This window comes from Carassius gibelio, chromosome B19 (assembly GCF_023724105.1).
Source record: "Carassius gibelio isolate Cgi1373 ecotype wild population from Czech Republic chromosome B19, carGib1.2-hapl.c, whole genome shotgun sequence".
Classification (NCBI taxonomy): domain Eukaryota; kingdom Metazoa; phylum Chordata; class Actinopteri; order Cypriniformes; family Cyprinidae; genus Carassius; species Carassius gibelio.
This window is the reverse complement of record NC_068414.1, coordinates 30445512-30589690: the sequence shown is the minus strand read 5'-3', so window position 1 is coordinate 30589690 and position 144179 is coordinate 30445512. Positions and strand designations below refer to the sequence as shown.

Genomic DNA, 144179 nt, shown 5'->3' with positions numbered 1-144179 from the left:
TGACTCTGGATGTTTCTACTCCAGACTCAGTCCACTGCTTCCGCAGGTCCCCCATGGTCTGGAATCAGTCCTTCTCCACAATCTTCCTCAGGGTCTGGTCACCTCTTCTCATTGTGCAGCGTTTTTTGCCACACTTTTTCCTTCCCAAAGACTTCCCACTGAGGTGCCTTGATACAGCACTCTGGGAACAGCCTATTCGCTCAGAAACTTATTTCTGTGTCTTACCCTCTCTACCTTCTGGACAGCAGTCAGGTCGGCAGTCTTACCCATGATTGCGGTTTTGAGTAATGAACCAGGCTGGGAGTTTTTAAAAGCCTCAGGAATCTTTTGCAGGTGTGTAGGAGTTTATTAGTTGATTCAGACGATTAGGTTAATAGCTCGTTAAGAGAACCTTTTCATAATATGCAAATATTTGGAGATAAGAATTTGGGGTTTTCATGAGCTGTATGCCAAAATCATCAGTATTAAAACAATAAAAGACCTGAAATATTTCATTTGGTTTGCAATGAATCGAAAATATATGAAAGTTTAATTTTTATCATTACATTATGGAAAACAATTAACTTTTATCACAATATGCTAATTTTTTTAGAAGGACCTGTATCGTGAGCCATCTAAAAATGTATGCAATGTGGAATCGGATTAGTCAGAAATTGAATGTAAACTGTATAAACATATTTAACAGAATTGATTTGATGGTTTCTTTACCTGCTTAGTGTTTGACACTTACAATGATGTTAATCATGAAATTAATGTCATGGTCTGTTAATTTTAATAACCCAGAACTTGCAGGCTCACTGTTACATATAGAGGAGTAATTGAGTTCAAAGCTGTCATGGACCTGTGGGAAGTACATTACATTTTAGTCTCAACATGGGATTCAGTTGATCAATTTTATGTAAAATGCTATAAACATAATAGATATGTCTCTCTCTATCTCTTACTGTGTGTGTTTGTGTTTAGTCGGAAGGGGGCCACCAGCAGCAGGAAACATTGGCCTGAAAGTTCAGATGGTCTGAATTACAGCTTCCAGTCGGGAATGTTTACAGCTGCAAGGAGCCATTCACACCCATTGACACAAATACACTCAGTATTATCTAGCAAACCACTCAGAACTGAGATATTTCCTTTAATTTGAGTTTTTTTAACAACAGTAAAAGTGTAAAAACATTTAAAAAAAGCTTATTTTCATGTTAAAAAATAAGATGTATATATATATATACACACAGAGAGAGAGAGAGAGAGATGTTATATATATAAGTTATGCAATAGCTTGTCAAGGAAAAGACAGAAAAAAGTATAATTTTTCAATGAAACTGTTGCATACTGCATGTGTCCATTCAAATATATGGCACTTTTAACAGTGTGGCACCAGACAGTGCAAGATACTCTATTGTACAAATTAGTAAACAATAAATATTGAAGAGCTTTTAAATTGTTACATGTAATTAAAGGAGTTGAATAACATGTTAAAAACCCATCTAAGCAAACGAGCACCAATTTAATCCTGTTGCCACAATTACAGGTTATCACAATACTTCATGACCTTTTAGAGTAGCTACTAGGCCTGATGGTTTCGTTAAGATGCTGAACCATCATAAACCATCCAGATGCTGAAAATGTCCAGTCCCCACAACCTTAGTCCTACTCAGCATGGAGGGCTTCAGAGGTCACAAAGGTCAGCAGGACGGTTGTTGGGTCACAAAGAAGATTATGTAACAATAACCCAATCTCCCTCTCTCTATCTGGTCTGACAGATAGCACAGGGACAAATTTTGGTGAGTATTTAATAGCCTTTAGGAATAACTTTCCACCTGAACAAAATGCATGGGTCCCCATCAGATTTTTTTTTATTTTTAATTAAAACACACAATTGCAAAATGGCTCTCTAGGTTGATTTGCTGATCAAAAACAACAAAATAATTTTTTTCTGCATTGATGAGTTTATTTTTATTTTTTTCTCAGCTAGGATTTGCTTATAAATAGAAAGTTCAATGAACATCATGTATTTGAGATGTAAATATTTTGCATTATTATATATGTCTTTACTAGCAATTTAAAGCTGTTGTTGAATAAAAGCATTAAATTCTTCCAACAAATATTTCAAATAAACTTTTAAATGTTACAGTGTGCATGTGCATATGAGGTTAAAATACAAAATTTCAAATGCTGATATTTTGACATCGGTAAAGTAAAAACACAAACCTACCATCAGACATAAACTAGTTGTTATCATTAATATAGAAATGCAAATATCTGTTAAGTGTGTTAAACACGGCTGTTCACAAGGAAAAACAGAACTGCGGTGACTTTATCAAAAATGACCATGACCTTTTTTATGACATAATACTAAAAGGCAATGAATTATGTTTCAACACAGCATTGTCAGACATTGCTGCACACATATGTTTAAACTCCTGCACTGGATTATTGCTGTTCTCTTGATAATGGTTCTAATGTGTATAAACATACACATCTGTGTTACATATATTTTTCTAATGCTTACCTCTAACGTCTCTTTGCAGGTACTGTGCATCTGTGATCCTGAAGGCACATTGGCACAATTATCTTCCATTGTCTGTGTTTAAGTTTCTTCTCTTCCTCTCTCTATGTGTCCACTTTCACCTTTTAGTTACTCCACACTGAAAATGATGTCACTTTTGAGAAACAAAGTCCCACCCACTGGCTGTAGGAACACCCCTAAATGTTTCAGCCTCTCTAGGGGGAGTTGAGTCCTAATGGTTAGAGATTTGGACTTGTAACCTGAAGGTTGCAGGTTCGAGTCTCGGTGCTGCCAGGACTTGTAGGTGGGAGAGTGAATGAACAGTGCTCTCTTCCATCCTCAATACCCATGACTGAAGTGCCCTTGAGCAAGGCACTGAACCCCCAGTTGCTCCCCGGGCTCTGGATCTGTAGCTGCCCACTGCACCGTTTGTGTGTTCACAGTGTGTTCACTTCTCACTGTTGTGTGTGTGCACTTGGATGGGTTAAATGCAGAGCACCAATTCTGAGTATGGGTTACTCAGGCAATACTTGGCAAATGTCACAACAAAAAATCTCTCTGATCCTGGTGCTAACAGAGAACAATGTCATTGTAAATCCACTAAATGGCATCAGATGGCTTCTCCTGTTTAAGAAACAGCAAAACACAGTGTTTTTAGTTTCACATAGGGCTATTTGATGTGAACCTTAGCAACACACTAATGCCTGAGGACATACACCATCTGTACATTTGCACTTTTCCATATCACCATAAAATCTTGGACCCCTGTAAGATGACAGGTTCTGGCTTCATTTGTGAATTTCATTTGTATTCACTCAATCATTCATGTCAAACACAGACATCAAATAAGCTCCCAGATTTGTGTAAGACCTGGTTTAAGAATCTATATTTGCATATTACATTTAATAATCTGAGCCCTGCTGCTCCTAAATTACACAACATCTAGTTCCTGAGTGAGTGAGAGCAGTGCAGGCCAACAGATGATTAACATTTTGTATCATCAGAGAAGGTTTGCTCATGTAAGGTTGTAGGTGGAAGTATACATCTTAGAGCCTATAGAGTGTTTTTTTTTTTTTTTAGCAAACTCAAATTAAACATGGATTGTGTTCAAAGTGTTCTGCCAATCTCCCATACTTAAAATAATTAGATAAATGTAGAAGAAGAACAGATATTGAATAAATATAAACTACTGTTTGTGGTAGGCTATATACATTAAAGACATTTGAAATGTTACAAAGATGTTTCAAATAAATGTCGTTGTTTTAACTTTCTATTAAAGAATAGTGCAGCACAACTGGTTTCAACAATGATAATAAAAAAATGTGTCTTGTGCAAATCAGTATATTAGAACGGTTTATGAAGAATCATGTGACACTGAACACTGAAGAAATCATGCTGAAAATTCAGCTTTGCATCACAGAAATACATTTCAAAACATATTCAAATAAATTTAATAATAATATTTTCAATTGTAATAATAGTTTACATATTAATATTTTCATCCTATAAATGCAGCCTTGATAAACACAACAGACTTAACATAAAAAATCCAAATCATCCATGAAATGCATAAAAAAAGAAAATATTTGTATATTTTTTATTATGGGTTTTGTTTGTTTATGTTGTGGTGCTTTTGTATTTATTTTTATTGTAAACCATGTGACAGATTGTGAGATAAAAGAAGCATCATTTGTTTGTTACAGTATGTCTATAATTCCGACAATTACAGATTACCAGATTTAGCAGAAACTGTCCGTATAAGCTTGATATGCCCAACCAAAATTGAGTTAGTAGTTAACACATTTGAGAATAAATTAGACTCAGATTTCTTTTTTTAATTTGTATTATTTTTTAATATATATATATATTTTTAATGATATTAGACCTGAGACGTTTTAGCAGCACTTAACAAAGGAAACATAAAACACCAGCTGTTGTTTATATCTGACATGTAAATTGCAAAGTAAAAACAGATGCTTTTTGATTTAACATTTATATACACTCTCGATATCGATAACATCCAACAGCTGTATTTAATTGCTATGTAAACTGCAGTCTTTATCGGTTTGCAGTCTTGTTTCTGTTATTTGGATGCAGGTGTACACACACTTCTTGAGATGAGATAATAGAAAGATACATTATGGAGGATTCTGTCTTTATTTGAGCTGGTTACTCATAGAAATTGTAATTTGATGATGGAGATGAGATAATTGGAGTTGATTTATTAGAGTTTTTATAAGAGTTTAGTCAAGAGTTAAAATTTTGTGGCGGGGGAGGCGTGGTTCAGCGAGGTCTGCAACGGGAGAGAGAGTGAGGAGACGAGTGGTGGTAAGTGTATCAAGTGAAAGACGATTAACACCTGGGTCTCGTTACAGTGATTGGCCTGGGGAACCGCCATTTAAGCAAGCAGAGGACTGAGAGAGACAGGGACTCGTGGGAGCTACAGAGCTACAGAGCTACAGAGCTACAGAGCTACAGAGCTACAGAGCTACAGAGCTACAGAGCTACAGAGGCACAGGAAGACTACAGTAGTGCAACGTAGAAATGGACCGTGAAGTGCACGAGCATCTGGCATGATTGTTTATTTGTTTTATTATTTACTAAATAAAGTATCCCACGGGCCCCGTACGCCGACCCCAGTCTCCTTCCTCTTTGTAAAACTGAACCATATCACACTGGTGCCGAAACCCGGGAGGAAGGAGAACGATTCCGCCAAGCAAACTCCGTCAGGACCATCGGGATCGCCGTTTGCGGACATCATAACATCGCTCGCGGGCCTACATCAGGAACACCACAAAGCCCTGCTGGATTTGCGGGCCGACCATGAACACTGGTTCCAGGCCATGATTTAGGCCCAGCAGGAGGACTGCGACCGGAGCTTGCTGGACTGGGAGTGTCGGAAGAGGTCGGCCTCGCCCAGTGCCGGCCCTGCCCCATGCCGCTCACGAAGATGTGGCCAACCAATGAGCCAGAGGCGTTCCTCGATGTTTTTGAAAGAACGTCTGAGGTGGGTGGCTGATGGACAGCTGGCCAGTCTGGGTGATCCCACTGCTGTCGGGGGAGGCCCAAAAGGCCGCACAACAACTGCCCGCCCTGAACCTCCTGGCCCCTTCCTTCTGTTACTCTCACTCTCTCTTCCCCTGCTTCTCCCTTTCCTCCTGCCCCGAAATCTGTCCCTCTCCCTAGGTCCCGTTGTGAGGGGCCACCGAGGCACGGCCCCCACTGGAGGATGTGGACTGAGCCTGCAGCTGGGGCAGGGAATAGCCACACAAGGGGGGTAACTATCAGGCTAAATCTGCACTGATCAAGGAAAAACAGTATAAACCATTCTAAACAAAAATGTCAGTGGATATGGATGTGAGATGTACTTTATCACTGGAGGAAATGTTATTATGGATTATGGCCAGAAGCAATGATTTAAATTAATTTAAATTTTAATCCAATTAATTACAGTACATGATGCTTCAATTAATTAATCGCAAAATAAATTTGACTTTGAAAATAACCACAAAATATTATCTTTGTGTTAAATGAGAAAATATCAAGTAGAGATTACAAATTGTAGCTTTAGAAAGAAACATTTTATTTGATTCAACAAAATGTAAATTTAGGCTGCTGCAATGGTCTAACGTAAACCATGTAACACAAAAGAAAATACTTTGAGAAACATCTCAATATTTTTTGTTCATAGAATGAAAGTCATTACCCAAAACAGCTTTGTTACCAACAGTCTTCAAAATACCTTATGTTATGTTCAACAAAAGAAAGGTTTGTTATAATAATAATAATAATAATAATAATAATTTATTTTTACTCTAAATTAAAAAAAAATAACTTCATCTCCCAGCAGGTGGCGGTAAAGGACGCATTCCAAGGCGGGAAGCCATCAAGGCATGTTCGAATGCAAATTCTGTTTTACTTCCTGTCTTCCTGTCTGAAGGCAGCATAGATGTATCCTTCGCTGCCTTTGACATCCCACAATCCTCCTGTGCATTCCATTCCGTGATGGTTGAGCTAAAAGAAAAAACACAATCTCCCTGTAAATGTATATTCCTGACTATCCTGACTATATTTGTTTAGTTATCACAAAAACTCGTTCTAATTTGTTAAAGATCATTAAACCGTCATGCGTCTTCAGAAGTCTGTCCGAAAACGCTGCATGTTAAGTCATTGCCTCATATCGCAGCGAAGTAGCAAGTCGTCTGAGTTTTCGAATGCTGTGTCCCAACGTGAAGTGCCCATTTGAGATTGCGTCACAGCGGCAAGACAAAGGCTGACATGATTCGAAATCGACTTCAAATGCACCCTCCTTTTCCCAGGAAAATTAAGTGCACAATATCCCAGAATCACTTGTGTGCAGATGAAAATGGAATTTATATTCAAAGAACATGAAGGATGACAGTTCTGTGGGGGAATTCACATTTAAATTTAAGTATTGTGTTTTAATTTACTCAAATACCTTGCAAAACAAGTGTTAAAAGCCAGGTTAAAAAAATAAATTATATATATATATATATATATATAATAAAAATAAAGAACAAATTGTCCTATGTATTACTGAAAGTATTTTTTACAACTATTTACAACATGGCTTAGGTTTATCATCAGAAAAACTACATCTGTCCAGCAGATGGCACATTCAGCTTAAAAGTTGTAAAATTTGTATCTTGCATACTGTACTCTAATATACTTCCTTTACAGTCCACCTCTGATTATTTTTAAAATGAAAGTATCAACGTTTTGTCAGAATATTAACAAATTTTTAACAAAACTTTGACAAACTATGTCAAAAGCTGCACCTGAAGGACTCGGACCGGTCAAACAAGGCACTGTTCAGTTTTCACAGCTGCTGCTGAACATTGAACTGTACTATGCTTTATTTTTATTATTCAATTTTATTTTTATGCTTAACTGCCTAAAAAAAAATCAGGTTTCAAACCTGCCTAAGTACATATGATCACCACGGCCAAGACAATAAACTACATAAAATCACACCTAGCATTTGAACTGCTGCTGTGTGTTTGTGTGTGTTTTGAAGTTTTTCATATGTAAAATGTGTTGCCAGAATTCTGATTTGATAAAGCAATAAAATAATTGTGAAGACTTAGAATGAAAAGCCAAACAGAGGTTTTAATTTCTGCAGAAATGATTAAGTTTACAGACAGACTTTCACCCTCTTGAGTGCAATGGAGATATAGACAGGTCCCTGCTAACATCATTCAAGTCAAGTCAAGTCTGCTTTATTGTCAGTTGTACAGCTTATACATACAGATAATTAAAAATGCGTTACTCTCAGACCCTTGTGTGTACAGATAACACTAACAGTAGAAGATAAAAATACAGATAGATACAGAATAAATATAAAATACAACTATTCAAATAAGAGCATGTAAAAAAAAGAAAAAAAAAAAGAAATAAAAATAGAATACAGTTATGTCTTCCAGTCAAAAAGTCCAATAGTCAGTTTCACAGGGAAGTGTTGAGCCCCAGCTGGAATGTAAACTGGAAGGGGTCCAGGGAGGGGGGAGGGCAGACTTGATATGGTGCATGACTGTTCAAAGCACTTCATGAGAATAGGAGCAAGTGCTGCTGGACGGTAGTCATTGAAGCAGAATAGAGACGGCTTCTTCCTGACTTAGTGAGATGTTGAAAATGTCTGTGAAGACATCAGTGAGTTCCACTTCACGGTACATGCCCAGGAATGTTGTCAGGACCCGGAGATTTGCGTGCTTTGATCCTGCTGAAGGATCTCCTCATGCTTTCCGGGGACAGTGTCATCTCCTGGTCGACGGGAGGAGGTGGAGTCTTCAGTGCAGTAGCACTGTTTTGTTCATCAAATCAAATGAAGAAGGTGTTCAGCTCGTTCAGCAGGGAGATGGTGCTGTCAAAGGTCCGTGGTGGGTTGTAGTCCGCAATGTTCTGTATCCCCTGCCACAGGCTTCGAGTGTCTCTGCTGTCACTGAATTGATGGGCTATCCTCCTGGAGTGATGTCTCTTAGCGTCTCTGATGCCACGGGATAAGTTGGCCCTAGCTATCCTCAAGCCCACCACATCTCCAGCTCTGAAGATAGTGTTCCCTGTCTTCAGGAGTCTGTAGACCTCCCCTGTCATCAGCTTCTGGTTGGCCCGGACAGTGATGGTCTTTGTGAGTGTTACATCATCAATACACTTGGTGTTGTAGGCAGTGACAGTCTCGAAGTACTCTTGGAGGTCTGTGGTGTTATTGCATGTGGCAGCCTGCTTAAATATGTTCCAGTCACTGGTGTCAAAACAGTCTTGAAGAGCCTCTGAAGACCCTTAAAGAACTGGTTTGGTGACTTTAACGAGCGGTCTGTATACAAGCATTAGCATGACAGTGGTTTGGTCTGAGGCACCAATGTGGGCGAGGGGGAGGGATTTGTAGGCTCCACTCTGAGTGGTGTAAACAAAGTCCAGAGTGTTGTTATTCCGTGTTGGAAAGTCAATGTGTTGGTGTATTTTTGGGAATACACTCTTTAAATCTGCCTGGTTGAAATCCCCAGATAAGATGAGATCATTTTATACCCCAAAGTAACACTGAAATATAAGTGTATTCCCTAGGCTTCTGGCCTTCATCAATCATATGCTTGCAAGTTACTGAAAAACATCACGCCACCAGATATCTAAAACAAGAAATACTTTTCTAACATTTTCATGCTTAGACCTTAGTACGTTAGATGTACGTTCTTGTACCATGTAGCTTCTTGTATGAGCTTACACAAGTGGTCATGTATGCACACATCTGTTCAATCTGTTGAATAATATCACATTTAAACTTGTTATATTCGGGACAAAATCAGCACTAATATGGTATTGCTCTCGTTGGTTTGCTTCATGGCTTAGATCTGTTCATTGAAGATTTTTTTTAATCTCTAGGGAGAAAATAAATGTGAAAAATACTTCTGGAACCAAGGCCACTGAAAATATAGACACTGACTCTAATATATGATTGTTTAGTAGCCCACATCTTCAAATTATATGTGAATAAACTTTGACCTTAACTGTTATTTTGAAGCCAAACTGTGAATTACAATTGCAGTTACACCTGCGAGCATCTACTGTAAATAAGGGAACAGACTTCTGAAGGAAACGGTCTCGTCTTGGCAAAGCACAAGGCTACGTGGCGCCAAAACAAGACATGACTCCTACGCTTGTCAAAACCGCTCACATGATGTTTCTCTTCTTTGATTACTGCAGACAGAAGCTATTGGAGGAAGAATACAGTGACAGCAAAACGATGACCCTGATATCTGCCAGCACACAACCTGATGACATCGCTGAGGGTTAAAGTGTGCATTATTGAAAAGGAAACCATTCAGCATGGACGGATTTGAGTTTCTATCTTGTTGAGAATTTCCGATAATACAATCCATCTGCCTCCACTTGTGTAACCGAATATGTCTCCTTCGATCAAAACACTGAAGACATTTTTTTTCGTGAAGTCTGAAACTGCCACATAAATGAACAGTAATCACATGCTTTTGTATCATGCTATGCCCATTCATATGTCCTGGCCTTTAAATTGAAGGGTTTGATATTGAAATAATAGCTTCCATATAGAAACGTGGCTGAGCTCCCAGCTCAAGCGAGCTAGTATTATAAAATCACTAATGCAACTTTGTACAGTTTTAAATTTGTTTCCTTTTTTTTTCATAAATTCTTTTCTATTTATTTTATTTTTTTTAAGCTTGTCAAAGTATGAATGATATTATATTATATTATATTATATTATATTATATTATATTATATTATATTATATTATATTATATTATATTATATTATAATAATTATTGGGGACATTCGTAAAAAATAACAGTGTGAAAATAACTAGTTTGTTAAAAAAACAAAACAAAAAGGAATCCGGTGTGAGGCCATTTATATGTTATTATATCCTGTATCATGAGACATGAAAAAGAAGGATGGAAGGTGAGAAGAGGAGAGAGAAAATATCTGAAGAGAGATCAATTTGAAATGTAATGGAGTGAAACCTTGAGATTGATTTTATTGCCATTTTGTGGTGGACAGTAATTTTCCTCGCTGTTGAGTGAGAGCAATTTTGTGTGTGTGTGTGTGTGTGTGTAATGCTCCTTTCGTTCATTGTAAAAGCTGGTCTTGTCACTACATGTGAGATATGAGCCAATCAACATAGATTCGGTGAACAATCAGTGCAAACACACAAACATGCAGCTTGCAGCTTGTTTAGAACTAAACGCTGGAACGGTTGCGTAAAACTAAATTAAAGTGCTTATTATTTCATTGGGATTTGCATGAGTTTTAAAGTTAATCCAAATGCTGTGCTCAGAGTTTTGTGAATGCTTACTGCAAGTAAATGAAAAGATTTCAGATGCAATAACAGATGTGACAGCAATAGTTAACTCATAAACTGTCATTTTGCCATTATTTGCCCTCCATTGGGGTTAGGATAGGATCTGTCGGGAAACAAGGAAAAATTTAAAAATCACACATTTGTCTTGCATACATGCATGATTTACATCCATATAGGAAAAATGTAATGTGTAGTCATGCACACACACACATGTATGCATGTATCTATCTTTCTCTAACACCTTTAATGTAAAGCTTTTTTATTGCAACTCGTCAGGTTAAATGTCAATGACATCTTTCATCGTTTCAGTTGGTTTTTCACAAGAAACTCTTGTATTAGGCTACTTAATGTTGCGCGTGAGTCATATTGACTATACTTGTATGTTGTTTTGTGATTTGTTTTTGCATTTATTTATGTTTGATTTATGTTGGTGCTTAACTTGACTTAGCTTTAGTTGTGTGAAGATTCTGTGTGAATATCTCTTTTTATGTTACACAAACATAGATACCAACATATTTGTTTGGAACAACATGATGGTAAGTATTGCAACTGCATTTAAATTAACCAATCAATCAATGTATAGAGCATTTAAACACAGCATAGTTGACCAACGTGCTGTAAAATTAATAAAGAATAACAAATTATTAAAAGGGACCAAAAAATAATAATAAAAAAAAAAGCTATAGACAATCAAAAGTGTACAAGAAACGTAGACATTTGTGCAAGTATTACATTTATGCATTTGCCAGATACTTTGTTTCAAAGTGAATTTCACTGCATTCATGGTATACATTGTATAATTTCTCATATTCTCTGCAAGAACTCAACGAATAGCAAATTCTGAATTTCCAATTTTAGATAAACTCTTTTAACATTTGTCATTTACCGTATCTTCTAGGTTTTTGGTTCTTAAAAATTGTTGAAGACAGTATTCATTTAGCCATCTTTTCCATCTCTAGACTTATTTTGTCTCTGACTGACATTTAACATGCATGCATCTAGATGTTTTCACCCGAAGGGACTCACAGTGGATTCAAAGTGTACACTTTATCAGTGCATGCGTTCCGTGCTGGGAATCAAGAGCATGACCTTGGCATTATGAGTTCTGTGCTCTAGTGGTCGAGCTACAGGAACACAAAATCAATTCTTTGTCATATTCCGTTGTCATTCAAGACAAGTACACTCAATGTCATTGGACATTTTAATGGGCTTTTTGGCAAGAAAATAAGTCATGAACCAGTGCCCAACCAGACCAACTTCAGTTTACTATAAGGTAGTGAATTACAAGTCCTTTCTAGTGTAGATAATACAGAATTTTTTGGATCACCTTCATGAACAAGAGCTGCTACAATCTAGTGACGCTCCCCGCCATCTGCCTAGGCTCCTTGGCACTGTCCTGACAGATTTATGTTTTGCATTAAGTAAAGGCGAAGCTACTCGTGTTGTCTCACTTCATCAATAGCAGATACATTAGCGATATCTACTATGTGCGAGAACACTATTAATTTACCTCGACCTGTCCCTTCAGGGGCGCATGCAAACTTGTAGGAGGTAAAGAGCTGTATCCACTTACTCCTCGATGGGACCTGGGCGTCAGGCTCTGGGTAATCGATGCCCATCGAGCGGAGGGATGGAGGAGAGGGAGGGTGTAGGGACGGGAGGAGAGGAATCAGAATGATGGCTCACAGACTTTGTTTCTGTAGACTTGCATATTCAGATTTTTGTGAAGTCTTGCACATGTTGTGGCTTATATGCTATTGCTATAGGTCAAACAGTTGAAAATTGTGCTACGATGCAACACCATGGTCATGGTGATAATGCATGAACTGATAAAATACTGTATATAGCTTGAAGGTGATGTAAACTGCTTTGGATAGAATTATCTGCCAATTTCATAATATTTGGAAAAGTAATTATGGGTTAAAAAATAAAAAAAAGCAGAATATAAATACCCAGCTAACAAAAAATGTTCACCCTCACCCTCATATCGTTCCAGACCCGTAAGATCTATTTTCCTCTTCATAACAAAAATTAAGATATTTTTTATGAAATCCGAGAGTTTTTTGAGCCTCCATAGACAGCAATACAACTGACACGTTCAAGTCCCAGAAAGGTAGTAAAGATTTTAAAAAGTCTACGATATCAGTGGTTCAACTGTACTTTTATAAAGCTACAAGAAAACGTTTTGTGCGCAAGATATAAAAAGGTTATTTCTAAAATGTCCATTTGAAATGTTTTGAAAAAGTTCCACAAATGATGTATAATTAATGTTTTTGTGCTAATGTTTTGAGAATGTTATTATAGACCAGATAACTTTGAACAAATATTCTATTAACATTACTGGAAGAACGTTTCTTCTCAAATTGTTGGCCAGTGTTCTCTAAAACTTCCCCATTTTAGCTGGGGATATTTAGTTTATTTGCCAAAAACTGTGACTCTTTGGAGATTCTTGAATGTGTGCATTGTGAATATCTTTAAAAAATTCCATAAATCATGCAAACTAGTCACAGACATAACATGTTCTGCTTTAAGTGTTCAATTGCAGCCTGAGAACTGTAAAACTGTTACAATAACTTTTTGAAAAACATAAAAAAATAATTTAACTTACCAAAACTCTGCAAAGTGTTGCTTGCAAAAATTGAATTTCATGAACACAGTGATTGATATTATTGAATGGCAGTCAATGGCAAAAGAAACAGCCAGATGTTGTTATCTAATAGTTAAGTCTAAAATGAGCATGCAAACCAACAATTTAAGTACAAACAGATTACACAGAGCTATTCAACATTACAACCCCATGAACAGAATGTATGTATATATCCCTCACAGCTTTACTTGTGTCATAGGCATAACATTTAAAATGATGTCAATGGACTGTTTCCCAGCAGTGTGTCTGTTAGTCTAGAGGCCTCTAGTAGATAGTGTGGGAACGGGAAGATTGTACGATTTTGGAGGATGGAAATGACAAGGGGGGCAAAAAAGCAGGTAGGCGTTCTCTGCCTTTTTACTCTCTGTATTGAACACCATGGTCACAATAAAAGACCTAGCAATAATGGACTCTGCAGGTTTCTGCCAGAACCAAAGTGAAGCTGTGACCTCTATTAGAGTTAACGCTTGCGTCCAGTGAAGTCTTCAGCGACTGGGAGTGCTGTTCTAACATCCAAGCTGCTTCTGTGTATATGTGTGGTTGTGTATACACGAGGAATAACAGGCTCTTGAGTTGTTGTGTAAGTCTGGCTAAAGGTCATTGTGTGGGATCTGTCAGTGAGGGAAGCCTTGGCATTTATAACCCACATCTTCAAGCAGCAACACACATACACACACACACACACACGCACACACACACAGTTGGCAACATATTGCAATAATTACGTTCAGGCTTCCGAAACAAGTTTATGAATATTTTACATGTCTGGGCGAAGACAACTAATAATTCAATTCTTTCTTTCTTTCAAAGACAGTTAATAATGCATGCAATAATTCAACACAGAAAAGCATGCTGTATGATGGTGAAAGAGTTTAAAATGTGTTAGAATATAGAGTATACATAATATGGAATATAAAAATTTGTTTGACTTATCACATTTGCTCAAGACAGCTTCTCTTTTTCCCCCCCCTCAAATCAAAACAAAAATAAAATAATCTGGCATCTCTGGAACTGCACTCCTGTGGGTTAAGTCCTACCTCTCTGACAGATCCTTCAGTGTGTCTTGGAGGGGTGATGTTTCTAAGTCACAACACCTTGCTACTGGGGTTCCTCAAGGCTCAGTACTTGGACCACTTGTCTTCTCCATCTGCATGATGTCATTAGGGTCTGTCATTCAGAAGCATGGCTTTTCTTATCACTGCTATGCTGATGACACCCAACTCTACTTCTCATTCCAGCCAGATGACCCAACTGGCTATGCGTTCTATACTAGACTAACTGAGACTTGTCATGGCACTTGTATACTGTTGTTGTTCTCTTGTTGATCTGACTGCTTCTATTGTTCTCATTTGTAAGTCGCTTTGGATAAAAGCGTCTGCTAACTGATTAAATGTAAATGCAAATGCAAATGTAAAAAGTTCAATGTGATTAAAATAAATAAAATAAATAAATAAACTATTTTACTCAATATTTGTGTGGGCTGTTTATTTTTTATGCTTATTAGGAACACTAAATTATTTGGGAATCAGTTGAGTCAAGTCTCCATTGTAAACTATATGACAGTTTGAAGTTAAAAACATCTTGATGTAGTAAGGCATTTATTTTTTGCTTCACAAGACATTGACTGATGGCCTGGCGTGGTGTGGATTACTTATGGCTAATTGTGATGTTTTTATCAGCTGTTTGGACTCTCATTCTGAGGGCACCCATTCACTGCAGAGGTTCCACTGGTGATCAAGTGATGCAATGCTAAATTTCTCTAAATCTGTTTTGAAGAAGAAACAAATTCATCTACATCTTGGATGGCCTGATAGTGAGCAAATTTCCAAGTGAACTCTTCCTTTACGACGCTTCTTAGGCAGCATTCCACACAAGTTTGCTTCTGAAGCTGTCTTGTTTTAAGGATGTTTAGATTTGTTCGTATTAGGAGACAGGACAAAGCCCCAAGCTAAAGGTGGGTTTCTGCTGTGCAGATCTGGGCAAATCTGTTCAGATAACCTCTGCACGTTCAAGGCCGAGGATAGAGAGTTCTGGGTGTCATTGGCAGACAGAAAGCAACGTTCTGATGGAGACGTGCTGAGTTATGATAGATTGAGTGCTAGAAAGAGAACAGGAGTCATGCAGGAGTGCAGAGAGATGATCCATATCACCAATCAATATCAACCGCACTCCTTCTCAGCAGCCTGCTCTCGCAGTGAGTGTGTGCCTGACAGGAACAGTTGTAGAGATCCCTTTAACCTTGTATATGGACAGGTTGTTGGAGCCTTTGTGGTCTGATTTTAATCGCATCCTCTGGTTATTCACTGTTACAGGAATGAGATACTGTTATCTGAGGGGAATTGTCTCCTACTCATTTTTTGGGAACAAACTCCTTGTATTAAGAAGAAACCTCTGCAGCACTTAAATCCAGCTCAGGAATAAACAACCATGTGCATTTGCATGTCTTTCAGCTAAAGTGTGTGTGTGTGGTCGAACGTGTGGTTTTTATCACTCTCAGACCATCACCAGTAATGATTTTTCTATTGCTGCCATAACATGACATTGATTTGACAGATTCCATTTCAGATCCGCAAGTTAATGAGATATTTTAAGCCCGGAGCCAAACTGTGTGATCACCTTTTCTTGATGGAATTGCACTGCACTTTGATGAAATAATCACACATCACGCTAAAAGACGGTTAATTGCTTTTGCGTTAAATGTCATAGTACCAGTTCTTTGATTTACCAATACTTTAACTTAATTGGCTTGTCTGCTAAAGGACAAAATATCAAAGGCTATTTACATAAAAATGTTTTGTCTGACATATATTTCACAAACTTTACCTGTTATTTAATTCTTTTAGTTTCGTTGTTCATCAGCTTCATTTATTAAGCATCCGGCACTCTTAAAAAATTTTTTCGGTATTGATGGTTTTTCATGATGAAGAACCTTTAATGTTGATCGAACTTTTCATTCACACTACATACTATATACAGAAAAAGCTCTTTAGATTATTACAATTTTTTTTTTTTTTTTGATGCTACAAAGGTGCTTGGCAACATGCTAATGTCAAACTCTACTGGAATAAGTTGTGTCATTTAGAAAGCTGCTACCCATGTAGACAGTAGTCAGCATGGAACGCTATAGGCTTTTGGAACAGAGCCTTATTCTACAACTTTTTGTAGAGTTTTGCTTCTAAAATAAATATACCTTATTTTAATGATGTCAAGACACCTTTATTACCATTTGTCTGATTTACTTTAAAAAAAGTTTCATTTGTTTTCTCTTAAACATTCTCTATATAACATATTACATATGTTTACCATATTTACCATCTTCCCAGCTCTGTTGCTTCCTGGATTTCTTTATTTAGCATCATTCTAAAATGTTGCATGTAGTGTATTGATTATTTTCCTGTTGCATGTAAACTGTTGCTTTTTTTGTGTTGCTTCATTCATTCTTAAATGTTCAAGAAATACAGTATTTAGATATTGCTGAATACATCATCATCAAAGCATTATTATTGTATGCTTAAGTGTAGTTTGTGTCGTGATTGTGCGATGCAAATTGTTATCGCCACCTTCTTTGTGTTGTTTATTCATTCTTAAGTGTTCAATCTGGAATATTTCAATATAGCTCAGTGCATCATTTTCAATGCATTATTATTTAACATTAAATTGTAGATTGTGTGATGATTGTGCATTTGTGATTGTTACCTCCATCTGAGAAAGTATTGCATGTAAAACTGAGTGCATTTCAAAATCCATCTGCTTTTGGCGTCTATGTGTCATTCTCTCCACCCTGCGACCTCGTTCGTCAGCACAGCCAGCACTTACCCAGCATGTATCTGGAAAAAATTGGGGCACATTTTGTAAATGGCTTCTCCACTTTTTCCTTATAATGCTCCAAAGTGTTGCATGCATCAGTAAGTCTTGCACTACCTTCCAAAAAAAGTCAAGTCATGAAAAACGGCCGAGACTTAATGTGAAAATCGAATGCAATTTGACAAAATACTCTTGCTTTTAATTAATTGAGAGAGATGCTTCAGTGACTATGCTGTTATTGAGAGCTACTCACATCTGATATGTAAATGCTGTATGTGTTTTCTAAATGTAAATGTTTGTAATTGGACGGTGAGACCAACTGTAAACCGAAACTAGCTCTTGCCCCATTTTTTTTTTATGCCTCTGAGTGACATTTTGAGCAACCAGCTGCAGTGAACCATCACTTGTTTAACTGCAAGGACAATGCAGTATAAGTTCTGTACCATTTTCAAAACACAAAAGATTACTGAGAGAGCAAATCTGAGCAAGAGGTCAACAAGGGATATCAGAAAGGTCCAGAGCAAAGAAATTATGTTCAAAACTGTCCATTACCCACTGTGATCAAACAGCCACTGTGTAATTATAAACTGACCAAATGAGGTTAATAAATGTGACTCTAGTTTTATCTTCTGAGATTTGTATTATTGTATTTCATTTAAAGTTTTCTCTCTGTCTTCTTAGAGCAGTACTGCCATGAACTATGTGATTCTGCCATGGTGTAAGTATTTTGACTGTGTCGTTCAAAGAATTAGGGGGATTTTGTGTGTGTGTGTACTTGTATATGATGGTGGTCTTGACACAATCATAAGCACTTTTTACAGATTAATTCTTTACTCACTCTAAAGGGTTAAAAAAAAAAAAAAAAAAAAAAAAAATCTGCCATTAATTACTCATCCTCATGTCATTCCAAACCCTTAAGAATTCCATTAATGGGATTTTTTTTTTTTTTTTTTTTTATGAAATCCGAGAGCGTTCTGACCCTGCATAAACAGCAATGCAACATAAATCAAATAACCCAGACCTAAAAACGTAATAAGGACTTTGGTAAAACTGTCCATGAGACATCAGTGGTTTAACAGTAATTTTACAAGGTTGCGAGAATAATTTTTGTGATATTTTATTCAACAATTCTTCTCATCCAAATCAAGTCTTCTGCCCAGTGCAGTTCAATGCGTATTCTAGTTACCGTTAATGTCTATCAATGTACTGCTATTAAAAATGTTGAAGTCCGAATTTGAATTGTTTTCTCATTAGAAGGCTAGACCCATATAAAGTTTAAGCCTTCAATTTAAAGTGTTGTAACACATCCCACTCTCTTTGTTTCTCCATCTTTTTGTCTTTCTTACTCTGTTCAGTAGTTGAAATCACAGTTTCTGATTACTGATGAGTTTCACTCAGGAGCACAGAAAGAAAAGATAGAGGTCAGATTTATATATTTGGTTTCTGTTTCATTCGTCTGACCTGAGAACACACACACACACACACACAATACAGTAAGATGGACAGAATATTTTTGTCTCTCTGCTGTTACTAACTCACAATTCCTAGAATGTACATGTATCTGAAGTTAAACTGAACTTAAAACTTTATCCATCGAATTGAAAGTCCATCTATCTCCAACTGGAGACAGCTATCTATTAGTATTCCCATTTATCTCAATGACACATATCACACAGACCTGGATTTATGCAATCTGTATTCTACACACTTTGCTTTGGATTTTATTTTAAATGTCATCCAACGAAAACAATTTCAAAAAGTCATAATAAATGTGAGGTCTGAGTTTATTTTTTCTACTTACAGTATTAATAGTTGGAATCTTCTCTTGTGAATGGAGAGTCATCCATAGTTTCCTGTGTGATCTAATTAATGAAGTTCCTGTAATTATGTTTCTCTCTTTTTTTTTCTCCTTAAAATGTCTTTAGGGCATTTCAGTTAAAAAAAGACTTGGCACAAGAAAGAGCTAAACATTGAAGCCATGCTGATCCAGAGACATTTATAGACATTTTCTCTTTACTTGATACAGTGGGTCTAAGTAAGAACATTTGAATAATTTTGCTAGTGTAAATGTTCAGCTGTTGCTGAGTATCGTGTCGAGGTACATTCACAGTGAATATGGCCAAATTGCAGGAGTTTTCTGTTCTGAAGGTTGCTATTTCTATTCACTCCAAAACAGCAGTATCCAAAGAGATCTGTAATATAGCTGGAGAAAGTGATCAAAAATATGTGAATTAGATTTTGCCGTCTTTCCCCATCGGAACCACATCACTTGAGCTGTCAATATTATTGAACCTTTTTCCCATTATAAAGAACTTTTTGTGAAATGGAAAGATTCCATAAATGTTAAAACTTCCTCATGGAAGCACAGATGCCAAAAAATAAACTTGATTTTTTAAATATCTTCAGAAGGAATGCTAGAATTGAACACAACCTTTGCAGTGCATTATTACGGCTATACTTTTTTAATGACCTTCAGTCCTACAAATAAAGGTGCTTATGTTTCCGTAAATAACCTTTTAACATCTGAAGACCTTTCTGTTTTACAAAAGGTCCTTTGTGGTGAAAGAAGGTTCTTCAGATTATGAAAATATAAGAAAGAGATGGTTCTTTAAAGAAGTGGTTCTTTGTCAAACCAAAAATGGTTATTCTAAAGTATCGCTTGAAGAAGCTTTTGAAGCACCTTTATTTTTAAGAGTGTTGGTCAGGGTAGCTCCATACTTCATTTTAATAGGAAAATGAGGCTCTCTGTTCCATCATTTTTCAGTTGTATGGTCTGTACCCTTACGAAAGGAAAATATATTTACCAATATATTTCTTAAAATATATTGTGATATATTGTAATATATTATTTTCCCTTTTTATTTTCTAATATTTTATATATTTGAATACATTTAATAATATATTGACGATACATATATTATATAATATATTGCAAAATATACAAATTATTGCCAATTTCAATATATTGCAATATATTGGAAAAAATAAATATATATAAGAATATATGCCTAATATATTACATGATATTTTCCAATATAATGCAATAATATATTTTTGTTTCATAAGGGGTACCTCACAGCCAATTGTTTTTTCATCTAAATGGTGTATCCGTGCATTTTTTATTGCTGTGCATTATGGTATTAAATGACTGCACTATTAATTCTCCACCATGGCTTTCAGACACCTCTACAAAAATGTGTACTATATATGGGGTATGGGTGAGATTTTGGAGGTTGTTCTAATTATAATCAATGATGCTGATGCACACTTGCAGTGTAGACAGTTCCGTCGATTGTAATGGGAACAATTTCGTTTTGTCACGTTTTGTTGCTGGCTTTTTAGTGTAGACTGGGGGGCTGTAAGAGAGAGAATGTGAGAGATTAAGAAAAATGTGTAACATTCCACAGAATACAGATAAGCTTGTTCCGTTTATCAGGTCTTTCAGGATGCGGGTTTAACGTAAACCCCGCGTTATCTTCTCTGAAGTGCTGAAGTGCTGTCTCTACAGATAGGACGTTTTAGAGGAACACAAGATTTGTGTTATCAGGTGACACCTCCGGGGACAAGGTACGTACACAATGTTTCAGGTTTTTAAATGATAACTATGTTTGACAAAGTACTGTAGATGTGGCACTGAATGAAAAACAAGAGAAAGAAGATGAAATGAGTGGGAATAGCCTGATAATGTGTGGTGAATGAGTGTCGTCAGTGTTTTTGTGTTTCTCTCCCTCAAACACTCCTCGTCTTTCAATTTCCCCTTCTTACTTGGCTCTGAGAGATAAATAACCTTTTGCTCGTTTGAGTATGTAGCCACTTCCAAAAGTACAAATGCTACAATTTTGCATTAAAAGCATAACAGCATTTTCAATGACTCCACAAAGTGATCCATTTCTAGGTCATTTCGGCGATGTAACACAATTTCATGGGTAATTTCATTGACCAAAGCATGAAAAAAATGATACACACTTTTATAGTAATACTTACTTTACTTTATGTAATTTCTTACTGCCTTCAGAAAGAGTCCAAAACATTTAGAAGCTTGACTGCATAAAAAAATGCAATATTTCTTCTTACTCTCTGAATCTATCAATACGCCCCCATACTCACGCTGGAAGACTCCTCAGAGAGAAGAAGCAGGGAAAGAGAAAGAAAGAGGAAGGAGTTGAGGCAGAGGAGCAGGTCCTCCCTCCTACCTGCTTCCCACACAGTGAGCAGTTCCTGTAGATCTGGAGGAGGAAGCACTCCAACCTGAATTCTCCTTATTTCTAAACTCTGCTAATAACCCTCTCAAGCAGACCATCACGACTATTTTAAGTTTGCATACATCCCACTCCTGACCGCTTCATGCAGTTATTCAATATGCTTCTTAAGAACTTGCAAAATGTACAGAAAAATGGTACATGGATGTTTTCTTAAGTTGATGCTTTCTTAAGTTTCAAGGAGAATTGCATGTGATGTTGTACTGAAAGAAAAAGCAACTTTGACTATGCACAAGTATTTATAATTGCTTCAAACTTTGTTGCTATTTCAAAAAGCCGAGTTTTTGACCAATTTTGAACCACTCTGGTCCAATCAACGGCTGTGCGCCCCTCGAAAATGCAGTGAAGTTGAATTATTTCAGCCATTTTCTGCTATTTCGGTTTTGCTGAAGCTGACCCAATCTATTAGTGTTGATTCGAGTAAGAATGCTGAGACAGATTCTCATTTCTGACGACACAAAAGATAATCACTTGCATTCAAGTGGCCCGTAATGACTAGTATTAGTTCAGTCATATTTGGCTGAAGTTTTCAACCAGTTGTCATACCGCTGACAACCTAAAATCACATCTGAAAGGCCTGGAAATTAAAGCAACTTTTCTACTGATGAATTTGAGCCAAACAAATTTCAAAGCATCAAGTCTATAAGTAATCTTGGAGCTCACAACAACAACAACAGAAGAACATTGAGTTGACATTGCACTTTCTGGGAGCCATTTTTATGCTCGTTCATCACTGCAGCAGCGTTCATTCGTTAACTGTGGCAATGACTGCATGTTCCTCACAGATTTCCCTCCATAATCACAGGAACTTAAGGAGCCATATCACCTTCTGCTGCCTGACAGGGATTTTGGACAGCTACCATTCGCTCTCGAAATCTCACTCTCCTTCCATTTTTTTCTCATTCTCCATTTCTCTCCTCACACTCTTTTTCCCCAATGCCCCTCCTCCTACAGGGTTTGATGGACGTGTGGATTTCGCCGACTTTATTCTATTGCGCTACAATCCTGACAGGCCAAGACATGCAGGTGTCGCCTCTAGCCTCCATTCAATGCTTACAATAAGAAAAATAGGTTAATTGCATTTCGAGTCATCTCTGGTTAGACTGACTTATGAAAGGTTTTTGCTCCAGGAGGAGACCGCCGTTTGTGTAATTTAATTAAGAACCCAGTGTTTTTCAGCCTGTCTGAATCGGTGAGGAGAGTGTTTTTGTACCTAATTATACTGCATAAGTTGTGAAAAAGTAAAGTCCTCTTTTAAAAATTGGTTATTGAATTTTTCTAATGAGAGAAGAGAATCAAAGCCTGATTTGTGCCATCCTACATGCATTTTACTAAATGCTTTTTACTTCCTTAATATACACTCCTGTACAGGTTATTTAAATGTATCCTGTACAGGTTATTTAAAATATAACAATTAAAGTGTGTCTTCTTAAAATAAAGTTTTCAAATTGTTGTAATAGTAAATCTAGATTAAATTACTGATTATAATTTCCATCATGTAATCAGTAACAGAATTTCTAAGTAATCGACCCAGCACTGCAGGTGTGTGTATTTTATGGAGTATGCATAGCATTGTGGGATTTTTCTTGTGATGCCCTGGCATCTGAAGAGTGTGCGCTCTATCTTAGCATCGGAAATGATTTAGACTTTCAAGAGTACCAGCCTTCAAGGCAAAATGATTATTTCCAATGCGTATGAAAACTAAAATTATCATATGGAATGTCAAACGGAGACATAAATTAAAAGACTGCTGACAGGTCTTCCTGTCTGAGATTCAGAGAAGAGGAGAGGTCAGGTTAGGTTCCCTTGCAACCAGGAACTCAAGCGGGGCTGTGAAAGGGGAAAATGCAAAGGAAGAGAGAATGTGTTTGAGAGATAGATCATAAACACAGAGGGAGGGTGAGAGACAGTTGACCTTGTGAGTGCTTCCAGTCTAGGTGCCATTGATTTGTTTACCTGGATTGAGCTGACAGCTCCTCGTTACGATTTCCTTTAGAGAATGAGAGAGAGAAAGAGAGTATAAGGGGGAAAGGGAGGAAGGGAGATCAATTCCTGTGATGGGCCAGAGCCTGTGAGATCAGTCTGTTTGAATGGCCATTTAACGGATGGGTTGTGTGTGTGTGCGAGTGTGTCGCAAAATCCTTCTTTAAATTACACATAGAGTTACTGTGTTTCTGTAATGAGCCAGTTTGGTCACTGGTACCGTACAGAACTGATACGTCACATATTCAGTTTGTAGCAACATTATTAAAGAGAGCATTTCAATTATTATTTAAGTTCATATTGTATTTATTATATATGACACCATATGATAGATGGTCCAATAACCATATCTTAGCTCTTGGGAATATTTCTCTTTGAGAAAATGTGCAAATCCATTCGAAATAGCTTGTTGTTTTTCCATATAAATTAATAAATAACTAAGATAATCGGGACCACAGCAAACAAAGTGATTTGTCTGATGGCTAGATTAAAAGATCTAAATTAAGTTATTCTTTATCAACAGTACACAGAATTCATGTAGCCTAGAAAAACAACTGTCAACATTCATAATCACAATGTATAATCATCACTAATTCGGACCAGTCTCGACTGACAAGCATAGACAATCAAACAAATTATTATTATTATTTATTTTTTGCGGTGTTATAGTCTTGAAGGCAGGTTGGAGATCAAATAGTTACCCAATGAGGTGTCAATCAGGTTTAAACTGAACTTCAAGTGAGCTTGACTCACCTAGCCATCCTCGAGCCAAATGAGCGGAAGTACCTGTTATGGCCACACGGAGCCAGTGTTGCCACTTCCAATGCAGGCGCGCCTTTTTTGCGCGCGCTAGAAGACGTGCGCGTGTCACGTTTTAGCTGGCTTTGAGTGATTTTTTTCTCATGAGCTATAGGATATTAGTGAAAGGCACGCCGGCTGTAAGATCCTCCCCATGACAGTGGTAAAACGTTCAAATTAGCTGCTAAGTATGTCAGCACTCTTCATTCCTGAGGTGAGCTCTGTTCCTGTCAGGAGACGAATTCATTAGTAGCTACGGCATGCACATGCTAACTTTTAACATCATTACTAAAATACAGGATTAACGTTACAACGAAGCGAAGTGAAAAAGTTAAAATGACAACACAGTTGAGTCATACTCTAATGGCTTTAAAGTGAAAACAAATGCCTGCAGATGTTTGGCTTCTTGTTGTTAGGACTAAAAGAATCACAGCGCCCTTGGGTGTTACTCATTTCCCCTCGGCTGTGTAATTAAGGTGGTGTTTATGAGACAGATAGTAAATAGAGAGTCTCCTGGCAGCACTGTCAAGCAGGTAACCTCCCTAAGATATGATTAAAACCACTCTCTGTCACAGCAACGACCACTGGGATGCAATCGTTTAGCTGTGCGTCGTGAAACAACCAGCATATCGTAACCAATGAAACCACTCAGGAAAGTTTATTTATTGTTTAATGGTGTGATGTATTGCAATTAGGAGCAGGATGCAAAGACAAGAGCCCATTAATGGAGCAGATTTATCCTGTGCCGAAACGTTGGAGAAGAACAGCACCAGATGGCAACCATATCTATAAATAAGTCATGTTTCAGAGAAGGAGATTAGTGCTTTTGAGCTTGTTTTTAATGGTCCCTCGCAGAGATTAAAACATTGCCCTTTAAGCTTTGAAATAACTTCTTTTTTTTTTTTTTTTACATGTGGTACCATAATTCTAATTTGCCCTGATCATGTATGCTGGGTCGCTGTCTTCTTCTATAAATTCTTACCATGTCCTTTATTTTTTGTCTCTTAAAGGTGGCGCCGGACTATATTTTCATTCATGTGTGAGCACTAGTTGTAGTGTTGCGTGGTCAGAGCTAATTTTGTTAAAATGTGTGTGATTGTAGCTGGATGCTGTTTTTATAAGGTATGTACAGATAGTGCTAGCCTTCTTCCACTCCTTAGTTTGCATAGTTTATACAATACCAGCTAACTGTCTCCTGCCTCTAACTTTAGCTGTTCCCAAAACTAACCTCTCCATATACTCAACCCACTAGTACCTATAAATAAAAATTTCATCGATTGCTTGAAGTTTTCCGTCCACACAGTAAACATATAGAGCATCACCTCAAAGTTTGATGTGGATGAACATAAAAGTGCTGATATACATTGACTTTTTTGGGGGTCTCAGAACCGTGGATCAGGGTTGGTGAAGTTTGAGTGGGCTTGGCTCATCAGGACTCTGACATTCAGAGTTATGCAACTTGTTTCCACAACCTACAGTCCAATACGCCCACCTAAGCCTCCACCTTTTTATTTTTCCATTTCTGACAACAGAAACTTGAGAACTACCTCTGACTGGTATACTGAGACAGCCCATTCCGCCACTAGACGACTTTGTTTCGTTTGGCTATTCGGCCTCTCTTTCGTCTGTTGACAAATGGATATAAATCATCACTGATGGTAACAGAAATTGGTCTTGAACAAAACTGTGACCTGAAGGCTCTCAATGGGGCTCCTTTGTGGTGACTCCTCAGTTTGGTCATTAGCAGTGAGGTGAAAGGACCTGCTGAGAGTGTGGTCCTCTAATGGGAATTGAGATCTGATTAATCACACACTACACATGGTGCAAAATATGGAAACTTTTATCTGCACAAGAATCTGATGGCATCTACTGGCATCTACTGAGATGGTGAAGGTGAAATGTTTTGTTTAAGATGAGATAGATAGATAGATAGATAGATAGATAGATAGATAGATAGATAGATAGATAGATAGGGTACACTAATGTAATCTAATGCAATGCAGATCAGTTAAGACTGCATAATATTACTGCGTTAATTTAAAAATGAAGAACATGTCCAGATGTTCCTGAATACATTTCTGCAAAAATATTCTGGATTGCTGCGTCGATCTGCTCATGGAAGGAGATTTATGATGTGAAACACCGAACTGAACCATGCATAGATTAGGTATGAAAAATAAATTATAAAAACATAAATTATTTCAGATTTTTGATTAATTGTGTATGAGATGCTCGTACAGTGATCTTTAACCTCTTCGCCCACTCTCCCCCTCCGCCAAATAGTAAAAAGGGCACAGCGGTGAATGGATTTTCTGCTCTTCCTTTGGTTGTGTCTCTTTAGGGAAAGTAATCTGAGAGTGCTTTTATCAAAATAATTCATTTTTTAGTTACTGAATCCAGGAGACAACAAAGGGAGCAAACTATTAATGTAGTAAAACACTACCACATGGTGCTACCAAATGTAACTCAATGAGCGTGCCGATCGCTCCCCAGTGAAATATCGGCAGCATCGCTGTCCTGTGTTCAATCTGTCATATTACCCATGCATGACCTCATCAGTTATTGCTGAGCTACCATTTTACAGATAGACGACTCGCTCTTGAGTTAAGTTTAACCCTCTCCAGGCTGTCTGTGGAGGTCAGGCACCACAGTAAAACAGATCAGATTCTCCCCTTACATTTCAGCTGTTCATTTAAAAAAAAATCTTACATTTGGGGCATGTCTCTGTTGCAGCTACTGGCCATGCATGTGACATGTCCCTCATAGCAATACATCAGTTTTGATTGGTGTCAAATGCTGCTGTATTTTGACATGGAGGCAGAGGAACTCTGCGGATGGTAAGCCTGCAGTCATGAGAACACTTTGACCTTATTTGAGTATTAATGTTGTGGGTTACACAGATGTATGTGTTTTTCTGAATGTATGTATTTGTTATACTTTATGTGGTCTGTATATACCTGTATCTTTTGGCTAACAAATCATTATGCTCTCTCTGTGTCTTTGCAGGAATGCACAACTATTGTTTTGCACTTCCAGTAACACTTGAAATTATTGTTTGTTTTTGAAACAGCTGTGATCACCTCTTTTCTGAATTGTTCCACGATGGAAAAAAAAAAAAATCACGTAAGTATAGCGGGTTAGCATGAAACAGACTCAAGGTACAAATGGTACAAATCTGCCAAATCAACCTATGGTCTCTTAGCAAGGCCTCTTCCCAAGATATCGCAAATCACTAATTATTAAATTATTATTAGTTAAATTAGCTATTCGTTGTTTTTGTTCATTCTTACTAATTACAATTACATTTAAAAGAATATAGACTGGTTTTCACTGTTTTAGATTCCATTAAACGTTCTTGAACAGGCATTCCTCTACTGATGCGGACCCGAACACCATACTAAAATGATGTACTGCTAAAACCATACAGTACAAGAACCGTTGAGGGCGGGACATGTTAAAATGAATCTGAACCAGAATCACAAACATCAAGATTCCTTTCGATTCCCATCTCCGATCACCACATTCGCGAGAAACTGCAGCACCACGGACAATTCCACACCCGCCCCGCCCTCGGGAAAGATTGACATCTGGGTATCCGATATCTCACCAAGCGGCACCAGCTACATCCAATCAACTGAGGATCTGGGACTTGCAGTCGTTGCCCGTGGATACAACAGGGGGAGCTTCAAAGCTGTTGTTTACAGTTGAGCGGCAGTGTGACTGGAGGACTCTGACTGGACAGAGGCATCGGCGAATTTCCTGCAGATGGGCTAAAAGCGAACCATCTGGGAAGCGCGTGGACAGTAGTTATCACCATCGCACCTAAAGAATAAAGCAAACTCCACATTATCTTGTAGATGCTCACCGGCCGCTGATAGAATCACTGACTGGTGCACATCTTGTCTGGGTTGCTATAGGACAAAAGCAGGATCTTATATTTCTCCTCTAACAACTGACAAGCTTTTTGTCGGACAAAACGCACGGGGCGAGATGGATACCGAAAAGTACTTGCCAGAACTGATGGCGGAGAAGGATTCTCTGGACCCGTCCTTCCAGCACTCATTGCGGCTTCTTGATCAAGGTAAGTCCCGCTGTCTCCCCCTCTTAAATTCTTGTGCACTATGTTGCGTTTGTTTCGCGCGGTCACTGATTGAAAGACCAAGTAAGGAGCTGACGATGATGATCCGTTTATTTTGTTGTCATGTCGTTTGCCAATTCCCTTATTGTTACATATTCTAACATACTGTAAATGCATGCATGTGTATTGTGGCAAGCCGTATTAACAAGAAATACTTTTACTTTATTTGATTAGAGTAACAACGACTGGTATTTTCATCAGTATAAAAGTATAAATTCTTTATACACTAGTTCTCGTTTCAGTAGCGTCGAGCTATTTTATCTATTGGATTACTTACGACAGCTTATCCATTACATACTCGTTCTTACTGTCCCATTTGTTGCTGGTAACAAATAGCATTTCCCCCCTCAAATATTCGCTAGTATATTTTCAAGTTTTTGTAGTAGCCTACAAGTTACATAGACACCATACCCCTTTAGTAGACACTAATATGTTCCCATTGTTTCTAGTATTGAACCAGAAAGTGTCCATTTAGACTAACATTACATTTCACAAGTGAAATAAAATGTAACTAGAAATGTTAACAGTGACAGCTGTGATAAATTCTAGTGTCTCATACTAGTACTTAGTCACATATTTATGCAAGTGTCATGTTACTAGCGTCTACTTTAATAAACAATAATTGCTACTGGAAGTAGTAGTATCTAATTACCATTACAACTGAAGAATTGTCACTATTGAATTACTTGCCATTTAAAGTATGTAACAAACAAAAAAAGCTTGTTAGAGAAATAATGTTAAAACTATGTACCAGCTTTTTGGTATACGTTAAAATGAGATTAAATGGTGTCTGCTAGGTGTTGAACTTTAAAACTGTAGGTGCAAATGTAGGTTAGATGATTTGTTGACAATAGTTTTTTTTAAAAATGTATTATTATGCATATGTATTTTTTGTATTTATGTATTTTTCTGTTCTTTGGGAGGAATTAAGGATTTTTATTTCTCAAGAGCATGTGCTCATTTGTCTTCTCTAAAGAAGCAGAGCAGATTTGAGTCCAGAAATAGTGGAGACTCATTAATTAATCCGTTTTAAGAGCGTTGCGCAGAACATATCAGATATTTCTGATAATGAATGTAGCAGGTGCAGTTATTCTCAACTCTGGATTGGATGTAAATCTTTTGGGGCACTCAGGCAAATGGACATCGAATGTAAAGTGCGTTTAAATGCCTGAGCATTTCATCTATTTTTTATTTTTATTTTTTTTTTTTAAGGCAAAAAATCTTCCTTGTCTTATCTATATGAACAGCTTGAGGCAAGTTTGAAGGTTTGGTTTGAAAGTTGGTTTGAAAAGACTCACATTCAAAATGTTGATGTAGCATGAGTCCTGTAGCAAGAAAGTAGGGGAAAATGTAATTTTGTCTTATACCTTTTTAATACCAGTTAAAAAAGTTTGTCACATAGCTGTCATAGATGTGCACTCCATCCTTTTCTCTCATCCGACTGCTCTCATGTATCAAAAGTAATTTACTCATGAAAAAAATTTGATGCTATTACAGAGGCAGTGTTCACCTTGTCATGCGATCCACTGAAAATATTTCCTGGGATTCAATGGGCAGAATCAACTGTAGTATCTCCAACTAAAACCACAGAGCTTTAATCTGGTGTTCCAGTGCAAAAGAGAGTCCGTTTGCAGCTTTAGGCATGGTGCAGCCTTTCTTCAATTAAACCTGCACTTTTGCAATAGAATGCGTTTCCTGGCTGTTACTCTTAAGTTCACTTTGCCCAATGGAGTGACTAAAGGTCTAAGAGCTCTAACACACAAGGCATATGGGGTTTGATAATAAGCTGCAGTATCGGCATAAAATGTAGCATGTTCTTTTTGAGCAACTATTCATATATTAATGGGGAATGAGATTGAGGCTCTTGTTTGAGCCTAATTTCTTAAAGTAATAGTCGAAAGTCATTATTTACTCACCTTCATGTTGGTTCAAACCCACATGCTGTGTATTTGTGTAGCTGACATTTTAAGTTTAAAATTTTTACATTTTTATACTGCATTTTTAAAGTGACCACAGATGTCAAGTTCCAAAAAACAAAACTGAATAACAAAATAAGCAAATACCATAAAAGTAGTCCATTTGTGTGTTTCACAGAAAAAAAATAATAAAAAAAAATAATATATATATATATATATTGCATATTGTTTTGTAACTTGGAGGTAAGTTTTGGGTGAACAAATTATTTAAGGGCACAAGGACTGAGAGTGTATGTGCAGGGAACAGTGTAAAATTGAATCAGAAATGTGTCTTAACCTGAAGAGTCTTGTTTCTCCCTATGCAATATCTAGAAAATGTGGTCAAAAAGTGGTCATTCCACACTAACGTTTCAACTCACGGATTGGGGATGTGGCTAAACTCAAGCTTCTCAGGAAAAGCTGTGTGGCTCCATCTCTTCATCAAAGGCAAATCAACACACTGTACCATGGAGGAAGATATTCAGACGAGTTATGTCACCAGATTTCTCCAGAGACCGGTAGGGTTTGGCATGAAAATGTCAATGTTTCTGTCAGAGCGAAGAGCTGGGGCTATGTCCAGCGTAGCAGATAACACATTTTTCACACTTTCACACTCAGCACTTTTCTGCCTTATCACTCCATCTCACTCCTTTTCTCTTTAAGAAATTGGAAGGCCTTTTAGCACCATGATATCTCGTAGTGAGAAGCATGATGACAGAAGGAGAGAGTTTAAACCTCTTTTCAGTTTCTGGGACCGTTTCGCTCACAGCAATGGAAACGAGAGAGAGAAAGAGAAACTGAGCAAACCGGGAAGAAAGAGACTCCTTCATAAGTGCATTTGCTTGTTTATTAAGAAAGATGCAATTTGCAAGTAATTAGCTAACATATCTGAATGTTTTATTGGCAGATATCAGCATAGGCATCCTGGGGTTTGGAGATGTTTGCGTGGCTGCCAAATCTTGAGAAAAACTTGCCGCTCTTATTTCCAGTATATTACAGATGGCTCATGATGTCATGTCGAGTAGCTCTCATCTTAGAATACTTAACTAAATTATGTAATTGGCAGGAGAAAAGGAAGAAGAGAAAGAAAAAGTGACATACAAATACACATTCGCACATACATAGGTGTTCACACTCTTTGGCGTGATACACAGACCGCTAAACGAATCTTTACTGGCTGCGTGGCTGGAAACAGATGCAGTGGGAGTTTCATTAAACCAGTGCACACCAACAATCACTAAACTCCCAAATCCCACACAATCTTTTTGCTTAATTGATTTAGAAATGCCTTTCTTATAAGCATGTGAAGTGCTAAGTATGTATTTAGTGTAATTATGCTCCTTAAAACTAAAAACTGATCCATAATTGTGGCTTAGACATGTAAAATATAATGTTCCAGTAAAGACTTAGACCACATACCTGATTTTACTTTTTGTAGCAGTGTGTATATTATTCTACAGAATACTAAAGACAGCATTTTTATTTTTATTTGTTTGAAGATGGTTGTGTATATATGGTGAGTGTGGGTATTACTTGATATACATCACAACTAAATGCATTTATGCCAGTGTCATTATTGCATTGCAAATGAAGTGCACTAAATGCTTTGTAGATTCAGCCGTGTCACACGTTTGCTTCACTTTTTGTTCACCACTTGAACATGGCAGGTCCTAGAGGTAGTGTTCTACATTAATTTAACTATAGAGAATTAAAGGAATGCTTACACATATACAATAAAAATACAAAATGTAGTGTAGTAGTGTATTACTTGGAGTTTTGCATTGGTAGAAATTTAGCTTTACCTAGCGGTCAATATTTAGCTGGTTTGCATGGTTAAGGTAACTGCTGGTGGTTTATTCTGCAAGCATATAAATTGAAATATTGAATTATATTATAGTAGATGTTTTATCAGGTACAGATTATTTGCAGTGGCTTCTTCAACCTTCTGCGTTCACCAACTGAGATCATTGGAAATGCCAGTGAATCACTTTCTCCAGGTCTTACAGACCATGTTGGTTTTACCATGTTTATATCCTATATAAACTGCCATTTACCCATGGGGGAGAAGAAAGAGAGTAAGTGATGAGAAAAAGAGCAAATCCTTTAGCCCATTGTATGCTGTATCCCTTGTTGAAGAAGAGAAAAACAAATGCTTGTGCAAATTCCCAAAGCTCTGAGCACAGCATGTACTCTGTAAGATGGTCTGTAATATTCGTTTAAGATTCAGGAAGAGACGTTGATTCCTGATATAATACAGAGATCTGTAGAAAATAAATAAAAAAATATTCTGCCCTCTGGTCCGTGGCTGTATGCCGGCTTACAAAACCACCCACCAGCAAATGCATCAAATGCCTTGTGAACTGAGATAGATGGAGACAGTTAGAGAGATAAATTGCAAAGAGAATAGCACTTGATTGAGGTAATCATAACTGTCTCACAGACGCCCCTGGCAGCGTTAATATGTGTGTACATGACTAGCTGTTGCTGTGAGTTTCTGATCTGAGATCAGGTCAGTTGGTGCTAATATTATAGTACTGGAGAAGCTAGCATAAAGAAGACAGATCTGAGCTCAGTTTTAAAGTATGCTCACTGGCAGATCAAAAAGATCTTTAAAAAACGTTTTTAATGATTCAGGGTTACGTTACATCTCTTACCTATAATTCTATGGACAATCTTATGTTATGTTTTATGACAACATGATTTCAATACACTGTAGACAATGCATCACAAACCTCTTATATTTACTTCTCTCTTTTATTGCTGGACAGATGTGCTGCGCTCTCTATTGCTATTGCTATAGCAAACGGACATCGAGTGCGTTTTCTTTTAGAATCACCATTTGCTGATGGAGAGGGAAATTTAATTACTATTGCATTTTATTTCATGAAAATGAGATGAAGAAATTTGGACACATGATAAGCGGGAAAATTACGCAGTCTTTATCCAGTCATAAAAACAGAATTCACGGTTCAACATGAAATGTCACAATCAGTCAAAAGTAGGTCATTACACTTAAATCAAATCACAATATGCACCTTATCTGTAAATAATAAGCCGCAAAAGTCGAAAATCTCAATCACCTGCTTTCAGATTTTTTTCATCAGCATTTACTACACAGAGCAGTAGTCCTCTGACAAGCTATGCAGAAAAAATTCACAGATTATATAATCATACGATTATGAAATCACATAAATAGTTTGCAATAATGACAGCTGTTTGCGTAGCTTCTCAGTGAAATACGGCTCTGTGTAGCTCCATCTGAAAGCATATGAAAATACCACATTTAATAACATGATTTTACTCAACTCACTTCATAACGTCAGTCGAGTGTTTGAAGTAAATCCTTTAGTGAGATGATGTGGCTTCTTACACAGAATAAGGCACACAATATATTTCATTAGTATTCTAAGTGGTAATAAAGGCTATGTCGATTAGCATTGCATTATAGATATACTTTGTTATAATGAAAATTATAATAATAAGAACTCCGATAAACCACATTTCAGAAAAAGAACACGTCTTGTGTTTATTAGTCACACTGAATCAATGAAAGAATTTAACTCTTACAGCAACTGCTATAGGGATTCAGGGAAATTCGGATCATTTTACCAGCTCAGACCTTTTTTCGAATCATTTTGTTAATTTCGTTCATTTTTATCAAAATATAATTAAAGTGTTCCGTGTTACTTCCCTAACCTGTCTACTAGTAGTTACTCGAACGTTGATCTCACTACAAACAATACAAAAGTATAATGCTATAAGAAACGGAAAAGATTAATTCATTGTTTACCAGGGTCTTCAGGTTATGATTAGTTTACCTCACCACTTAATCTAACAAGTCTTCGGGTTTGAGTCGTTCTTTCATCAAATGACAGCCCTTATGCTTTAACCTATGCAGTCTGAGCCGGAAAGAGAATTGATTTGTTCATCTCATGAGTCATCGAGTTTAAGTCGTTACTTCATCACGTGACAGACACATAAGCTTTGGCCATAGATTGTATAAAAGGAGTTACATTGGCTCAAATCTGTGTGTATATTTTTGTCTTTATGATTTTAAGTGTACTGCCTTAGTGTTTTAATGTTTGTATTGTTTAATTCAAAAATAAATAAAAAGACTGTATAAAAGGCTTTAACCTATCGTTCGTACTTTTGTCACGTGATGTGACAGCATTGGATAGAGAAATTAATTTATAAGCTTTCTTACAAATGGGTGTATCATTATCATCATTATTATAATTACCATTTACTCAAATTGTAGCTTTTTTCTTTTTACAGTTTATAAATGTGTCAATTTCTGTCATGATGGTTATTTTCCATACACTGAATGTTTTAACAAAGGTAATAAAGAGTTGGTTACTATTATTATTACATCTCTTTCCTGCTCAGACTGCATAGGTTAAAGCTAATGGGTCTGTCACGTGATAAACGAAGACATGAAAAACCCGAACAATCATGAGATTAACTAATCAATTCTCTTTCCGGCTCAAGACTGCATTGACTGAAACAGGTGAACTACTAGACTAATTCCAGTACAGAACCTATAGAATTGTTTGCATGCACGACTGAACAAATCACAGGCCGAGACGACTCGTTCTTCCCGAGGCACATCAAAGATTCATTGAAAATGAACGAATCGTTCAAGAATGACCCATCACTGCTTCAGATGGAGATTTACTTCTGAACACAGATCCGTGCTTCACTGAAAGATACGCATGACAATTGCAGCCTCTGTCTAATCATGATTTCAATTTCATTTCAATTTATCGTGCAGCCCTAAATGTAAGTGTCAACTTGGTACCAAAGTACTAGTACTTTTGACAACACTACATCAGAAGGATATAAAAATGGTGTTTGCACTACAAATTAATGCAAAGCACACTAGAGAAATGCAAATGGACAGAATGCTTTAAGTGTTTTCTTTTCATAAATACATTTTCTCAAACATTCATATCTTTGTAAAGAGTTCCCAGAAGTTGGCTTTAAAAGCATCCATAATTTATTTATCTTGCTTTTTTATTTTTTCTTGTTTTGCTCTGTCACTAGTTGATCCTGCTTAGGCAGTTAATGACAAGTACTTATTGCAGGATGTCTTTTCACTGAAAGGATTTCAGACATGCAGCAGTGCACTCTCTCTTATTCACTTTTCCTCTTGTGTGAAATGAGAACTGTTTCCTGAGAGACTTGAATTGTTCCTCATAAAATCTAATGACTGCTCGTTAACTGCAGTCAACACATATTGATTTTACCCTTACCGTCTGATTAAGGTTCCTAGTTATGTCAAAGAAATGACTAGCCAGTGTAATTTACTGTGAGCTGTGTTTTATGTCCCAGCGTTGTGCTAGGTGATCATCTCCAAGGGACGAATAATATTTCATGGTGAAGTATGTCATTTTCTCCACCATTAGCAGCACCAAAGCAGGTGTGCGCACACGTTTTTCGTCTTCCTTTGCTTAGTCTCACCTCAAACTTTAGCCAATGTCCAATCTCCTCAGACTGCAGTTTCATTTCATGCCACTAGCAGTGCAGAAATGGCACACTTCACCTTTAACGACCAAATAAATCAGTTTAAGAATCATGAATCAGGTTTACAGGACTTTTATGAGAGGGAGTAACCAGTGCATGTCAGGTGTGACATTGTTTTCAGAATCTATTTTTACGTTTGTATTTACTAAAATGCAATAGATGTTTGCGCGTCACCTCAGATTACGCCATCCCGATCTCAAGCCGCAGTCGTTTCGCGGTTCCTCTACAGGTGTAATCATCTCCAGCAGCCCTTGCGTGATGGGATGGGTGATTTTAAAAGCATTCTCATTCCCCATAAAACGCAGCGGAGTGGAAAACGTACCACACTTCTCATTTTCCATTTGAGGGTAGAAAAGAGCTGCGTTTTTTTGTGTCTGCGCTTGTCAGTCTCAACAGTTTCCTTGTGGGGCCTTTCTCAGGTCAGCTCGAAAAACAAATGAGCCTGGAATCTCTGACGCTGACCACTGATTCTACAACGCAGGTCAGGGATAATGAGCTGGAGCATGTAGCTGTGAAATACTGTCTCTGCGTGGAAGAGAGGCGCTACGTTCCCCCTCCCTTCCTCTACGCCTTGCCCTTGAGAACTGGAAATCTGTAACATGATATTTAGTCTCGTGGTTTTACCAAACAACCTGTGGTGACCAATAATCCCCCTCGACTGCAGAATTTCCATGGGCTGCTAAGAGAAAACCTGATTCTATCCAGTTCAACCAAAAATCATAATCCTGTCTTGCTTTAATAGACTCCAATGTAGTTTGAAACTGAACCTTTTTCTAAGTTTCTTTTTCTAGATCTATTTTGAAGAGATTCAAAGTTGTTTCCCTTAAATTGAACGTGTATGAAATACATTACTGTTCAAAAGTCAATTGATCAAAAGTCAGTGTCAGTGTGTGTGTGTGTGTGTGTATATATATATATATATATATATATATATATATATATATATATATATATATATATATATATATATATATATATATATATATATATACATATATATATATATTTTTTTTTGAACGGCAAATCAGCATATTGGAATGAATTCTGAAGATGATGTGACTGGAGTAATGATGCTAAAAATTCAGCTTTGCAATCACCGGAATAAATTACATGTATTCAAACAGGAAGCTGTTTTTTTTAAATTGTAATATTATTTCAGAATATTGCTGTTTTAACTATATTGCTAATTAAATAAATGCAGTCTTGTGGTCAGGTGATCATGAGAGATTTTCAAAAACATGTCAACCCCAAAATTTTGAGCTGCATAGAGCAGAATTTTTTTTTTTTTAATGCATTAAAAAAAAAAAAAAAAAAAAAATCTAATATACTGCATATAAATTTGGCTTGCTAGTTTCAATTCTGGGACATGACAATCAGTAACATTTGGTGATTTTGTACTTTCAGCTCTGTTTAATTTTACTATGTTTAAATCCATTCTGCAAATTTACCCTCAAAATCCATGCAGTCTGCGGATTCCTTCTGGGTCGACTTAGGGCTTCAGAAGACTTAATTCTGTCACATGATGACAGTTTTCATTTTTGGGTGAACTCCTCCTTTATAAAATGCACAGACTCTTTGTTAACAGCTTTAGGACGGATGTGACATGGGTTTGATACAGCTAAATTATCCCAATCTGTGCTCAAGAGTGTTCGGTACTTACATTAGGGAGCTCACGGTATGGCTGTCTGGCAAACCTTCAACCCGCGGCACTCTAATGTTAATCTAGGCCACCAATCCACCCCTCTGGTGCTCCCCTCCTCATTTATACAGTATTAATCTTTTACTGCTGCAGGATGTTAATGCATCACTCAGAAGAGCAAGGGACAGTACAACAGCAGCCCTGGATAACAGAGGATTAGAGAGACACTGAGAGAGAAAGAGAGAGAGAGACTCTGTTAATCAGTATGTCTTTGTGCTCCAGGCTACAGTTTGAATAAGGCCGCACTCCTCCGTGGGGAGAAAGTTATTTATGAAGGACTGCCACCAAATTAAATTTCAAAAGGTAGGGAGTAGGCAATAGGAGAACGAAATGGAAGGATGAAATTGGAATTGTAATGGGTGAAAAAATAGGAGGGGGGAAAACAAGCAGGACAGATAGGAAACAAATAAAGCTAGAATGAAAGAAAGATGAGAAATAGAATATGATAGTATGTAAATAAGATGGTTCTTCATGGTACTTGTGTTTGCTTTGTGACTGAAGATGGCTCTCGGATGCAAATGGCACGGTGGAGACTCTTTTGGACAGCGGATATCTGGCAGTGGGGCCACGGACTCTCTGGGTATCACTGGAAGGTGTTCGAAAGGTGTTTTTTTTTTTGTCTCTTTTCACAACACAGGGTGTTTCTCAGATCCAGATGCTTTCACTGGGAAGCTGAAAATCTCCTGCAGTACTCACCGTATGGGTGTGATTGTGTGTGCTGAGATAAAGTGTGCATTACATTGGCACTAGCTATGTTTCCATCCACCTATTTATATGTGAATTTTGGGGTATCATATCAAAAACGCTGGATGGAAGTGCCAAGATGCATGCATATTCTAAAAATGTCCATGAAAATACCTGTGACACTGGACCAGGTATTTGATAATGACTGACAAAACCAGTCATAAGGGTACCAGTTCCATTTTTGGAAATTGTGATATATACATCTTCTGAAAGCTGAATAAATAAGCTTTTAATTGATAAAGGGTTTGTTAGGATAGGACAATATTTGACCGAGATACAACTATTTGAAAATCTGGAAACTGAGGGTGCAAAAAAAAAATCTAAATATTGAGAAAATCGCCTTAAAAGTCCCAATAAGGTTCTTACCAATGCATATAACTAATCAAAAATTAAGATATTAAGATCTTTACTTAATATCGTAATGATTTTTGGCATAAAGAAAAAAACTAATTTTGATGCCTACAATGTATTTTTGGCTATTGCTACAAATATATCCCAGTGACTTAAGACACTGTGGTCCAGGATCACATAGGGAAACATGCATGTGAACTATGATGCATATATTTATAGAATATGTTCCGTAATGTTCCTTTTCCGCAAACACATACCTAAACAGATCATTTGATTGAATAACTGAACTGAACTGAAACCAGCATAAATGTTATTTTACTAATTTTTAAAATTGCTGAGCTAAAGTCTGTCATCAAAATGATATGGTATAGGTATAATCACCTCTCATAACTGTCTCACACGATTACATTCATAAAACATCAGGAATCTGAATGCGAGATAACATGACAGCACATTTTGCAACTTGATGTTTTGTGTGATTTTTTTATATATTTTTTTATGCTTCTGTCTAATCAAATGAGGTAAGTGTCAGGATAAGATAATGCTTGTAGTGGTCAGGGAAGGGCCTTGAAAAGTCAAACATCTCTGGCTGTCTGTCTCCTATATGCTACTCTCAGCACATTACCGAATAACTTGTCTTTCTACAAAAGCCTGAAAATCCACTTAAGTTTCATTTACTGATATCCTGTTTCTTCGCCTCTGTGCTATTAAAGATTTATGCCCCTCCATAACCCGGCGAGATCCTCACTTTTCCCCATTATACCCTATAACGGTGTGTGTGATGTCGTTCCTCTTGTGGATGAGGGTCTAAAAGCTCTGTGAGAGAAGCTTTATGCTGTTTTTTTTAATACAGCCATGCAAAGAGGAGAGGAGCTTCCTCTGTCCATTTCCGACGGCTCCTGCGGGTCTGGTTTGCTCTGCCGTGAAAACATGATTACAAGGCATTTTTCTTCTTTATAACATAGTCAATAAAATCCAAAATAATTATTGCAACAATTATACACTTGAATTGTTGGGCCCTATGCGGATGCAACACTTTTGAATGCTACTGAATTATGGGTAATCCGAATACAGATGATATATTAATTTTCTCATAGTCCACTTATACTGTCAAGCTTTCTTGCACCGAAAGTGTGAATTTTAGATTCCCTTGTCCATCATCCACCAGCGCTCTGACCCTGTATATTAAACAGGCTATTTTTGTTATCACACCTAAGGATTTTTGATTTATGACCTACAGCTATGCAGTTGGCAAACACTGAATATGTGCTGATGTGAATCATGGGCAGTCATGCAATAAATGGATAGTTCACCCAAAAATGAAAAATCTGTCATCTGCTCACTTTCAAGTTGTTCCAAACCTTTATGAGTATCTTCTGTTTAACACACCAGAAGGTCTAAACAGTGATGTTAACCAAACAGTGGATGGGAGCCATTTACTTCCAAGGTTTTTTTTTTTTTTTTTTTTTTTTTTTTATACTGTGGAAGTCAATGGCTACCAGCAACATTCTTTAAAATGTCTTTATGCTTTACAAAAGAAATGAACTTATACAGGTTTGGAACAACTTGAGGGTGAGGACATGATAACAGATTTTTCATTTTTGGGTGAATTATCCATTTAGAACCAATCCCAATTCTACCCCTTAGCTCTTCCGCTTTCCCCTTCCTATCCGTTTCGCGCGTTCACGTGAAGGGGTAGGGGTGTCTAGATTCTCTTTTGGTTGGAGGGGTAGGGGTAGTGGGAAGGGCCAGATAGCCCTTCAAACTAAGATTTTTCCGGACCACACTTCGAACGAAGGGCTATGAACTATCTCGTCAACATGGCTGCTACAGCGAACAAAAATACACATAAATGTAAGCTTTTTTGGCATAAACAAATATATACGGTATTTTTCGCACCTGAGTATAAGTCGCATCAGTCCAAAAATACGTTGTGATGAGGAAAAAAACATATGTAAGTCGCACTGGACTATAAGTCGCATTTATTTAGAACCAAGAACCAAGAGAAAGCATTACCGTGTACAGCTGCGAGAGGGCGCTCTATGTCTTCAGTGTAGACTACAGGAGCACTGAGCAGCATAGAGCGCCCTCTTGCGGCTGGAGACGGTAATGTTTTCTATTGGTTCATTTCTCTTGATTCATTTCTCTCGGTTCATGTCAAATTAATTTTGATAAATAAGTCGCACCTGACTATAAGTCGCAGGACCAGTCCGAAAAATACGGTAATCATTTTTTAAATGTTACATTCAATTGTGAGTTCATTATAACGGTCATGTTACTCAAAGAAATGTTTGCAAAAAATCGCTTAATATTTTCTAATGTCTTATCATTACAGACTGCATGATAGTGATACAGCAAATGTCTGATAAGGACGATAACTGCAGTAGACATTGATGGGGGCTAATCCCCCCAATAATTAGAAATCTGAACATTTCTGTTTTACATGATACAATCCTTTCATGCAAAGGCATTCTTCCTTTTTTCTCTTCGATTGTGAAGATAAACTCTCCTCTAGTGCTTACTGTAGCTCATCCTTTTGGCACGGCTTACACAGAAGAGCGTACGCTGCCTACACTTTTTGTTTTACTCGCGTACAAAAAGTATTCTCGTCACTTCGTAACATTACGGTTGAACCACTGATGGCAGTTGGAGTATTCTGATGATGCTTTTCATACTTTTCTGGACCTTGACAGTGTTATTTACTTGGCAGTCTATGGAACAGACACAAGCCTCCCGGTTTTCATCCAAAATATGTTAAATTGGGTTCCAAAGAACAACAAAGCTTTTACGGGTTTGGAACGACGTGGTGGTAAGTGATTAATGAGCAAATTTTCATTTTGGGGTGGAGTATCCCTTTAAGTATTACTCTTTTAAGTTATTCCTTTGGCTGCAGAAGGAAGCAGTTTCTTCTACACATTTTTCCTCTTTGAAACAGGATTTTGAAAGCCACTGAACTACGGTATAAATTTAGGCTAAATACCGAGGTACCAGAGGCTTGTATCATACTGAATTTTGGTATAAATCCAACCCCACTACTGTATTCTGCTGTTCGCTTTGTCTTGTAATACCACATAGAACTTGGCAGTGAAAGCTCACCGGTCTTTTTAGCAGTGGGAGAGACAGAGAGAAAGGTCTCTTATCAGTTGACATAACCTGCAGACAGATGATCATTTTGTCTCAAAGGTCACAGAACGTACTTAACGGCAGCAAGCAGTATTATTGGAGCAGCCGATTGTATTTTATTCACATTCGCCCACTGGGTCTTCAGCTGTATTTTATGGCGTGTATTGCTGTCTTCCATTTAGTGAGGCTGATTCTATCTTTACCTCCCTGCCTGGCTGTCCAGGTTCATTTTCTCTTTCTCTCCTTCTCTCTTTTTAATGAAACTCTTCTTGATCCTCATGCTGTTTACTGTTGTTCTCCATTCAAGCTGTTTGAGTCCTGACTTGGTGCTCGTTAAGGTTGGCACAGGCACCTGGTCTTTTGGTTCGTTACATCTCTGACCCATGAGCAGGTTTGAGCGGTGTAGCTCATTAAAGACAGCAGTTCGCGCTCATGCAACCCCTCCTCTCCTCCACAGTTAGCTTTTCTCGCCTGGAAACTTTTCACGACAGGCAGTCTGTTCTTTGCTCGCTCTTTCACTCCTGCTTTTGTCTGAAAGCCCATTAGCCGAGATGTCTTGGTGGTTCTGAAGCCAGCGAGGGTTTTCAGACGGGTTGCTGAGTTAAGATGAATTAAAACCACCTGCACGAAACCCCAGACCTGCAATTTAACTCAGTATATGTGTTTTAATCAAAAATTACAGTTGATCACCATTATGGGTTTTTCAGTCTGCAATTCATTGTTGAATTGCTAAATCCAGGTGCATCAAAAAAAAAAAAAAAAGAGAATATCGTAAAAGGGTTCTTTTTTTTGTAACTCATTTTAAAAAAAGTGAAACTTTAAAATATTCTAGATTCATTACATGTAAAGTAAAACATTACAAAATGTTTTATAATGTTTATTTTGATGATTAGAGCTTACAGCTCATGAAAGTCAAAAATCCAGTATCTCAAAATATTAAAATATACCGTATTGAGCTGAATATAAGACAGTGTTTTTTTCTTTGGTAATACATCTGAAAAAACGTGGTCATCATGTCAGTAATACAACCACAACATTAGCTGACGCCAAATATGTGTAAAACGAGTGTGCCATGAAATAATGTGTGTTGTAAAGATTGCAAGTGAAAACAAAAGGAAAAGAAAAAACTTACAGCGTCATAAGTTGTGACTGTCATGTTAGCGTGATGGGGACAAACTTCCTCTGTAAGTGATTTTAAAACTTAAAACAGTACCCATATTTGAAGACTACAATAAGGTTTCATGTTTACTGTGAACACTTGTTTAGTAGGCTACTATTAAATGGACAGACTAAATGTTATAGGCATATAATTCAGATGGGCTACCTGTTATATTTAGGTATATCTAAAAGTGCACCTTTTTAAATTTGATTTAAAATGTGTTTGTACATTTTATTAAACAAAAATTAAAATAGGAAAAAAATATGCAATATGAAAATAATTAAAAGTAAAACACAAGATTTAGGTTTTCAAAAAGGCTTTTTTCAAAAGGTACATCTGAAAAAAAAAAAAAAAAAAACTCCAGCATCAGTGAGGTGTGCATGGAAGAAATCAGCCTGTGTAACTGCTGAAGCACTAGTGAGGCTTCAGATCTTCTGCATTGTTGATTTGACTGTTTCTCATCTTTCTCTTGAAAATATCCCATAGAATTTATATGGGGTTCAGGACAGGCATGTTGGCTGGTCAATGAAGCACAGTAATATCATGGTCAGCAAACCACTTGGAAGTGGTTTTGTAACTGTGAGCAGGTGCTAAGTCCTGATGGAAAAGGGAATTGGCATCTCAATAAAGATTGTCATTAGATGGAAGTATAAAGTGCTTTAAGACCTCTTGGTTGGGCTGCATTGACTTTGGATTTTTATAAAACTTGGTGCACCAACACCAGCAGACTTCATGGCACTCCGAATCATCAATGACTTTAGAAACTTCACACTGGACTTCAAGCAGAAGTCTGTGGATTCTGAGCCTCTCCAGTCTTCCTTCAGACTCCAGACATTGATTTCCAAATAAAATGTAAAACAGTTCCAGTTCTTTTTTTTCCCTCAGCCCAGGTAAGATGCTTCTGACGTTGTTTCTGTTTCAGAAGTGACTTGGTAGCCCTTTTCTTGAAGACGTCTGAGCGTGGTGATTCTTGATGCACTGATTCCAGCTTCAGTCCTCTCCTTGTGAAGCTTTCCCAAGTGTTTGAATTTGAATCAGCTTTGCTTGACAATAATCTCAAGCTTGTGGTCATTCCTGTTGTTTGTTCACCTTTTCCTACCCATTTTCTTCCTTGCAGTCAACTTTGAATTTAAAATTCTTTGATACAGCACTCAGTGAACAGCCACTCCTTTCAGTAATGACCTTCTGTGACTTACCCTCTTTGTGGAGGGTGTCAATTATTGTCTTCTGGACCATTGCTAAGTTCATTATTGTGGTTTCAAAGAACAAGAGATAACCAGAATGTATACTGTAGGGATGGTCATTTAATAAAACTCAAATGTAAACACTCTAATGTTTTGAGATACTGGCTTTTTGACTTCCATGAGCTGTGTGCTAATAAAAAAATAATAATAAAAAAATAAAAACCTTTTGAAATGTTTTACTTTACATTTATTGAATCTAGAATAGATGAAAGTACAATATTCTATATTAACGATATTCAAATTTTTTGAGATGGACCTGTATGTGTGTGTGTATGTGTATGTTTTATATATAAATATATGTTTTTTTTTTTTGGATACTGTAAACTGTTACTGTTGTTATTATATTATACTTTTTAAAAATGGTTTTAGTTGTTTTTTTAATGTAATGTAATTCCTTTTTGAATATTTAATATTGCAATTTAGCTTTATTGTATTCATAATTAGTTTTTGTAATTGCAGTACTTCAACTTTTTCAAGTAGTTGCCAAGGAAATGTGATTTCTAAGTTTTTTTTATATATATATATATAAATATATATATATATAGAGAGAGAGAGAGAGAGAGAGAGAGAGAGAGAGAGAGAGAGAGAGAGAGAGAGAGAGAGAGAGAGAGAGAGAGAGAGAGAGAGAGAGAGAGAGAGAGAGAGAGAGAGAGAGAGAGAGGAGAGAGAGAGAGAGAGAGAGAGAGAGAGAGAGAGAGAGAGAGAGAGAGAGAGAGAGAGAGAGAGGTCTCTTATATCAGTTGACATAACCAGCAGTCAGATGATCATTTTGCCTTATACGGATTGGCTTAAGGTATAAAAAGATATATACTTTTTATCAACTAACTTAAACTGTCATGAATACATCCTTTCTAAATTGATCATTCGTTATGACATTCGTTTATTGTTGAGCTCGTGTCCGGATTTAGCTTTCCAAGCTGCGATTAGAAAATAACTGACAATTTCTATTGATTAGGCCTGAAGTGTCGCATCTCTCTCTCACTGGAGACATGATTATGATTATCCTGCAGACGTTGCAGAACATGCATGCAGCCCAAAGCTCCTGTGAGGGCGATGTAAGTGAGCGGTTGCTGAGATAAGCGAGATAGACACCATCCTGGTTATAGATCTGCGGTTTAGAAGTGTTGAGACACTGGTTCTAATTGCAGTGGAAGTGTGATTTCACTTTACTGAGGTAGTGGAGAGAACAGAAGGTATTTGGACAGTAGAAATAATATGTTACATTAGTATGATGACACACACAAAAAAATATACAAAAAAAAAAAATTGCATTGGTAAGCAAGCTATGTAAAATATGTTTATATATATATTTATTTTATTTGTTAGAGATTATTTCTTAAGTATATTCAAATCTGATTTGCAACAGGGGCTTTTTGATTGCAATGATGGACACTCTTTTAAAGGTCACGTTTTTTTGTGGGTTTTTTAAGCTTTGATTGTGTTTACAGTGTGCAATAACACAGTATTTTCCACACAGTTCACTTATCTGTATACTGCTTTTTTCACTGTCATAAAAACGGGCTGATGACTTCCTTGTTCTGTAAAGTCCCTCCTTCAGAAATACATAACGAGTTCTGATTGGGCCAGCGGTTCCTGTGTTGTGATTTGACAGCAGCTGAGCGTGCGCTGCCCTCTTGGAAACACGATTGGGCTAGTTTTGGACTAGTTTTGAGAAGCAAGTGGGCAGGATTTGTTTTGAAAACCTGACAATCCTGATCTGAATGCACGTGCTGGAGATATACTTCTAAACACAGGAGCACTGTTACGGCGCAAGAAAATCGCATTCGGTTTTTTTGCACAGCCCTACCACCTAGTTCACAAAGCTAAACAGCATTGACCTTTGTGTAATAAGTTACAGAAACTGTTAAACTTAAATAATAAAATACACTTACCGATTGTGGTCCATAAACAGTGCCTTCTCCAGACAAAGAGGGAACTGCTCCATCTTTCAAGAATAATCTTTGTGCGAATCCGCCATTAAACTGATTGAGATTGAGGAAGCTGTCCTCAGCAAAATGTGCTGCACATAGTTTTACATGTGGATTATAATTTTCGGGAACCGAGTTAAAAATAAATTGTAACCATTGATCTCTAAATACAGCGTCCCTAGGAAGGCCAAACAATGGTGATTGGACTTTGAGATGAAAATAACAGCGTTTCGATGACATTACGACAAAGACAATCTTCAAACGCAACTCTTCCTCCTTCTCCGTGCGAGCGCAACAAGACCACGCCCCCTTTTTTGTGTATTTACTGTGGGTGGAGGTTTGTCAAAAAATGTTTTTAGTGACGTCATTACTGTAGGAAGTAGAGGGATGTTGTCCACACTGGTCGTTCGATGTAGGCAAATTCTCCTAAATAAAATATCTCGCTTGGCATTGAACTTTGAGCTGTAGAATTTTACAGATATTATTAATACTCTTACAACAACATTACACACTAACTTAAGCTTGAAACATGGGATCACGAAGAACGGGACCTTTAACTAAAATCAGAGCAAATGTATGAATATTTAAGTATATATTTTGTTATTTTGAATATGACCAAAAAGTTTTTTGCTTTGTTGCAAGCCTCTGGACCGCAAAGTATTGAATGTTGGGTGTGTGTATAGTTACTTGTTAAGTTTGCAAGATGGTAGTTATATCAAATGTTCTCTGTGTTAGATGCTGCTGGAAACAGGAGATGACTGTGATAGGAGACGGAGAAAGTTTATGTGTGTGTGTTGTCTTTGTTCTCCCTTCAGTAGAATCAGATAAGGGTTTCAGAGAGCAGATACGAAAGCCATTCGAGCTCATTTGACACATCCAGACACAAGAGCTCAATCCACAGCGAGACACAAACACTCTGGAAGATTGAGTGTCCGGCCTCAGCCGAAGAACGAATCAAAGAATCAGTCCCGCATCTCAGACTGAGAGAAGGAAACGAGGGCCAGACGGATGAGCGTGGACCTTGTTTTGTGGCTGTGAGAGGCTGAGGGGAAAAGAAGGATGGAAAAAGAAAAAAATAACGAATCAGCTCCGCGGGTGAACTCATTATGAGAAATCATGAGGCACAAAAAATGCTCTTTTTTTAAATCAAACTCTTAACGCCTATGAAAAGAACAACAACCCACTGGGTTAATGCTGTAATGAGAGGTGTGTGTGAGTGAGAGATTGTTTATGTTCAACCCTAATAGTCTGTTCTTTGAAAAATAACCATTTAAAATACAATGTAAGCTGATCCAATAAAGAATGGATGGAGCTTTTTATATTTTTAGCTGTATGGATTGTAAGTCATTGTTTTCAGAGCACAGCGTAAATGAAAAGCTCTTTTAAGAGGCGGTATTCAATAGATTTGTAAAGAAAATTCAGGGCAAAGTAATCTGTCTAATTGATTTAGATGATGTATCCATGTATGCAGCATGAGACTTAATCTTGTTAAATTAAATTGCTGGTGCAAAATTGCTCTAAGATTTGAAGGCTGGTGTAATCTACAATATCAGTATCAGTAATCTAAAAAAAAAAACCCTCATAAACTTGCACTTACGGTGTCTTTTGGTAAGTTTAATGCACTTGCATGGGCACCAGGGAAACGCACCTAAAAATGGTAAAAAAAAACAAACAAAAAAAAAACAAGGGTCTGGTGTAAAGTTTTTGTGTGTTATACAACTTGCCTTATGTTTTATTGACACACTACCATTTAAAGGTTTAGGGTCAGTTATTTTTTCATTAATTTTTAAAGATTATAATACCATTATTCAGCAAGGATGCATTAAATTGATCGAAAGAAATAAATACATTTGTAACGTTGCGAAACATTTATATTTCAAATAAATGTTGTTCTATCGAACTTCTTTTTCAGCAAAGAATCCTGTGTCACGGTTTCCAGCACAATTGTTTTCAACATTGATAATGTTTTTTTGGATCATGCCATCAAACTCAGTGTGAAATGCTTGCATGATCTGCTATGCTGACTTTATTAAGACCGATCGCATCCCAAGTTCCTTATACTCCACCAAAGTCCCCACATCATCACGAAGCATTTCCAGGCTGTTGACTTTCGTAAGATTTCCCACATTCATTTGTGCATTCGCAGCAGGGGAGTGCAGGCACCTCCAGAATGCACACAGCTGCAGCTCTAGAAGGACTTCTATTTCCTTGTGTGTAGCAAGAAGACATTCAACTGGAATCCCAGCGGCGTCCATCAAATAAACCTTGCTGTCGTTCGGCAAATATTACCCAAGCTGTTTATCCAGGCTTTCCCCGCCTAAAATAAACAAGCACTGATTAATTAATGACAAACACACACAGAGATGAGATGCAAACAAACACACGCATGCATATCCACAGAATTAACAGACGTGCACTCGCTCAAGGGGCGGCTTTGCTCTTGTGTAGTTTAGAGGAGCGCACTGCACTCCTGTCTTGGTCTAATTTAAATTGCCGTACTTCGAAACAGCTGGGTACAGCTCTGTCAGACAAACACAAATAACAAACACCCATCCCCACAGACGGCTGAATTATCATATTTATGGTGTCTTGTGACCCCGTGAGCTCTGTAATAAATTGCTCTGATTCTGATCGGATGGATGTTTGATACACAGATGATGTCTAAATGTGTGAAGAGATTTGAGAAGAAAGGAAACACGGGGGGTTGTGAATTTGCATGCGTGTATGTGTCTTGAAACTCTTGAAAATAAAGGTTCCAAAAGATGGTTTTCACAGCAAGAACTATTTTTGCTTCCCAAAAGCATAAACCTTTTTTAAAATAAATGTTTTTTTTTTTTTGTGTGTGTGTGTGTGTGTTTGTGCGAGCAATGTTTAAAAATAACTTCTTTTTTTTCCTATAAAGAAACTTTTGTGGAATGAAAAGATTCCACATGTTTAAAAAATAAAGATTCTTTACTGTGCAAATGATTGCACAGATACTATTTAAACTGAACTGAGATGATGACATTACTGAATTCAATGATGAACTGCCTTTATCATTGCAATGATGAAATGTCATTTTGCATTATTGACAAATTCTTTTCCTAATTAATGTTGTTCAGTTGCTTTGACACAATTTTTTTTCTTTAAAGCGCTATATAAATAAAGGTCACTTGACTTGATTTTATCCCAAAACTCTTTATTGTTTCTTTAATGTTCTTCATTCCAATTTCTATTTCTGCAAGTGTCTGAGAAAATGAGCGCGTCTGATTTTGCTCCCTTGGTGACGTGGCAAAGGGATCTCATCATAAAATTACCGCCCCTTAATCTGTAAGCTTTCACCCACGGTGCCGTCATTTTGACTTTGCAAGCGTCAACGGTGTACCAGCTCTAATGCCATGGCGAAAGTTTGAGAAAAACATGCTAACTGTTCTGTCTTTTGCTGCACAGAAGAACACAGAACACTATTTAGAGTCCCAGCCTCAGAGCAGACAACAGAGCAGTGGATTTATTGATTTTTTTACTGTATATTGCTGCTGTCACACATATCTATAGAGCCATAATCTCTCCAGTATAATATTTATTGTTGTGTTTAACAAATACTGATTGCAGGAAAGTAGCATTTGGCTTTAAGCAGGACGCATGCTATTAAACAGTGACATTACCTACACAACTGACTGTATGTCACTGTCTAGAGCATTTCCGATATGGCCGCCATCCAGCTGTGACAGGAAGGATGATCCATCAGTCTTTGTGAGGCAGTATTGAGTGAGAGCGCAGTTGGATGGGTTTCTCTACCTACCTTGTCTGAGCTATTGATTCGCCTCAGGTGAATTTATGGTGACATTCCTGTAGTTTGCACAAAGGGAAAAGCATCGATGTCTTTGTGGAAATCAATCACCAATCTGAACAGCTCGTCAATAGGAAAGAGTCACCTGTTTGGCTTGGATTTCTGGATGTCAGAAGTTTAAAAGTGTACACACAGACATTCTGTAAAGGAACCAAACTTGAATCACTTTCATACTGTCCCTGGGCTTTTTTAGTTTTGAAGGGGGTCTTAATCCAATTTCTATTTTTATTTTTCTGTGTTGATTTCACTTGTGTGAATGCTAGTGAATGCATGTTTTAACAAAACCCCACTGCAGATTTAAAACTGATATAAGACTGAAGTGGTTCTCCAAGATCTCAGATTCAGTCTGAATCTTTTTCAAGAGGTTTAGTTTGCTTTTAATGTTCATGTATGTCAAAATTTATTCCAATTACTCTCAGATTCGCACACTGTTTTAGTGACTGTAGATCCAACATCTGTCCCTGAAATACTACCACGGCATGCTACTGGATTTTAAAGTGGATCAAACTCTACAGCTTTGTTGAATTCCACTAAAAGCATGGTATTGATGCATGACTTGGATTACACTTGTTTGAGCTTTTAGGTTAAAATTATTACATTGGCTCCCTCAGTCTCTAGTACACATGTAATGAATAAAAGAGGAACATTTTTTCATCTCCCCAATACAATGAAGATATCCTGGAATTCAGTAGACATTTTTTTTTTTTTAACACATGATTGATTGAGCAATCAGGATGAAGTATTTCAGGGAGCCATATAGTAATGTTAACTGTCAGTAAAATGTTTGTTTAATAAAAGTAGTGCACCATCTGAGTTCTCCTGAGCAAGACGGTTCATCAGTGATTTCAGAGGCACTGGGCTTGGAAAGCAAACCTTTAGAATTTTTTTTTTTTATGATTGAAATTAATTTTCCAATTTCACATCCCTAGAGTTTGGTGCTTCTCAACTGGTTTTGCTTCTAGATCCAGATTTTACATTAGTCACTTGTCAATGATATAACACAATACCCTAATTGATCGTTGCACAAAATGGAGAGAAAATCCTTAAAACCAGACACTGATATATTTTTAATAAACCATGAACATGACTTGGCTTATTTAAAAAGGTCAGTGTTGGTTAATTAGCCTGTTTTTATTTATTTATTTATTTCTGTGCTAACTTTGCATGGTTATATGATTAGTTACATTTTATTATTGGCATTAAGCACAATTTTCCCCTATTGTCAGCAAATTTATCAGAACCCACAACCTGTTTTTTTGGGCCACAACCCAGCAGTTGTGAACCACTGCCTTATGTTTCACAGATAGTGTGTGTTAAAATAAGAGGATATAAAACATAGGGCCAGAGAGATAAATGGGACATAAAACCTGCGATGTTCCAGTGCTGTTCTTTAAACACATTACTCGCTTGGCAGGCGCTTTGCCTCACAGTTAGGAAGCTGTTCCAGTGAGGCCTGTGGGCTTAACTCCCCAGATTGGCAGAAAGCAAAAAAAAAAAAAAAAAAAAAGACGAGAGGGAATCAAGCTGCCCTGAGCCATCCTACAGTGATTGTTGCTTGTGACAGCGATATGGTACTTCAAAAGTAAGATTTATGCTTGTAAACATATTGTATGAAGGATCAAGGAGATGAACGAGATTTATATACTGCTACATTTTTTTTTTTTTTTATCATCTGCTGATGAGTTTTGTTGAGGGCTATTATAGTTAACTAAAACTAAAACAATAAAAACGTGCATGTTACTTGACGTTAATAGAATTAACGTTAACTAAAAATAAAATATATATTAAAAAATATCTTAGTTATTTGATTTCAGATGCCAACGCAACATTTATGATTTTCATTTAGTATAATGATGTACTAACCAAAACTGAAATAAATATAATAGAAACTATATGAACAAAAACATAACAAAAACTTACTACAAAATTACTAAAACTTCATCAAAAGTAGGGGTGTGACGGTTCGTATATAACCGTGAGACCGGCAGTTATAGTTGAACACCGTCATTAGAACTCTTAATGAAGTCGTTTTTACCACTTAATGAAGTTTTGTAAATCGTCAGACATGATATTTACCACTTCATAAAATGTTGCTTTGTAGAAAACCTTTCTTAAAAACGAATTTCGTTTTGTACAAATTTTGTCTTAATTTTAATAAATGTTTCATCAACCAATTGCATGTATTTTAATAAATAAAAAGCAAATAGCAGAGAATAAAAACAGACATGGAAGCACCAGCGCGCCGCGTTCACTTGCACTGCACTGTGAACTAGAGCGCATCTCATCGCAAATGAAACTCAGCGTAGGCCTATGCCTCATACATTAGCATTAAATATCTTTGCTGCATCCTTTCTAGAACAGACAATGTCATTTTTTTTGCGACTCGCATCAGCAAAGCATTGCATGGCCATAGACCGCAAAACAATCAGCGGATGGCGGGCGGATGCGGCTTTGAAATTTGCTAAAAAAACGTTGGCTCGGATGATGAGTTTTGTGACCGACCTTAATAAATGAAGGAGTGAAATCTCTGCCCCTTTACCGATCAGAGCGCGCGCTGACACGGAGTTAACCCGCTATCTCCAAGAACAACCAATTGACTCTACGGAAGATCCACTAACCCCCCCCCCCCCCCCCCCCCCGTCACATTTGACTCACGTCATAACCGTCATCACCAATTCTGAAACCGGCACACCCCTAATCAAAAGTGAAAAATATAACAGTACCTATCAGTTACCTATGTTGTTAGAAGCATTTTCTTCAAATATTTTTCTATGAATACTGTCTGAAGGCTTTTTCTTTTTTGGTATTTGATAATTAATACTTTTTTTTTTCTTTTTCTTTTTTTTTCGAGCCTAAACAGTCAGTCCTACCTCAGACTCATTTGCATTTATGCATTTAAGCAGACGCTTTTATCTAAAGGGACTTAAAGTGCATTCAGGCTATATTTCTTTTACCAGTATGTGTGTTCCCTGGGAATCAAACTCACAGCCTTTTGCATTGCTTGCGCAAATGGAGTCTAAATGGAGCTTCCTTAGCAGTCTCACATAAAAAAAAAAAAAAAAAAAAATAAGTCTTATTCCTTAATTCATATGGTTTACTTAATTAAATTTCACGTAAGAAAATTACAGCCACGAGTCTCTGGGAAAACACTCAGTAAGCCAACATATTTGCCAAATATATATCACTGTATATACCAAACATATATCACATAAAACGCACAATACTGATACTTGTGACACCTTGATGTGTAGCATGATTATCATATCAATTTACCGTGGTACATGGTTTTCCAGGGTACTTATACCTTTACATATTACTGTTGAACCATGTCTAAGATATAATATTTAGCAAATGTTATTATTAAAACCCCCTTTAATTGATCATCAAGATGCTAAGATGGTTAATTACGTGCATTTTTGTGCATTTTGTGCCTTTATTGTTAAACAAGTTTAAGTTATGTGTTACGTGTATCATAACAGATGAGTCTCTTCTCAAATCAGCCACTGTCTCATAGTTTTCATCATGACTCATGCTCAAATATGTTTAGACAGATTGACTAAATGAATGTAGCGATTGAAGGCTATATTGTGTTGTGTCCAAAGTGAGAGCCTGTTGTATCAACAGTGTTAACATGGCTTAGTTTGACACGGAGACTTCCTCTCAATTCACGTCAGTGAATCTGAAAGATTGACAGTCTCTTTTTGTGTTCATTGTCAGAAATAAATCCAGGCGATTTCACTGGAAGATTAGTGCTAGTTTGATGGTTCAGATTAGCGGTGACAGCTCTGTTGTGCCATTGAGGTCTGCTGGTTTCCTGAACTGACTCCGGTTGTAATAACAGGATTGTGGCACATTTGAGCCGGATAAATCATTTACTTCAAGGTTTGGAGACTGGGCAAGTCTACAGTTCCTGTCGTTACAAAAAAAACCCCCAAAAAAACGTTTGCATCATAAACTTGCTCTATTACACAACTTTTACTTTTCCGGTCTATATTGTAAACCAAAAGGTGATTTTGCAATAATTGTTTTTTAAGATATTGAGTTATTTAATGTCTTCAGTTGAATTTAATTGAATTTTTTTTGTTGTTGTTGTTTTCTTAGGTTGTCTACAGCACAGATTTGGTACCTTTTAGTGAAGCTGTATTAGACTTTTTGGCAGATTAAGCTGTGTATTGTAGGTGGGTATTAACCACACGTCTGTTTATAGAAGTTTTCGGTGATTTTCCTTTTGACTGCCAGCTCCACACAGGAGACATGTCAGGAAACCCAGCAGGAGAAATAACTGTCAGCTCATGGATATTGACTGTAGATCTGATGATAAAAAATATTTAAAAATCCAATTTTGGATCCAGTCTTCTGAAAGCAAATATCTCTGTGGGTTTCCTAATATGGTGCAGAATAAATATTTCAGTTTGTTCTTGTCTGATTTGGAGAGTATTGTTAGAGTACTTTTTTTTTTTTGGCCTTTTCTCTAAAACTTTTTCATTATGCCATTATTAGTTCATCCTCCGCACCTGTCTGTCCATCATCAAGTTCCCCTATAATTAGTCAAGTATGTGCTTTCTGTCTTTGTCCAGTGTTAAAAGTTGAGTTGTGCGTATGTTACTGCCTACTTTCTGTGGTTTATATTCTTTCTATGTGGTTTATATTACAGATCATTTGCATTCATCTTCGTTGTTGTGTTTGTCACACTGCACTATGACGCTACCTTTATTTTGAAATATTAATACATTTCCTATGAATGTTCAAATGTGTTCTTTTTTTTTTTTTTTTTTTTTTTTTTGTGGAAACCCTGATGTGTTCAGAATTCTTTGAAGAATACAAAGTTCAAAATAACAGATTTGTTTTGTAACAATGTAAACTTTTTGCTGTCACAAATGGACGCTATCGACAACTATAACTCAAATCGCGCATGTAAACAAAGGAGGGTCTTTCGTTTTTTTCCCCCATTTTTTGTTGTTTTGGATTAAAAAGTGTGATGCATCTTGAAGAGTGGACCCTTACCTTGAGATGCGTGCTGATGTTTCTTGGAATAGTCCGAGCTGACCAGAACTATAGCCGATGAAACATAAGTACTGCCGTGCACTTTGTACATGTTTAAATGACCGGTCCTTCAGCATTCATGTTAACCCTTTCCTCTCTGCTGTATTGATTTAAAAATCAAGCTCAGAACATGGATATTGAGTGTTTTAGCTTTCAAATGATATATAGTTTATGATAGTTAATTGAATATTTTTCTAAAACAAAGGTTATTAAATTCACAGCCACGCCCAGCCACGCCCTGACGTCCCATGGACGGGCCGATACGGGTTAAGAGGTTTAAGTATTTAGCAAAAATAATCATGCCGCCTACATACTACAACAGCATCAGGACACATGTAATGCCACAAAATGTTGCCTACGTTAGTAGATTGTGAAAAAGAGCTGTAGATTTTCATCAAATACAAAAGAGCCTGAGGTTTGTAGACAGCTTAAAACATGCCGCTGTGTGTAAGTGACTTGAGTTAAAGAGCAAGCACTCTTATATGACAGTGTGATGTCGAGATGGTTTTACACCATTAATATGACACTTCAATTTACAATCTGTCCGACTGTGTGTATCATGATAAACATTCACAGACTTACTTTGAATTTCAATGCACCTCTTTTCAAAAGTAATTTTTTTTTTAGGACAGCACAGATGAAAATAGTTGTGTCAGCTACGTGACATTTCTGAATGAAATGGGATATTACATGAGAAATAATAAGGCAGACCTTGATTTTATATTAATCAGGAATTGATTGGATTGTGGAAATTGCATGTTATGTACTAGAAGAGTCTAAATGAATTTTTTTGCTATAAACCGTGTCTAAATAGCTATTTGATTGGTGAATGGTTCATAGTTAGACAAGAAATTTCCAAGTGAATACATTCACTTCATGTCTTCACACATAGGGGTTGTTGAGTCCTTCCGAGTGTGTGTGTGTGTGTGTGTGTGTGTGTGTTTATGTGCACCTCTTCAGTCACCAGCATGTAGTCAATAAGGACGTCACTGCATCAGCTCAGCTGGCTGGATGATCCAGCTTTCATCTCAATATCCTGCTCTCCTCTGGCTCCTCCAGGGATCTCAGCACAATGCCTCATTATCCGGAGAGAGATCATCCGCTGCCTGGGTACATGTCGCCTCTCACCAGCTCCAGTCAGGGTTCGGAAAGGAGATCTCCCTCTCCAAATTAAACATGGCTCCTGTAATGTAAGATCTCCAATAAGAGATGCCGAGCTAAGCAGCTTCCACAGGATTGGGCTGAAATCAGTTAATTACTTTGTGATATGGCAAATCTTAAGCCTGTGTAATTGGAGGCCCCCACAGCAGACAGAAAGAGAGACTGATAGAGCCGCAGGTTAGGCTTTTTACAGCACAGCACAATGACGGCATACAGAGGCATATTGTCCGTGTCCGTCTTTGTTCCAGACACACACATACACACACACACAGGCTCTGTTCCAATCTCTGGATGTCTATATGAGCAGCTGTTTTCTAAGGCAGCATCCGACCGGAAATGCAACCTCATAAGTAATTAAGTTGGAGTGCTCTAAATAGGCAGGAGAATGCTGCATGAGTTGAAACAAAGAATCCAAATTTATGTTAATTGATTTTATGATAAATTATTTTATTATTGGTTTAGGAAATGTTATATTGTCGTTCAGTATAAACTTGCATGCCTGTGCCTTACATTGAAAAGCTGTCCTGAGTTTTTGTCTAGATGGCCGCCGAGTCAACTGACTTGCCTTAAAGGACATGCTGAAGATTTGACTCATAATTGATATCAGTAGAATTTGGTGCTTAGATAATGATACGATACCATGATAAGCATTATATTATAATAAATGACATTATAATATCCATTCTCCAAACTAAACGCTTGTCCTCTGTAGTGTCAGCAGTGGGATGTTGATTGAGTTTTCAAAACAGCACCTACATTTAATAATTTTCACAACAAAAGAACATTTTAATTTGTATCTTTACTGCTATAGAAACAAATAATAAGACACTGAAGTACCTTTTATGCAACATGCCAGGCCGCTCGCTAGGTTTTGGAAAAGAGCTACAGTCACTTTCCTTTTATCCCCGTTGATCTCGTCATTGGCAGAGTTCCTGCTCGTGTCTCAGTGGTGTCCCTGGTTGGTGCTGGCTTCCAGGGAATTAAGTGCATGCTGTGTGTGTGAGCGTGTGTGTTCATGCTCCAGTACAGCAGTCTTGACAGGATCCATGTCTCAGCACATCTGTGCTAATTTAACCACTCATAGATGGAGAGCGAGGGAACAGGGGCCCACAGGTGAGCCTGGTTCAAAAAAAAAAATCTCTCATTTCCTTCCACCCTCTAATAGATTAGACAAGATGAACCCAAGAGGAATTTGAGCATTCTTGGAACCGCACCATGACTCTGGCTCACTTTGCAGTATCGCATGTCCTTGCCTCTTCAATCCTTACTTTTAAGCGAAGTGCATTTTTACAAAAGATAAGCTCTACACTAAAAGCACTGTGTGTGGACAGGTGACCATGAGATTGGAAAGCATCCAGTTTCTAAAACATCCTCTTTTATTCATTTGTTTTTTTGGCAGCAGCTTTCTGAACTCTTTCGCTCTTTCATTGGAGCAATATACTTTTCTACCTTCTATTCTTGGTGGTTTTTCAGAATTCAAATGACTGTTGCAACTTTGTATGTGTGTTCAAAAGCACAGTGTTTTATCTATTTATATAAGTAGCCAAAAGCTTTGTCTAAACTTAGGAGCATTCACTTTGCTTATTACACACACATTAAGAGAACGGGGACAACCCTTTTAGAACACATGCTGGGAGCGCAGACTGTTTTTCTCATCGTTATACTAGCAAAAGTGGATTCGGAAACGCCATACTGTAAGTGCACCTGTGCTGTGCTCTTTATACCATTCGCTTGGATCATTAAAATAGTGCCCTTGGTCTGACACTGGTCAGTTTTGGCATCACAAATACCATCCGTCCTCACTTTGAGTCTGTCAGGACCACTTCAATTTTTGAGTTTTATTGGTTTGTAAAGAACAGAAATCTGTATCTGTATCTGCCCACTGCTCCGGGTGTGTGTTCACTTCACACTGCTGTGTGTGTGTGCACTTGGATGGGTTAAATGCAAAGCACCAATTTGCACCAAATGTCACAACTTTACTTCAACTCCTCAATCTGTCAGGAATCGAAAAGCAAGAGAAAGATAGATTCTATTGATGTTAGAAGTTATATTCCATTGATATTTAAATTTTGAAGTCTGATAGCCAAAATGATTCAGCTTATTAAAAATCATATGGTTCACCAGGTCACATACAAGACAGTTTTAGACTGATACCCTCATCGATTTGATCCCCTGATCTCTAGCCACCCTTGCGTTGAACAGATGTCAAATCTCATATTGCCGAGCAATTTCCCTCCCCCTGCGGTCTCGCAGAGTAATGGCCCATGTAGGCAGTGAGGCAGAGGAAACAAAAATAAAAATATATGAAAACAATACTGCTCCTCATAATTAGTGGCCAGCCGATCAATGGCTGACGGGATGGTCTAGCCTCCCGAATGATTTCTTTGCTGCCTTTGTTAGTGCTAGATATGCAATCGTGATCATTGAACAGTAAGAAGAGACTCCATGGTTCTTTTCCAAAACCTTAATGAGTAATTCCTTAATGGATGCTTTTGCCTTGCTTTCCGGTAAAAATGTCTGAACTTTCAAGGTGAACGTTGAAATATGTATTGTTAAAAAGATTATATGAATAAATATCAATTGTATTGTTGCTTTTTTTCTAGTTTTAGCATAAATCTACCACAATTTAGTGATGTTTATGCCTAAAGCAACAAAAGCCCAATTCCTAAAGTTGTTTTGTACTTTTTGTTGTTGAGTTGGTGAGAATGTAGGGTATGCATGCACCAAAATGAAATAGAAACAAAATAAAACACTGGGCCAAAGGAAGAATACCGAACAGGTTTTTCATCATTGCATAAATTAAATAGCCAAAATGTGCTTTTTACTGTTTTGTCTTGCTTTTCAAAGAAAAATCAATTACAAAACGTCTTTCTTGCAGATATCATACCAAAGTACAATTTAACTTATAATTAAAAAGTGACTAAAATAATATTTTCCTTACCATTTTTTAAAACCCCCATCTTGAATCAAACATTTTTTTTTTTTTACTGTACAAATAAATGCAGACTTAATGATCAGAAGAGAATTATTTTAAAACATTAGAACATATTAGGGTTTTCTAATACCCAATTAACCCAATTTTAGGTGTTTGAATGTTATAATAAATGTACCAATGGAGCTGTTGTAATTATTAATATCATTATTATTGTCTTACTTTTTTACTTTATTTTACAGAACAACTGTAAAATTACGATTCTAACATCTATGAATGTTGATGGAGTTCTTGCTTTTTAATGCAATTTGTGCGTGTGTTAGAAAACAAAGTTCTGAAGTGGATTTAATTGTTAGGCCATTTTGAGATTTGTCATCATACAGTAACCAGCAACAATCACCCCTTCCTTTTCTCATCAATAGCCCCTTTCACACTGCCATTCCGGCAAATACACAGGTAAAGTGTTTTCCAGCGATTGTACCCGGGTCGCTAGATTTTGCACTTTCACACTGCAAGTGATGACCCGGGATATTGCGTGCTTTTACACACAACTCGTGAAGATCCCATAACGACACGCGACATCAGCGCGTGACGTGTAATGTACGAGTCGATAACATTAGGCACGTTATACGTTCACTGAAGCAAGCATACGATCTCGGCGTTAGCACGGAAAATGAGGAGCTATCTGATCTCTGCTTCATTACAGTTTGCACATATTTTTTCGTCGCCATAGTTGATCTTCTTTTCAAAACAGCCGGTAAAAGAGTCGTGCGATAACGTGCGTCATCACTTCGACGCGGAATTAGATCTGGCTTTCGTTCACACAGCGCTCGTCCCGGGTTGAACCCGGCAATGTTACTATGTCCCCGACCCGGGTTCAATGCCGGAATCAATCCCGGGACGTGGTTGCTTTCACACAGAAGGCGACCCGACAATGTTCCGGCAATATGCTGGGTCTGACGTGCAGTGTGAAAGGGGCTAAAGACATGCAATGCAGTATTAAACAGCCTCTTGCTGTTGTTGCTTGTAATGATTTCTGCATCTTTCTCAGACAGTTTTAAACGATTCCACACTGCAGGCATGTTTGCTGCATTAGTGCGCACCTCAATCTGATTGCGTCATATCATTGTTTGGTACAATTTATTCTGTCTTTTTGCTTACTTCGCCAAACACCTAAATATATTATTTGCTATTTTCGGCTGAATAATTTCAGTTGCCGAACATTCTGTGAATCTCTACTGTAAGGTATGCATGTGTCATTCTGTTGGACTGCAAGGGCTTTTAGTATTTGGGCTCTATCCTAGGTAGGCAATAGACAGCAAGGCAGCTCGCTAGGTTTCGAATAGAGCTCATATAATTAAAAAAAGATCCGTATCTGTGGCTGCTACCTATATAAGAACATTTCATGTAGGCTTCTCTCAGATTTCACCTCTCATCTTTCTTTCTCATCTTTCCTCATTCTTCATCCATCCATTCATTAGTCCTTCTTCTAATCCCCCCCGCTGGTGTCAGTAACCTTCATGTTCAGCTATTCATCAAAACCACAGCAGAAGCAGAGGTGAGGTACGACGCAGGTGGAGTGTCAGGTTATTTTTTATAACAACTTGCCTCTTTTCTTTTCTTTTCTTTTCTATTCTTTTCTTTTCTTCTTTTAGTCTGCTAAAAATCTAATCTCTGCTGACATGCAGATGCATTATTGGCTGTTGTCTCGTGTTATGCGTGTGATGGAGCAGTAACACAGCGATCTTGTAGTTAGAGACAACACGGATGCTCTGACTTAAAAAAAAAAAAAAAAAAAAAAAAACAGTCTTTGCTCTAGGCAAAGTCACACAGTTCCCACTCTGCACCACTCACATACTCTGGTTGATAAAACATGAGCAAAAAGAGTCCCTGAGATAGGAGTGTGTGGAATGAAAGAAATTAATGAGTAATCACTGATGACTTCATCGTTTATTTTAATGTCTTTCAGGATTTTCCTAAAAAAGAAAATAAAAATTACAGTAAGCCAGCCAGGAGCTTAAGAAGCACTGTAATATCTTTACCTGGGAACTATTTTCTTTATTTTGTTTCTTGCTATTTTATTTATTTATTGATATTTCATCACTCAGCAGACATTGTCTAAGTTTTTCAGTTGTTTAGTTGAACGATCAGGTTATGGATGAGGCCAGAACAATATTGGAGACAATGTCTTTGTCTTTCACCTGACAAACGGATAGTCAGGAGATAAATGAGCCACATCCCGTGCTTGTGAATGCATAATCAGCGAGAGTCCGTTTGCTAAATGTCTATATTGGATCAGTTTCCTGGACACAAGGGCATTTACAGTCTGTGCCTCATTAAACATGAGCTGTGTCCTGTTCCTCTATGCATTCGGCTCTATATTTAGAGTCATTTGTTCTGTTTCTCATTAGAGAGTGAAAAGTGAGCGAGAGAGCGAGTCAGATCGCTATTAGTGGATCTGATTCCTGAGATGAGAGTTTGAATATGCTGTATCTGTTAAGACGGATAGGTTTCTGTAAGAGGATCTGTGGTTATCAGAGCCAGATCCGAACGAGGATTGAGCCAGAAGAAATGTTCACCTCATCGGTTCATTATTCATCATTTATGCCGTTGGAGAACACACACATCTGTCAAACGCTCAGTTGTAATGACATGTTTGAGAGAGTAATCCATGCTCCGTCTGAATAAACATGTCTGCTGAAAGGTTTCCGTCACTTTAGATTTGCGAGTATTTAAATGAGTTGCACATCAAACCATCTTTTGTATTTGTCACTGTGTGCATTTTATTAACAACCTTTTTTGATTTATAATTAAAGACAAATAATTTAAAACAACGATCTAAAATGTTTTTGAGAAGACTTATGCTCACTAAAGCTACAAATATTTGACCAATCATACAGTGAAAACTGTAATATTGCTAAAACTGTAAAAAAAAAAAAAAAAAAGCTTTTCTTTTTTAATAGAATTTGAATTCTGTGATGCCATGTTGAATTTCTAGCATCAATTCTCCACTCTTCAGTGTCATATGATGATCCTTTAGCTATTTTTCCAATATGCTGATTTGCTGCTGAAGGTATATTTCTTAATATTATCAATGTTGAAAACAGTTGCGCTGCTCAGTATGATTATATAAAAAAAAAAAAAAAAAAAAAAAAAATGAATGAATAAATTAATTAATAAATAAATTCAAAAGAACAGCTTTTATTTGAAATAATAAACGCATTAATTTCTTTATTAAAAATTATATTGACCCCATACCTTTGGTAGTGTTTGTTCTTTCTAAATAGATACAAACATTCACTCTTCAAGAGTGATTGCATTTTGCAAATCTCTGAAAGTTGGGTTGCTAGTATAGGTGTTACCAGTAATGTTTATGAATGACAGTCAAATTAAAATCTAAATATTTTGGAGGGAAAATGTTATTTACAGATTCAATTGGTGCATGTGATGCAGGAAACAACACATGCTCTTTGTTCTTGTGGATATCTGTATAAATTGAAAAGGCAACCCTCAGGCTATACAGATCTAGGTCCATGAAAACATTCAGGCTTGCAGCCAGTACAAGCGAGTACCACCAGCAGGGTTGAAGCCGGTTCCAGCGGCACTTCAAGCTGGAGAGGACTTGGTTTGATTACAAAAGAAAACACAAACCCAGATCCATCTCCCTTTGAGAACAACTGCCAGTTTGTTTGTGAGTAGCTTTGACTTAATATAAAAAGCTTAATTTTAATGTTGATTGATTGGATGAAGATCTCCATCGCTCTGACACTACACTGCTAAAATCTGACATTCGACAGAACATGTGCGCTCATTTCCATTGCTAGTCAGACCCTAAAGTTAGTGCTCATTTACATAAAGTTGAACTTTTCCCAACTTTGTCTTGTCGCCGTCGTTTGTGTCACTGGTTGTCGCCAGCTCTCATTAAAAATGAATGAGATCATGTCTCTGGCAGTGGGAAAAGAGCTTTAGAGATCTCTGATTGTTGTTTGAGAACAGTATGAGATTTTGTTGAGCTTGTTCTGATAATCTAGAGGAGACGTGAGATTATAGAAGTTAAAGTGAAAGCACAACTCTTAATCTAACTGCTGTTTTATTTGTGAAGAATAATGGCCTCTTCAGGAAAATTGTATATATACTTTTATGTCCGATTTTACGGTTGACTCCAAAAAAAAAAGGATAATTCCTGGTTCCCCAAAGAACATTTCAGTGATTAACTTTTAAAAGAACCTTTTTTTTTGTTGTTGTTAGTGTGAAGAACATTTTATAATCTTAATAACTGAAACAATGGAAAGGTTCCAATGAACTTAAAGGTTTCTTATGGAACCATCAATGCTAATAAAGAATGTTTATTTCCTAGAGTGTTCTTTTTGTCATCTATGGTTCCATAAAGATCATCCATGGAACCTTTCGATTCCACAAAATGCTCTTTATAGTGGAAAAAAGGGTTCTTTAGAGTTTTTAATTTATTTTAAATGTTCTACACTAAGAAAAAAAAAACATATCTTAAGAACTGTTTACTGAAAAGTTCTTTGGGGAACCCAGGATTGTGGTTCTTTGGCTTCACTATATGATACCCCCCTTTGGAACCTTTATTTTAAAGAGTGTATTATGTGAGGTCTTAGTTTTAGATGCCGATGGGGAATATCTCAGGCGTTCAGAGATGTGCCTTGTTCCTGGGAAGAATATCTCAAGGTTGCTGCCGAGAATGCAATTTAGACAATACTATAACTTTAATCCTAGACTTGATTTAATCATGACAACAAATCTCTGACTTCGAACATATGAGCTCAAGTGCAGCTGTTCTCCGGAAAAAGAGGACTGTTGTCTTCCACACTGACTCTCCTCATACATGGATGAGGTGCTTTTACCCAACCAAATGCTGCAGATATGATTGGTCTTCATCTGCTGTTCTTGAAGAGCACTTGTGGTTCTTTTCCCGCACAGGCGCTGTATCTTACAGAGAATATGACGTCAAATACCCTCGATCTGATTTTGACCACTAATGAAATGTCGTGCTCTGGCAGTGAATCTTGATTTTAAAGGGGTCAAGTGTCTTTAGATGGGAGGAACCTGGGATAAATCTCCATGACAACCAAACTTTCAGATCTTCCTCTTCGCATAAATATTTGATCATATTCATCTCCTATACTAATTACATTTCTGACAGCTTATTAAATATATCCTGAAATAGAAATCTGAAGATAGTTCATAGGTACTTTTAGCAGGTCTTGTGCATTAATTAAAGCGTTTCCTGATTAACATTTATTTTAATATGTTTTAGATCTTATCAAATTAATCAGCTACCATGTACCATTAAATTTCAAGTATGCGTAAGCTTTCATATATATATTTTTTAAATGTGAGTGGTTATAAAATTAGTTTTTTTTTTTCTGCTTTAAAGGTGTATTGTATCTTCTTACATTTAGTTTTTAATGTTTTTAAAATATATTGAAGTGGTTATTGATTTCTGTTTTGAAGCTGCTCATTGAACGTTTTTCATTTGATAAGCCGCTGCAAGTACACTACAGAATAAAATCAAAGTAAGCTTTAAAGCCCATAGAGAATATGTTGTTTGTGTTTTCTGCATTTCACAGTTAAAAAGCAAAGTGCAAGTCAATATTTTATGACCTAGTTATGTCTGGAATGTTTTATTTGCATAAACCGTATTAAAAATGTATTAAAATATTTGGAACTGAGAATGTGAATTAGGCGAACTTTATAACTGACATTTCAGTTAATTTAGCCACTTATCAACCGAGTCCAATAATCTAAAATAGCCAAATTAATTGGCCTTTTTATTTTTAGGTCTATCACTAATTTTTTTATGCATCAGTTGACATTTAATTATATTTTGTGACATTTACATAAGAGAGAACTGTATTGAAATTCCTCTTTTTTCATCTTCACAGATTAATACAGATGGTTGATAATTTACTGAATTGAATTTTGCTGTTTATATGCAAAAATCTAAAAAAAAAAAAAAACGGCATTCAAATTTTACTTGTATACATTGAATTTATTCTGTATTGCACTTTGAGTGTTTCTTATCTTTCGGACAAAGAACTTTCAACGAGAACTTCAAAATAATTAAGTATATTAAATATAGTACAGTAAATACTATATATATATATATACATATATATATATATATATATATATATATATATATATATATATATATATATATATATATATATATATATATATATATATATATATATATATATATATACAGAGAGAGAGAGAGAGAGAGAGAGATCGACTCTCATTCTGACGGCACCCATTCAATGCAGAGGATCCATTGGTGAGCAAGTCATATGATGCAAAATGTATCCGTATTTTTTCTGATGCTCATCTACGTCTTGGCAGCTGTTTACTTTCATTGTAAAATAAAATAAAATAAAATAAAATCATAAATCTCCTTTTGTGTTCCACAGAAGTAGGTCATACAGGTTTGAAATGACATGAGGGTGAATAAATGATGACAGTATTTTCATTTTGGAAGAGCTATTCCTTTAATTGCTGTTTTTTGCAGAAACCATTGTGACATTCAAGAGGCCTCATTTGTGATGTCTCTGTCTAGTGAAGTGTTCTAGCCTTTGATGCTAAATTATAAATCATATTTCTCGTCTCTTGAATAAAAGCTGTGGGTTGAAGCAGCATCTGTTGAGCTAATTGCATTAGTGAGACAGTAGGAACAGCGAGAGCTCTCTTGCCTCTTGTTTCTATTTCTAACACTGCACACGTTGTTTCGGTCGTGCTCCGCTCCCCAAGCAAAACGCCCTGATGTCTCTGGCTACATTTCAGATGTCTGACCCCCACTTAATCAAGATGTCTCGCTGTAGCTCTGCGCTTCTGTTTAAAGAGTGTGAACACATGCTATCGTGATCCCAGACGGATCTTTCTCTCGTTCTCCTGCTCCTTGTCTATTCCTGCATGTCTCTCTTTCATTTTTCATGTTCTTTCCTGCACTGTTTGAACCTGCAGACAAGTCCTTAGTTCTTGCCTAGACTTTCTTATATTAACTAGATGTGAGCACTAACAGGTATACTCCTACAGACGAGCACGGTGTGCGTCACCAAACCTTTTAAGAACATGTTCTGGTTATTTTACCTCCTAAAAATCAAGAAATAATAATTGTGTTTTGGAGAATCGTGTGATTTTTAACAAGAGGAACTAAAAAAACAACTCAAAAGTTAAACTTCTGAATGCATCGATATAGTGAGAATAATGTCAGGCACAAAAAAGGTTTATAATGGTCCTAAAAATATATACTTGGCTGCTTTTCTTACTTTCTTTAGTTGAAATTTTGGAAGGCTCTTTTAAATAGTAAAACAATAAAAAGGTCATTGAGACATTTAATTGCAACTTCACATCTTACAAGTGTTTTTTTAATCTTTTTTTTTTTTGTTTTTTTTTTTTTTTTGTGTAATTGTGCCTGTTATATCTCGCAATGTTGTTCCTTATTTTAGACTACTGTTGTTTTCTTTTTACTCTGACTCTTGAGGATATTTTGCTGTTTTTTTTCTTCTTCTGCATTTTACATTTAACAAGTGCAAGTCATTAAATAAAAAGCTGTCTATTTCAGAAATGTAGCATTTTCACAATCTGTATTAAAAACGTATTTAAAATATTAAGAATGACCAAGGCCAATAATCTCAAAATAGCCAAATTAATTGCCCTATTTAGGTAAAAAAAAATGCATAGCTTAAGTGACATTTATTGGTAATAATTTGCGGTAAGTTCACATTAGATTAAATTAGATGTTCAATTAACATTACATATGAATTAGAAATAAACTAGTTACGGTGTTTATTAATCTTTATTAGCATTCAGTAACTATTCATTGTAAATTCATGTTAACTTCCTTTAAATAATATATAAAGATACTTTAGATTTAGATTTTTTAGTAAATGTTGAAATAAACTTTAACTAAGATTAAGTATTTTTCATTGTTAGTGAACCGTTTTGTTAAGTGTTAGCCATTGATTTTCATATAAGAAGCATATTGAAATATATAATATGTATAATTTACTGACTTCATACGTTACAATTTTTAAAATACAAACAACATTTTCTTCATTGGGCTTTTCTTGCCTGCTTTGAATTTATTCTCATTTTCTTTAGGTCTTAGTTTTTTTTTTTTGGGAACAGTTAGGAAACATGTTTTCGCCTCAGTAAAACAATAAAAAGCTAATTGTGACTTATGTCCCCCTTAACTGTGACTTTGTTTCTCGTAATTGTGACTATTTCTCACTATGTGACTCTTGTTCTTTATTTTAGACTTATAGTTACCTGTTTTGTTTTTTTAGTCTGAAACATAAAAAAAAAAAAAAAAAAAAAAAAAAAAAAAACACCGATTTGCACAGAAATGTGACCTAAACAGCATGTAAAAATCATCTCTTTCTGCTAATTGGTGAACCAGCAAACACATAGTGGATGCTGGAAATGATTACTCAGAAATATAATAAGCATATCCAGAAGCTAAGAGCCAGAGCTATGAAAACCATACTTGGTGCAGTTTTACTTAGAATTCAGTTCTTTCAAATGGAAACCACAGGCGTAAAGGCATGGTATAGCTGTATCATCATTAACTCTGATAATGACTCATGTCGATATGGAGAACGTGCCGTCCTCACCCTCTCTTGATTTAACAGCCGTTCCTTTTGTTCATTAGCCCGGTTCGACCGCCTTCATGCATGTGTATAACTGGAAAGCCCTAATGAGCTTTTTCTCATCAAAAGTTCATCTGTTCGGCTTAGCAATCATCCGTATTGTAATATTTTCCTTTCCATCTCGTTCTTATCCGATTGTCACAGGGAATCTCATTTAGGAAGACGGAAAGGCCTCACAGCTTTAGTTCAGTCCAGAACTGCTACAGTGTTGTAATGTTTTTCTTTATGGTGGAAATCTTGAGAAGCCAATTGATATGCTGGACCTTTTTGTAGGCATGAGTGTATTTGAGCTCGCTGTGAGAGAGAAACATATACACAAGGTATTTTCCACCTCGTGTCTGCGGTCAGTGTCAACAGATTGTCATCTGAGCATCTTTCAAAATGATACCAGTGAATCTGAGACTGCGATGTCCGCTGAGAAACCAGATTTCTTGCATTGCTTAAAACCATGGGTTTTTGTGTGGAACGAACGCTTGTATGTGCTTTGGCAATTACAGGCAAATGCATTTTTATATTGCTCTTTATCCCATGTGTGAGGTCCGTCGAATGTGTAGTGTTGATTTTGAGTCGTGTTGTTTTCAGTGTGGAGAGATGAGAAAGATTAACCTTCATGTATCTGTTTTTTTTTTGTTTAAACTTACAAGAGATACATCGCACATGTTCACGTACTCAAGGTCAAGCTGTTATTTTAGAGTAACAGAACGATGCTCAGGAACACTGCTGTTTTTAAAGTGGTCATATCATAAAAATGAAAAGAAAACTGGATTTTCCTTGATGTTATGAAAAATAAATGTAGGAATATCGAGTAGACATGACCAGGGATTTAACAGTTCAAATTTCTCCCCAATTTCTCTCTTTTTTGTAAAAAAATCTATGGCTACATCCACACAAAGGCAGGGCTTTTCCTATCCACTCTTCAATCTCAAGAAATATCTGAATAGACACAAAACCATGAAACTGACATAAGATGATGTAATATACATGCCAGACCAGTATGTGGCACTGTAATTCTGACATGGAGATATGCTTAAATGGAGAAGAAGACTTGGACTATGCACATAAACCTTGCCAATTTTTTTTAAAGTCTGTGTTAATGTTAGTTAATAAAATTACAATCGTTCTGTGTTTGTTTAGGTTGTTGTTGTTGTTGCTGTTACGTGACGTAGAAGTGTCTGACTATGGGTGAGATGTGTGCTGATGATGTCATTGTTTCACAAACTATACGGATTGGCTGTACACATGAAAACGCAATGGTGATCCAAATCAGATGTGTCCACTCTGGGACGGGGTTTCAAAGAATAGCAGTTTCACTTTCCAAAAATGCAGGATCTGTATACAACTAAACGCATCTCTGTGTGGGTGGGGCCTATTTATTATTATTTTTTTTATTTATTTATTTTTTTTTTTTTCAATTCTTTGTTAAAGTCACTTAAAACACATACACTATCATTCAAAAAAATGGGTACCGTATTTTTTCGGACTATAAGTCGCACCTGAGTATAAGTCGCATCAGTCCAAAAAAATGTCATGATGAGGAAAAAAAAACATATATAAATCGCACTGGACTATAAGTAGCATTAATTTAGAACCGATAGAAAACATTAACGTCTACAGCCGTGAGAGGGCGCTCTATGTCTTCAGTGTAGGCTACAAGAGCACTGAGCAGCATAGAGCGCCCTCTGGCGGCTGGAGACGATAATGTTTTCTCTTTGTTAATTTCTCTTGGTTCATTTCTCTCAGTTCATGTCAAATTAATTTTGATAAATAAGTCGCACCTGACTATAAGTCGCAGGACCAGCCAAACTATGGAAAAAAATGTGTGACTTATAGTCCGGAAAATACGGTAAGTTTAATTTTTTATGATTGATTGATTGAAATAAATGAATTTGATTCAGAAAGGATGCATTAGATTGATCAAAAGTGACATAATTTCTGAAGGATCGTGTGACACTGAAGATAATGGCTGCTAAAACCTCAGCTTTGCATCACATTAATAAATTGCATTTTAATATTAACATAAAAAGCTATCTTAAGTAGTAATAATATTTGACAGTATTGCTATTTTACTGTTTTTGATAAAATAAATGCAGCCATAGTTAGCACTGGAAACTCCTTTTAAAACCTTAAAAAGAATCTTACTGACTACAAACTTCTGAATTAAATGTATACCTACAAAAGTTTGAATATAGGCAAGGTTTTAAGTTAGGTTTTAGCATAAATCCTTATAATTTCATCTTTTAAATGCAACCAGTAATGCAATTGTTGATGGCCAGAAAAAAAAGATTTTCCATTTTGATTTCACAATATTATTATTTTTATACATGTGACAAAAAATAATATTTTTGAAGATTATTGGGTAAGTACACCTTCATATCTTTCCTGATTTATTTGGTAATTAGTACACAACAACCAGTTAAACCAGTTAAAACACCTCTTTCTGTGTCCCACTGCGCTGCATGTCTCATACAAGTGTATTATCACCTGGCCAGCCACCACTCTTCCCTTCATTTAGACAATCGATCTTAATTTTTTCTTGTTCTCAGTGTTTTGTGTAATCGAATAGATCCAACACCAGCTCTCTGCTGCTGTCTTATAGGACCAGCGTCGAGCAGTCGCAGTCTATTAGTGAATATGAATAATTAATCAGGCATTGCTAGATGGGAAAAGGATACGTACGCATATACAGAATCCATATTAATAATGATGTATTGTGTTGGTGTATTACGGCACCAATAGGATGACTTTCCTATAATAAGTGCACTTTATAAGTTTAATAAGTTTAGCTGTGCATCTTCAGGTAAAATGACGTTATGCATTGACAGAATGATTACTTGACACAAAAGCACAGTAGGAAATGGACCTTAGAGATATGAATGACAATGCAGCTGATTAAATAAAGCAGTGCTGTTTGAATGAATGGGGTACACAATGGGATTTGCAACTGTCTTTTTTAACAAATGGTCAGTAAATCAAGCTACTTAACCACCAATGTTAATGTTAATTGTCAACGTTTTGATTTTTGCATATCAAAATATGAATATATACAATTTTTTTTTTTTCTAGCAATTGTTGTTAATCAAAAATACACACACACACACATACACACACAAACATATATAAACATATATATATATAGTCAGTCTAATATACAAATTATAAGTCTGTCAAACTCTTTTAGTTGAAAAGAACAGAAAGCTGTACTTTTTTTAATGGCAAAGTTATTGAACACTTGTAAATTTGTGAAATAATTAAACATGAAAGAATTTCATTACACATTTTGAGTAGCTCTAACAGTTTGCACAAAGGCAGTGAATAAAAAGGCTGTGCTTTTGTGCGATTTGGTTTACACAGGCCTCGCTTCACCCTACAGCAGACCTTAAAATTGCCTCCTGTAATCACGACAACTGGCAGGCCATTACAGCTTGTCAACAGCAAAGGCTTTTAATGAATAACAATGTTGTCGTATCCTTCATGTTGTCACGTAGCTCCAAACACAAGGTGATTTTGGAAGCACCGATGCCACTGGCTCAGCGATTCAGAATCCCAGAGGAAATTTTTATTGGCTTTCATCGCTCAGCAGACTTATTTGATTTCTCAGGTATGTTTTTATTGAAGTAACAACTTTGAATATCTTAGGAGGTCTAAAAATAGATACCTTGTTTACAAAGTAGATTCAGGCCTATAAAATTAACATCAGATCTTCAAAGGATGTGATTAAATATTTTGGGCTCTCAGCAGTGTATCGTTGATATACTATAATAGATTTACCTTATATCTTCTGCCTTCATTTTAATTTTAGAGTTTTAAAACGCTTAATCTTTTTTTAATTAGTGTTATATTTTGGTTATATATATATATATATATATATATATATATATATATATATATATATATATATATATATATATATATATATATATATATATATATTTATAATTTTTATGCTTTCATTTCAATTTTAAAGTTTAGTAATTTTGTGGTGTTTTGCTATTTGCAGTTTTTGTTGTTTTAATAATTGCTTTCAATTTTAATTTGAATGATTTTTAATCAGTTTTACTTTTAGCAATTGTATTACATTTTCATTTAAATTACATTAAATGTATTATAATAGTAATTTATTGTTTTAAAAAATGTCAGTTTTGCTTTTAGCTATTTTATTAAGTTGAATTTTGAAAATGAGAAATTATTTTAACTACTTGAATTAAAATAACTTCATTAAGCAACATTAAATTAATAATAATAATAATAATAATAATAACCATATATTTTTGTTTTTAATAATTAAACATCTTAAAATTTCAAGTAAATGAAAACGAGAAAATTTATAATATTAATAAATATTAATTTAATAAAAAAATAAAATAAACAGACATTAATACATAATTTCATTTGAATTCGTTTATTTCAGGACAATTTTTTATGGTTTTATTTTGTATCGGGATCTCTGACTTGTCAATTTTTGGTTTCATAGAAAGGTTTATGGTGTCGCTAGAAAGTAAAGGATATGTTTTGAGCTTACTAGGGTCTTCTTCCCAGGAGAACCATCTCTGGCTTTAGCAAAAAAACTAAACAAAAAAGAAGCATTTAATATGCATTCAATCTTGTTGTTTAGAAGAACCAGCTGGGCTATTAAAGATATCTCCTTTGTGAATTTTCTTTCCTTTGGGCTTTACCTTTAATTATTAGTCGAGGAGAAGTGGCGCAGCCTGTCTGTCGGCGTCAGACCACACAGATCTGTGCCGGGCGGATTGAGGTCTGACCTTGGCCTGAAAAGAGAGCCTGGCTTTCTTTTCTGTCTGTTTCTGTGTCTGGAGTGGCAGCTGTACCCTGACAGGACGACGGTTCCTTCCTCTGCTTGACATGTACCCAGGAAGGGTACTGTACCTCTGTCCCTGTAGTTTACCTCCTCTCTCTTTCCCTTTCTCTCTCTCTCCTCGGTTCTTTCACCTCAAAGGTCCCATAGCACTATCATTAATAATGGAGAGCGGTTGGAGTGGTACGGTGTCCACGAGAAACTCGAGCCTAGACAGTGAGCAAGTCTGGCTCCTCTGTATGCATCTTTTCAAGCCGCAAACTTGGAGCAATGCTTTTCACTTTCATTCCTCTACTTAAAAGACAAAGAGTTGTTTTGGATGGTCTTTATTGCTCAGGGCATTTACTGCGTCACGTTAGTTGACAGATTTCTGTCTTCGCTCTGAACAGTATGTGGGGAATCTCTGCTGTAGCGCTCAGAGAAGAGTGTGAAATACAGAGAGGGCGAGAGGATGACTGATGTTTGAAGAATACAGCGTCGTTTGACTGTGAGCTTCGGCCCACACAGAACTGTTTTGTAAAATAGATATCATTTATCCAAAAAATAAAGGTCTGTTGTCATTTACTGTCCCTCAACAAATCAGGTTGTTTCAAATACTTCTGAGAAGTAATGACTAGTTGATGACTTTTTTTCAAGGTTTGCTTGTATACATTCATGAGTTGTATGCAGTGTTCATTTAGTAGCATTTACAAATTATTGTATGTTTTTATTGATATATTTTCATATTTTCAATGTGAATTTTTCCTTTTGAAAGTTTTGTTGAATTCATCTGCTTTTGACATTTTTATTAGTTTTTTTTATAGCTTTTTTTACTTCCATTTTTCATAATTTTAGCACTTTAACGTATAATTTTAAGCTTTTTTTTAAAATCCCATCTTTTTACAATATTTGATATTGTAGTATTTCAGCTTTATTTCAAATGATGAAACCATATTTAAAAGTTTTAATTTTAGTTTTAGTTAAAAATAATACTAGTTGAGATCTATTTTTGTTTGTTCATTTATTTATTTTTTGTCATCATCCACTTTTTTATTTTACTGTAGCAGATATTTTATCTTTTTTTTTTTTTTTTTTTTTTCACACATTTGTCTATTTATGGTTTCCCTTCAAAAGCCTTATAACAACATACAATGTACCTGTTGTTTCTGCCAAAATACAATAGTACTTCAATACATTTTGTTATTTGTTATTAGCCATCACTTTTTCAAATAAATAAATGAATGAAGACTCATAGTAGATTATAGAGATATATAAATCTTCCATTTTAAGCAGATAATGTAAGTTTTCATATTGTTTTCAAATTAATTTATTATAACAATAACAACCTTTTCATTAAGTGAGCATTTTGGGGTTAGCATAGTACATATTTTTGATTGTGAGTGATGCTGATTTTTTGTTACTCAGCATATTTCAGTATTTTTCAGTTTTTGTAAAAATACTCTTTCGCTTTTTTTTTATTATTATTTTTTTTTTACTTTTCATAAAGTTTCAAACTTTATATTTCCATCCCTCGCGTCTGCATGTATTGTGAGTCAGAGCCCCAGGCTGGAGAGCTCAACCCTGATAAACTGGAGAGTATGAAATTTAATTCGTAACAGATGATTATGAACATTTGGATCGCTGTCGCTCAGCCAGAGTTTTCTGCTGTTTCATTCCCCTCCTTCATTTCTCCTTCAGAGGTCCTGACCAGATTAAAAAGGGATTTTTTTTTTTCTTCTAAGAAGTTCAAGTGCAGTGCAGGTGCATTGGTGGGTGGGGTTTATAGGACAGGTGAAAACAGAAGCCCCTCCCATCTGCTTTAATACACTCTTTAATGTAACCCTGACCCTTAAAGGTCTGTAGATCCTCAAGTAATTTTCAAATAGGATGTTCCAAAGCTTATTTAGCTTAAGTCACAATTAAAAATGTATGAATGTTACTGCATTAGATAACAAGATATCAAAAAAGTGGCATTTAATTTACTTTAAAGAAAGATAAAACTTCATTAAAAAAGAAAAATATGAAAAGTCTTATATGCTCACCATGTATTTGATGAAAAGTACAGTAAAAATAGTAATATTGTGAATTGTTATCACACTTCAAAACAACTCTTTTCTATTTAATATATTTTGACATATAATTTATTCCTGTACATTTTTATCAGCCATAATTCTAGGATGAATAGAACATTTTAAATAATAGCTAATGTTGCTGAATAAAAGTATTAGAGAAGGTATACGGTATATATACTATTAGTGTATGTACAATTCAGAATTAGTTTTGAACCTGACACTTGGTTTAGTATTTTAGATTTTACTCAAAAAAATTCAGGCATGTGTTTGAGTTTGTCCAAATACTTTTAGGGTTCAGACTTAGGCCAGTTTGCGATAATTTGGTTTAGCATTTGAAAAAATGCTGGAAATGTTGTGCGCTCCAAAACCAGAGAAATGTTTCGAGGTATGTAGGAATGATTGGAAATGCATTGTAAGCCTCATCAGCTTCTCTTCACAGCCATGACATGGCTTTCAACGCCTTTTGTAAGCTTACAAATGAAACTATCCAGAAACCTCATCCACTGTCATATTTTGCTGTAAACTTTTAAAAATTTTCCCTAAAACGTTGTGACAACTATGAATATAAAATGCACAATCTATGACTAAGATGACTTCTCTTTTTTCTGTTTTGCACATCTCTCTTCAGGATGTTTACTTTCTGTCAACTCAAACTGTGCCATGCACGGCGTGGGTCATGAATATTAATTGCGTTATGTGAGATTTGCTTGAAAAGCAGACGTTGGTAGGAAGGAATTCTTAAAGGAATAGTCCTTGAAATTAATATTTGCTGAGCATTTTCTCACCCTCGGTCCATCCATGATGTAGGTTAGTTTATTTCTCCATCAAAACAGATTTGGAGAAATGTAGCTTTGCATCACTTGCTCACCAATGGATCCTCTGCAGTGAATGGGTGCCGTCAGAATAAGAGTCCAAAAAGCTGATAAAAGCATCACAATAATCCACAAGTAATCCACACCACTCCAGTACAGAAATTCATATTTTGTGAAGTGAAAAAGCTGCATGTTTTTCATAAACAAATACATCATTAAAATATTTTACTTCAAATTGTCGCTTTTGGCCATATCTGGTCTGAATCATGTGCAGAATCTTCACAGATCAAGCACCGTTTACAAGCCAAAATAAAAATAAAAAATTTTCTAAACAGTTGCCAGGTCTGCATACCAATTCCAACCCAATTGATACTCAAAACTTGCCCAGTCAGGGACCAGGGGGAAATTGGCTACAAAATTGCATTCTGGGTGGATCCACCTTGGTCAAAATTGTGTGGGGCTGGGGATTTTAGCTTCAACCTGCAGAGTAAAAAAAAACGGGGGAAATATTTTTACTTGGCAACACTGTTATAGATTATGCACTCTTATTTTGACTAGAAGCAACAATTTGAAATTAAAATGCATTAATGATGGATTTGTTACTTTTAAACACACCACATTTTGGTTCACTAGACATTCATTGATGTACTGGAGTGGTTGCTTGTAGATTGCTCTGATGTTTTTATCAGCTGTTTGGACCTTCATTCTGACGGCACCCATTCACTGCAGAGGATCCAATGGTAAACAAGTGATGTAATGCTACATTTCTCCAAATTAGATCTGATGAAAAAATAAACTCATCTACATCTTGGATGGCTTGAGAAGTGATTACATTTTAAGCAATTTTCCATTTTTAGACTAACTACGCCTTTAGATTAGCTTGGGCCATTTGTTTGTTAGTTGTGATACCATCCACAATCCACATCTAAAGATAATTACAATAAAAGAAAAATATACATAAAAAAAAATTACACACACACAGACAAAAAAAGAAAAGCAGAGTGAGAATGCTGATGCAAATGTTTTGTTTTTTTGCAACACCAAAAAGATAAGACTTATGAAATATCATATGACAGACAGAAGAGGCAGACGTCTGGTGGAGAGCAGAACAGATGCCCTATCTCATCTGGATCTGTCTCTCTCTCTCTCTATCTCTCCGTCTGTCTCTCCACCTGCATATTTTAACAAGCACACACACATAGATGCAGCAGGTCAAATGGAAATGAGAAGTAACCAGGATAGATGTTAAACCCTGCTTCAGCATTTAAACACACACACATTCAGTAAGCTTAGGTAGGTAATGAAGTTCTAAAGTGTGCAGATAGAGTGTGTGCCTGTGGGACTGTGGGTCTGTCTCTCTGTGTCTCTGCTCATGTTTTGTTTGTTGCAGAAAAGGGAATATTTGATTAAGAGACAGACTTTAATAATACATAGGGAATTCTCTTTTGCTTATATAACGCATCTCATGTTCACACACTCACATATACTTGTGTGAGAGACCTGAGCCTTATTAAATATGCAAATAATATTTATAATGCTTTTGCTGTTTAAAGAACAGCATAATTAATGGGAAAGCTTGTTAAGTGAATCTTAAGAAGAAGAATGCAGCTGATATTGCTTATTTTTCGTATTTGTGCATTGTGCATATTCTTTCAGCTCTGATAGTTCAGATTTTTATAGAAATGTTATGCTATCTAATTAACTAATGTGCAAAATACACTTTCTTAATTAGTCACCCCACCTTTTTTTCAAGTACAGTGTCTTAAATATAATTTATTATAGTAGAGTTCCTTTAGTATATTTAAGATACACTTACTTTGAGCAAAACGATTTAAGATAATATGGATTTTTATTTATTTATTTAGTTAGTTTTATGACCCCATTGGCATTTTCTTAAATATAGTGAGGTTTATGTCTAAAATATATTTTAAAAAATTGCAGTGGGGTTTGACAAATTAAATGAATTGAATATATATCAGCACCTAACAATTCTCTCAAGTAATTATTATATATTTTCTTAAGTGTAAAGTTTACTATAGGATTTAGTAGAGTTAGTATTTAGGGTGGAATTAGGATATTTATTTAAGAATATATATATATATATATATATATATATATATATATATATATATATATATATATATATATATATATATATATATATATATATATATATATATATATATATATAAAAAATTCTAAATATATTTTCAAACTTTAAAACAGGCTTTTTTTTTCTTTTCTTTTTTGCAATGTATCTCTTACACTGAATTGCAATTAGTGCAATTAAATGTTACTTTTAGCACATTCTTGTTGATTAACATTTCACGAACGACTTCAAAGAGGGGATGAAAGAATATTATTAGCCAAAAAAAGTTGGGGTCCCCTGTTGTTCTGTTGTTGAGATGCATATTAAATATTTCGCCCAGCCTTTGAAAAAAACTTAAGCCCTTAATGATAAACCAGAAGGCATCAAAATAATAAGTGAATTTTTTTTCCACAGCATAAAAAGCAAATCTTTCCCTCATGAAAATCCATTATAACGGCAGATAATTTTTTGCCACCAAGTGCCTGCGGCATTATAATATTCATGAGCGAATGGTGTGTTAATGTTTGTGTTCCAAATAATTAGCATTTCTCATATTCCCACAGCGGACATTGTCTCACATTCCATCTTATTAACACGTCCGATTCCTGTCATCTCACGCAGATTTTTCAGTGGCGTAATAACCTTCAAATGTTTACCAAAGGTTTTTTACTCAGTTCTGTTCTGATGAGCCGTGCTGATCCGGGAGGCAGTGGGAAGGCGAGATTACGGCCCGGGCGTCTCAGACTTCTCCCTTGGCCTCTTTATTCGGGCTCTGAATGGGACGTCTGTCAGACGCTAAAGATGTGGGGCTTAATCTTGCCAAGGCTGAAGATCATACTATAAATGCAAGTCGCACAAGGTCAAAGCAAGTATGTTGCGCTCAAATCGCTCATGGCAAGAAGGACATTGCTTCTAAATAACCGGTTTGAAATGTATCCTTAGCAATTACTTCACTGCTACCATTAAAGCTGCGGTAGGTAACTTTTGATGCTCGGTTAGCGGTTAATAAACAGAACTGCTTGCGTCTTGCAGGAAGAACATCGTAGCCGGAACTACTTCTCTCTGTTTATGTCTATGAAGAATCACAAAGGTACTGGGTTACTCCGCCGCGGTATCCCCGAAGCAATCTAAAATAGTCCGAATATAAACACTTATTATAGGTGCACCCTAGTGATTCAGGACAAGCAAAAAACACGGTTTGGAAAATGGATTCATGGTGTACTCGCTTATTATATACATTTTTCTACATTTTGAACACAAACAAAGTTACGGACCTTCATTTATTAGTATATTTACAACTTAACAATTCCTTAGCCAATTACTAATTGCTACATACTACTACTAATTATGAAGAATTCTTTAACATTATGACGTCACCTTATGACATCATAATGAGTTCTAAAGTAAGTCACCCTAACTATTGATTATCTGAATACTAATGATTATTGAATATTACTCTTATTGACTTAAAGGATAAGTCAATAAAATTTCCTGACAATTTCCTGAATTTTTCCGGAATGTCATCCATGCAGTTTCAGTGAATCTTCAAAAAGCTATACACCAGTGGTTCCAAACCACGTTCCCGGATGCGCCCCAACATTGCACATTTTGCATCTCTCCTTTGTCTGACACACCCATTTCCGGACTTGGAGTCTCTACTAATGAGCTGATGATCTGGATCAGGTGTGTTTGATTGAGGTGACATGGAAAACATGCAGTGTTTGGGAGCCTCCAGGAACGTGGTTGGGAACAACTGCTCTACACGAACCCAGCTAAAGGATTGTGACTTGAGTTGTTTATTTGTTGGTTTTCTGCCTTTAGTTTTGTCTTCAGCAAGTGAAATGCATGATCAATCAGGTTGGGATCAAGAGATAGACTCAGCTATTGCAGGATAATCCACTATTTTTGCTTTGTTTTGGGTCATCGTTCATTTGCACTATGAAGCACAGCCCAATCAACTTTACTACTCCATTTCGATATGACAATATTTGGGCAAGATACAACTATTTGAAAATCTGAAATCTGAGCTTGCAAAAAAATAATAATAATCTAAATACTTTGAATCACATTCAAAGTTGTCCAAATGAATACTAAGAATATTTGCCAAAAAAAAAAAAAAAAAAAAGTTTAATATACTTACACTAGGGAATTTACAAAACATCTTCATGGAACATAATCTTTTTTTATCCTAATGATTTTTGGCATAAAAAAAACTATAATATTTACACATACAATGTTTTTTTGGCTATTTAAATATACCCCAGCGAGATCTTAAACTTTTTCTATGTACACAAAAGGCCTGCTTCTCTCAGATATTGTTCATAAATTTGTCTAAATCTGTGTTAGTGAGCACTTCTGCTTTGCCGAGATAATCCACCTCACAGGTGTGGCATATCAAGTTGCTGATTAGAGAGCATGATTGTTGCACAGGTGTGCCTTAGGCTGGCCACAATAAAAGGCCACTCTAAAATGTGCAGCTTTTTCACACAGCACAATGCCACAGATGTCACAAGTTTTAAGGGAGTGTGCAATTTGCATGCTGTCTGCAGGAATGTCCACCATAGCTGTTGCCCATGAATTGAATCTTCACTTCTCTACCATAAACCATCTCCAAACGTGTTTCAGAGAATTTGGCAGTACATCCAACCGGCCTCATGACTGCAGACCACATGTAACCACACCAGCCCAGGACCTCCACATCCAGCATCTTCACCTCCAAGATTGTCTGAGACCAGCAACCCCAAAAGCTGCTGCAACAATCGGCTTGCATAACCAAAGAATTTCAGCACAAACTGTCAGAAACCATCTCAGGGAATCTCATCTGCATGCTCGTCATTCTCATCAGGATCTCAACCTGACTGCAGTTTGTTGTCGTTACCGACTTGAGTGATCAAAAGCTCACATCCGATGGCATCTGGCACTTTGGAGAGGTGTTCTCTTCACGAAGGAATCCCGGTTTTCACTGTACAGGGCAGATGGAAGACAGTGTGTATGGCATCGTATGGGATGAGCAGGCGTATGTTATGGACAAAGAACACAGGATCATTTTATTGATGGCATGTTGAATGCACAGAGATGCCGTGACAAGATCCTGATGCCTATTGTTATGCCATTCATCCCCGACCATCACCTCATGTTGCAGCATGATAATGCATGGCCCCATGTTGCAAGGATCTGTACACATTTCCTGGAAGCTGAAAACATCCCAGTTCATGAATGGCCAGCATACTCACTGGACATGTCACCCATTTAGCATCTTTGGGATGCTCTAGATCGGTGTATACGACAACGTGTTCCAGTTCCTGCCAATGTCCAGCAACATCGCCAGCCATTTAAGAAGAAATGGACCAACATTGCACAGGTCACAGTCAACAACCTGATCAACTATATGCAAAGGAGATGTGTTGCACTGCTTGAGGCAAATGGTGGTCACACCAGATACTGACTGGTTGTAGGATATATATATATATATATATATATATATATATATATATATATATATATATATATATATATATATATATATATATATATATATATGTGTGTGTGTAATAAAGAATTCATAAACAAACAGACCAGCTGTTGCTGAACTGTGTTCAAGGCTGCAGGATTTCCCTGAACATCCTTTAGTAATCTCTACAGTTCAGTTCATTTATCATGTAGAGTACACTACTGTACAAACCCATTAAGTGGTTAGTATAAAAGGGCAGCCTGACCCCACTTAATGACATCCCAGTGCTCCGCATGTGCTGTGAATTTTAATGTGGAAGCACAGCATGCTACAGGATCTTTATAAAAATACTACTTTCCTGAAGAAAAATTTCACAGAGCAGAGATCTCAGGTTACTTATGTTTATTTCAATAGATCTATACTATAAGAAGAGTAATATACAGTATATCACTAGAATAGCTTGTGATGATAGCGCAGGGATTGCCTTTTGCAACCCTGTAGTATTCCGTTTACTTGAACCACTCAATATTATCAGGATTTGTCAGTGTAATTCGGAGATGATGGGAAAATAAATGCATCACATGGATCAGATGTATTTATTTTGGTAGGTAAATTACATGGTATTCAGACTCTAATGTAATGCAAATAATGTTTCTGGTCTGTGTTCATAGGAGATGTTTATTTATGCTTCTCTGTAAACCAAAATGTTTCTGCCATGTTGGCAATAAAACATTTTATGAATGGAAGTGTGAATGGACTTGAATATTAGATGATATTGGGTTTAAAGCGGCCATATATACAGTATAATATGTTTTTTTTTTTTTTTTCCTTGAAATACATTTTTTATTTTAGGCAAGGTTCATGCACCAAAATGTGATTTTTGCTTTTCACAACCATATTCCAAGCTCTCTTTAACCTTTAGAATACTTTCTGAAAATAGTCTTTATCTGTAATAATTTTATTTCTACACCACTGTTCAAAAATTTAGAAAAATGTAGATGTATTTTTAATGATTTTGAAAAAGTCTCTTATGATTTTTTAATTTGTTAAAAAAATGACCATGATAATGTGAAATATTACAATTTAAAAGAAAAGAAAAGAAAAAGAGATAAATGCTGTTTTTTTTTTTTTGCATTTTTTTGCATTTTCTGTTGATCAAAGAATCCTGGAAATAGATTTTTTTTTTTATCACGATTTCCACAAAAAATAAAGAGAAGTATAATTATAATTATAATTATTATTTTTATTATTATTAGTTGGAAACCAATAGTAATTCATACTAGGGTACCAAATTAGCATATAAGGTGATTTCTGAAGGATCACGTGACACAGAAGACTGGAGTAATGAATAAATTAAATTTTAAAATATATTCAAATAGAAAACAGTTATTTTGAGTTGTATTTATATTTCACAGTATTACTATTTTTACTGTATTTCTGTTCACATAGATGCAGCCTTGATGAGAATAACAGACTTAGTTCAGAAACATAAAAAAAAGATATTATTTCAAACCTTTTTAGCAGTAGTGTATTTGCTGATAATCGTTTGATTTGTGCTTGTGAGAATAATGCAATGCAATCTTATTTGTAAAATGTTTCATTCATATTTGTGTATGTTTAATATAAAAGCCAGTTTTTGCAGTGAATTCCCAGCAAAAATAACTACATTGTAATACACACTTACAATCACACTCACAATGCTAAATTATTTGTACCATGACAAGATTTTCCTCATGCTGTCCATCCGAATTGCATTTTTACTATAAAACACAGCCTTGTCTTATTATTTAGGATGGATTGTATTCATGCAAACTGATTCATGATTTTTTATTAGAAAGCAGCTGCAGAAATATCGAAATTCATAGAAAGTAGATCAGTGTATGTGCTTGCGAGTGAGACCTCCCGCCGCGCCGCCGTCACCATCTCCCTGTGATTTATCTGCTTTTCATTACAGCTTTGCCTGTAGACAGAATTGTTTCATAATGAAGAAATATATCTCCACTCTGCCTCATGCTCATTTGCTTTACAATCCGAGCGTGTTGTGGGAACGCAGTGTGGTGCGAGAGAGACACCAGAGATTACGACACAAAGAAATGCCCTGAAGATTGCACTAATTTAGTTACATTTGCATATGGAGAGATGCCGGTGTTCGACAGGGCCTGCTGAAACGGTGTCACATTTGAAACCGCATTGAAAGGCGCAGTGAAAGCAAGTGTTTGAGCCTTGGAGGCCACACTCTCTGTCACTCCAGTCTGCAGCTTTAACACATCACATCGCAACATGCTTTTCCCAAGGGGAAAAAAAGAAATGTGTTGGTTGTCATGGAAATCTATAGCCATTTTTCTTTCTTTCTCAGCGTTGAGCGGTCCGGAGTCCGGAGGGAGGGTTGCAGGAATGAGATGTGGGCAGGGTGACATGGGGCGATGACAGCGGGCAGCCGCTGGTATTGATCTGCGATCTGTCACGCCAGCCCACTCTTGAAAAAGCGCTCTAAAGTGTTTCACAACACATATCTTATTTTTCATTTTCTGCTGCTATTCTGTTACGCCAATGCTCCACGGGCCCGGCCGAGAACTGGACTGCGTGCAGCCGTAAAAAAGAGAGGAACTGGAGACTTCAGAAATATATGGAAATCAATATCTAGCCCAGAAATGCCAAAAATTTCAGCCGATAAATATCAACATGGAGCTAAGAAAGCTTTTGTCTCTTGATTTTAGACTAACGTTTTGCCCTTTTAGAAGTGACTTCCATGTCAGTCCAGGGCTAGAGTTGTGGCTTGAATATGTTTTGGATGCTGAGATACTGGCACGGTCTGAAACAATTTCTCGGCAAGCGCTTAATGCATGTAAAAAGTGGTTGGAGTTACCCACCAGTCGGTTAGTTTTGTCTTGCAACATAATACATTGCTGCAATTTGTGTTCGTCCAGTTTTTGCCTCAAGGATAAATTTGGAATCCTATTTATTTATTTATTTATTTCTTCCTTTGGAGTACTCCATGTGGCACACATGTGTGCAATATCCTCAGCACCAATATGAAAATGCTATATAAAGAATATTATCACTTAATCTTTTTGTGACAGATGTGCAGTAGCATTTCTGAGAGATGTCGGCGAACTCTTGTATCTTGTATATGGTGCTGTAGGTAACAAAATTGCTTGAGCATTGAAAAAAATAAAATAATGAACATTTTTTTTTTTTACACTTTTTTTATATATATTTTAATGAAGTCTCTTATGCTGAACAAAGCTACATTAATGTGCTTTAATTATTCAGTTATATTGTGAAATACTATTACAATTTAAAATTCTTTCTATTGTAAAATATTTTAAAATGATATTCCTGTGATGCTAAGCTAAATTTTCAGCATCATTACTCCAGTCTTCAGTGTTACATGACTCTTCAATTACATTCATACACTGCATGAGGATGCTTATAGTGTGAGACACAATGCAACTGCCAATGCATGAATTTGTATAATTCTTTACTTAAAGGTACAGGTTGTATGACCTGCCACGAGAGGGCGCACTATCAAAACAATAACAATTTCATGTTTTTATGAGGGTAAGAAGGAGTGTGGAATGATGGGATGTGTTGTCTTCTACCCAACCACCTACAGCTATCAATCAGACGGAAAGATAAATCATGGATTTAACACAAGGTCAACAATTTGCGCGAATAGATTACATACAAAGTCAATGCAAAGACGCGATCAGATTATGGATCAGATGAGTCCTCGCACAGGTCTAGAGACACGATGCCTTGCGTTTGGCCTGTATGCCCCATAATAATAATATTGTTGATCGTTATAATAGCATACAATTTCTGTAAAGATACGAATCAAAACAACTGTCGAGTAAAACACGAGAGAGATTGGCAGCTCTTTCTAGTTGAAGTTTGTCGCGAAGCTACTTCCGCATTTCTCGTGTCACTGTCTAGAATGGGAATTTTCTCATGATTTACAAGTAGTTGAAAAATATTAGAGATATTGTTAGTAATCAGCTGGACAAAATATATACTGTAACACTAGCCTAGTGGCTTTGGGATATATTACTGCGAATGTCTTTTACATTTTACCTTTAACAAAAAAAAAGGTTTTTATGTTTTAGTTTTTCTCACTTGTAAGTTTATTTGGATAAAAATTTCTGTGAAATTAGTATAATTTTAGAATAAGAGTTTATAGTTTGTCTTTAAACCTAAAGCGTTTTGGTTACAAGCCCATTTCTTTAACCTTCGTGCACCTTCAATTTGTGTCAATTGGTAGAAATGGGAATTGAACCCACACTTCCATTTAGAAGGCAGAAAACTCCTCAATTGAGAAGGCTAAAGAACCTTAGGCCTCTGTTTCTTCTGGTTAAATTCTATAGCACTCTGTGGTTGGTGTCCATTTCAGGAAGCACAAGAGCTTTATTTATGCAACACGGGCTGAATTCACGAGCTGAATGCTGCAGACTGACGCCAAATTCTCTGCATTTTGACATCGTTTGCTGTCACAAAGGTTCAGGTTTTCTTCTCTTTGGTCACACCTGTGCTGTGTTTGGTTTTCTACAGGGCAAGACTACACAAACAGAAAATGAATGGCAAAGAAAGCGCAGTGAAAAGAGAAGGGTGGAGAAATGTTTTGTACTAGAGAGTGTAATGTTCAACATTTGTCAGCTGTTCTGTCAAGTATGACCAGTATTAGTTTGGATGTCTGACACATCTTTTGTCTTGAGAAGCATGGCTTTGTACTCTAGACCTCTGCAAAAAGTGCTTTTGTTGCTGTTTTTTTAAACGCATGTGGAGTTTTTTGTGTGATTGGATTTTTCAAGCTTAATCCTCAGTAACCTGAGATTGTTTTGCCACAGAGCTTTCTGAAAATTAGTGGCAGACTCATTCCCATGTGTTATATATTATGTAACAAGAATGGTTTAAATTATGCTATACTGTCTTTTGGGATAGTATTAAACAGACCTTTATTCATATTTGTATATGAAAAATTCATTATCCTTTATCTTGCCTAGAAGCAGATGCCACATTGTATGGTCTGTTCCAGGATCGCTGAGCGTTTCCCATCTCTCAGAGCTTCTGTTTGAGATGTTACTGCCAATCTCCTCTTTCTGCCACTTCTTTTTGAGCAGGAAGTGAAATTTGAGGAGTTAATGGAGCGTTTTCTGGCTCTCCTCTTCTCTGCTGGAGTCTTATGGGGGAGTCCGCCCTAATCCCACAAATCATGCCAGCTTATGAATTTTAAATGAAAAAGCCCAAATTTCTTTCGTTGCACTATTAATTTCACCTCACCTGAGCCGAGCTCTGATACTGTGCTGCCCTGCACTCATTCAATCACCACTGGAAATACAATGTTAATCTGTGAGCTCTGGACGTAAATTACATTATCTTGACATGTTGTGGATGAAGAGTCTTGAGAGTCTTGAGACCCCAACAATGAGGGGTGAATTCAATAAACTGCACTTCAGCACTTTTTTGGATGCAAACCCCTGCATCTTATTCACAAAGCACCTGCAGTCTTTAGATATGTGTAAAATGCACTAATACAGGGCTGTGGCTTGAGTATTTCAGTTATAGTAAGTCACTGTTATTTTTTTTCAGACTCTCTATGCACACATTTCTCATCAATTCCTTTAGTGAACACACGTACATCATCATCAATACCTTTTATCAGCAAGAATGCAATAAATTAATCAAACGAGGCAGTAAAGACCTTAATATAAAACAATTATTTTTTTCTTTTTCATCTGCCTGAATAAACATATTAAAGCGTAAAAACGATTCGAAAGATCAGATTTGTAGAAATGAGTTGAACTTCTTTTGGTTTGATATATGTGTAAAGTACAGGTTATGGTCTATCCTTGAATAAAAAAAATATAGCCGTTATTGTTGCAGAGCTTAGATTTGTTGGTAGGTCACAATCTTCTGAACGGAGATTCTGTTAGAAAGGCTGCTGGTTATCTAAGGAGGGAATTTGATATTTTTCACAGTATTCTCTTGGGTGCGTTTTGTGCCCCTCGAATACAGGAATAATGATACGAAACAATGAGATGAACCACAGCCCACTGAATCGGCTGTCTCTGTGGACCTGGGAAACGGAGCGAGGAAGGGCTGCGGCGTTTGTTCCGAGCTCTCTGAGTATAGCTATACGCAGATATGAATTTGATATTTTATAATAAAGTTTGACACACAGATCCCAGATGAGACATGACAACATACTCTAACTAGGCAACATCAAATCGCTAGCATCAAGTACTAACTTAAAGAGAAAATGCGCTTCCAAACTGTAAAAACTCAGACTTAACCATTAGCTTTTACAGTCTTTTGATTGACAGCAATGTTTCCTAGCAACCAAATTGTGGAGGATAATGCTAGCATGTGTTCTGTACAATTATCACAAACGATCATTTACCATATTTTATTCTGCAAATGTTTGCTTGACGGGTTTTATGTTGTGTATATACACTGTTTTTTATTTATTCTTAAAAATATGTCATAGATTGATACTTTTTCTACATATTTATAGAAATACAAAATAATATTAGTAATAAAATACAGTAAATCATTGTCTTAAGTCATGTCATTTAAATTCAGTCTAAACAGAATGGGTTTATTTTTGATGACTCTTCATAACTTGAATAGAAGTGCTTTCCTGATTAGTCGAGGGAATGTAGGATGTCTTAATTTTGCATAAACTGTCCTCACCAAAGCACAGATAATGGAAAAGAGAGTTGAATATTGAATTGCAATAAGCATCAAAAGATGACAGATTGTGGAAAGAACATTAAAATTTCTTTTCATATTTAAACTCTTTTGAAGTGCTCTCGTTATCATTAAGAGTTAATGACTAGGGTTTACTGGGAATAGTTTCGGGAAGAAGTTTGGAACTGCTGAAACCAGTTCACAGTTGCATAAAACGCTTACAAGTTAGTCAATCTAATTGATTTTCTTTGAGACTGGTCACTGGTTACACAAAAACAACTGGTCGAATTTGAATCCAAAAATGCTCTGCGCTGCATATTTTAAAATAAACATAAAATTAATTGTTCCTACATACATAAATGACATCTTTAAAAGAAAAGATTTCTCCATCACTGTTAATTTGAATATGTGTCTTACAAAATTATATAATTAATTGCTCTCCCTTATATTGGTCCAAACCTGTAAGATCTTCGTTCATCTTCGGAACACAAATTAAGATATTTTTGATGAAATCCAAGAACTTTCTGCCCCTCCATAGACAGCAAGAGAACTGACACGTTCAAGGCCCAGAAAGGTATTAAGGACATTGTAAAAGAAAGTCCACATGACATCATTGGTTCAATCGTAATTTTGTAAGGCTACGAGGATGCTTTTTGTGTGCAAAAAAATAAATAAATAAATAACAAAATAAATACTTTACTAAATGATTTCATCTTTTCCAGGTCAGTCTGTCATAATTCATGAGACTACCACAATGCATGTTTAAAAAAAAAAATAAAAAAAAAATAACTTTCACTCCGTAGGTGGATAGTTTGGTGCATGGCATATAACTCTTAAAAGAAGACTTTTTAAAATACCAATGGGAAAAATGAAAAAGTGCACTTGGCACTGTTGGATTATTTTGATGGCTTATTTCCTAATTATTAATTAGGTCTTGTTACATAAGCTGATTAATATTCAGAAGCCATGTTTAAGCTTTAAAAGAACTGGTTTATTGCAATGGGACGGAAGTTAAGTTGTATTGCAGATGTTCCACACCAACCTGAGATGGCGTTTGTGTATATATTTTTTCACAGCACATACATTTTTTATTAATATTTGAGAGCACACTAATCTAACTCAAATCAATATGTTCTGACCTGGAAAAGGGGTCTGTTGTAGAGAATTTTCTCTGGAACGGTACTAAATTCAGTATGAAGTTGTTTAAAAATAGAACATGCTAAATCACTTTAACAGTTGTCTGGTTACATTTGTGTGGATATGATGAATCTTGCATTTGACTGAGCAATTCATTCACTGTGCTGTTTATGTGGATGTTGAATGTGTGATGGACGTTTCAAATTCTCCATCTTCTTGCCAGTGCTTCTGAAATGACCTTTTCCATATTGTTGTCCACTAAGTACATCAATGAGTTGCAAACCCACTCCTTCCCAATAATGCAAGTATCATGAGCACCCGCCCTCATTCAAGAACTCATTAATGTGACTAATATCCATGCACCCCACTGTGTTCCAAAACAACAAAGACTTCTGTGCATGTTCCAAGAGCTCATTTAAACACTTTAATGTCTAATCAGACAACGCTTGCCTCACCAGCAGAAATATCCACCAATCACAAAGAAATGTCTATCAGATATGATTATAAGCACATCCAGTTGAATTACAGCGTGGCCAATGTAAGCTATTTCACAGTCCACTGATCACTCAAAATACGCTTGGTACAAATGACATCGGACATCTGTGCTCATCTGAACCTGAGATCCACACGGATAAACCTTTATTCTACCTAGATAATGATTTGACGAACTCTTCCTGTCTCTGTCTCTCTTAACAGAAATCGAAAAGGTTCAGAAAGATGAAGACAAAGAGGATGAGAAGTTCATTGATGTTGTCATCAACAAGAACATGAAACTGGGACAGAAGGTTTTGATCCCTGTAAAACAATTTCCCAAAGTAAGTACAACAAAGCTGTTTTTCAGTGTATAATATGATACAGTTGTTAAACCCAACTAGAACAGAACAGTTTTGGAGAAATGTAGCATTAAATCACTTGCTCACCAATGGATCCTCTGGAGTGAACAGGTGCCGTCAGAATCATGACAGTAATCCACAATTAATCCACACCACTACATCAATTAACACTGTATCAAGTGAGAAAAACAAATCCATCATTAAAGCATCTAAAACGGTTGCTTTCAGCTGAAATATGCCTATAGAATTGCTTTCTGCAGTGAAAAGTCATCTCGTCTGAATCAGTAGAGAAATAGGCACAGATCAGGCAGCTTTTACAAGCAAAGCAATACAAATCAGTTCTAAACAAACATGTCAAACATGGATTTTGATGTGCAGGAACAACATGCAATGGACTTTTTCACTGGAGGAAGTGTTATTATGGATTATGGACTCATATTTTGGCCAGAAGTGATGGTATAAAGTTTAAACATAATAATAACAGATTTGTTCCTTACAAAATATGCCACTTTTTGCATCACAGGATGTAGAGTGATGGACGGAAGTCATGTGTTTTCTTGTGATGTTTTTATCAGCTGTTTGGACTCTTATTCTGATGGCACCCATTCACTGCAGAGGATCCATTGGTGAGCAAGTGATGCAATGCTAAATTATCCAAATCTGTTGTGATAAAAAAAAAAAAAAAAAAAAAAATTAACACTACATCTTTGATGACCAGGGGTTTAAGTAGGGTCTCATCAAATGTTTCTTTTTCAATGACTGATTGCTTTAATGTTGTTTCAGTGCTAGTGAAACTGATCATAATATTTCATAAATATCCAATGCAATTTGTCAAAAATATAAATGATTTTCTATAGGCAGTGTTACAGTGTAAACTAATTAGAAGCTGTAGACATACATTCTTAATGTTAGGCATGTCTCCTTCACAGCTGATGACCTTTTTGTCTTTCATTTGTTCAGTATGTTATCACACGACTCCACACGCCAGCACTTCACTATACATACAGACCACAGTCATTCATAAGGATGAAAAGCACTTCACAGCGCAGCTACATGTTAATATGAACACAAGTATTGATATTGAAGCATGCACAGGGTGATTTCAGAAAATGGTCCTAATTTCCATATTGTTGCTGTTGAGTGTGTTATTTGATGATTTTTGCTCCCTTAGCAGACGTAGAGGTGAGCGTGACCTTGACAGCAGACTAGCACATTATCATACCACTGAGCATGTGTGTGTGTGTGTGTGTGTGTCTGTGTTCATGTGACGTGTGCATATATTCCCGCTGTTTTCCCAAAGGACTCACAAACGAGGAACAATTCTTTCTGTACCTCATTTAGTCTGTGCTTTCGTAGTTCTGCCAACATAATTTAATGGGCTTCTTTGTTTGCGTGGTCTTTAATTCACACTGTTCCATCCTGAGAGGGTGAAAGAGCGACAAACAGCAGGAGAAAAGAGAGAAACAGAGAAATTTAAGCAGCAGGTGTAGATGTCTGACTATTTAGAAAAAAAAAGAAGCTTTTTTAGGGGAGTGAAAGGGTTTCTATAGATGATAATTAGAACAGCGTGTTTATGTGATTGTTTGAGGAGGAGTTTCATTGACGAAAGAGATGAGTAAATGAACAGGACATGTGGAAGGAGAATAGCATCTGCTCATGTTTTTTTGTGTATCATAATCTTAATTTTAATTCACTTTCAATATTATACTGAGCTACTGATATTTTCTGTATAAGAAATAAATAAAATATGTACCTTAGTTTAAACTATTTATGATTTATTAATGGTTTTGAAAGAAGTCTCTTATGCTCACCAAGGCTGCATTTATTTGATTAAAAAGGCTGTAAAAACAGTATTTTTCTGAAATATTATTACATTAAAAAAAACTGTTTTGAATATGTTGTAAAATTTAATTTATTTCTGTGATCAAAGCTCAAGTCTTCAGTGTTAAATGATGCTTCAGAAGTCATTCTAATGATTTGATTGCTGATTTGATGCTAAATTATTAAAAATTATTATTGGTACTCAATTATAAATAATGTTTTTTTTTTTTTTATTATCAATGCTGATACAGTTTTTTTTCTGCTTAGTATTTTGTTTTTATTTTATTCTTTTAAATACAATTATTATTATTATTATTATTATTATTATTATTATTATTATTTTCAGGATTATTTGATGAAAAGAAAGTTTCAGATAACAGCACTTATTTGAAATATAAAACTTGTTACTTGTATAAATGTATTAAATGTCACTTTGGTTCAAATTTATGAATCATTGCTAATTTAACATATTTTCTTTTTTTTTTTATCCTAAACTTTTGAATGGTATTAAAAAGTGTTATTAAAAATAAAACTGTTAATAATATTTGAGTACCAATTATAATTGATAAATATTGAAACTGGACTAATGTCTGCTGAAATTTAAGCTTTGACATCAAAGGAATACATTTCATTTAAAATTTTATTAAAATAGAAGACATTCCTATTTTAAATTGGAAAAATATTTCTCAATATTTATTTTTTTACCGTGTTTTTGATCAAATAAGTGCAGCAAATAAAAACAGACTTGTTTAAAAAATAATAAAAAAAAACCTTGGTGGTGCATGTATATATATATATATATATATATATATATATATATATATATATTTTTATTTTTTAGAACCAATTTTAGCATACTTGGAAGTTTTACTATACAGTGGTAGCATATAAAACCAATAACAAGAAGAGAATTGGCCTCTTCATGGCAAATGAGCCCTGGAAAGATGAACAATTCATGCTCCTAACATGAGGACAGATGGGCCGTCGACAGCCTCATACATTTGTGCGGATACACACACTTTTGTGCACCTGTATATGATGTATATATTTATTCGAGTAGCTGTGTGTGCACACACACATTCAGAGAGTGATAATGTGTGTGAGCTATTTTTTGAAGAGGGTTTGTAAATGGGCTCTAGGATCCCAGAGGGAGTGTGCTGTGAAGGGTAAAACATCTCTCACACACACAGATACACACACTCTACTCTCATTTTTTTACTCATATTATATATGTCTGGTACCTAATATCAGACCGGGATTGAATTTGTAAATAATGGAAAAATATATTATTATTATTATTATTGTTATTGTTCATTTTCAGTTTTAATGAATGTGACTCTTTTTGCTCATGCATGCACCAACAGACTGCAGCAGTCTGAATCAGAGCTCAATTATATATATATATATATATATATATATATATATATATATATATATATATATATATATATATATATATATATAAAATATATATAAGGAAATAAGGAAATATGAGTGGTTCTTTCAAGTGCAAAACTCCATAACGTCAGGGAATTCTGGATGCTTGCCAGTGGTGTTACTATGTGGAAACAGCCTGCCTTCAAGTTAATTTAATTTATTTATTTTTTTGGGTTGGGTTTTGTCTCACTGGCTGTGTCAGGTCACAGGATTTGTTAACCGCATCATTGTGCTTCAAATGAGTCTCCATCCAGACCTCTGCACTGTAAATATATTACTCAAACCCAAATGTCAGCTTGTGTTATTAAACACAAGTCTGCTTTATTCCTGACTCCAGCACCTACAGGAGCCCCAGTTGTCCAGAGATCATGGAGCATGTTGGCTCTGTGGCTCCATTATAGCTGGAACTTATAATGACATTATTATCTATTCAGTATGAAATTTGTCACAGTGCAGCGAGTCAAATGATCTAGTTGGAGGATCTGTTTGTGCACTGCAGTGTTGTGAATATAATTGTCTTCTGTTCCGGAGTCCCTGGCTTTAACTGGATGATCAGCAGATTGCTTTAACCACAAACCATGGTAGATTGCCTGCCAAACTCTTCCCACTGTCTATCATGGGCATAGAAGAGGTTTGCTGCTTTAGATCATGAGTGGTGGTAACGTAATACCATGGTATGGATGGTAAAATACTGTGGTACTTTAAAATACAGTATATGATGGAATTAGTTTAACATGGTTTTTATAAGGGGCTACCAATGCATAGGCCCAAAATAACATAGTACTCTACTTTTTGTAGAAAGTGTAATTGTTCAGTACATTTACAGTACCATGGTTAAACTATGGTATTCTCTGAATAACCTTTGAGTGCCATATAAATAGCATGGTGTGTGAATATAATAATTAATCTTACAAAAAAGTACCATGACAATATCATAATACAATGGTACCAAATGCTAATTATCACTTAAAAATTTACCATGGTACTGTTATGCATGTACCATATAGGTTTATATGTAATTGCCATGGTAAATGTCCAAAATTCCACTGCAGTACCATATGTTTTGTAAGTGTAATTATTCAGTACATTTGCCAAAAAGTACCATGGTACCACCAAGGTTTTGAACATTTTCCATGGTAGAACCATGGTATTCTTTAAAGTACCTTATAGCACAATCTAAATGCCATGGTTTGTGAATATAATAACCTTACAAAAAGGTATGCGGTAACATTCACCCCATATTGCCAATATTGATGCTTAAATTCACATACCATAGTTCTTAATTGGCGCTACCATGGTACTACCATTGTAAAATACCTTGTCCAAAACACAAGGTAGTACCATACTTTTAAAGTGTAACCAGTCAGTACGTTTACCATGGATTTAAACGTACCATGTTAAAATCATAGTGGTGGTAACATGATACCATGGTATTAGAGGGTATTACTGTTGTATTAAAAAATGCTATGGTACTAAAATGAATGTACTATGTTTTTTTATATGGTACTATCATGGTATGTCCTAAATGCTATTGTACTATGTCCACAAATTTTGGTAGTTACATAGTTTTATTTGTACACGTTATCTTTCAGCACATTTACCATATTTTTCAGACATGGTAAAACCATGGTATTATTGGAAGTACCTTGGAGTACCATATTAATACCATAATATGTGACACAAAAGTATTGTGATGGTAAAATAATACCAAATCAAATGTATCAAATGTGGTACTTTGAAAAATACTCTGGTACTAAATTGGATTTACTGTGTTTTTTTTACGTAGTAATACTATGGTGCTAAGTTAAAAAAAATTGTAGTAGTGTCATGCTTTTTGTACATGTAATCATTCAGTACATTTACCATGTTTTTTGACATTGTGAAACCATGGTATTATTGGAAGTACCTTGGAGTACTTTATTAATACCTTGTAAACATAATCATTCAGTAAATTTATCATAAAGGGGAATTGTACTAGAATTATTATTATTTTGGAATATGTAGCATGGTGAAACCATGGTATTTTTGGAAGTACACGCTTTAACCTGTGGATCCCACTATTCAGTCTTGGGCATTTGCTGTTGACTTCAGGTTTGTCATAGCGATGCGTTATAGGACAGCTGTTGAGAAAAAAAAAAAAAAAAAAGATGGGGACGTCAGGTCTTGTAAATGAAACTTCATCTCAGAGCTAAAAGGAATGTCAGAGTACATGAGCCCTCAGCGTTAGAGCCGTAATGATCGGCCACTTCAAATAAAGCAATTATCAGCGGCGGAGCGAGAGCGCCAGTGTAATGTCATACAGCGCGGCTATTCACGTCGCCCCTCGTCACACTAAACAGATTGCTTTTGACAGCTCTGATGACTGTAGACACTAATGTGCTGTTTAGAGCTTCAGAGAGCTACTGGAGGAAGACAAATTCAATTTGTCCGGTGTGACAGGTGGATGAGGAGAAGGAGAGCGAGAGCTTGAAGGGTGAGTGTGATGAATCTGATTGGAACAGTTTTACTCCAGACGTCACCTTTAGCTTCATTTATGGGACACATGTTTACAAAACAGGGACACTTTTTTGTCTAATTTCATCTTGTGAGGACATGGTCACTGGTCATTTGTGTCCAGTTCAGATTCATAATATGACATAGCGGTTTTGAGAGAAAGATTTTTGGTGAAAAATAGGCTAAATAATGATTAATTTCTCACACAAAAATCCATTGAGAGACTTTAAAACACTTTGAAAATAGTGCAGTCGTACAGTTTTGAAACTTTTTCAACGGTGTTATGACAGAACTGTTTTTGTAGACCTGTGTAAAGTTTCTTTAAAAATCCTTTCATTTTCTCTCGAGACAGCATTTGGGTTCAGAATGACATAAGGGTGAGAAAATAATGACAGGATTTTCTTTTATGTTTATTAGTCCTTTAAATTAAAGTGTTTTTCATGTGTTTCTCGGGCAGTGTGTGTGCAGTCTCTGGCAGCTGACTGTGAGGTCAGTCTCTTTGTAAAGGCTGTTTAGCGAGACCCAAAGTGAAAAGCCCTCCATGTGCCGACTGTTTTATCTCAAACAGAGAATGCTGCTTTCTTCTCATTGTGTTTTCCAAACAAACAGAGCTTTATTAACGAGAGATATTTCCATAAAGAGTAAACCGAGTTTAATAAGTGACACGTGGATCTCTGAGATCTTTTTGAAAGCGTTTGAGAAAAATGAATACCGTATGTGATTTAGCATCAGCATCAGGGCACTATCAGCCGAACGATCTGTAAATTACCCTCATTACCTGATGTAATCTGCAATTAAAATGAATTCATAATGAATGTCATGGTGGGATATCCAAATTTTGCCCGTGAGCTATTACTTCATTTGCCTGTGCCTTTCTTATAAGCCTACATGTATTTTCATAAAGCTGCACACATTTTGTGCATTCATATCAGATAACGGTTATCATCTTCCCCCATTGTTTGTCATGAGACAGTAATGTTTTCAAGATTCTGGTAGATCTTTTTGAAAACGAATAAAACGTACCAAGTCAAGCATCACTTTTACCATTTTGGCTTTAAATTTATTATCATTTAAATGTTGTATCCCACACTTAAAACCATGTGTTGATGAGGAGAGCTGAGCTGGTTCCTTTCTGAAAGACAAATTTTGCCATGTGGATAATATCTGAAAAAAAAAAAAAAAAAGACTTGGGTGATTTTTGCATGGCCAAACATTATTCACAGTCATTCATGCAAAAGTGTAGTTCACATTTGGAACTTTATTGACAGTTGAAGTTAAAATGAAAACAGTTCTAAAATAAGCCTTTTCTCCATCTCTTCATTTCCAAGCTTTGTTAAATTGACAAAGTTTATGTATTTATTGTCTATTCATCAGAAGTTCTCAATGGGAAACAGACAGACACAGAATGTAAATGTCAGCATTTCTACAATGAGGAGAGGCCAGAGTGTGTGTTTTAATGTGTGCGTGTGTGTGTGTGTGTGTGATGGGGTGTGTTTAACAGCTTTAGAGCTTTTCGTAAATCCTCTCGCAGTTCGGCCCACGCTGTCATTTACAAGCCTTAATATCATCAGATTACACCATTAAAGCACAGCCAAACAAAAGCCTCTGTAAATAACAGACATCCAATGAAAGCAACTCCACAAACAGCCATCAGCAGCAGAACCCACCACGCTCTAAACATCCAATGTGTGGATTGACAATAACACCATGGGGACACTACAGTATCTATCTATCTATCTATCTATCTATCTATCTATCTATCTATCTATCTATCTATCTATCTATCTATCTATCTATCTATCTATCTATCTATCTATCTATCTATCTATCTATCTATCTATCTATCTATCTATCAATAATAATTTGCATATCCTCATTGCTATAAAGTATTTGAGATGATTATGTCCCAAAGTATCAGGATTAGTGCATTCTCAAATCACAGTGTGTTCCCATTGGAAAGAGAAATCACAAATGAGATCTTTTCAGTCCCTCCAAAAAAAACGCGATTATGCGATCGCGTGATTTAATGCATAATCAGCCAAGGGCCGCATATTTATGTGTAGGTCGCATTTTTTTAAATACGCCGCACTTTCGCCGCATAAAATCCCGATTTCAGGAAGCAAAATATGCGGAGGTCGCATGATTTCATAATCATAATAATTTTCGTTGCAAAAAAGTCACATATATCTTAGCAGAAAGTTGAAAAATGTTGCGTTTACTTCACACAAGTAAATCACCATTATTTCCCAATGGGAAGCTTATGAAGTGACGTAATTGCGCGACGTGAACATCATCTGTGAAGCCCGCGGTGAAACCAGGACGAAGGACGCAAATCATTCTCATCTGCCAACAAAAATAAGCGCAAAAGACCGCGCAAAGCAGTTACCCGGTGTGTTACATGACAGTGGGGGCAAATTATTTTGACAGAGGGATGAGGATGAGGATGGCGAATGATAGGCCAGTGTTAAAGGCTACGCAGTTAGCTTTCATTTTCACAGTGGACTGTTGTAGTTTCATTCAGAAGTTGATGCACCTCTACAATTGTAAGATTGTACTTTTTTGTTACAGAATAGTACCAAAACCTTACAGTTGTAAGTATATTAGTAGTATGTAAAATAATTTACGTTGCAATAAGAGATTGCACTTTGCAATTCCTGTAAAACAGCATTTGTATATTTGTGTGTATATTTTATTTGTATTCATTTTTACAGAAGTAGTTGAATATTCCTTTTGTAAAGCTAGAGAACTTGTTGGACTCAATGTTTTGTAAGTTTGAGCCATGTGTTAATTAAGGTCTGAAATAAAACAGAATGAGAACTTAAATATTCTGTGATTTAGTATGCTTGCTTATCATAGGAAGTCATAAGAAATGACTCATTACAGTAAGGTAGTAGCCTAGTGAGAACAGGGAGTTGGGGGGGGGGGCACCTTTTTTTGTCTTTTTCATCAAACCACAGTTTTTGCAAGTTCCCGCAATTTCATCGCATAAGATTGCAAAAATATCCCGCATATTCCATCGCATTTTTTAAGAAAACCTGCCGCATAATCAAGGATTTTTGCCCGCAACAATCACAAAAAAAATCCGCGTTTTTCTGGAGGGACTGTCTTTTAAAAGACATCTCAGTTGTTGCTTTTGGAGATCAGTGAGATTATATTAGTAGCAAATGGAAACTTTTGCTGAACTTCCTTCTCTTAAAAAAGAAAAATATATATATATATATTTATACATATATATATATATATATATATATGTATATATATATATATATATATATATATATATATATATATATATATATATATATATATATATATATATATATATATATATATATATATATATATATATATATACTATTAACTTTAAATGTGATTTTCTCAGTATATATATATATATATATATATATATATATATATATATATATATATATATATATATATATATATATATATATATATTTTTCTGATATGCAAAAAGATAGAATATTGTCTTATCTTATCAAACCTTCCATCAATGGAAAGCTTATTTATTCAGCTTTCAGATCTCATTTTTGGAAATGTACATGTAGTTAATTAACATTTCTCAATACTTAAATTACATTTTAACAAGACCACCCTAAATAAAATGTAACCCTTCTTTTCTCAGAATTGTGAGGAAAAAGTCACAGTTGCCTCTTTAATTTGTTTTATCCTGTGGCAGAAATAAGCGTCCACACTTTAAAATGCACTTAGATTTCCCCAGATAGCTTACATTCATAAGTCAGAGATTTCAGTATGAACATTATAAACATTTCTCGTTATTCTTATAAGGAGGAAATACATCTTACACTCTGTCAACAGTTGTCTCATGACAGGCAGGTGAATTTTATAAGAAAAAGTGCTGCATATTATATAGTATATATATATAGTATAGAATTTCTGTTGAATAGTATGTATTCATCTTCCCACAAAGGTTGTACAAATCTAGAACTGCTCTGCTCTTTCAGCTAATTCTAGGATTCAAATTTTGCCATCAGGCTCAGTCAAGCCTTTGTATTTTGAAGAAATAGCCGAGAAAGTTTGAGATTGTGTCACCTGAGCTCTGTGATTGTGTCTGTGGCTTTCTCAGAGGTCTTCATGGGTGGCAGGGTTTGATGTTCTGCTCCGGGTTCAGCGGTGAGATCGCTAACAAGCCTGGACAGCAGGCGCAGGTGAAGCGTTTTAACAAGAACAGCAGAGAAAGCGTCTAACCTCCACAGCCTATACGCTTCCTCTTTCTTTTCTATTCTTTCTGGGACGATTCTTCTTCCTTTCTTTCTCTTTCTTCTGTCTCGTGTTTCTTTGATCCTTGCCTCCTGTTTCCATCCGAATGTGACACAAAACAGTATGTGTTTTAGATCTGGAGTCTCTTGTGATTCAGTAAACTGTCTTTCACAGATGCAGTTCTGTCAAGAGGAACACTGTGCCCAGATTGCATAAATACACTCGGGCCAATTCCGGTTCAATTCTATAAAGCTTGCTATAAAACATTACCAGCATTACTCAAAGTATCTTGTCAGAGGTTTGGAAAAACATATGTAAATGTATCAAAGCCATACAATGGTATATTGTGAAGGAACCTTTCATAGTTAGCTAATTATATGTTGCTAAACTATTAAAATATATTAAAATATAAAATATATTAAGAGTTCATATGCGCGGTAGGAGTCTCTCACCTGTGCTCGTGTCCGCCATATTTGTGCAGTTTGGATGCAAACAACTTGCTAAAAGTTAACTTATGTACTAGAGAATGGTAATTAGAAGACAGTGCTATGAAGTGAAAGTAAAAATAAAATTTTCTCTCTCTGTTTTATTAGTTCAATTTTGTGGGAAAACTCCTGGGCCCTCGAGGGAACTCATTAAAGAGACTGCAGGAGGACACGCTGACCAAGATGTCCATCCTCGGCAAGGGATCCATGAGAGACAAAGAAAAGGTATTCTTTCTTTGCTTATTATCAGTGTTTTTCTTTGCTTATTATCGGTCTCTGGGTTGTTAATCAGGGTATATGAGGCAGGAGCTGGTGATTTTGTCCCGTCTTTCACCACATAGTTTCATTGTCTCCACTGATCTGAACGATCACATCGTTGCGTTTCTGCATGCTGCACCACTGATTGAATCGATTGATGGTTGCTGATGGTTCGCTCCCCCCACCTCTCCTGGAAGGAGGGATACGATGTCATACAGACATGCTAACGTCAGCATTGTGTCAGAGAGAAAGAGAGAAAGAACACAAGAGACAAAGGGACAGAGAGATATAGCCTGACAGGTTTTTGGGGTTATTGGCAAACAGCAGATTAGTTCTTAAAGCATCTAAATGAATTCACTTGAGCTGTCTGTTGCGGTAATTCAGATGCATTCTTCTAGTTAAACGGGACTTTTTTTTTCAAAAGCTTCATCTAGACAACAATGTTGTCAATAATGATCCCCATTCACACAGATCACCAGAAAAGACTAAAAACGCTGTATTGTTCATGCCAGACCCGTAGTTGACGATGTTATGCGCATATACTGAACATGCAATACACATGCGCATGACTTCACATTTTCACAAATTTGCATTTTTACAGTTAAAACTTTTACTTTGAAACTTTGAAACGTTTAAAGTTTGCATTTTCAGGCCCCCAAAACGCCATTATATACGTCATATAAATGAAAACTCAAAATGCCAAAAAAATAAATAAATAAATAAATAAAATTTTAGTAAAAAACATTGTTGTGTAAACGACCCTGTCATTGTTTTTTCTCCGTAAACATTTCTTTCACCAAAAACAATAGTTTAATTTTAGATTAACCTTTCAGTTCATGTCTGTAATTTATTTAGATACAGATTCAATTCAAACACATACAGCTGTACAATTGCAACCTTCTAAATGTCCAAAATGTTTGTGTGTGTGTGTGTGTGTGTATGTATACAAATCCACAGTCATTATCAGCTTGTCAGTTTACATTGTTAACATATATATATTAGGGCTGTCAGTTTAACGCATTAACTTAATTGATTAGTTATGAATAATGAATAATGTGATTTACATTTTTTAATGCAGTTAACACTGGCCTCGCCCCCGGAACTGTACCTACATCATCTTATATTTATTATAGTATACAGTAGCAGCAGCATCGTGACAAAATACCGGACATAAACAATAAGCGGCGCACCTTCTCTCCGTGTTTTTGTTTCCTTTTTTCGAGGGTGTTTTGTTTTCCATTTTTTCTCGCTGCGATAATGGAAATCACCATGAGATTCTCCGCCCTGGCCCACAGAGATCTCACATTCATCGAGTACACCCGGGAATTCTGCAGACTAGACATGATAACGGTGCTGAATGTGTCCACAGTGGGACTCAGAAGCCAATATTCTCCCCAAGGATTTTTTTGGGGGGGGTTATAGGGATCTGTCTGTAGGGGTCGGTCCGAGTTCCATAATTTAAGCCCTGTGTGTTTCCATGTCCAGCATCTGGTATTGTTTGTCAATCCCCTCTGCTATGTGAGCCTTGCTTTGTTTTGGTGCTAATAAAAACTTACTTCACGGATTCCCCTACGTCTCCTCGCTCTTTTGCTCTTCAGTCCATCAAAGTAGCAGCAGCATCGAGACAGTTCAGGATATTTTGTTGAATAGAAAGTTCAGTAAAAGAGCATTTATATGAAATGTAAAGTGTAATAAATTATCTACTGTCAATTTTGATTCATTTAATGCATTTTTGCTGAGTAAAAGTATACATTTATTTAGGGAAAAAACAACCTTGCTTTGCTACTGTACCTTTAATTAGTTGGCTCTAATTGGCTAACTTGTTGCATGCAATATTTATTTTAAAAGGTTCAGGAAAATCCATGATATGTACCCTTTTAAGTATTGACATTTTCCCCCAGCAGATTGTGTGCATGTACCTCTGGTTTCTGGCCATTTTTTGATGTGTGCATGTATAAGCGTGCCACAATTACATTCAGCGTTCACACGAGCAATCTTCTCCCTTCAGACAGCTGTTCCAGAGCTCAGGGTGTTCTGGAAGGTTTTATCTGCTAATTGGGCGTGTTGTTATTGACTGCTGCACTCCTCCGGTCCTGTCAGATTTTGGTGAACAAGCTCTCTGTGGAGAAAAGCGAGAGAGGGGGAATTGTGCACCGCAAATTGGCCGGTTTGGATCTGGAACGCTCACCTGCACGGTTTTAAGCTGTTTGGAGATTCTCCTGCAGCTCCGTCCCACAGCAGAGAGGAGAGATTTGCTTAAAGCTCATCATTCTCTTTGATGTACTAGAATTTGCAGAAATGAATTTCACAGAATTTGCCAAATGATGTTGATAGTAAACATACACGCCCCAAACCCCACAAGAGCTTGTTTTTGGAAGCACTTTAGAAAACTTTACATATATGTGTGCGTTCACCGGTTAATGTGGAAAATATGCTTTTGCAAACACTTTTGCATGGAAGCTTGTTTTTTTTCCAAATAATAAATTAATAAATGAATTTTAAAAAAAAATGGTAATTGAGACTTTTATTTAAAAATTCTGACTTTTTCTCCTGGTTTCTGAGTTAATATTTAGCTATTGCGACTATTGTGTGCGAGTTTAAATCTTGCAGTTCTGACTTTTTTTTCATAATTCTCAGCGTACATTCTTCTCGCTATTTTGACTTTTTTTCTTGTTTACATCTCACATTGTTTTCTCAAAATGTTATATACAAATATGACAATTATTTTGAAAATCAAAACTGATACTTTTACTTTCTTTATACAGGTTCCTGGTTTTATTTTAAACAAATAAACATTTAATCAAAACAGCTTGCTCTGCCTGTTAAATTAATAACCTTTAGATAAATAATGTTTAAGATCCTTTTAGGGTTAAAAGAGGCCCTTTTTATTATTTTTTATTATGCATAACACTCCACAAAACTCCACAAAAATAATGCTTTAAAGAGAATAAATCGAACTTAAAAAACAAAAACAAACAATAAAAACATTACTGTAAATGTCAATCTAGATTTTTTGCCAATTTGTTGATTAGCCCATGCTTACTGCCTTTTCATACACACATGCTCCGTTACCTCAGCATATCTGCACTAAACTGACCTCTTTCAGTAAACAGCAGATTGTGGATGAAATTAGCATATCATTTGCATAACTGCGATTGTTTTAAAGAGAGCAGATTAACTGTATGACATCAGAGGAAGCACAGGAGACAAGCACGCACATAACAGCACGCTTTGCTCTCCAACTAAAAGCCGCGCTGAATGAAAATCTCACCCTGCTTTTAAAATAAAGAGGCATCATCTGTGCATCTGACAGGTGGGCTGATGTAATTCTTTGCCATGTTTCTGTCTCATGGTTCCTGTTAAATTGCTCTTTTGCTTTGCGCCAGCTAACAGTGCTCCCCACTCGCTGTCCAGTGTAAATGTGTTTGCATATGGAATTTACATTTTAATTGAATAGAATATGCATGCCCTAATCTCAACTGGTATGGCAAATGCTTGCAAATGTGTACATTTTTCTTTTTTTATATATACACAGGAAGAAGAACTGCGAAAGAGCGGAGAGACAAAGTATCACCACCTCAACGAAGATCTTCATGTTCTGATCGAGGTGTTCGCGCCGCCTGCTGAAGCATATGCAAGAATGGGTCACGCTTTAGAGGAGATCAAAAAATTTCTTATTCCTGTACGTCTGTTTGTACAATCTTCTAAACACAAACTGAGCATCAACATCATCATCTTTCATGTTATGATTGAAGCGTTTATTACCTTTAGACCAAAAATACACATTCACTTGTTTAAAATCTTCAGAAACAATTAGTCACATTTTATTTTGGAGGTTTATTCTCACTATTAACATAACTTGTACATTCCATGAACAGTTACAATATTACCTTAGGCCAAAATACATACTGTTGTAACTGGTAAAACTGGATTCATACTAGTCAGGTTTTGTCCAATAAGCCCACAGTCCAGAGAAAAACTAATTAGAATGGTTTAGAAAATATTTTCACATAGAAATTTCTAGTGAATTTCACAAACAATTACAAAGAAACAGGGCTATTTTATAGTTAACTAAAAACCATACAATACCTTGAAATTATCTTGAACTAAAATAAAATGAATATATATATAAACCCTTTTTATATTTAAAATGGTAAAAAAAAAAAAAAAAACTAGAACTAAACTAAAATTAAAATTAATCAAATCTATATGGATACATATTAGAAATGACAAACGCATAACAAAATGTATTAAACACTTAAAACTTAAGCTTATGGAAATGAAAGAAGAACATATAAAAATAAAACTAATTAAAAATATGAATAAAAATGTATTTGTATCTCGATACTAAAATAAAAATGCAAATAAATGGTAAATAACGTAACACTTTTAAAGTAGGAAAACTGAAATAGCATTTTTTTTTTGTAAAACATACTTTAATGATCTCTGTTTTACAATGTTTGGTGGATAAAATCAAGTCATTCTTTGTCAAGTTTTCTATTTTAGTTACAAATATATTACATTGGAGAAGTTAAGTGGTTTTCAGATTCATGTAATATTCCGGATATTCTCTATCAAACACTACACATATGTTCACGTTTGTGCACGGTATTGACTTTATGTATATAAAATCTCACAGTGACATCTGTTATGCTAATGAAAAGCCACATTAAATGTTACTATTTATATATAGAATGCCTCCTCTTGGGGAAAAACACATGTTGGTGTGTGTTTGGGGTTGCAGGGGTCATATATTTCCCCTTGAAAAACAAGTGGACCATTATTGTGCGTTCCAGCTCATTAACCGTGTGTGTACAGGACTATAACGATGAGATCAGACAGGCTCAGCTACAGGAGCTGACGTATCTGAACGGCGGCTCGGAGGACGCCAAAGTCCCAGCGGCCAGAGGCAAGAGCAGCACACGAAGCAGAGGAACGTCAGCGCCGGGATCACACAGGTGCGACAGCGGTTCTTTGTACTGTAATCACATCTAGAGCGAGAAACGGCTGGATAACTTGTAAACAAGACTAATAAACTCCTTAATTTCACCTTTTCTGCCCGTTGACTTTTTTTTCTGCTGTTTAATGAGAAATGGATTTGAAACTCCACTGAGAGTTTAATGCGGTATAACTGGCAGATTTATTCTCACTTGGACTGGCGCTAATGTCATTTCCTCAAACCAGACTCATTTTCATCATAGTTGGAGAGGGAAATTCAATCAAACCGTCAAAGTAATCTTCCACTGGAGGATAGAATATAATCAACGGCATATTGTTCTTAGTAAATGATAGCCAAAATCTAGACTAGACCTCTCTGTCTGTCTGTTGAAAGATGATTATTAAATGTCAAAGCTTTATTATAAACAGTTGTCCTGCTTAAATTTTTGTAGAAACTGAGATATGCCATTTCCAGTGTTCTTTTTATTTCAGGGTTTTACATTGAAACACTATAAAATACCATCAGTTTTATTCAGTTGAATGCATAAATAAAAAAATCTGACCCTGAATTTTTGAACAGTATAGAGTAAACCTTTTGACACATTTCTGTTTTACTATACTGTTCCATACCTTAGATTATTATTAAATTCATCAAAACTGGGGATTTATTGCAATTACATAAGGAACAACAAATAGATAAATGCATTAAAAAATATATTTACTTACTTTTGTAAAAGAGACTCAAATGTGCAATGAACAAATTTCACTTAAAAATTGCTAATAAATTTCACAAATTCACTTAACTTTTAAACAATACAAAGAAACCGCAAGTAATTCATTGAATTGCAATGAAATTGTGTTGTAGAAAAACTGAAATAGTAATTTATACTGTAGTGTAGGCACAATATATATTTTATCTCCAAAGGTAATGCAAAGAATCTAAGTATATTTTGGTAAAAAGATGTAACATCACTAATTTAGTTCATTTATGTCCAATCATTTCTCTTGCAGTGTATATGCAGTTTTTCACACCATTTTCACACTATTGTGTTTTCATATTTTAAATGAAGAATTCTTGCTCCAGTCATAATGTTTAGTTAATTCTATTTATATTTGGGCGATGTGTCCTGCAGGTGTAGAGGGGGTGTTCCTCCTCCTCAGGCTGCAGTCCCGCGGGGGGTGGCGCCCAGAGGAGCTCCGCCCAGCAGGGTTCCGTCCAGCAGAGTAAGGGGTGTTCCCTCACAGAGAGCACGAGGAGCTCCGCCCCCACCCGGGTACAGACCTCCCCCTCCAGTGGTGCAGGATACCTATGGCGAATATGTAAGTAACTGTCACATGCTTTGCTGTAGATGTTACTCTGTTTAGGATCTATATCAAATTCAAGGACAGAATTAATGATGATCAAATTATTAGTATCCAGCAAATGGTGGCAGGATGACATACAGGATTTTTTAAATATGCATTTAAGTAAGTATATTAAGTATTTTTAAAGCTAATACTGTTCACAATACAATACTGTTTTTTACTACAGTATGCCAGTTGGTTTTGCAAAAGTCAATTAATTGTACTGTACCATCACCAGTGCAGATCTAACCATAGTCTTTGCCAGTGTTATTTTAGTATTATTTATATACCATTATATTATTTAATAATACACTTAATTAGACTTTATTCATCGTAATAAACTTTTATTAACAGTAATTTTGACATGTGGCTTTCATATTTATTTATTTATTTTAGTTATTTAACATTTATATTTTATTTCAGTTCAGTTTTAATAAAGTAGTAATTAAATTACTTAAATTTTAATAGGTATTAAATTAATTAAATTAGTAATTTAGTAATAATATTTATACATGTATAATTATGCCCTAACAATTAATTGCAATAAAATATTTGTATGTTTTTTTTTCATCTAATAAGTATATTTATTTAATTGTGTTTTATTTCAGATTATTTATTTATTTATTCATTTACTTATTTTTTTTTTATTTTTTTTTTTTTTTGTAAATTTATTAAGGGCCAGTTTTACTAAACAGTGCAAACTAGCACAAGAGCACATTTGCAAAACAGTACTGATGGAAAGGGAAATTTCTTCGGGTGATTTACTAACAATGAACACAGACTCATATAAATATCGACTAACACAATATACCAATATACAAGGAAATAAAGAAGCCACAGTATGTTGAAAAGAACCAGAGGCCAAAAAAAATTAAGGCTTGCTAGAAGTTTTGTTAGACCTGGTATTGCGTGACTCCTAGTTGAGGGTTCCAAGTCGTAAAAATAGCATGGCTTGGTAAACGATATGTATACTATAATACAAAGTGTTCTTCTGGCTTTCCAAATAAATTAATAGGCTACATGTGGAAAAAACTCCTCTCCCTTCTATCACACACTCTCTTTCCTCTGCAGTGCCTCCTCCGAGCAACAATAATTGCAGCCATTTCAAGACCAAAATAGTTTTTTTTTATTTGGGCTTTAAATAGTGGCGCAAATGCCAGTAATTTGACAAGCGCAAATGTAATTTTTGGTGTGATTCATTTGAATACTCTCCTCCCATATATTTTGTGTCTGAATGGGAAACTTCTACAAATTAATATTTAATAAGGTCAGGCTCAAAAATAACCATGCCTTTTCAGCACTAATTCGTCACTTTCAAATCTTTAGTAAAAACTGACATTAAACGTTTAACGCCAAAAGACGGTTTGTGTTGGCGTTAGTAAAACCTTTTAAATTTGGTTTCTGCTTTATAGTTAACTAAGTTTATTCTTTTTAACCCTAAAATGTTTTTGCAAATATCTTTCCAAATAAAAAAAATAAATAAATAAAAATCTCTAAAATTATAAATTTAATTTATTTGGCATTTAATTATTTTTTACAGTTTGGTGCCACCAGGCATGCAAAAGCAACATAAGCATGACACTTACTCTATTTGAACATTTACTGTAATTTTAGTACCACTCTTTACAGAAAGAGTGATCTGTGATATATGTCTATAATAGCCAGTGTTTTATTGTTGACATTTATCATATCGATAAATGTTATAAAACAAACTCAATAGCTTGCCAAGGCTCTCACAGAAATGAATGCTTTATGACGCTGATCTCATTTGTCAGTCGTAATGGAACAGTACATAGTGCGTCTGTCTATCGGAGACACCCTAAATCATTTCATCTGCTTGATTTACTGGTTTTTCTTTGTGATTATCTGGAAAATGGTCTTATTTGCTTGCCTGCTTCTGACACTGTTATAGATTTCCACTGCTTTGAGTTTTAATTTATCAGAGAGAGCTGCAAAACAACCACTTCAAATACATTGAGCTTATCTGAATGTTTGCCAGCCCCTCTCGATGTTGCGTGTCTCAGAGGTCTTCTGGCTCGCATGTGGAATATTTAACAGATGGTGGGTCCTAAGAGGTGGGTGGTGTTGGCACTCTGCCCTGCAGTGCCCATATCTAACCACATCTGACAGGTTTATTTAGGGGGCCGCCGTTCGAATGTGCTGGGGTCAGAGGAAACGACTCAGTCACCAGCTGTTCCCTATCGTTTCCACGGCCTGGATACATGCATCTGTGCAGGAGTCTGAAACAAAAACATCTGTGGGATGATAAATCTGAAGCTGTCGCTGAGAATCAATGTTTAGATGTTCCCCGTCAGGAATCGTATTGGAAACAAAAAGATCTTCTGAGTTCAGATCTTCTTTGACCTGAGGGCCAAAGAGTTCAAGACATTTCATGGGAAATTACGGAGATCTTTGTGGAGGAAAAATGTCATCAGCCAATCATATCCCCTCTCACCTTTCAGATTTACAGAGATCAGCCAGTCCCATCCGCTCTCAGTGTCTGACCTTACAGGAATCATCTAATCACATTTGATTTCCAATTACTCTGGCAAGAAAAGATATCAAACCAGTACACGATTAATATATCTAACCCAATCGTGACCACATATCTCTCTCTGAGAATCAACTGAGGTCAGCGTTAACATGTGTCTTATGCGATTTGAAAACATCTTGATCAGATTACTGCAAATCAATAAGCCAAAATACATTTTAAAGGCACAGAATCTGATTTGAAGCGTGTTTGTGGGCCGTGGAGGGCGGATCCACCCGCTCTTGTGTAAGTCATTAATTTGAAGTAATTGCATCGGCCGTTTGTCTCTTTCTCGAGAGGGCTGCTCTGATACCTGACTCACTCTCTGCGGAAGGTTGCAATAATAGCATTACAGCATGTATTATCCCGGTCTGTATCACAGAACCTCTGCTTCCACAATCAAAACCGCTTGTCACTTTGGTTTAGCCTCATTATTACAGAGCCGGTTGCGGTTGCTATCTCTCCTCTGGTCGAGTGCTGAAATGATTTTTTTTGTCACCAGTGTTGTGTTATGAATGCTGCATCCAGTGTGATGTTTCTCAAACCAAACACAAATCACAGGTTTGTGTTCTCAATAGAGACATAGGTTTGCCTATGGGCTCCCCCGTTTAGGAGTTTCATTCTGTCCATGCCGCTTTTTTATCATGCTGAAGTACTTTAGTGACATGCAGACCCATGTGAGAGTTGTTACTCAGTAAGTGCCGACACAAAACGTATTCCTGAGCCTCGGGTCTTCAACTGGAAATGTCTTCTTTTTCTTTTTTTTCTTTTCTTAAGGGGGCTTTTGACACATTGTGTTGAAAGTATAGTACACCGAATAAAATTTAGATATAGAAACAGTAACACTTTAAGTGAAACATTACATTTTAAAGTAGAAAGACTGAAATAGTAATAGAATATACTATGTATATAATGTATAAAATTTAGTAAGAATATATATGCACATATCAAATAATAATATTTTGTAATGCACATGCTTTTTATTAAGCAGAATTGTTAATGAATGAAAAAAAACTGGTTATAAATGTTTGTGAATTGATCATAATTATTTGGAAAACACAATTTATCACATATATAACATATAAAAATATATATGAACATTGCATTGTTGTATGAATAATATTTTGTCTTCCATGTGCTTTTTAATCAGAATTATTATTATACTATATATGAACACCAAATGGCTGTATCAACAATACTGACTTGCATATGCTTTTCAATAAGCAAAATTATTAAGAATTTTGAAAAAAAAAATCCATGTATAGATGTTGGTAGATCAATCTGAATTATTTGGGGAAAATATTTCAAATATAATATATAAGAATATTGATGCACACCACATGGCTATATCCAACTATTTTGTCATGTACATGCTTGTTAATAATCAGAATTATTATTATTTTGTTGTCTATATATCATAATATATAAGAATAAATATATTTGCACAATGCATGGCTTTGTAAATGCAAGTTTGTAGACTGATCTGAATTATTTGGAAAAAAATATAATATATGATGTATAAAATATATGTAATCTTTAAGAATATATATGAAAACCTACCTGAAATTCACACATTAAATTATACAAATATATGTAGTATATATTTTGTGAGCTCGGTCCACAGATAAACACACAGCCGTTTTACTATCTGTAATTAAATGTGCAAATGAATGCCGAAACACTTGCTTTGAAATTATACAAGTACCTTTTTTGTATTTCTCGATACTTCTGAGATGTGTAAACAACTCGCATTCATTTGTGCATTTGCATCGATGTATTGCACAATTAGATGTGACTGGAGCATGTGCACTAACCTCCAGTCACTGCTTCTGAAACTTGCAGAAGTATTATATCTAATGAGAGAAACATTCCTTATCATATAAGAAGCGAGAGACAGAGCATGAAATTCCATTAAACGGATAATGTGGTGCACACTTCCGCCTCCTAGTTTCAGTCTGACTACCCCAGTACCCATAAATCAGTTCTGTTTATGCAAATTTGGCCCGAGCCCCATGGTAGCTCAGTATTTATGACTTCCATCCTCTCTCAGTTTGATCTCCATGGCAGAAGCCACACGTTAATTGCAGTCGACACGAGTGTGATGTTGTTTAGCTCTGTGTGACCAGCGCAAGTTTATTAATCCAGCAGTGCAGGATGTTCCTGAAGTCTTGGGCAGCTGTCTAGTTCACGAGCCACTCTAAACCACATGTGTAGTTTGGGTTTTATGTGTAGTCTTAAAAGTGAGACGGTATGAGTGAAATGCGCTCATCCATCTTCGAGTTCATTGGTGCTGTCGTTGTGTGTATGTGTGTTTATGTGCGATGAATTTAGCTTGACAAATTCATACAGCAGGAGTTAATGTAATTACTTTCTTTTTGGCAATAGAAAATGTAATTATTGTTATAAAACGAGTGAAAAAAAAAACATTCACACACACACACACATGCTGTCAGTCGATAAAAAAAGCAAAAAACAAATCAATCGCAACATTTTTCTGAAATGAATCGCTATTAATCCCACCTAACATCAAAATGTTTAAATATACAATAAAATACAGCTATCAATTTTAACAGATATTAGACTTAGATTTATTGAACTTAAAACAATCTTCACATAAACCCATTATAATGAATGTCATATTTACCTATGCCCTTCAGCAGAAATATACAGAAATTTAAATTGAAGTCATCAAACACTAAATTCTAAATTAAATATAGAGTTCCTGTCTTTTCTCTGTAAATGCTATTGCTAAAAATGGCAAGAACAATATTCCTTCATAGTGTTGGTGTGCTGTAAATTGCATGTTCATATTTGTTAGATGTTCAGTATTCTGAGAGAGTCTAGACACTCAGAGCATCTTGGCAGACCTGTGAAACTAGGAAATGTGCCAGAAAACCCAGCGACTGGAGTAGATATGAGCAGGGGGGATGGAGTTAGTCAAAAAAGCCATGCATGTGTGTGGGCATGTTTTTGTGACATATCAGGACACAACTTTGTATAATGACATGGGTATGACACAGGTATTACAAGGAGAGGGTGACTTATGAGGACATAACCCATGTCCCCATTTTTCAAAACGCTTATAAATCATACAGAATGAGGTTTTTTTGAGAAAGTAAATGTAACAATACACTGTAACGATATACACTTCCTATACAGGGAAGAAGGAGGCGGGAACCGGCGCACAATCAAAACATAATTTAATAATTCATAAATAAATACAAAACGGCGCACCAGCCCCTCACGGACGACTGGTGCGCACAAATAAAAACCAAAACATAAAATAATGTCCCAGGCCTGGTCCTCTCTCGTCCTTCACTAGAGTCGCTCCAGTTTTATATCCTTCCATCTCCTCCGTGGGACTCGATACTAGCGGTGGGGCTCAGGTGTAGCTCATCTATAATCACTACACCTGGCCTCACTCCTCGTTCCCACGCCTCTCGGCCCCGCCCCACTCGCCACATACCCCCATCGCCCCTCGCAGGCCGGGGGGTACTCCCGAGACTGCGCTCTACTCCCCCCCCCCCCCCCCTTCCCTCCGGGGGAGACCGCTCATGGGGACCTGCGGGAACCTGGGGGTAGGACAGACGAGGCGAGAGAAAAGGAGATGGAAGGAGGAGCGACAGGGACGAGAGAGGGGAGAGAGGAAAAAAAAAAAAAATCCGGTTCCCAGACGCACTGCTGCTCGGCCCTCCACCGGCTGGGTGATCTCCTCCGCGGTGCCCGGCGGTGGCACTGGACGGCCCTCGGCGGACGGCACGACACTCCTCCGCCGCCCGGTGGACGTCGACGGCTCCTCCGATTTTGGGCAGCGGCAGGAGTCCCCCGTTCCCTGCCCCCCTGGCGAACGGCGCCGACTCCTCCGCTCCCTCACGGACGGCAGCCGCCCCTCCTTGTCGTGGGCGGTCGGCAGCGAGCTCGCCCGTCCCCGGCAACTCGCTCCAGCCCACCGCCTCGAGCGTCCATGGCGGCACATACCTCGCCAGCTCGAGGGCACCGCGGATTCACCACAGCGGCGAGGGATCTTCAGCAGCGCGTCCCTCCTTCTCCCGGGCTTCGGCACCACTGTAACAATACACTGTAACGATATACACTTCCTATACAGGGAAGAAGGAGGCGGGAACCGGCGCACAATCAAAACATAATTTAATAATTCATAAATAAATACAAAACGGCGCACCAGCCCCTCACGGACGACTGGTGCGCACAAATAAAAACCAAAACATAAAATAATGTCCCAGGTCTGGTCCTCTCTCGTCCTTCACTAGAGTCGCTCCAGTTTTATATCCTTCCATCTCCTCCGTGGGACTCGATACTAGCGGTGGGGCTCAGGTGTAGCTCATCTATAATCACTACACCTGGCCTCACTCCTCGTTCCCACGCCTCTCGGCCCCGCCCCACTCGCCACAGTAAAAATGCACAAAGTTTCCTGTGAGGGTTAGGGTTAGGGTTAGGGTTGGTGAAGGGCGATAGAATATACAGTTTCTACATTATAAAAACCATTATGCCTATGGGATGTCCCCACTTTTGACAAAAACAAACATGTGTGTGTGTGTGTGTGAGGTCTCGTGGCATCTAAGGGCAGGTCTTATCTCCTAACAACCTGTCTCTCAGCCGATTGTGTCTGTTCTAGCAGAACGCTTACCTGGGGAGCTTCTGTCTCTCATTCAGACTGTAGTATCAGCGTGTGTCTCTTAAGCGTGTCGATGTTCTCATTATGTCTGATGTAACGTGTGTGTTTTGGAGACCGTCAAACACTGATGCGAAGCTCTGATGATAGTAAGAGATCAAGGATTTCTTTCACCCAAGACGTTGAGTTATCAGAGCGACGCCTGACTTCAGTCTATTCTGGAACACACAGTTTTCTCAATGTTTTTCTGCAGTACTGTCACCTTTTGTTCTGAATGGTTGCTAGGGTGTTCTGTGTGGTTGCTAGGCTGTTCTGAGTATTTGCTTACTTGACCAAGTGAAAAGAGTTCACCCTGATGTCTTTACTATTATTTTTCATTTAATTTATTATTATAAAAAATATTATTTTAATTATTAATTTGTTTGTAATAAATGTTTACTTGTATTACTGCATTTATAGTATGTATTAATATGTATTCATGTTAATAAAATACTAATAATACTAGTAATAGACATCATATATTGTGAAATACATCATTTAGGGTTAGTCTGTAGTCATTGTAAATATATTTTATATAAAGAAAATCGTCTGGACCCTCATTGAGCTACTGTAAGTAAAGGCATGTCTCTTTCTCTCTCTCTCTGTGTGTGTGTGTGTGTGTGCAAGAGAGAGGCTAAACATGATTGAGTTTGTCTGGGTCTCTCTGTGTCTCTAATGTGGCCTTGCGTTTCTGGCACCGGGCTGGAGGAGGCAAATGTAATGTGATTACATGGCTTTACTGGGCTCTAATAGAGCTCTCTCCAGCACACTGCTTACCTGAGCTCCGGCCAGCAGCGCTCTGATAGACTCACCGCCGAGACCCCAGCTGGCAGCGCCAATAAACAGCCGCAATGTCAATCGCACGCTCAGAATTAGAGCACAGGTGAGATTGAAAACAGGTCGCCCGCTGCTGTTACAGAAACCTTTGAAAGCTCCTCTGCTGATGTAACAAAGGGGGAAAGTGATATGAACCAACTCAGAAAAAGTTGTGGGGAAACTTTGTTTTGGGTGGACATATGTGGTGGTTGTGATGTCACAGAGCAGTTTATGAATATTAAAGGGGAGAAGCGATCAGTCAGCAGAGCAGACCGAGTGCCTGAGTGTTTGCTTAATACTTTGTTTCTGTATCTGTTGTGTACTTGCACACAACACATTACTGTTTATGTTGTGTTACTTGCAACAGCTGAAAACTCACCTCTTTCTTCACTATCTGACTTCATCCAAAAAAAAAATAAAAAAAAATAAAAAACATTTATCTTGTCTTTCATCTTTCTCTGTCTAACTTGTATGCACTGTATTTGAACTTGTTATGACAAGCACTTTAGTGTCTATTTTCCTCTTTGAGATGTATCACTTGATATATTCTCAAATTGTGAGTCGTTTTGGATAAAAGTGTCTGCTAAATGAATAAATCAAAATGCAATGAAGTAATTCTTGTATACTTTAAAATGTTTTGACAAATTAAGACTCGGAAATTAAATCTAAATCATAATATTAGTAACTGATATATCAAAAAGTTTGGCTAAGTCTCTTCTGCTCACTATGGCTGCATTTATTTTGATAAAAAAAAGTAAGAGCAGTAATATTATGAAATCAATTTGTACATTATTATAATATATTTTAAAATGTAATTTATTTCTTTAATTGCAAAGCTGAAATGCAAACTTGAAACTTTTGTTAAATGTCAATAAAATTAAACATTTAGATATGTATTCAGAATATAAAGATATATAAAATATTTAATTATTAATATATTGCAAATTATTATAATGTTTTTTATTGATTTATTTTGATTTTTTTTTTTACAGATCTTTCAAAAACAAATAATATGCTGATCTCATGACCACGTAACTTTTGTAATATATATTAACTACAGTTTTACATTTAATACATTAAATACATTTCTTCAGGATTCTCTGAAGAATAAAATGTTCAAGTAAACTGCTTATTTTAAATATAAATCTTTTGTAGCATTACAAATATACTGCCACTTTTGATATTTTTACTATTACAGCTATTTTATTTCTTAGTAATTTCCCTAGAATTAATTATGTGCTTACTTTGTGAACTGATAGTGAACTTGATAGCGCGCTTCATGTTCCTTTTATGCTTGTTTAAAGGGCATGACATTGTGGAGAGTTTTCTCCTTGTCTAATGAAGCCCAAACCTGAAAGAGTCTCCGCTTCACACGCGGCGTTTAAATGAGTTTGATCCATCTGTAGCAGAGATGCTCGTCGCTCACTAACGACAGCCTCAGCTTAGCGAGAAGTTTCCCAAACAAACCACCAGCAGTCTCTCGCCCCAGAGAGATCTGTTTTCTCTTTCATACAAAGCCCAGACGGTGTAAGTACAACCACATTTGAAAAGATTTGACATGCCGTTCGAACAGAGATTTCATTTTCTCTGCGCTCGGAGTGTGATGTGTACACGTCTAATTTCAGTGTCTTTTGCAAGCGTTGACAGACTTCATCAAACCTGAGCTGATCAAAATGGCACAGCGGCTGTCAGCGGCTTTCAACTGCTTTACAGCAGCAGCCTGGGAATGAGTTTCCCTTCTTCAAGAAAGTCTCATTTTCACACACAACCTGGTTTTGTTTTCACTTTCAACCAGACTGATTTATTTGATCAGTGCATAAAGCCGTTCATAACTAATCTGCCAAAGTAATGGAGTTGGGGTTTTCAGAATACGAGAGGTTTTTACCTTATGATATATTCATAATGCTGCAGATAGAGATCACTGTCAGCCGAGACGGCACAATGGAAATATCTCCGGTTATAAATAGCCGAGTGAGTCTGGTCCTGTTGCAGCTTGCAAGGAAGACGAGTTGCTCACCGTTGAGTGTTTTTATTAAAATCTTCAAATTCTACAAACCTTCATTTTGCTTTGATTTCAACTTATTTCCTTTTGGATATGGAAGGAAATTCAACTGTTAGGCTTCTCATCAAATATTTGAGCTGGAACCAGCACAGCGCAGCGGTCGAGATCTGAGGTGATCTATCCTGGAGAGGAACTGAAATCCCTTTGAAACATTGTGGAGCTCCAGGTTTTCCGGGAGGATCAGTTCTTATATCTTTTCTTCAAATTCATTTCAGTTTCCTTTTTGGCCTAATTTGATTTCATGGGCCGAGGCCATTTTTTATTGATAGACAATAAATTATTGGTGGAAGGACCAGGGTGGTGAGATCAAAACATTACACAGGATGAATTTGAACCTGCACCTTCACATCCTCAACCCAGAACACCATAGAAAGTGCTTAGAAATTACTCAGAACAACTTAGCAACTGCCTAGCAACCATACAGTCTTTCAGCACCAAGCACCACTCACATTTTCTAAAGAAAAATGTACCCAAACACACACACATACCTATATATTAGCATTTTTACTGTTTTGTATTATTATTTAGAATTAAGATATTATGAATTGTTTTCAGACACTGTATCTTAAATATTTGTTTCTTAATTAACATTTTCTTAAATTTCTAGTCAAACAGTTGTCAGTAGTCATTCAAGCCATTAGTCAACTATATATAATATATATAATATATTAGGGGTGATCCAGAATAGTCGACGATTCGATGCTTCGATAGGAGGAGCCTGATTCGACCACTAATCTCACAGTCGAATATTCGCAGGTTGTTATGATCATGCCATTTTGCCTATATGGGGTGCCCAAACATCTGATATCACATAGAACTATGGGTTTTCTCCATAGACTGTATAAAAACATGGACGTAGTGTCCGTGACGTCACCCGTAGACTCCTGAAGTGTGTTTATGAAGCCTAAAGTGTGCAGAGTGAGCCGTCGCCATCTTGGCAGAGCGTCACCGCGCGACTCTCCCGGACAATTGAAAATGGGCAAAAAGGCGGGAGCTACTTGCTGAAGCCACGCCCACTTAGCGCGACGGCAGTGTCAGCAGCGGCAAACTACCTGTCACTCATGTGTCAACGCCCTTAATTATGCAGAACTTTAAGGCTTAATATAATTGAAACGGATGAGTTATAAAAAAATTCACCCCCCTCACAGTTGTCACGAAGGGCAAAATTAGCTATTTAGACCAAAATCTTTTTTTGCACCAGGCTGTAAACATTTTTTTTCTGCTGTAATGTTGTGCATTTTAAAATGGGGAGTCTATGGGACTGACCCCCTTTTGCAGCCAACCTCAAGCGGCTGGTGGATGAATTGCAGTTTTAGTCACTTCCTTATTGGACTCACGAGAGATGAAGTTAATATACTGCCTAGGGGTGTGCTGGTTTCAGAATTGGTGATGACGTTTATGACATGAGTCAAATGTGACGGTTCATAACATAACGGTCGAGGGGCGGGGGGGATATGCTAGTGGATCTGCCGTAGAGTCAGTTGGTTGTTCTTGGAGATAGCGGGTTAACTCCGTGTCAGCGCGCGCTCTGATCGGTAAAGGGGCAGAGATTTCAGACCTCCGTTTATTAAGGAGATCTGTCACAAAACTCATCATCCGCGCCAAAGTTTTTTGAGCAAATTTCAAAGCCGCACCCGCCCGCCATCCGCTGATTGTTTTGCGGTCTATGGACGATGCAATGCTTTGCTGATGCAAGCCGCAAAAAAAAAAAAAAAAAAAAAGCCATTGTCTGTTCTAGAAAGGATGAAGCAAAGATATTTAATGCTAATGTATGAGGCTTAGGCCTACGCTGAGTTTCATTTACGATGAGATGCGCTCTAGTTCACAGTGCAAGTGAACACGGAGCGCTGGTGCTTCCATGTCACGGTTATCATTGTCTGCTATATTTGCTTTTTATTTATTAAAATACATGCAATTGGTTGATAAAACATTTATTAAAATTAAGATAAAATTTGTACAAAACGAAATTTGTTTTTAAGAAAGGTTTTCTACAAAGCAATATTTAATGAAGTGGTAAATATCATGTCTGACGATTTACAAAACTTCATTAAGTGGTAAAAACCATGTCTCCCGATATATTGAGCATCTTATGTACCATCTAAAAAATTTTAAAAAATTTTGATAAAAAATGTTTGTAAAAAATATTTTAATGACACGGTTTTGGCGGTTATAGAGTTCTAATGACGGTGTTAAACTATAACCGCCGGTCTCACGGTTATATACTAACCGTCACACCCCTAATACTGCCTATGAAAATAATGCTGTAAATAAGAATCTGAAAAGAAAGAAGTCATTATATGACACAAAACAAAAGAGAGTCCTCCTAGGGACACATAGTTAAGCTCCACATAGTGGTGTTGGTGCAATGGATAAGACACATGCCTTTGGTGTGAGAGACCTGGGTTCAAATCCACTGTGAGACACCGATGTGTCCCTGAGCAAGACACTTTTAATTTATTTATTCTTTTTTTTCAACATTAACAACATCAACAGCAAAACTTCTCTTTTTGTCTGTTTTTCAATTTCTTTTTCAAGTAAACTTCATTATAGAACTCATTTTAAATGTCACTTTGCTTGTGGATTAAAGATGAAAGTGAATAGAGTGCTCTGGCAGCGGCATGCCTCTGATCGGACAGTAATGCCGCTCTAAGACAGCAGGGTGTGTGATGAGAAGGTTTTTGCGTCTTTGTTTTCCTAGTTGAGGAGGATTTTACAAATGTGAATTGAGGGCAAATGGATTTGGAACTGAGCTGGATATGTTGGAGCAGTGACGAGGGGTCGGAGCCTTTTATTGGAGGACATTTATCCTAAATTACTAGGAGAACAGCAATGAAAGAACTAGGCTTTGATGTTTGACTTCTGTGAGAATATCTGAGATCATTTGACTGCGTAGGTGTGTTGAGTTTTGCTTGAAATCAACATGTGTACTGTGTAATGTGACATTATGAAATGAAACATGATGCTCAAAATAAAGGGTGGAGCTTGATTTAATGCACCAGGTATTGATTGGACAGTGAAAAGCACATGTGGTTGGAGGGTAGGGGCTTGATGATGTCATCTGAAAAGAAAATTTGTTTCAGAGGCTGAGCAAATGTATATATTTAATAGTGCTGTCAAATGATTAATCATGATTAATCGCATCCAAAATAAAAGTTTTAGTTTACATAATATATGTATGTGTACTGTTTATATTTATTATGTATATATAAATACATAAACATACACACACATTTATATTCTTATATTTTATATCATATATAAATGTATTTAATATATAAAAATAATATATTTTTCTGAAATATATGCATGTGTGTGTTGGTATTTATATATACATAATGCATATGCACAATATACACATATATTATGTAAATTATTTTTTTTTTATTTTGGATGCAATTAATCATGACTAATCGTTTGACAGCACTAATATTCAGTTCTATTTTAATAAAAAATGACTAAACAAAGTAGTTTTCTTTGAAATAACATTCAAAATATCGTTTTAAATATGAGTAGTAACATGTACAGTGTTGCAATAAAATGTACAGTGTTATGAAAAAAGAATGTATTGTGAAAAATGTATTGTGGTTTTCTCAAAAAAAATTTAAGCAGCAAAAATGTTTTCAACATTGATAATAATAATAAATGTTTCTTGAGCAGCAAATCAGTATATTATAATTATTTCTGAAGGATCATCATGTGATAATAATAATGCTGAAAATTTGCACATTTTACCATGTGTATATAAATTCAACAAGTTTTCCCCAACAATCAGCACAGAAAATATAAGAAAAGCAGTGCAAAGTCCATGTTGGCCTACATAAAAATAAATTTCTAAAAAGTTCCAGCTTGATTTTCTGACCTCTGGTGACATTTCATAGACGAGTCTTCATAAACATATCACTGGGCTTTACGAGGCAACAGGCCACAAAGCCATGCATGTCATAAAGCAATCTGTGATATGTCACAATAATAGCGACATTAGATATTAACCCCCATGATGTTTCATTATCCACTCTTAAAGGGTTATTATGCGATGTTAATTACAGTGTCAAAATCATATCAGCCCTCGACTTAATGAAGCACTTTCACAACCTTTCATTTTAAGTGAAGAGCTGCTTTTCAGTTTTCATGCACAGCTCTCTGCTATTTCTGCTCTAGATATATGGAGTATTAATGTCAGCTGGGGTTCAGCCGAGCAGATTAACCTCTAAGCAGAGTTTGGGAGTGTGTGTGGATTCAGGACGACTCAAAATGGTTCATCATCAGAATGTATCTCTTGACCCTGATGAAGTACAGTATGTCCTATGGAGACTGTCCATCATTCCAGAATCCTGCATTATACTTGATTTTAACACCTTTCATAGCAAGGAAAACAGATTTTTTAAATATATATATTATATATTATGTAGAATCTAAAGTTCACAATACAAAGCTTTCTCCCCAGACCACTCTTCTAGACTGTATCTACACAGATATGAAGTAAATGTTTTTCTTTTTCATTGAACCGAAAGAATGTTATATATAACATCACATTCTTTATGTGCAATGTAAATAGATATATATTCTTCACTATTTACTTTACAAATGGACTTTGAATTTCCATTTAAAATTTGGCAGACACTGTGCGTTCGCTTATTTGAAAATGAAAACGGTAATACGCGATTTGCATTTGCGTTTGGATTATGTCACATTTTATGCGTTCACAAATTGAAAACGCAATTGCAAATACAATTTGCAATTCCTTTTGAATAAAGTCTGCAATATCATTCCATAAGTTAGTCTTTGAATCTTCCAATCGACTGATTTGTTTAAGACATCAATTCATTCATGAACAAAACAAGTGATTCTCTTTTTGAGTAAATCATTGAATCTTTCTATCGACTGATTTGTCCGAAACATGGATTCATTCATGAACAACAAAAGTAACTATCTTCATGAGTGAGTCATTGAATCTTTCAATCAAATGGTTTGCTCAAAACATTAGTTCATTCGTGAACAAAACAAACGATTATCTTTTTGAGTGAGTCATTGAATCTGTAAATCAACTAATTCATTCAAAACTCTGATTCATCCAGTAACTTAACTAAACACAGATGAACAAAACAAGTGACTCTTCCAATCAACTGTTTCATTCAAAACAGTAATTCATTTGTAAACAAAACAAGTGAATCTTTCTATCAACTGATTTGTCCGAAACATGGATTCATTCAGTAACTAAAAAGGAGTCTTTGTATTTGAATAATGTAGTTAAATGAATGTTTCAAAACGCTGATTCATTCAGGAACATTGAATTGTATTTGAATTGTACATGTATAAAGTGTAATTGTATTTACAATTCAATTTGATTCATTCAGGATTTTTTAAAGTCGTTTTTTTAAAACACCTTTATATTGTATAAAATGGTTTGTGGATATTTATAGTATACTTTTTTTTTTTTCATAGGAATACGATGATGGATATGGAACAGCCTATGATGACCAGGGATATGACTCATATGACAACAACTACAACAATCAGGCACCAAAGTAAGTGTGTGTGTGTGTGTGTGTGTGTGTTTTGTGGAGGCTGAGCCATCTGAGTCTTGTCCGTGGAAAGGCCATCTCTCAGAGTGCAGGTGAAATTATATCTGAACAAGAGAGTTTATTCACAATGTAGGTCAATGTTCACCTCTCTGTATCGAACCAAAGAGTTTGTGTTAGTCTTCACAGAGCTGGATTTGGAGCTCTGCTGCATTGGAAATCGTTCCGGCTAATGTAGGGGGCAGCTTTGAAAGTCCAAAAGAGAGTAGTGTCCATCTAGCTAATGAATCACTCCTTTATGTGGCTTTTTACTTTGAAAGGAGACATTTAGTGTTGTATGTCAGGGTCAGTTGAAACTGTGTACCAGTGAAGACCTTATAAACACCTGAGTCATGTGAGGGACAGTTTGACTCATAATTAGTGGGTGTTGACATACAACATATGCTCTTGTTTTCTAAAATAGATTAATAGAATATCTTACAACAGAACAGAATTAGACTCTTAAGTTGGACAAATAATATATATATATATATATATATATATATATATATATATATATATATATATATATATATATATATATATATAAATCTATTATTTACAAACAAATTGTGAATAAAAACAGAATGCAATAATGTGGAAGTTTCAAATTTCAATATTTTATTCAGAATACAACATAGATGACATATCAAATGTTAAAACTGAGAAAATCTGTCATTTTAATTGATGCAGTATGTGGTCTGGATGGGAGCATATGTTGTTCAAGAACTTGGATATACCTTTCAGCATTGATGGTGACTTTCCAGATGTGTAAGCTGCCCATGCCACATGCACTCATGCAACCCCATATCATCAGAGATGCAGGCTTCTGAACTGAGCGCTGATAACAACTTGGGTTTTTCCTTGTCGTCTTTAGTCCGGGTGACATGGCATCCTAGTTTTCCAAAAAGAACTTCAAATTTTGATTCATCTGACCACAGAACAGTTTTCCACTTTGCCAAAGTCAATTTGAAATGAGTCTTGGCCCAGAGAAAACACCTACGCTTCTGGATCATGTTTAGATATCGCTTCTTTTTTGAACTATAGAGTTTTAGCTTGCAACAGCAAATGGCACGGTGGATTGTGTTCACCAACAATGTTTTCTGGAAGTATTCCTGAGCCTGTGTTCTGATTTCCATTACAGTAGTATTCCTGTATATGATGCAGTGCCATCTAAGGGCCTTCATTTTTGGATGATATTGTGCACTGTAGATGATGATAACTTCAAACTCTTTGCAATTTTTCTTTGAGAAACTCCTTTCTGATATTGTTCCACTATTTTTCACCGCAACATTGGGGGAATTGGTGATCCTCTGCCCATCTTGACTTCTGAGAGACACTGCCACGCCGAGAGTCTCTTTTTATACCCAATCATGTTGCCAATTGACCTAATAAGTTACAAATTAGTCTTCCAGCTGTTCCTTATATGTACATTTAACTTTTCCGGCCTCGTATTGCTACGTGTCCCAACTTGGAATGTGTAGCTCTCATGAAATCCAAAATGAGCCAATATTTGGCATGACATTTCAAAATGTCCCACTTTCAACATCTGATATATTATCTATGTTCTATTGTGAATAAAATATAAGTTTATGAGATTTGTAAATTATTACATTTCTTTTTTACTAAAAATTTGTACAGTGCCCCAACTTTTTTGGAATCGGGTTTGTACATTTAGTCATTCTGCAAATGCTTTTATCCAAAGTGACTTACAATTGGGAATACATAAAGCGATTCTTCATAAAGAGCTAAGTTTTAGGCATTGTAATACCGCATTTTAGGCATTGGTTTTAGGCATTGTTTTGGCATTGTAAGTACAAGCTAGAAAGAGAAGGAATAAATAAAGAGAAAGAAAACTTTTTATTTTTTATTTAGTTGTGAAAATTGTCAGAAATTCAGCATTCCGGATAGGGGAGGGAATATCATTTCACTAGCCAGGAACAGTGAAAGAGAATGCTCTGGAATGTAATATTGAGCCTCTCTTTGAAGGTACCACGAGGCGTCACTTACTAGCGGATTTCAGACTTCTGGTGGGGATGTATATTTGTAATAGTGAGTGGAAGTAGGCAAGTGCTGAGCCTGCGGCTGTTCTATATGCAAGCATCAATGTTTTGAACTTGATGTGAGCAGTAACCGGTAGCCAGTGCAAGAAGATAAAGAGAGGTGTAACATGGATCTTTTAGGCTTGTTGAAGACCAGTCGTACTGCTGCATTCTGAATAATGGTTTTATTGTGCTTTATGGAAGTCCAGCCAGAAGAACACTGCTGTAGTCCAGCCTAGAAATGTCAAGGGCCTGGACAAGAAATTGTGCAGCATGCTCGGTTAGAAAGGGCCTGATCTTTCTGATGCTGTGCAATGCAATCCTGGAATATTTTCAATGTGGTCTTTGAAGGTCAGTTGGTCGTCAAAGATTGCACCAAGATTTCTAACCGAAGATGATGGGGAAATTGTAGAAGAGTCTAGCTGGATGGAGAAATAATGTTGTATAGTTGGAGTGGCAGGGAAGACAAGAAGCTCAGTCTTTGCCAGGTTGAGCTGTAGGTGATATTCTTTCATCCATGCTAAGATGTCCGCCAGGCAACCTGAGATCTGTGCATTGGATCATCTGCTTGAAATGAGAGATAGAGTGTCATCAGCATAGCAGTGGTAGGAGAAGCCATGTGCCTATTTGATGGGACACACCGATGTAGTGTTTATGGAGAAGAGAAGGGGTCCAAGAACTGATCCCTGAGGAACCCCAGTGACCAGTTAATGTGTTTTGGATACCTCCCCTCTGCAGGCCACCCTGAAAGACCTACCAGTGAAATAGCATTATATATCTATATAGTGATCAGTTTTTAAATACTTAAGGTGTTTTTTTTTTTTTGTTTTTTTTTTTTTTTTACAGTTAATCAGTTTTATCGAACAAAGACTTAAGTTTAATTAAATATATATTATATTATTAACATTAAAAGGATGTAAACAGTACTGTGTTTCAATTCAATATATATATATGCGTTATGTACTGAACGGTTCGTTGGACTAATTAATTATATTTTTTTTAAAAAAGTGAAATATAATGATATGCATTCAACAAGGTAGCCCAATAACCCAAACGACGTAACAGGCAACGCCCCTGACACCCCCGAAGTAGAAAAAAAACACCAACGCGCTGAGTGAGAGAGCAGTTCATGCACGGTACGCAGTGGCCAATGCGTTTAACAGACCAGAAATAGAAGATCCTCCAATAACAAACAGGTCTGGTGTTTGGGTGCACTTTGGATTCCCTGTAAGCAATGGTGATGGCAAGAGAGTGGTGGATAAAAAAAACAACGGTATGTCGCATCTACATGACAATAGGGTACACTAGCGAACTAGTGTACTGAGTGAGCGAGCGCCTATAGTGGAAAACGCAGGTTTTAAGAACATGTTTTATGTAATTGAGCCCCGTTACTATATTCCTTCACGAGCCCATTTCAGCCAGACCGTAATTCCTGTTTTGTTCCAAAAAACATAAGCCCTATAGAGAACCAATTGAATAAAAACACAGTCAATACAAAGAGTTATAGAGTTCCATATAAAAAGTTACATCTTTGTATTTGTTCATAACTATTACAACAATATAACATTTTCATTTTTTTTTTATAAGGAGCTGTTTTTGTTTTATACAGTATGCTGCTAAGAAAACACCATAGAAAATGGGTAAAGAATAGCTCCATCATTGTTCGATGTAAAAAAAAAACAACAAAAAAAAACATACGTTGTTAGTTTTAATAAATAAAACATGTTTTTAAAAATCAAGGAAATTTATCTGACAATTTTTTCATTTTGCTGTATTTAAAACGTACCGAACCGTGACACCAGTGTATCGTATTGAACCGAATCGAGAATTTTGTGAACCGTTATACCCCTAATATATATATATATATATATATATATATATTATATGGTTTAAAATTATTTATACTCAGCATATTGAGAATTTAAGCTGTCTTTTGTTTAGACCACCATTTTTGATATGGGTCACATTTTAAAGGTCAGTTTCCTCCACAAAAAACAAAAAACAAAAACAAAATTTTAATAAATTTAATTTAGCAGAAAATTAGTACTGGCTCTTAACACTTGGTGAACATGATGCTGGATTTCTGCTATTGATAAGATGTCACAGTAATCATAACACAGACTAGCACTGTTCTTTTTGCATCTCAGGCATTAGCTTCTTCCTTAAGTCAAGCACTGTTTTATGAGCTCAACCGACACTTAAACTGATTCGCTTTTATTATTTAATAAGGAGTCTTCTGGGGAGCCTACACATACTTCATTATACAGCAGGTTTCTGTGTTCTTTGATTCATAAAACATTGTCTGTGTGTTACTGAGCTCTGGTAGATTGCCTCATACCTTGTCCTGAAGCTTCTTTGATCCTGTAATATGTAATCCAGGGATATGTAAACCAGCTTTCCTTTTAATCATAGAATATGTGGTGATCCAGAGATGGTTTACCCTGGGTTTTCTATTATAAAATTATATTAAAGACACAGCAGGCCTTGTCTCAGATCAGTTTTTGGAACCTACTCATTTAAGATCAGTCTCAGTGAACACATGAAGGCTAGGAATTCTATATAATCTATGGGTGAATATAATTATCTATAATAATGTACTGGATGCTGGATAATAGTGCTGCTAAATGATTAATCGCAATTAATCACATAAAAAAATGTTTAAATTAATAAATATTTGTGTACTGGGTTTGATTATTATGTATATATAAATAAACACCCATACAGTATATATTTCGAAAATGTATATGCATTAATATATTTTTATTATTATATTTTATTTGGTATATAAATATATTTAGTATATAAACATTAAATATTTTTCTTAATTATATACATGCATGTGTTTTTACATGCATGTATTTATATATGCCTAATAAATATACATAGTATATACTTAGCATACATATACCATGTAAACAAAATCTTTTATTTTGATTACGATTAATCACGATTAATTGTTTGACAGCACTACCGGATAACATTCCTGCATCATTTACTCTCACCTGACAATGACTTTCAGTGGTCCACGTGCTTCCATGAGTCATATTGCATGTACTTATGGAGACATTTTGATAACTGGCATCAAAAAAAGATGTAAAATAACTACTTCTTGTTGTAGGAAGCATGTGATGAGTCTCACTGCTGCTTTTTTAGATGAAATTACCGTGACAACATGCCAATGGGCATTCAGCTAGCAATGCCAAGGTCATTGGTTTGGATCTCTAAGGATGCATGAATGGCTGGAATGCATTGCTAGTCACTTGTAACAAAGGATGCCATATTATTTAGTTTCAATTTCATCTGTAGGTTTTCATATTGTAATGCAAGCAGTTGTGTGTCCTTCAACTTTTTGAACAAGAATTGTTGTCATTGACTTACTCCTGGTATAATGATTTATTGATGTTGCTGGTTGAGGCAGCAATACTGTTATTGTGTTTAGAAGCAGTCATCTAAATAAATGCTTAAACTTCTGTATTTAATTCAATACGTACCATATGAGCTATAGACATGAATTACATTGAAATAAAGTGATGTGCTTTTTTTTTCTTTACTTATAAATACAAAATATAATTGTATTTCAGTATATACTATATACTCTTGGTAATTCCATTCCAATGTGTTGCTTGCCGTTTCTTTGTAATTATTTATGAAATTTACTAGCAATTTCTGAACGAAAATTTCTGAATTTTTTTTAATTATATACCCTACACCATTTTTTTTCAGTGCAGTGTTATTTTAATATTTTATATATATATATATATATATATATATATATATATATATATATATATATATATATATATATATATTAGTTTTGAGTTTTCCTGTTTAGTTTTAATTTAATTAGTTAAATATTTTCACCTTAAACCTAACTTATTTTAGTTTCTAATTCTCATTTGTTTTTTTATTTATTATCATTACTTAAGCTTTCTAAAGTTTAATTCGCTTTATACACACACACAGTTTTATTAAGCCAATCTACAAACAATATGTTCAAAAAAATAATTTGACACGTTAAATGAACAGTAAAACTAATTGAGATTTTACAGGTTCAACCGAAACATAAATAGATTTACATGACAAAAACATATACCATTAAATATAATTCAAAAAACACCATACAAAGATGAATTCGTATAAAGAGTATAAATGAAAAAAAAAAAAAAAAAAACATTTTGTAAAGTGTCATGACATGAAATTGAACGGTTATAATGGCATTTGAACACTAGAATTAGGCTGTGTTCCCTGTGTGAATGGAAGGGGAGAGTGCAGAGGTGAAATGTTGACCGAGGTGACAGGTTTTTCTCACAGGACCATTAAAAGGGTCAGAGGTCAAAAGTTATGATTCTTCATGAAAAAGCCTTCTCTGTGTGATTCTCCCAGGTGTGTTACCTTCTCGTGTTGCACTCCAGAAACTCTGCACATGTGCGGTTGCGATCCCTGTGGAAGATCCCTCAGGAGTGCGGGAGTGTGTCTGACAGCATTTAAACTGCTCATCACCTTCTTCTGTAGAGCACCATATGCCCCCCCCCCCCCCCACACACACACAGAATGTCAGAGCGGCTATAGGCCTCCACAGAGTAGCTTGTTTTGGAAATGTCAGTGCGGCGAGTTCTGAGACTGCTGCTTTTCAAAGGTTAGCACTGCTTCGGGAGACTCGACTCGAGAGTTTAGATTTAGAGGGGAGAAGAGCAATTATAGCGGCGACTGATGAGAAATTCCCTCTTAGGAGATTGATTAGGAGTTTTTCCTCGCCACTGTCGCCTTTGGCTTGATCTCTGAGGGCTTTGTGAAGCCACTGTTCTTTGTAAGCTGCTTTGGAACAGCATGTGCTATACAAATAAACTGAATTGAATAATTGATGTTTGCAAACTTCTTTTATTTAATTCTTTCTGTAGTAATAGCAGCTAGGCAAGTATTGGACCACTTAAGGATTATTAGCACAGGCCAATAATTGTGCCTTCTGGCCAATAGAAGTGTTTTTATTTACCCTTCTTTAAGTTTGAGAACTTGAAAAGTTTTGTCTCTCAGTGAAAATGCAGTTTTTATTTTCAGATCCTTATAGTGACTCTTAAGCACACATTTAAGTGGATTTAGATTTTTTTCAGCAAAGTATTGAAAAAAAATATTCATTCACAGTTTATTGTTAAATGTGAAACTGCAAGCTTCTAATTTGTATTTGCATAAAATAAAATAAAATAAAATGTTAGATTCAAAAGTCAGATATCCAAGGAATCATTTATCTTCTAAAGTCTTTTAAAAAATAGTATAAATGACCTTTTCTGATAATGTATTTGTCTATTGATAACATGATGAAATGAATTAATGTTGACATTTATGTGTCAGTTTAGTCTAGTACTAGTTCAGTCTAGCACTGTTCTGGATCTTTGTGGGTTCTTTATGGTTTTGGATTGGATCTGGTAGAATTTGACCATTATTGTGGATCTGTGTGGGTTCTTTTACGGTTTGGTTTGGATCTTGTAGAATTCCAGCATTATTATGGTTCTTTAAGGATCTAGTTTGGATCTGGTAGGATTCTAGCATTATTGTGGTTCTGTATCTGTTCTTCATGATTTTCTTGTAGAATTCAAGCATTATTATGGTTCTGGTTTGGATCTGGTAGGATTTGAGCATTGTTGTGGATCTCTGTGGGTTCTTTATGGTTTTGGTTTGGATCTTGTAGTTTTCAATGAATAATTTTAATTTAATTTATTTTTGATTAATAAATGCATGCTTTAAAATGTATTTTTTGTAATTTTAGATATTTCCAATTATTTTATTATGCATATTTTTTAAATAATAAATTGGTGATTCAATTCTTAGTTCTCCTATTCCTCCACAGTTGCAGGCTTGTTTATCAGTGTAGAACTCTATCTAGATCTTGTCCGTGTGGTTTTAGTTTTTCCGGTTCTTTTGATCCTGTAAATACAGAAATAAGCCATTCCACACCTGTTGAAGAGAAACATTACAGAGTTCAGCTTACATCTCTGCAGGTTGCGATTATCATGATTGATCACTCCTCCGTTCAAAGCATCAGACTTCGACAGCTTTCTCTCTCTTCCACACCTCTCTTTCTCTCTCTTCCACACCTCTCTTCCTCTCTCTTCTTTTACTCTCCAGTTTTGTCCTCTGTCCCACTTTCTCTGAGCTTCTTCAGACAGACGGGCTGGTATTTTTAACCTGTTTCGGCTCTATTTTAGAGGTTTGGTTTCTTCATTCTCGTCGCCGTTTTCTGTCTCTGTGGACCTTTGGTTCTCTTCAGTTCTCTTAGCCAGACAAGAAGACTGTCACAACCTAAAATTAGATTCATGTACATCTTTGAAAAGAACACAGTGAAATCTCTTCCGTGTCTGTTGCAAAGCCACAAGCATTTGCAGACCACGATTTGGCCTGCATCTAGTTTGAATAGAGAGTGGCATATACATTAATTTATGACCAACAGGATTTTATGCTTATATTTGGGTCTGAAAATTGCATTTTTCCTTATATATAAGGAGACCGTGAAAATAGGACACACATAATTATTTGCACATGGCATATGGTGTGTACAAAACATGCTAAACATAATAAATGTACATTGAATGCCCTGGAAATTCAGCTTTGAATTGGTGCAGAACGCTCAATAGAGGACAAAGGCCTGTGGTTTAACATAATACATTCATGCTCTACATGCGTGTTTGCTTAATGTAGCGTCCTATTCCAATTTTGGCCTGAACTGTTCCTTTAAGGAAACTTTTTGACCCTTCTGTGGATAACATAATTAACGCGGTGTGATGTTTATTCACCTTTTTGCCCTCTAAACATCTTCTAAACTCTTTGTCTTTGAGCGCGAGCGAGCGCGAGAGAATGAGGCAGTAATTAGTGATTAGTGATAAGCCTCTCACAGTAGATTAGACCAGCGAGACTCTTCACAGTCGCCCCACTGCTGATTTACCAGCTGTGAAAACAAGACGAGAGAAGGAGGAAACACAGAGATCACCTGGGACATGTAGTACATCATTCAGATTTAACCCCACCATCTGTTTAACCACACCAGAGAGAGAGAGAGAGAGAGAGAGAGAGAGAGAGAGCAAGGCCCTCTTGTGAATGTCAAGTCAACGAGGGCCTGTCTTCAGGAAACACTCATTTCATCAAACATTTGAGACGTGCATACCGTGTGATGTTTTTATTATATCATTAAACTTATTTTACTTTGTTTTTATTAAATAGGCTTATCAATTAGATTGTAAATATTGTAAAAAATAGTATTTATCTATTTATTTCATTAAAACATTGAATTTTTACTGATCTGCACTATTTCTTGCTCACTCAAAATTAAATTAGGAAGTTAGTGCCATTGATAATGTTAATCTTTTTACAGAAGGTCAAATGTTTTTGCTTCCATTTGAATCATTTTTAGATTATGCTTAAAAAGAAAATCATCATGTTTTGTTCGTGCCAGCTCCAGTGCTGCAGTCAGAAAAGCTAAATTAATTAAAAAATAACAATAAAGCATATTGCATAACACATTTTGCACTCTAATTGCTGTTGAGATTTTATTTGTAGTAAAATGTGTTGATTTAGAAAAAAAAAAAAAAAGCTAAATCGAAAGCATTTGTACTGTTGACCCTACCAGCTGAGCCACGAAATTAGAGTTGGATTTCCAGCAGAGTGGTGTTGTAATTTCATGTTTACCCTGTAGTAAAACTCCAGAAAACACCTGTCCAGTACGTCATGGTTTTCAGATCTTTGTGACAGAGTTACTCATCAGCGATTCTCAAACATAAGCGATCAGTGAGAAAATGAAGTGTTTCTGTACAGCATTGTGAGAACCTGATGTTTCGCAAGCCAATCTGTTATATAATCTGTTTGGAGAACATCAGATACACACCGAGCTGGCGAAACATGGCTATGTGTGTGAGAGAGAAGTACATAATGTATCTTATTTCATAAGAAATTGGTACTCTAACACCCCTTCCTAGTATCAGGTATGAACTGCCTTAATTCTTTGTGACAGATTCAATGAAACATTCCTCAGAGATTTGGTCATATTGACATGATAGCATCACGCAGTTGCTGCAGATTTGTCGGCTGCACATCCATGATATGAATCTTCCATTCCACCACATCCCAGAGGTGCTACTATCTACTGGATTGAGATCTGGTGACTCTGAAGGCCATTTGAGTAAAGTGAAATCATTATCATGTTCAGGAAACCAGATTATTTGAACTTTGTGAATTGGTGTGTTATCCTGCTGGAAGTATTCTTACATTAAGTGGCTTCTCCTACTTAGTAGTACCTAGTGCCAATTAGTCAAGAAGTGCTGATTTTGTTATATTTGACTCATTGTTATTCACAAAGGTTTTATGCTATATTCAGTTTTTTCCAAGTTAAATTTGAATGTTTGGATAGAAACATAGCTACTGTTGTTCATTCAGAGATGCTCTACGTTGGTTGTAACAAGTGTTTGAGTTGTTGCCATTCTGTCAGCTGGAAGCAGTCTGGCCATTATCCTCTGACCTCTGGCATCAACAAGGCTATAACTGCTGTTCACTGGATGTTTTCTCTTTTTCAAACAATTTTCATGAAACCCTAGGGATGTTTTGCATGTAAATCCCTGTATATCAGACGTTACTCAGGCCTGCCCGTCTGGCACCCACAACCGTGCCACATTCAAAGTCATTAAAATGACATTTCTTTTCCATTCTGATGTTTGAACCACATCTACATACCTAAATGCATTGAGTTGCTGCCATGTGATTGGCTGATCAGATAATTGGTGTTAATGAGCTGTTGAACGGGTTTACCTAATAAAGTAGCCATTGAGTGGTAGGGTGTCAGATCTCAACAATGTATCAAACTGTGCTTAGATTTTAAAAGAAACCTGTAATCAAAAAGCCAGGAATATATCCACACTGTGGTCTGTGTGGGTCCTAACGTCCCAGTATAGTGATGGGGACACTATGAGATGTTAAACCGAGGTCCTGACTCTCTGTGGTCATTCAAAATCCCAGGATGTCTTTCGAAAAAAGAAGAGGCGTGACCTCTACATCATGGCCAAATTCGCTCATTGGTCTCTGACCATTATGGCCTCCTAACAATCCCCATTATCTCCTCTCCACCAATAAGCCGGTGTGTGGTGGGTGTTCTGGCACACTATGGCTGCCGTCACATCATCCAGGTGGATGCTGAACACTGTTGGTGGACAAGGAGATACCCCATCACAATGCGGAGTGCTTTGAGTGCTTCAAAAAGCAGAAAAGCGGTATATAAATGTAATGGATTATTATTATTATTATTATTATTATTAAAGCATTCCGTTTACCTGATAACTCCATTAACTTTTCTCTGATGAGTGAAATGTTCCCCTGGGTGATTGTAGCTCATTCGACAGCATGTTTGCAGTGTTTACACATGTGTGTTGCTAATTGGAGGGAATTGGACTGTGTGTGACTTAAATGCATCATCATTTCTGCTAACGCTCTACCTCGACCGGAGCAAGCCGAACAGGGTAATTGAGTAGAACAGGACAAACTCTGCGCTGGAGGAGGGGGAGAGAGCCGAATAAAGGGAAGAAGGAATATTGACGATGTGTCAGGGAAGAAATTAAAGGTGTCTAACTAGATTTGAACCCAAGCTGGTGTTCAGATTGTGGAGAAGAGGTTCTTTATGGTGTGAAACACGTGGAGAGAGATGCATCTGGCAGCAGGTTGTGAAGTTGACTGATGCATTACTGAACACAAAAGCTTTAGGTCTCTTCAATTTCACCTCATGTGGAAATGGGGAATTTCATCACGCATGTGATATGATGCTCGTGTGTGGGAATAGCGACTGTAGTTGTTGGTCTACACACTGCAATCCCAGCACAACCCTCTCTCTCTTTTTTCATCCTGTTTTCTTCTCCCTGGTGTGCAGACACATTTTAAGCATGAAACTAGCAGTAACAGTAGGCTGCCGATAGGAATCTTGGCATAACAACCAAGACACTCTTTCTGCATCCACTTACACTGGATTGATGCGTTTGTGAGTGTCTGTTGTGAATGAGGGACTGAGTTATGATTGGAATGTGAGAAGGAGTTATAGTATTATGATCAGAATAAAGGGAGCAGTTTTGATAGTATGATTAAATGGAGGAGGAATTATGGTATTATGATTGGTTGGAAGGGAGAAATTTTGAACAAATTATTGGAATGGGGTGAGGAGTTATAGTAATGGGGAGGAATTATGATAGAATGATTAAATGGAGGAAGAGGTATGATATTGTGATTGATTGAAAGGGAGAAGTTTGTTTATATTATGTTTGGAATGAGGGGAGGAGTTATGATAATATGATTGGAATGGGAGTAGGAGTAATAGTGTTATTATTTGAATGTAGAGGACGTTATAATATTGTGACTGATTGAAGAGAATGAGTTATGATGGCATAATTAGAATGGGGGAGGAGTTGTGATAGTATAATTGGAGAAAATGGAGGATTTATGAAAAATAAAGTATAACTGGTGCATGTTGCATTGCAAATGCATGTTAAACTCACAACCCATGCAGAGGTTGAGTTTGCTGCATTCTCTGTGACATGACCGAAAAGCATGATGAGATTCTCAAATGAACTCAGTGCTGTGCTTCACTTTGAAACTTTGCAGCATGACAGAGAAAATGTTCTTAAATCATTAATGGTTTTAAATGAATTAAATGCATTTTAATGTATTTAAGTACACTGCACCATATCACTAATTAAAATTTTAGTTTGATTGACAGATGCTTACCAAAAGGTAACAGCAGAAAACACAATGTTAGAGTATTTTTGTATGGTTTAGGCAAGTGTAAAAAATAGTTTTGTTCATTATGGAACTTTATTGGGACAGATTACGCAATGGCCGGCTGCCACATTAATGGTAAACACCGAAAGGAGTAATTATGAAAATGATGGTAGGAGTTATGGAAATGAAGGAAGCTAATAAAAAACAAAGCATGAATGATTTGCAATAGAATAGAAATTAATAGAATAGAATACAAAACACAATGAAAAAATCTGAAGGATCCTCAATGGTGAAAGCTAAGAGAACTGGAGAGCATCTTTTTATTTTCCAGCAAGGCTTCTATTTCTTATGACTCCATCCTTACTGAAGCCAGTGGAATTATGGGAGCATGAACACCGGGATATGGTTAGCAGTCAGTTGTGATTGACACTGGACAGCTCAGCTGAGGGCCTATGGGAAAAAAACTCAATTTGGAAGCAGAAAGGGAACAGAGACCCAGGAGCAAAACTTCTGAGATGCAGGAATGAATTGAAGGCGCACCGCAAATCTGCTCGGAAAATAGCTTCTCTGATGGGTTACTCTTCTTCATGTGACTGCTGAGATGTTGCTTTGTCAACTTAAATAGGGAGCAGACAATGTCAAATAAGCAGACACATGCCTTGAACTCCCATCACCTTTTTATTGCTTTTGTTTCCTCTGTCTGTATATAAATGCACATACAAACATATTCAGAACAAACATATTTTTTTTTTTTTTTTTGGTGGGCATTGGATCATTACAATCATATTTACAGCCATTAATTTTATTTTGCTTAATAAATTTACAATGAATAGCATTTCAATTGAATGCATTTATTTTTAGATAGGATTGGTCTGAATATATGTCTAATTTCTGATATTTTTAATTACAGTTTTGAATATGAGAAATCATATATACCCCGTACTTTACATATATATTTTAAGAAGAGCTTTTAAATTCATGTCTCTCATTTCTTTTCACAGTTCAGATGATTATTATGAATACAGCCATGGTATCAGCGGAGAATCATATGACTCCTACGGTAAGAGTTTTTTTTTTTTTTTTTTTTTTTTTTTTGTCTATACAGTTTTATAAGCATGTAGAAATTATTGCAGTATACTGACAACCTGTTTTGCTAGATTTTCACCATTCTAGTGCAGTAAAGTAGTATGCTGTCTGTTTTATAATACTTCCAGTTAGAGCACGAACTTTGAGTCTGTCTTTTGCCCAAAGAACGGAGAGCTCTTGCTGTACTGCTCTTGTCATAAATACTGCTGGCATTGCAAGGCTTTTGGTTGCAGTGTATTGTATTTACATGAACAGGCATTTACAATGAATGTTGAAGGGAGATGGTTTTGGATGCAGCAAAAGAATCAAAATGCCGTCGGACACACGCTCTGTGAAAGGCAAACAAGTTTGCGGTTACGGACACTGTAGGTACAGAATAGCATAAATATGGCAGAGATATCTGAAGAAGAATTGCAATTCTCTGAAACTGCTGATGTAGCTTTGTATGCTCATTGTCCAAGCAAAAAAGATAAGACGTGCAATTGTGTTTCTCAGCAGCTAGAATATTAATGTGTGTGCTTTAAGTGTGTATGTACAGATGCATTGCAGTGGGCAGTTTCTCAGGATGAAGCATTCGTGGGCATGTTTACAATTGTATTATTTATAAGATACATTTGTAGCAGAATCAAAACCTAGTTTTATTCTGCATATAGCTTTAAAACTTTCATTTTATAGGTTTCTTCAGGTAAGCTTTACGTCCTAGAAATGTTTGTAATATGTAGTCTGTGTTAAAACTTTGGACACTTTTACCATGTCTTCATGGTAAAAGTCTTCATGTTCTCGGCTTTCTCAACTCTATAGGCTTTATTTTTATTTTTACGTTTTATTCTTGATCCAGACCCAGATGATACTTTTAAAATATGTAAATTCCTCATTAAAACACAAATTATCATTATAAATATTAATTTTTATTTTAATACTAGGTACCATGTATTATTTCTACATTTAAATTGTATAGGTTTTATATATATATATATATATATATATATATATATATATATATATATATATATATATATATATATCATTATAAATAAACTATTAATGATTATATTTTAGAAACTGTGATAAATAAATAAAAAAGTAAAAGTAAGAGTAAAAGAGTAAATAAAAATGGATCAAATTCACCAGTGGTGACATGTCCACCTTAATAAGAAATGTTCCTGTAACATATATAGACCAGTGATTTAAGTCTTTGTTTATTTATCTTACACCAGGTTCAAAAGTAAACCTTTGTTGGTATAAGAACTAGCAATAGCGGTGCTTGTGTTATCAAACGCAATAAATAAATGTAATAAAGCACAAGGAAATGAGCTGTAACAATGTTAGATGGCTTGTTTGGACATGAGGGAACTTTAAATTAGACTACAGAACTGATTTGAAATAAAAATGGAAATGGTTGTGTAATTGCATCTTAAAAGTGACTACATTTTCTTTTTGCCTTTCACATTTGCTCCATGTTGCTTTCCAGTCGTTTGTCACTTTGTAACCACATTTGAAACACACAGCTCTACACACACACACACACACACAAGCAATCCATAACACTCAACTTAACACTTTTCCAGGTGGCACAACGCATAGACAGCTTGACAGTTCAAAGGAGATCGCCCTATTATCTGGCTGATGCATATCCTTGTTCTTTCTAAACGCAAGGACAGTGCACTTGGACCCTTTTCTTGAAGCTAGCACAGGCTAACCTGGGATTGACAGCTCTCTAATTAAAGAATATTGGCTACGGCTCCCAGCCTGAAAAAAACGAGTGACTTTAGAGCAACGGCCTTTGTGCCTTCCTGTCCCTAAGAAGAGCTGAAAAAGAGCAAGATCACACAAAAGCTAGTATCGATAGCACTCTCGTTCATCGACATGGACGCTCGTGAATGAGCTCTGCTGTTACGCTAATGGCAGCAGTAACCTCTCGCTCGAGGGCACTCCACTAAAGCCCTTTCAAGTGGCTATTTGATCCTCTGCTGCAATTAAAGTTGTTTTGTTCTTTCTGAAGTGAAGGACAAAGGCAGGATGGTTTGGGGACGTTTCTCTCAGATTGTCAGTGCTAGTTGGGCTAAATTATCAGAGGTGCAATGAGCTCAGAGAGGAAGATGGATAGTGTGGTGACTCTTGGTTTTTGTTATTTTAAATATTGATGTTGTTATGTAAAAATCACATTTAAAGGTGCTTTGGATTGCTGCATGTTCCTCCTTTTTGGAGGAAGTACAAATAACATGTTTATATATATATATATATATATATATATATATATATATATATATATATATATATATATATATATATATATATATATATATATAAGGGGCTGCTGAAGAAGTAAAGTCATCATCAAAAGATGGATTATTACATTTTGGAGACAAGAGTAAAAACTGTTAGTTCATTTCAATTCATTATTTTTTCCTAATTTTTTAAGACAATGCATTAACACAAAATGTAAGTCTATAATGTAAAGCTTGTACTTCTACTACTAATACTGAACGCAAGCTTTATTTCTTAAATTCAGTTATTCAGTTTTTGCATTGTGAAATTATTATATTTTATTAATATATTTCCATTCCACTGTAGTATGTCCAGATGTAAATCAGATTTTTTTTTTTTTCTTTTATTGTCTAATAGTGGATTTTCAGTTTCAATTAATTCATTTAATTGTATTACATGTTTTAATAATTTACCATTTAAATTGCATGTTTTTTGTACATTGCAAATGCATCACAGTGCAATATAGCCTTATTTGTTTGAAAATATGCGCTCTTTTTTTTTTTTTTTTTGGGTGAAATATGATCTGGGCATATTCTTGACAGTTTTCAGCACACCAACAATTGACCATGCAATACACACAACCATCACACAGGTCTACCTATTTCATTGACTAAAATATATTAGAGTATGTATTCGAACACGTCACTGTTAGCCTATGAAACATGCATTTGCGTGAAGGTCTTACAAATGTTGTTCAGAGTTTAATTAGCGGCTTTCACTACAGAATGCACTAATTAAAGCATTCTAACAAGGCCTGAATGGCTAATGACCTTTCTGAACTTTGCTCTTTGTCTCCCTCTTCAGGCCCGGAGGAATGGACAAACAACCGTAACAAGGCGCCACCAGCAAGGACAAGCAAAGGAGTGTACAGAGAGCAGCCGTATTCCCGGTTCTGACCTGCTACAATCCTTCATGTGCCCTCCCAAGTAATGGATTTTCTATGGACTCTATTTCCTTTTTTTGCAAATAAAATCAACCAAAATGACAAAAATAGCTGATGGGTAAAATGTTGTTTCTGTGGAACTGATTCTGGACGACCCCCACAAACGGAAAATTACGGATCACTGGATTATGTAGTTTAAATCGGAGAACCAATCAGAATTCAAAAAGACCTACTTATGTCGGGGGGAGGCGGGCACTAGCGGTTAGGGGCGGAGTTATATGAGGAGTGCGATTTACGATGTACGTTTAGATTTAGCAGGTCAGTTTTTGTAGATACTTTTTTTTTTTTTTTTTTTTTTGATGGGTGATCAGCTTCAATGTGTCCCTTGTAAATTTTACCTTTAACTAGAGGAAAAAAAAGTAAAAGAAAATCTCAGTGCAAATGTTGTTTTCCTTCCTCCTTTCTCTTTTCTAAATGGAAAGTTCTTCAGTGTTAAAGGGCTTATAGGAGCATGTCGTAAAAAAATAAAAATAATAATAACTATGTGCAGTTTCAGTTGCAATGAGAAAAGCCTGTGTAGTTCTGTCTGGTTTTTGTGTTGAGCGTTTAAACCCCTTAATGAGCTCTGTGGTAATAGGTGTTTTCTTCTAGTGAGCAATCTAATTTTAGACCTTCTGAAGAGCGTCTGAATTGACAGTTTGTGCAATTAATCCAAATGACTAAAATTCCCAATTCAATTTCAATATTTCAGTTGAAATATGAGAGTTCCTGCACACTTTACGTGGCAATTCTAATGCATTATAGCCCATATAGGCCTTTATACGGCTCTAATGTTGGCTTTCCATTAGTATGTTATTTAGCGCGGATGGGTTAAAAATAGCGACAAAGCATTATAAAAAACAAGAAAAGACTAAACCGAAGCATTGCTTGTGCAATTCAGCATTTTTGGCACATTGTGTATCCTTGAAAATGTGTTGAAATACATTTTAAGTGCACAGCAAAGTGCTATGGTCATTTCTAAACCAAATACTGTTGACTAAAGATTAACTAGCAATGTTTTATAAAACTATTGAAAGCCTAATCCAATGTATGCTAAAGTTTAAAAAGTAATAGTAATGAAAATGATTGTGGTACTGGTGGTGGCAGTTTAATATGTTTCTGTTAAGAGCTATAATCTTTGTAAGCTTGTGTAAGCCCTTTAATTCTCGTCTCATTTGATTATAAAATAAACTTTTTGAAAGAAAAAATAGTGTTGTGTTTGAGATCACATTTTGTCCTTGTTTACTTTGGTAAAACTTCATAATCTAAACTAACAACTGCTGTGTATTATCATCATACGTGTACTGTACAGTATCTTATGATAAGAAAAAAAAAAGAAAAAAAAAATATATATCCTTTAAGCTCACATAAAAGTGAAAATAAACCAAAAAGTATATTTGTCCCCTCTGATTTTCTAGTATTTCTTTCAAAAATGTAACTAATTTGATAGTAGAATTCAATTTAATTGCAGCCAGCACAATTTTAAATGTATTTGTAATATACCGTACCCAGCAACTTGAAATAAATTTGCAATTATAAACTTACCTTATTATCTGTTCTACTTCTTTCTACTTGAAAACACACAAGACTCTTCTGTGGTAAAGCATATGAAAGCTACTTTCTCACATAAGTTAATTATCCACTAATATATCTTTAATCATACTGTTTTATTAATGGCAACTTTGCTAGACTCTATAGATACAGTACTGTTGCACATGGAACGCTATTCCACATATTGTCATATTTGATATTTTAAGATTTAATAATGTAAGCGGTGGCTTTTTGACCTTGGTTCTTTTTTGGGGATTTCTGCTTGCTGTTTTTGCTCTTTCTTCCCCCTTCTGGTCACATGACCGTCTCTATAGTCCACTAAACAGCCCGCCCCCACATGACCTCTAAATGACCCCAGCTGACCTCAGAGCTGATGAGGATGGCAGTAGCTGTATTTACAGGCCTTCGTTCCACAAGGTAAACAACCCGTCACAATCTAATCTCATCTAAACTAGCCCTTAAACTGGTTAAAACCAAAACAAACCTGTTCATTTAAAGCTGTTCTTGGCTTACGTTTTGCTGAGGAACTTAAATTAGAAGTCCAATTGTAAAAAAATTATAAATAGCTGTAATATTGCTTAACAAATCATTATTATAACCAATTATTTTGAAGGAGGAGATAAAATGGTATATCTTTTTTATGTCTATAGCTTTAAATAAATGAATGATTAATACTGAGTTACTATAAGCTTTTTAAACCATTGCAGATTTGTGGTAAACTTGTGTTGTTGTTTTTTTTTTTTTTTTTTTTTTTATCTGCACTTTAAATTTTAATGGTTCTCCTTTCTTTTCAGATTACAATAGCTGGACCTGAAGCCACGAAAAGCCACAGACGCTCTTCTCAGATTGGTTAAGGTGAGTTTAATGTTTTATATATGGGTAAAAAAGGTACACAGATGTCACGGATCCGGTACATACCTCGGTTCGGGGGGCAGTGTTCGAAATGTTTTAGGTAAAATAGAAAAACAAAACAAAAAAGCAAATATACTATACTTGGCATACTTTTCTTTTTTTTCTGAACAGACATTAGTACAAATTACAAATTTTTTCACCCAGAAGTGAAAATACTAAATATGATTACATTATGTTTACATTATATATAAAATCGGCAGTACATAGGCTATATTCATACACATAACGTATCCTATATACAAGTTTTAGTTAAGTTTTGTTACGCTTAATTTAACAGAAACGAAACTCAAATGGCAGAAAGCGACATCTTATTTATTTTCTTTATTTTACAAAAACACAATGTTTTGTTTTCATTGTAAGTGTACACAAATAAAAGCAGCCCTTTATACAGGGATGCATTATTAATAAGACAATGAGTGTTTAAGTTGATTCTGCTGGTAAAATAAAAAACTTTCAAGTTATCGCACCGGTGGGCGTGCATGCACACATACACACATACACACAAACTCACACAAAACACATTACAGCATTGCTAACTTGACAGTGCAGTTGGTGCTTTATCAAAACAAAATACAGTGAACCAAATGTTAACATACAAGCCTTTAAAGTACACTCCTGAACATAAATGATTCAGATTATCAGATCATTAGTAGAGACTCCAAGACATGAAATGGGTGAGTCAGACAAAGGAGAGATACAAAATGTGCAATGTTGGGGGGCATCCAGGAATGAGGTTGGGAACCACTGGTCTAGTGAGTTTTGTTTTCAAGCGCACAACTCATGGCATTAACTTTTCTTCTGTTGGCGGCTGTTTATCAAACAGTGTTGTATTGCTGAGGGCGCTCCCTTCTGGATTGGGGGTAAATTGCCTTTATTCGTTGTAAGGCCTCATGGACCAAACCGAGATGTCCGTACCATGACAGTTTGACACAAATATATGTATCTTTTCACCCCTAATATATATATATATATATATATATATATATATATATATATATATATATATATATATATATTATTTAAAATAGATACATAAATACATTTGCTTAAAACCCAACCTATTTTCTTCAGAATCAATTTGTAAATTTAGTACATGCTCTGTGTCCAATATCATATATATAAGCCAAATATTTGTCTGTTTCTGCGACATCTTGATGAAATTCGTTTGAATAAATATTTTGCAATGAAATACTCTTCAAACTGCTTTTTTGTTGCTACTTAAATGTATTAATTTTAATGAACTGATTTTTATGTATTTATTATTTAATAATTCTTATTCTTATTCTTCTTCTTCTTATTATTATTATTATTATTAATTTGAACTTTTAAATTCATAAACAAATGAAAATAACTGTAATGAAAATAAATTATTAGCATTAAAACGCTTAAATATCAGTTATAGTGTCAATTGAAAACTTGCTGTGCTGGATGAAACAGATATATGTAAACAACCTGACAACAAATAATGCTACTCTCCAGCAGGAATATCTAGTGTAATCTGCTGTTCAGGCAAAACAAACACTTACTCCTTCCCTTGAAATGCTAGGTGTTCTTTAGTATTATTGTAATATTATGAGACATTTTAAAACAAATGAGGGGTTTAATGTGTAAACTAACTGAAGTCGTCTGACAGTGATGAGGAAAGCAAGAGTTCTATTAAGTGCGTCTGCTGTTAAATCCCTGCCTCAAGAGAGCAGATATGCTTTCATCCAGCGACTGTCAAACAACAGCTTCCACGGCATGAGAGGATTAAGACATGAGAGAGAGAGAGAGAAATAGAGAGAGACGGTTAGAGATCTTATAGAGTAATCCTATCAGAACGGCTGCTCTTTATGACTGAGTATTGCGCCACAACACTCTGCCATACGTATTTTCAACATACGATGATTGGGCTACACTATTCCATGCATTGGTCTACATAAATGTAGATGCATCTGAAAATGATCAGTGGATGCATTTAAACAGAATGAACAGATCAGCTGCAGGTCTTCTATTTATTCCTTTTGTCTAAAAGTAAGGTACTTGAGTTTCAGCAAATAACTTTTTTATTAATATTTGTGTTGTTGTCATTTTTCAAGGTTTTCTTAAACTTTTTTGAATCGAGAACGGTATTGTTTGCATCGCCACCAATATAACATTCTTGGGAAATGATGAAACAACTGCGTTTATCTCCATATAACAGCAGATAGACCAGAGAAATAGTTACATAATTTTTTTTTTTTTTTTTTTTTTTTTTTTTTTGTCCAGATTACATCCTGGTCATACGTACACAAGGAATGAGCAAACAAAAATC

General features: G+C 36.0%; 1 protein-coding gene across 1 annotated transcript; it reads left to right on the top strand.

Annotated features, from left to right (window-relative positions):
- The first annotated feature begins 27706 nt into the window (after window positions 1-27706).
- LOC127978775 (KH domain-containing, RNA-binding, signal transduction-associated protein 3-like) lies at window positions 27707-140818 on the top strand. Its single transcript, XM_052583672.1, has 9 exons — window positions 27707-28419; window positions 89579-89697; window positions 100302-100418; window positions 103987-104133; window positions 105270-105409; window positions 106523-106709; window positions 122253-122335; window positions 136149-136207; window positions 139306-140818. Exons 1-9 carry the CDS (start codon window positions 28329-28331, stop codon window positions 139395-139397), a joined length of 1035 nt encoding a protein of 344 aa, XP_052439632.1. The 5' UTR covers window positions 27707-28328; the 3' UTR covers window positions 139398-140818.
- Window positions 140819-144179: the final 3361 nt, after the last annotated feature.

Excerpts from the sequence above, each read along its gene's own strand:
- LOC127978775 (XM_052583672.1), top strand. The coding sequence starts at position 28,329 with ATGGATACCGAAAAGTACTTGCCAGAACTGATGGCGGAGAAGGATTCT. Across the intron at positions 89,698-100,301 it reads CTGTAAAACAATTTCCCAAA|TTCAATTTTGTGGGAAAACT; the intron begins GTAAGTACAACA and ends CTGTTTTATTAG. Across the intron at positions 136,208-139,305 it reads AGAATCATATGACTCCTACG|GCCCGGAGGAATGGACAAAC; the intron begins GTAAGAGTTTTT and ends CTCCCTCTTCAG.